At 41.8% G+C, this 135,502-nt stretch overlaps 2 protein-coding genes across 6 annotated transcripts; one reads left to right on the forward strand and one right to left on the reverse strand.

Annotated features, from left to right (window-relative positions):
* The first annotated feature begins 435 nt into the window (after window positions 1–435).
* PSD (pleckstrin and Sec7 domain containing) lies at window positions 436–71,079 on the forward strand. The gene is made up of 16 exons (XM_070945099.1): window positions 436–1,356; window positions 2,323–2,425; window positions 6,360–6,837; window positions 8,547–8,990; window positions 16,908–17,102; window positions 18,185–18,265; window positions 21,580–21,692; window positions 24,054–24,112; window positions 25,885–25,974; window positions 48,410–48,453; window positions 58,818–58,996; window positions 62,959–63,029; window positions 67,602–67,759; window positions 69,052–69,196; window positions 69,441–69,584; window positions 70,882–71,079. Exons 1-16 carry the CDS (start codon window positions 436–438, stop codon window positions 71,077–71,079), a joined length of 3,423 nt encoding a protein of 1,140 aa, XP_070801200.1.
* Window positions 71,080–77,347: 6,268 nt separating this feature from the next.
* NFKB2 (nuclear factor kappa B subunit 2) lies at window positions 77,348–121,105 on the reverse strand. 5 transcript variants are annotated; one of them, XM_070945232.1, is made up of 23 exons: window positions 121,028–121,105; window positions 120,066–120,131; window positions 118,138–118,216; window positions 117,288–117,328; window positions 116,342–116,440; window positions 114,012–114,163; window positions 110,544–110,650; window positions 108,101–108,259; window positions 106,399–106,503; window positions 103,581–103,666; window positions 101,282–101,420; window positions 101,071–101,190; window positions 94,558–94,743; window positions 91,821–91,962; window positions 88,302–88,416; window positions 86,192–86,399; window positions 85,387–85,556; window positions 81,409–81,511; window positions 80,066–80,298; window positions 79,364–79,442; window positions 78,958–79,130; window positions 78,768–78,879; window positions 77,348–78,683 (listed from the first exon to the last, which is right to left on the reverse strand). In XM_070945232.1, exons 2-23 carry the CDS (start codon window positions 120,087–120,089, stop codon window positions 78,547–78,549), a joined length of 2,769 nt encoding a protein of 922 aa, XP_070801333.1. In that variant the 5' UTR covers window positions 120,090–120,131; window positions 121,028–121,105; the 3' UTR covers window positions 77,348–78,546. The 5 variants fall into 5 exon arrangements, with proteins under 5 accessions (XP_070801333.1, XP_070801334.1, XP_070801331.1 ...); XM_070945233.1 differs by having other exon boundaries at window positions 94,588–94,743; window positions 108,101–108,262; XM_070945230.1 differs by having other exon boundaries at window positions 108,101–108,262.
* Between the last annotated feature and the right edge of the window lie 14,397 nt (window positions 121,106–135,502).

Raw genomic sequence — 135,502 nt, forward strand, 5'->3', positions numbered from 1 at the left:
TTGGATATATTCAAACAGAAGCTACACAGATATCTATCTAGGTTATTTTAATGTGGATTCCTACACTGGCCATGGGTTGAGCTTGATGGTGTAAACCATTTCTTCCAATTCAATATTTCTATAATTTTGTGCTATTAGTAAAAACAACAAAAAAAAAAGATAAAGGGAGGGGTGTGTGTCTCACAATAAAATCTCATGTTGAAATGAATTTCAAATATCATTTTTCCTGCTCTTGTTTCTACTATGATACGGGGTATGACCTGCTTCCTTTGGTTTGGTGTGTCTTGTACCGAAATGTTCATGAAATCTTGCACTCTGTCTCTTTCAGGGCCATGCAATGCTGCTACTTCTCCTAGATTTACCAACTTGACGTTTGAAAAGTAGTTTCTCTTCCTGGTTCTTTTTCCCTTTTTGCTCCAACGCGTTTCTTCCAAAATGGCCCAGGATGGAGCGGTTATGGGCTTCCATCCTATGTCATGCCAACAACACTATGTTCAAGCAATGGAGAAGACACCACAGCTTCCTCCTTCAAAGAACGTGATACCTGTTTCTTTTCATCCTTATCACGATCTCTCACCCAATGCTGGCAGGATTCATCTCTTCCGCAAGGGACTGACTTCCGAACCCCTGCGATCTCAGCTTGGCATTTATAACAGTACTGGCTCCCTAACCCAGAAGATAATAAAGATGAGCAACTCTGGAAGTGGCAGCTGTCCCATCTCAGGAAGAGTCACAGCTCCGTGTACTCCGTTGAAAAGTTCCCCCTGTCCCTCGGGCAATCAAGTCCCCCTGGTAGTCCCAGTCACTGGTGGCCAAAGTTCTGTGGTGACCTTTCGCTTTATTGAGAAGGCCAATGTGAAAACTTTAAATGGCTTCCCACTGATAGAATCCAGAAAAGAAAATGGTTTGAGCAGAAGTTTGGAATCTGAAGAGGATTTTCACTTTGAAGCCAATAAGCAAAGGAGCCGAAAGACAAATGCTCAGACACAATATTCCTTACAGCACAAAGTCACGGCATCCCTGAATCCTGTCATTTTGGATAACGGAATGAGCTTCAAAGCACAGACAGATAAATCCTCTTTGACCACTACAGATGAACAGGACCCAGTGGTTCTCAGTAGTAAGCAGGAGCGTCTTGGGTTTAAGCCAAAACCAGAGATATCTGCTTCAGATCCTCTTCTTGCTGGAAACAGATTTCTTTCAAATGCACAGCCCTCTTTGAGTTGGGGTAATGGAACCCCACTTTCTCTTGGTGCCAGTTGCCCTCCCAGTTCCCTCACTGGTGAGTTGAGCAGTCTGTCTAATGATCTCTTGTGCCATCGAAGACACCCACAGAACAAGGAACCACAGTATCAGGTACTTAGTAAGACCAAATGTTTTCTGGCCAAAATCTATATATATAAAAGTGAAAACCACTCATGCCATAATCACAGTATCTCCAGAACTGTAAACCCTACAAACTTGAAATTTGCCACATATGTTCCTCTTGGCTTCTAGGTGCTCAATAAGAAAGGATTTTTCGAAATGACCATCAGAGCATTAGTATTTTCTATATTATTATTAACATGCTCTGATGGTAAGGAGTTCTACTTCCCCTCCCCACCTGAAAAGAAATCTGTTCCAAATGCAAAACACAAGCAGAGGAGAGGAATTTCACTTTCAGTTTTACTTTCACAGCAGGAAGCAGCTTTAATATAGAAAACTTGAGCTAAGCCATGCCCAGCCTCCATCCTGTCTCCTTGCTCACACAGCAAATACTGTTTCACTTTCCAAACAGCCCTCTGATGCTAAGGAGTTCTACTCCACCCCCCCACCTGAAAAGAAATCTGTTCCACACTCTGATGTTAAGGAGTTCTACTCTCCCTCCCCACCTCAAAAGAAATCTGTTTCGAATGCAAAACACTTTCAGTTTTACTTTCACAGCAGCAAGCAGCTTTATTACAGAACAGTTGAGCTAAACCACGCCCAGCCTCCTTCCTGTCTCCTTGCTCACACAGCAAATACTGTTTAAGTTTCCAAACACCCCTCAATTCTCTCATACACTGACAGTATGCTGGCCAGATGAATACTGATGGATGTTGCGGGCTGGGACATTCTACTCCCACTCTGTTCCAACTGCCAGTTGCATTATATTAACACACTCTGATGCTACAGAGTTACACATTCTACATTAAGTTTCAGGCTATAAGTGTGAATTTATCAAGCCCAAGCACATAGTTTCGTAGTGAAGCATGGGCATCCAGCTAGTGTTATCTAAAGCTGGACAATGAAAATTTCACATCTAAGGATCCTCCTAAATAAAAGTCTCTCTCCTTTTTACAGGGAAGCTTGTGGGCATATTCACACGAAAGCTCTGCCCATGCCCAGCGTGTTGCCAAGGCCAAATGGGAATTTTTCTACGGCTCAGTGGAATCTCCCAAGACAGGTAACCCACTTGATTCCTTTGGGTTGGTGTGTCCTGTAACTGTATTACAAACATTTCTTTATGATCCCATCACCTTGAAAACGATGTCCTGAGCTCAGATTTGCTATAGATAACGTAAGTATTGTAGCATGCCTATCTACTCATATGCTGAAAATGCAAAATAGAAAGAACACTGTTTTCCACAATATACTAACAATAAAGTACAGTCTCTCTTTTGCTGAATGTCAGCAAACAAAACTAACATGAAATTCAGTAGCAAAAATCCCCTCCCCAAATCAGTTCCAGGGTTAAAAATAAGGTATTTAGCTATATTAAAACTTAGGGTTTTCATTCAGTTCTTGGTTGCAGCTGCAGTTGAATAGTAGCACTTACTTATTTTACTTGAGATCCAGAGGTGAAGCTTCTATTCAATGTGTTCAAGATCCGTGTTGAGTAAAGAATGCTAGATGTGGCATCATTCAGTCAAAGCTAATCTCTACTTAAATTATGTTATTTAATTTCAATAGATTTGAATCATTCTGTTAAAATCAGCAGCTTATTAAAATGCATAATTTCCAGATGAGTCTATCTCAAGGAAGATCAATATGAGAGCCTAAGAAGTAGAAAGACTGAACATATTTTCACAGTATATGTTGTATAACTATTCCTCTTATGGAACTAAACCTTGTTATGTCTCAGAGGAGCAATTGATATATAGTAGTGGCAAAAACTGTGGGAACCTTTTGGGAAAACTGTATTTTCTAAAACTAGCTAATAACATCCCTTTTTTTTTGGATTAATACCATAAAATTATATATCAATGGAAAGATAATTTAATCAAGAATGTAATGCAATAACTTTTATGAAGGATTTGCTATTAGAATAGCAGCTACAGTATAAAGAAGAAAAGTTAAACACATAGAAAAACGAGATATACAAAAATTATCACCATGTCAGTTAATACTTAGTTGGGAAACCTTTAGCATGAATTATGGCCTTACGTCTTCCCATGGAGTAAACCAAGTCTTTTAGTTCTACAGCTGTTATAATGTGAAACCAAGATTGAATGATTGCTTCTATTAACTGGGTTTTATTGCTGGGTCGCTTCTGACTAACAAGTTTCTTTAGTCGGCCCCATAGATTTTCAATTGTGTTAAGGTCTGGGCTATTCCCAGGCCATTCCAGCAGTAGAATAGGATTACCTTGAAACTCCATCAAACCTCAAAAATACACTTTTCCCAAAAGGTTTCCACAATTTTGGCCACTACTATAACCTCTACGTCTTGTTGAAAATATATCGCTTCAGACTTCTCTGCATTTTCAATTTGAAATTTGGGTTTCATTCTCCTGAAATAATCCTTGCAACGTGAGGAATAACTATGATTAAATTTGCTGCCTGATTTTACAAATATAAAATTGGAACTCTTCTTGCAGTGAGAATAGGATGTAGGAAGGAGGACTAGTTGATCTTATTATACAAAGTGACTTAAGTGTGATGAATGGAAGGTACTGGGAGCGGGCAGCGACCCATGGAAGGTGCTTTTGGAGTTACAAGTAGACCTCAACCTACGACCACAATTGAGCCCCAAATTTCTGTTGTTAACAATGACAGTTGTTCAGTGAGTTTTGCCCCATTTTATGGCCTTTTTTAAAAAGGGACGTGATGACTCAGTGGCTAAGATGCTGAGCTTGTCGATCAAAAGGTCGGCAGTACAGTGGTTCGAATCCCTAGTGCCGCGTAACGGGGTGAGCTCCCGTTACTTGTCCCAGCTTCTGCCAACCTAGCAGTTCGAAAGCATGTAACAAATGCAAGTAGGAAAATAGGGATCACCTTTGGTGGGAAGATAACAACGTTCCGTGCCCCTTTGGCATTTAGACATGCCGGCCACATGACCACAGAGATGTCTTAGAACAGCGCTGGCTCTTCGGCTTTGAAACGGAGATGAGCACTGTCCCCTAGAGTCGGGAACGACTAGCACATATGTGCAAGGGGAACCTTTACCTTTACCTATGACCTTTCTTGCCACCGTTGTTTAAATGAATCGCTGCAGTTGTTAAATTAGTAACCCGGTTGTTAAATGAATCTTGGCTTGTCAAAAGGTTGCAAAAGGGGGTCACATGATCCAGGGACACTGCAACCATCATGAGTATGAGCCACTTGCACCTGAATTTTGATCACGTGACCTTGGGGATACTCCAATGGTTGTAAGTATGGAAAACAGCCATAATTCACTTTCAGTGCCATTGTAAGTTTGAACAGTCACTAAATGAGCTGTTGTAAGTTGGATGCGCGGGGTGGGGGGGCTGGAAGGAAAGGATCTCAGGAAACTTTGCATCAGGCTGAAGCTGTTGAATTGTATCCAGGTTGAAGTTCTCAACCTGTTTCCTCTCATAGCCTCATAATAGCTGTCCTACCTAGATCCGGTTGGGTGTCACTATTTCTGAGGCGACTATAATGAGGCTGCTGTTGCTGTGCCCGCTCTCCTTGGCCAGGTTGCTCATGGTACATGCAGAAGGGCAAAGTGCATGGGTGAGAGGAGGCCCACTCCCCCTTTCTGAAAGGAGACCCAGCTTTGTAAGCAAAACATCCTCGGAGATAGGATGGGAGACTACCAGGAGAGGTCTGGAAGAGGGGGCAAGGGGATGGTGAGAGGACAGCAGGGCTGCTGGTGGCCAAGTGCTAAGGCAGGACTTCTTTCAGACCTTCCCTGCCTCTTATTCCAATTTCCCTCCCCCTCTCCCCTTCCTTCCTTCCTTCCTTCCTTCCTTCCTTCCTTCCTTCCTTCCTTCCTTCCTTCCTTCCTTCCTTCCTTCCTTCTCTGCACCCAGGAAAACACGAGGAGAGGGGGAGTGGGTGGCAGTGCTGCTGGGGCTCTAGGAGCTGATCTACAACAACTTCGCAGTGGCCACCCAGGCTGGAATGCAGTCAGCCTTAGTTCTGGCCTACAGGGCCGCCTTGGAGTCAGCGAGGGGCTGGCCCACCCCAGCCCGGCCTGGTAGTCCCCAGTGACCATCTTGCCCCACAGGCTCACCATGTTCTTAATACTTCCCTTTCATTGGGGATGACAGCTCTCCCCCCTCTCGCTGCTTCTGCGCATGCCCAGGGCCAGACTGGGTAGGGCTGGGCCAATATCGAGGCAGTGAGAGTCTGCCCCTTGCTTTTTCCAGGACGGCCACATGGGCCAGATCTAACCACATCATGTGCTGGGTCTCGCCTGTTGACCTTGAGTTTGACATGTTTGATATAGATGTACTGAGCAAATGTTATACATAAAGAGCCAGAATCACTTTGGAATGGAATGGAGTGGAGTGGAGTGGAGTGGAAGGGAAGGGAAGGGAAGGGAAGGGAAGGGAAGGGAAGGGAAGGGAAGGGAAGGGAAGGGAAAGGAAGGGAACGGAACGGAACAGAATAGAATTCTTTATTGGCCAAGTGTGATTGGACACACAAGGAATTTGTCTTTGGTGCATATGCTGTCAGTGTACATAAAGAAAAAATAAAATACATTCATCAAGAATCATAAGATACAATACTTAGTGATAGTCATAGGATACTAATAAGCAATCAAATCATACTAGGAAACAATAAAAACAATATAAGTTGTAAAGATACAAGTAACATGGATAAAACCATAAGTGGGAAGAGATAGATACTAGTAAGGAAGAGAATAATAATAGTAATACAGTCTTAGTAAATAGTTTGTCCGTGTTGTGGGAATTAGTTGTTTACCAGTGATGACATTCGGGAAAAAACTGTCCTTGTGTCTTGTTGTTTTGGTGTGCAGAGCCCTATAGCGTCGTTTTGAGGGTAGAAGTTGAAACAATTTATGTCCAGGATGTGAGGGGTCTGTAGATATTTTCTCAGTCCTCTTTTTGACTTGATATTCGATATATTTTGAATATCGATATTCAATATTTTGACATTTTTTTTTTGTAATATGAAATCTCTTTATTCCAGGAATGCCATCTCAGAATGCACTTGATCCTTCACCTCAGCTCCTTGAGAAATCCAAACTCTCAGCGCAAGAAAATCCAGACCGGTTGAGGCCAGAACACAGTCTGTGTCATGTAGAGGTAGAAATTGAGATGACTCCATCACCAGGTAATGCAAAGTTTGAAAACTGTGAAACGGGAATAATCCGCAGAACAGTGAAGTATTCAGAGACTGATCTGGACTCTGTCCCCTTGCGATGCTACCATGAGACAAACATTGATGATATTTTGGCTGAGAAGGAAGAAGTAGATTCGGCCATTGAGAGCCAGAAGGACAGTGAGAGCAATTTTAGTTCCACGGGCATTCCAAGGAAAGCAAACATTATTCCAAATGACCTCTTTTTTCAGCAGGCCATGGAAGAGGATAGCAAAGCTTTAGACAACAAGAACCATGGGAATAAAGATGGTGAAATATCTGAAGCCATGGTACATCACCAGGACAGGTGAGGTGGCCATTAGAGTGACAGCAGTGGCTATTGTTTGTTTGTTTGTTTGTCTGCAGAGGCCTAATTTAAGGTAAAGGTAAAGGTTCCCCTCGCACATATGTACTAGTTGTTCCCGACTCTAGGGGGCGGTGCTCATGTCCATTTAAAAGCTGAAGAGCCAGTGCTGTCCGAAGACGTCTCCGTGGTCATGTGGCTGGCATAACTCAATGCCAAAGGCGCATGGAACGCTGTTACCTTCCTATTTTTCTACTTGCTTTTTTTATGTGCTTTCGAACTGCTAGGTTGGCAGAAGCTGGGACAAGTAACGGGAACTCACCCTGTTACATGGCACAAGGGATTCGAACCACTGAAATGCCGACCTTTCGATTGACAAGCTCAGCGTTTTAGGCACTGAGCCACTGCGTCCCTATGAGGCCTAATTTACATAACAGCATAACATTTCAATGCCATTATTCATTACAGCAATTGAACCTGTTTTCCTTCAATCAGGTAGGCAGGTGTTGTAACAGTCCCCAAGTAACATCAATGTTCAATTCACCTCCTCCCCTCAAAGGAGTTCAAACAAACAAACAAAAAAATACACTGTAAAAGGAAAATAAATATCGGTATATCCTTTAGCTGTATAACCAATTAAAAACTCTTCTATTTACACAAAAAATACTATCCAGTACAATATTTTGGTACTGTAACATTGTTTCCCTTGTGCATAAGTGAACAAACATGACAAAAATTGACTACCGTACATTCCAAAATATTTCACAAGGAAGACAGTTCCATAATTCGGATACTACATTTAAGATATTTTTTTTTCAGTTTCTCCCCACACAATTTTTGTCATAGACTAAGGTCCACGGTCCAAACAGAGTCCCATAAAAAAAATTGGACTAATGTCTTAGCCTGAAAGAGCTTAAGAGGTAACACCGTTTCATAGTCAATCCAGACCATATGTAAATTGATTTTTTGGCATTTGCAATTCCCTAAAACTATTTTATCCCCACAACTTTTAGAAAAGTTGATCTTTTGTATCTCTGCTTTTCCTTTTATTTCCTTTCTGTTCTACTGGAAAAACTGGATTCCAGCCCCCTAAATAATTGTGGATGTTGTCTGTTATTATGCTTTTGCCTGTGAGTAATTTAAATATTAGTGGTGAGCATGTTACCAGCTATAAAACATGGGTGATGTAGGTTAGAAGTGAACTATATTGTGAGGTTTTCTAAAAAAACATTGCAATTTTTATGCAGGAAACAAGGTTGAGAAAGGCTAATGTCAGGATTCCAAGTAACACTTCCAATGAAAGAAGACTCCGAGGCTAGAAGTTCCTCAAAGTTCCTTTTTATTAGAGATGTCATATTGGCACGTCTGGGAAAACCTGAATCTGAAAGCTTCCAGGTTTTCCCCACCCAAAGGAAACTCCAAGTCCCTGCCCAGCACCCACATGTCCATCACATGGTCCAATCAAGCACCGTCTCAACTGGAGATGCCTCCCAGCCACACCCTCCAGGTTCAGGGCATGATGGCCTTGACTCTCTGAGAAAGGAATGTTATTATGACTATATATCACCCATGCTCCACACAATCCCCCCTCCCAATTTCCCACAGTAGTAAATGTGACAGGCCTGAAGATCCAATGCAAAAGATGGCTTCCAGGCCTGACAGCTTATATAACTTCTCTTTCTTTTCTCTTTACCACTGCCTATCATCACCAGGGTCATCAACAGAAATACTCAATTAATCAAGTCTCCAGTACCCTTCCTCTTTGGGCAGAACATTTCCAAGTATAGCATGGATTCATTCAGCAAGCATTTTGAGAGCATCATGGAGTCCCATCGAGCCAAAGGAACTTCTTATACCAGCCTAGATTCCATAGATATCTTGTCTTCTCCCACTCCTATACAAAATGGAACTGTCTTCACCTTTGATCTTCCTACTCTTACTCCAGAAATTCAAGAGGAAATTCAAGACAGTGCTAAAACCATTGAGCAGAATTTTGCCCCTCTAGCTCTTCTGGATCCAGATTCTGGAACCAGTTCTGCCACAGATGTTCCTTGGACTGAACGGGAAGAGGAAGCAAGACAAAAATGGAAAAGTAGCTTGCAGAGTCCCTGCCATTCAGAGGGCAGTTTAGGAATTCCTCTGGCCTCCATCATAAGGTGAGTGAATTCCAGGTAGTGAAAAGTGAAATAGCTTGTGATTGTTTAAGGGATCATCTTTTTCTTTTGGATATGTGTTGTTGGAAAGAAATTGTAGTTATAGCCTCTACTTTGAAGAAAAACTGACAGATGTAGACAAAATATTTAAGTGCAGAGATATAAATTGACAAGGTACTTATTGTCAAGGCCATAGTTTTCAGAGGTATAACGTGACTGCGAAAGCAAGGTTAAATGAAGAAAAATGGAGGTATATGAACTATAAAAATGCTGTAGCAAATAGTTGAGGATACTTTGGATTGCAAGACAAATAACTCAGATCAAAATATAATGAGGTAAATTCACTGCTTACTAAAAGCATCGATAATGAAACTGAAACTTAAATATGTTTGGAAGATAAAATAATGCAAAGGCAAGAATAGTTGGAGAAGTCTCTGATGTTTGACAAAAATTAAACACAATTTTAAAAAGCTAACATAAAGTAGGTGGTTAAACACCGATAAGAGCGCCAAGATTTCAAGCACTCACTTAAACACAGGGGTGAAATTCTCCCGGTTCGGACTGGATTGCCCAATCTGGTAGTGATGGAGGTCTGTGGTTTGGAGAACCGGTAGCAAAAATCCCTGTCCCCCGCCCCCCATGCCCAGCTGAGCCACACTATCATCAGAGGCTTTTTTTTTTTACTTTTAAAAGCATTTTTTCTACAATCTCTTGGGCCAAAAAAAATGCTTTTAAAAGTAAAAAAAAAAAAAAAAAAAGCCTCTGATGATCGCGCGGCTCAGCTGCGATCGTCAAAGGCTTTTAAAAGAAAAAAACCCTTTTTTTCTTTTAAATGCCTCTGACGATCCCAGCTGAGTTGCCTGATCGGCAGAGGCTTTTTAAAAAAAGCCTCTGCTGATCAGGCAACTCAGCTGGGATCGTTAGAGCCTTTTGAAAGCATTTTTTATAACCTCTTCGCTGAAGAGCTTGTAGAAAAAATGGTTTTAAAAGTAAAAAAAAAAAATTGGCCACGCCCACCCAGTCAATTACCCTCCTCCCACCAAGCCATGCCCACAGAACCGGTAGTAACGAATTTTAGATTTCACCACTGCTTAAGCAGTTACTAACAGACTATCATAGTGAAATGATGTCAATCCAATCAGAAAAAAATTAGAAGTAACAGAACAGCAGCAATTGCTGAACCAGTGCTTCTGCCTGCTTACTTTGTGTAATGAAGCATAACTTGGACCACAGATTGTGTCAGAGAGGCGGTGTAAATTAATGACATTGGATTTGGGTTTGGGAATATAATCTGAAGAAGATTTAAGGATTGATATATTCATGGAGTAGAAATATGAAAAATCCAGTTGTAATTATTTTTTTTATTTTTTATTTTTTAATTTGATTTATATGCCGCCCTTCTCCGGAGACTCAGGGTGGCTTACAATGTGTTAAGCAATAGCCTTCATACTTTTGTATATTTATACAAAGTCAGCTTATTGCCCCCACAAACTGGGTCCTCAATTTACCTACCTTAGAAAGGATGGAAGGCTGAGTCAACCTTGAGCCTGGTGAGATTCGAATTTACAGTAATTGCAGACAGCTGGTGTTAATCACAATGCTATTAGTCTGCTGAGCCACCAGGCCTGTTTGAGGTTTCAAGTCAAGAAATTGCTTGCCATTCTCTATACCTTTTCCCTCATAACTTATTTCTTTTTGTCAGTAGGTGGCACCTCTTATTAAATTTCTTTGCTGGGGCAAGGAGCAGATGAAGATTAAGACTTTAGGCGCTGCCGCAATTTAATTTTAGCTGATTGCACAATCTTGTTAAAAAAACATGGCAGTCCGATCTGCAGAACCTCAAAACACAACTTGGCATGGAAACGTCTTGGTTACATAACAGAAAGATCACAAATTAGTGAAAGTTACAGGAAGCAAATCTGAACCTGCTGTCCATAAAACATATGAGAAGCATATCAAACAAAAATGCAATTTGGTTAAGCAGGAAGTTTTTAAGGATTCTAAGGTTTAATGAGTTTGTCTTCAAAAGTTCAAATGGTTCAGAATGCTAATTCATGACTTGATTACAAAACAGGCTTAATAATGATATAACAAGAGGAACTTCTATGCTGCAATTTATTCTGCAAAGTAAATGTCAAAAACCAGACATCCTAAAATCTATACACTTGCCTCCAGGATTGTTATTCTCTTATCTTATTTAGCATTGAACTCATAGATGCAAGCGCTCTTTGGGAACCCTTGTTCCTATTTTCATCATGTTTTAACTATATCTCTATTTTTTCCTAGTTTTCAATGGCTCTTACTTTTGGTCACAGAAAATTAAGCAAAGTGCTTAATCTCAATGGACATTTAGCCATTTAATTAATAAAATCTTGGAGGTTTTCTAATCTGACCCCCTGCTCGAATAAGAGATCCTATACCAGTGACGGCAAACCTTTTTGTCATGGCTTGCCAAAAGCGGGGGAAGCGCGGGGTGTCGGGGGGTGTCGCATGCGCGTGTGCCCATACCCATAATTCTATGCACCCCCCCCATGTATGCATGTGCGACCCCTGCGTATGCGTGCGACCCCTGCACGCCCCCTGCTTTTGGCACACGATGGCACAATGGGCCCATTTTTCGCCCTCCCCAAACTCCAGAGGCTTTCTTGGAGCCTGGGGAGGGCAAAAACAACCTTCCCCACCCACCCCGGAGGCCAGAAATGTTTAATCCTGTGTTTATTGATGGGATAATTTTCCCTATTCAGCTTTGTTTGGAAGGAAAAATGTTAATCTCTGTTCCTGAAAAGAAGCAGCTTCAGAAATCTGGCTAGTTCCTGTGTCTATTTGTTCTGGTAATTGGTTTAACAAGCAACAGCTGTGTTTGCTCCTTTGCTTCATTCTGGAGAGCTTAAATGACCTCTCTGCTAAAGAGTTTCACTTTATGAGCAAGAGTTGGCTGCTGACAGTTACTGCATTTTAACTATTTTAATTCCTCAAGGTGCTCTGGCACCCTGCCTGATTTGTAACTCCAGCTTGCAGGTATTTCTAATCTAATGATTGGTATTTAGGGCAGCTTTTTGCAAGCAAAGAAGCTTTTTGTATTTTTGTACAGGTAATCCTTGATTTACAACAGTTCATTTAGTGACCATTCAAAGTTACAATGGCACTGAAAAAAGTGACTTATTACCATTGTTCACACTTACAACCATTGCAGCAAACTGTCATTAGGGCAAAAGAGTGATGTCGAGTTGGCCACGCACCACCTGACCATGCCCACCTGGTCACATGAAGCACCACAGTTGTGAAATGAGTGACACGGTTGTTAAGAATGCTGCAACGGGCATAAATGACGACCAATCATAAGTGCGAGGACCGGTCAAAAGTGCGAGGACTGGTCAGAAATCATGCACATAGGGACTACTCAGACGGATGAAAAAGTAATTTTTGACCGGTCCTCACACTTTTGACCGGTTCTCACACTTACAACTGTCCTCACATTTTACCTTTTGCGCCATATCTTGTCACCATGGTGAAGAGAAGCATCACAGTTGTGAAATGAGTGACTCGGTTGTTAAGAATGCTGCAACGAGCATAAATGTGAGGACAGTCGTAAATGCGAGGACCATTCAGAAATCACTTTTTTCAGCCCCGAGTAGTCCCTATCCACATAGCCATGCCCACTCGGTCACACTGTTGTGGCTCCGTTACCTGAGCCTGTGTCATTGGCAGGAGAGGACTCCGAGAGTGAAGAAGAGTTGGCAAGGCCTCCCTCTCCAGGACCCTCCTCTCTGGCAATGCCTTCGGTGTCCGCCGAAGGGCAAGAGATAGGGCCGGGGCCAAGCACGTCCACGCAGCCACAGATGGACAGTGATGAGGGTAATGAGTCTTGGCTGGATCCATGCCAGCGTTGCAGAGATAAGCGTGCGCAACAGAAGGCGTGCCCGAGATTAGGCTGAGTCACTGGACCACACCCCACAGGATATAAAAGAGAGTGTAGTGGCCAGTCAAACCTTGTGATGAACAAAGTTGAAAGCTTCCACGCCATTCTGCATTGCCGGACTTTTGCTATAAGACTTTGCAGGATTATCTCTGGACTTGATTAACTCCGTAATTATTGAGCTGTTTCTTTTGATGTATCAGAAGTGGGGAGAAGTTATCTCTCCTCTTCGTAAATAATAAACTCTTGGCAGGCAGCCACTAGGTTGTTGCCAAGTTCCGTTATCATAAGGAAAAGGATTTTGCCGGCTGGTTTGGTCTTTAACTCTTGAACGTCTGTTGGTGTATGTGTGTGTGGTTGGGGACAGAACACACACAATCACCAAGCCACACCTACCCAGTCACATGACCACATGACTGCCCCCAAATAAGCCCCGCTCACAGACCGGTTGTTAAAAAATTTGAATCCCACCACTGGCTAAAGTGCTCTGGGACTTCAGAATTCAAACAGACATGGACCTGCCACATAAACTCCAGACTTAACAACTGTCAATGTGAAAGGCAGTAAAAGTCTGGCTGGTGGACATGGCAGTACCTGGAAATGGTGAAAAGAAGAGAAGGAACTGGAGACGATAACAAAATATAAAGACCTGCAAATAGAAATAGAACAACTGTGGCAAAGGCAAGCAAAGGCCATACCAAGAGTAGTAGATGCCCTGGATGCAATCCCAAAACAATTGGAGCACCACTTGAATACCATCTGCATTAAGAAAATTCACCATCAGTCAATTACAAAAGACAGCTTTATTTGGAACAGCTTACATCCTGAGATGATATCTGTAACACCATCAAACATCCTCATCTGCCTATCCCAGGTCCTGGAGAAGGATTTGATAGGTGGACAAAAATACCAAATCCTGCCTGAACACTGAGCTGACTACGATGAACCACCAGTAGTTGTATTTTTGAGGATTAATTGTATTGTTGAAGAACTACAGTGCTGTTTGTCAATCCAAAATGTTAAGAAGCCACAAATCTGAATATTTAAGAAAGTAAAAGTGAGGTTTTGGCTTTCTTAGCAGAATATCTACGTGTGCACAATTATTGGGAAACTATTCGTGTGAAGAATTATGATGCAACTAAATGAAAAACGGAAACGTTCCCATCTTACTCGTTGATGTTCATCTGTGAGAATAATGAACAAACAACTCAAAATTTGCAAATAAACTTTTCTGACATTTCAAAACAATAGGCCGGGTGAGAAAGAATGTCATTATTCTTTCATCCTTAAGACTTTTACTGGCTGCCACGCAGTGGAGTACTTCAATACATGCAAGGAGCACTGTCCTGCATAAAAATCATGGTCTTCTTGAAAGATGCAGGGTTTTTTTTCTGTACCGCTGCTTGAAGAAAGTGTCTTCTAAAAACTGGCAGTAGTTGTTGTTTTGGAGTCCATCTTCAACCCAGAAAGGTCCAACTAGCTCATCTTTAATAATACCAGCCCATATCAGTACCTCACCTCAGGGGTGAAATGCTCTCGCTTTGGACCGGATCACCCGATCCGGTAGCGATGGAGGCGGGTGGTTCAGAGAACCCGTAGCAAAAATCCCTGCCCACCGCCCCCATGCCCTGCTGAGCCACGCGATCATCAGAGGCTTTTGATTTTATTTTTAAAAGCATTTTTTCTACAACCTCTTCGGCGGAAAAAATGCTTTTAAAAGTAAAAAAAAAAAAGCCTCTGATGATCACGCAGCTCAGCTGGGATTGTCAGAGGCTTTTAAAAACATTTTTTCTACAACCTCTTCAGCCGAAGAGGTTGTAGAAAAAAATGCTTTTAAAAGCCTCTGAGGATCCCAGCTGAGTTGCCTGATTGGCAGAGGCTTTTTTTCTTTTAAAAGCCTCTGACGATCAGGCAACTCAGCTGGGATCGTCAGAGGCTTTTAAAAGCATTTTTTTACAACGTCTTCAGCCAAAGAGGTTGTAGAAAAAATGCTTTTAAAGTTAAAAAAAAAGTTGGCCACGCCCACCCAGTCACATTACCCACCCCCGCCACGCCCACAAAACCCGTAGTAACAAATTTTAGATTTCACCACTGCCTCACCTCCGCCTTGCTGGCATCTGAGTCAAAGTGGAGCTCTGTGCCTATTACTGATCCAGCCACAGGCCCACCCATCTGGTCTGTCAAGAGTCACTCTCATCTCATCAGTCTATAAAACCTTTGAAAACTGTCTTCAGATATTTCTTGGCCCAGTCTTGCTGTTTCAGCTTATGTGTCTTGTTCAGTGATGGTCGGGTTTCAGCCCTCCTTACCTTGGCCATGTCTCTGAGCACTGAATATCTTGTACTTCTGGGCACTTCGGGTAGGTTGCAGTTCTGGAATATGACACCACTGGAGGACAATGGGTTCCTGGTAGCTTCTCAAATCTTTGGCAATTAATGTGAGTTTTTTTTCTCAACATGTTTCTTTCTGACCCTGTTGCCTATTTGCAACAAAATGTTTGATGGTTCTGTGATTATATCCCAATATCTTAGCAATTTTAAGAGTGCTGCATCCCTCTGAAAGACTTTTTTTTTTACAATTTTTGACTTTTCAGTCAGTTAAATCTCTTTTTTGGCCCATTTTGCCTGAGGAAAAGAAGCTGCCTAATAATTATGCACACTTTGATATAGGGTGTTGATCGCCACACCCTCCCTCATTATACCAATACACATCACCTGATATGCTTATACCTACTAAGCATTCAAGCTTATACAGCTTGGAGGTGGAAAATATGCATAAAAATGATGATATGGTCAAAATACTCACTTGCCTAATAATTGGGCACACAGTGTATAATTCATTCAAAATGAAAATGCTAAAGTGCTAATTATAACCATTATAATTATATTATAAAACACGTTAAATGTTGTATGATTCACCGGGCAAGAAATTTAGGTTGTAATACAATGTTAAGAGCAATGGAAAAATATGTGTATGAAATTATTGAAATTTACACGGATAATAATCTGAAAGAGAATTTCTATAAAATGATGTACCGGTGTTATTTAACATCAGATAAACTTAACAAAGATGTATAAGGGTGTTTTGAATGTTTGTTGGAAATATTAGTGTAAGGAAGGTACTTCTTATGCAGTGGATATGTGATAAGATAAAGAAATTTGGGTACAGATTCATAATTTGATGCAGAAAAATTTAAAAACAGATTTACAGTGGAAACTGGAAATTTTTCTTCTAGGGCTATTAAGTAAAGAAATGGAGAGGTGGGGAATGGAAATTTGTCACTATACATGTTGAGGGCTGCAAGAATTCTATACATCCATAAATGGAAAGAAGCATTAACTCCCACAATGAAGGAAAACATGATGGAACTGATGGAGATGACTAAGTTGACTGCAATAATTAGGAGCAAGAATGTAAATAGTTTTGGAAACTGCTTCTGGACTTTTTATGTGAAAGAGAAAAATAATGAAGTTTTGACTTTAGGCTTTGACAATCAAGTAGGTTACTGTTATAGAAATGGGTAGTACCCTGCTTTCCCAAAAATAAGACATCCCCTGATAAATAGAAATCCACTTTTGAGCGCATGCGCTAAAATAAGCCTCCCCGAAAATATTTAAACGCAGAGCTGGAAATCAGGTAAGACAGCAAGAGGAGCTCCATTTTGCTCCACACGCCCCAAAATAATTAAGACTGCCCCGATAATAAGGCCAAGCGCTTATTTTGGGTTTCAAAAAAAATATAAGACAAGGGTCTTATTTTCAGGTATAACTAAAAATTATACTAAAACATTGTTATACAGTTTCCCCCAAAATAAGACATCCCCTGATAAACCCAATAGGGCTTTTGAGCGCATGGCAATAAGGCCAAGCACTTATTTCACGGTTCAAAAAAAATATAAGGCAGGGTCTTATTTTCGGGGAAATACAGTATATCTTACTGCATCAAAAAAGTTGGAAGTTACTGCTTTTTGATGTTTTAAACATCAAAAAATGTTTTTGTTCTAGCAAGCATCATCTCAGTCAGCTGGTCTCTGACTCGGATTCTGAAATGGACAGCACCGAGCAACTAGCCCTGGGTAGCACCGACACGCTTTCTAGTGGACATAATGCTGATCTAGAGGCTGCCAGACGCCTTGCAAAAAGGCTGTACAACTTGGATGGTTTCAAAAAGGCAGATGTAGCTCGTCATCTGGGGAAGAAGTAAGTATGTGTGGGTATTAAAAAAAAAGTCTCCTCCAGATTTTATTCGGATTTTATTTTATTCACTCTATAAAGAAATATGGCTGCCTGGTGTGCTCCTATATAGATCTCTTCAGAGAAAAGGATTATGGCTCCCAGTAGGTAAGCCACAGCCTTCATAATAGAAACAATGGAGGAAACTCTCATTTCATTTTACAAACATTCTTGGTAATGTTGTTGCTGTGGCCTGTATAGCTTATGGACACAGGGTGGCTTATCCTCCCCTCCCCCCCAGCTTGGTAGCAATATTCCCAGAAGTGCAAATATACTATGGTTGCTACAGTCTAGTTGGATTAGAACAACAGGAACTTAGATTAACAGAGTTGAAAGGGACCTTGAAGGTCATCTAGTCCAACTATCCAAAACAGGAGACCCTACAGCCGTGATAGTAAACCTATGGCACATGTGTCACAGGTGGCACGCGTAGCCATATTGGTGGGCACGTGAGCTTAGCTTCAGTGTGCGTGTGCATGCCCGCGCCGGCCACCTGATTTTGGGATCTTCTGGGCCCACCAGAAGTAGGGAAACAGGCTGTTTCCTGCCTCCGGAGGACCTCAGGGTGGTGGTGGGGAAGGCCCGTTTTTCTCTCTCCCCAGCCTCCAGAGCCTTTCTAGGTGGGACAGGATAGGACAGGAACTTGGGAAACAGGCCGTTTTCGGCCTCTGGAGGAGGTGGGGAAGGCCGTTTTTGCCCTCCCCAGACTCCTAGAAAGACTCTGGAGGCTGGGTAGAGCAAAAAATGAGCCTACTGTGCCATCGCGTGCCAGGAGCGGGAGGAGTGGGGGGGTGGTTTGTGCGCACATGTGCGGGGGCAGGGCACATAAAATTATGCAATCTCCCTGCTCCTGGCACGCAATGGCAAAAAGGTTAGCCATCATGCCCTACAGCATTTCCGACAAATGGTAAAAGGATGGGGAAGTGTAATTGAAAAATAACAAATCTGGGAGCTTTTCCTGTCCTTTACTGTTTGCCATGATCTATTCTTCAATTCTTAATCCGTCTCATGTAACAATTCTATAAACAAGATGTTTCTTTCATTTCCAGTAATGATTTCAGTAAGACAGTAGCAGGGGAGTACCTCAAGTTCTTTGAATTCACTGGAATGACTCTGGATCAAGCTCTTAGGTAAGTGTCCAAAGAGGGACCTCTGACGTTTTCAGAAAGACTGAGTTTAATAAAAGTTCAGAATTAAATTAAAGTAGCTGCAGTAGTTTTCAAGTTTAACTTTCATTTACATTGATTTAGTAAGACTTACCAGATTTTATGTATTTCTTTAGCCATAGTAGCTCACCAGAATTTGCTTAAATCTATTTGTGCTGCCTACAGTATGGGCAGTCCTCAACTTACAATGGCAATTGAAACGGGAATTGCCATCACTAAGTGATGCAAGCTTTGAAGTGCAACTATACTGATTAGCAATGGCAGCTATGGTTAGGCAAGGCAACTTCCTGCTAGCTTGCTACAACCAAAGCTGGTGAAGAAGTTGGCAGGAAGTTGCACGTCCCAGGCCCACAGGCCGGTGGGGGAGAGAGCGAGGGTCTGTGTGGGGATGTAAGGGAGGGGTGGGGAGGGTACACAAAGGGTGTGAGGGGGTGACAAGAAGTGCTGCATGGGTTGCGGAGGGTATGCAGGGGTAGGAGTGGCTGGCGCAGCACAAGCATCCTCCCCATTGACTTTTGGGGCAAGCCAACAGGGTACATTGCAAATTGCGATCACATGATTGTGGGACATTTGACAACCAGCCAAACACCTAGCTTATGATCAAGTGATCACGAGAATTCTGGGGTGGCACATTAAACCTTGCTCTTCTTGACCTCTCAGCAGCTTTTGATACTATAAATAATGGTATTTTTCTGGCCAGCTTCAGTGGTTGAGGGTAGGTAGCTCCATGTTGTGCTGGTTCTCCTCCTTCCTTCTGAGTCTGCTTCCAGCCAGTGTTCATCAGACAGGAGAAGCCCAGCCACTTCATTCTACAGCAGTGGCCAAAATTGTGGAAACCTTTTGGGAAAAATGTATTTTCTTAAAACTAGCTAATAACACCACTATTTTTGGGGGGAGTAGTACCATAAAATTATATATCAATGGAAATATAGTTTAATCAAGAATGTAATGCAATCACTTTTATGAAGGATTTGCTACTAGAAGAGCAGTTACAGTATAAAGAAGAAAAGTGAAACACGTAGAAAAAATTAGATATCCAAAAATTATCACCATGTCAGTTAATACTTAGTTGGGTAACCCTTAGCATCTGCAGCTGTTCTAATGTGAAACCAAGATTGTTCACACTTGTTCCATCTAGCTGGGCTGGCTTGAGCCCATCCTCTCAGTTTTTTAATCAAATTTCGGTTTTAATTGGGTTGTTTTAAATTCGGGCCAAAATTATTTAATTGTTTTTTAAAATGTTTTTAAATTTTATACGCTATGTTTTATCCTGGCTGTACACCGCCCTGAGTCCCGCAGGAGAAGGGCGGTATAGAAATATAATATAATAAAATAAATAAATAAATAAATAAGATTGAATGATTGCTTCTATTAACTGAGTTTATTGCTAGGTCACTTCTGACTAACAAGTTTCTTTAGTTGGCTCCCTAGATTTTCAATTGGGTTAAGGTCTGGGCTAATCCCAGGCCATTCCAGCAGTTGAATATGATTATCTTGAAACTCCAAAAAAAAAAAAAAAAAAAAAAAAGTGGTGTTATTAGCCATCAAACCTCAAAAATACATTTTTCCCAAAAGATTTCCACAATTTTGGCCACTACTCTATGTGGAGTGCTGTAGGACTTGGTGCTTTCTCCTCTCCTGTTTAACATTTAAAGGGAGAAAGGGCTTGCAAATATGCTCTCTGTTTCAATATAAAAGTTGTTCATTGATGTGCTCATTTATGTAAACCATTTTTTCACATTTTTGTTTAAAAAGGATCTTGTAGATCAATTTCAAAACCAAGGTGCAGAGTAGTTCTTTATTTTATTTACTTTTATTTTCATTCAATTTCTATAGCCACCTAACTCAGCCAAGTGACTCTTTAGCTCTGTGGAGCCAATGCCCTTTACAAAAGAAACAGGTAGGATAAACTCCTGGGATTCTTTCTCTTTAGTGCTGAATCCCATGATTCAGGAGGGAGCAAGGAGCTTCAAACAGAATAGCAGCAACTTGTTTGCTACTTTTCCCATCAATGGGCAGAAGATTTATTTCCTGTTCGTTTGGTTTAAAAAAAAAAATCCATAGCTCCTAGATGGATCTGGCCAATTTTCACACTATAAACCTTTCCTTGCCAGCTTCTCCTTAGCATGCTAAATTTGATTTTGTTTTCAGAGTGTGTTTCTGTTGATAGTCTACTTTTACATAATTTCTTTCCATTGGGTTGGGAAAAAAATAAATAAAAGGAACAGAACAAAAATAAATTCTCAATATTACAAGACTCTTATTACAATTAGCAGGGTTGGGAAACATTCAGGAACAGTTGTTCTATTATTCCAGAAACAGATTTTACAATGAATAATCTGATTCTAGACATTTGTGTCACAAAATTTCAAAATTTTTTACTACCGGTTCTGTGGGTATGGCTTGGTGGGCGTGGCATGACTTGGTGGGTGTGGCTTGGTGGGCATGGCAGGGGAAGGATACTGTAAAATCTCCATTTCCACCCCACTCCAGAGAAAGGATACTGCAAAATCCCCATTTCCTCCTGATCAGCTGGGACTTGGGAGACAGAGAAAAGATGGGGGTGGGGCCAGACAGAATTTTTACTACCGGTTCTCCGAACTACACAAAATTTCCTCTACCGGTTCTCCAGAACCTGTCAGAACCTGCTAAAACCCACCTCTGTTTGTGTCTCTTGCTTCAGCGATTCCCTGCTACATTCCTGGCACAGTGAGATGGCACAGCTTGTTGATGACCTGTGCGAGAGTGTTTTGGGATTGTAACCTTTGGCCAGGAGCTGTTACTATGATGTTGATGGGACTAAGACGGGAAAGCTTTACTGTTCCAGAGTAAAAGCAGGAAGTCCTAGAGCAGTGGCTATTACACTTGAGCAGGAGTGTCAAACTCAAGGTCGGGGGGGGGGCGGATCTGGCCCGCGTGGTGCTTAGGTTTGGCCCCCAGAGCCGCCCTGGGAAACAGCGAAGGACTGGCCTGCGGTACTTCTGCCAGTGAAAATGGAGCTCAGGAGGGCAGCCCTCCCGAGCTCCATTTTGGCTGGCAGACGATTGCAGGAGGCCGTCGCAGCAGAAAATGGAGCTTGGGAGCCTGTTTTCTCTGGCAGACTGCTCGGACCACCACAGGAGCACCTGACACGAGTGACGTCGAGCTGGCCACGCCCATCCTGGCCACCCCCACCCATGTCTCCCAGAGGTCAAACACAATCCTGATGCGGCTCTCAATGAAATCGAGTTTGACACCCCTGCACTTGAGAAATAGACATGTCTTCCTTTTCTCTTCAGGTCTTTTCTGAAGGAGCTGGCCCTGATGGGAGAAACTCAAGAACGGGAGCGGATCCTAGCTCACTTTTCACAGCGATATTATGAGTGCAATCCCAAAACCATCCCTTCTGAAGGTGACATAAAATAAATTGAAAACGTAAAGAGTAGATAAGACCTTTCAACTTATTATTTCTCATTGTGTAAACATCTTCTACTTAGGCAGACGCTGCCCTGCGGCTTTCGCTAGAGCACTGTCACTCAGTCCCAACACCTATGCGTGCAACATTGGTTAAGGTGGAATAAACTATTGCCAAGAATGCCTCCCTGCACATGCATAATAAGATGATTTGCCTGGTAGAACAGAGATCTGGATGACTCCCAACCACAACAGCTTTTTATAACATGCTAAAATCTGTTATTTTTTTTTCCTTGATGACTGGGCCAGGAAGTTAAGTGGATCTGTTTTAGCAGAATTATTGGAATAAATGCATGAGCTGCCCCAACCTTGTGTTTTAATTCCTACTGGTGCTTCTTCCTGACAGTCTCTAGAAATGCAGCCTTGAAAACAGATGATGCATATGCTCAGAAATATATGGCAGCCAGATTTCAGCAAGTGAGTTTAATGAAAAGAAGGACTAGGGGAGGCATGATAGCAGTGCTCTGATATCTGAGGGGCTGCCACAAAGAAGAGGGAGCCAAGCTATTCTGCAAATCACCTGAGGGCAGGACAAGAAGCAATGGGTGAAAACTAATCAAGGAGAGAAGCGACCTAGAACTAAGGAGAAATTTCCTGACAGTTAGAACAATTCATCAATGGAACAACTTGCCTGCAGAAGTTGTGAATGCTCCAACACTGGAAGTTTTTAAGAAGAGATTGGATAACCATTTGTCTGAAGTGGTGTAGGGTTTCCTGCCTAAGCAAGGGGTTGGACTAGAAGACCTCCAAGGTCCCTTCCAACTCTTTTCTTTTCTTTTCTTTTCTTTTCTTTTCTTTTCTTTTCTTTTCTTTTCTTTTCTTTTTTCTCTTCTCTTTTCTTCTCTTCTCTTCTCTTCTCTTCTCTTCTCTTCTCTTCTCTTTTCTCTTCTCTCCTCTCCTCTCCTCTCCTCTCCTCTCCTCTCCTCTCCTCTCCTCCCCTCCCCTCCCCTCCCCTCCCCTCCATTCCCTGTTTGTTTTTAACTACATGCTAACCACCCAGAGTCAATTAGGCAGTTATACAAACTAAATAAATAAATAGCAGACTGGAAGCCCATAAACAAAATACTGGCAGTAACTGATGGAAGGTCTTGCAGTTAGCACCATGTATCAAGGCAGTTTCTTCTGGCTGCAGAGAGATACATGAGGAAGAGGCTGGATTCTAAAAACTTTTTAACCTTTGTTTGCTCTATGCATATGAAGCCTTCCCCTGACATCAGTTGAATAGTTTTAGTATTCAAGCTAAAAACATCTTGCTTCATTATATCCGCTTCCTTCAGAAAAGAACGCTGGACATTTAATGCCTTTAATGTCTGCAAAAGTGATAACTTACAAGCAGAACGTGGCAACAGGCACCGCAACAAGGAATCTTATATTTGGTCCCATCATTCCAGAACCGGAGAGCTTTAAAACTGAAAATAGCCATGCACATTTTTGGTGGAAAATTTAGAAAGGCAATGTCTAACTCAATATTAATACTAATGAAAATTTCCCTTCAAAGAATCTTGAAATCATTTCTTAGGAATTGTTTTTGTGAAGTATTAAAATATATATACCGTATTTTTTGGAGTATAAAACACACCTTTTTCCCCCCTAAAAGGGGGTGAAAATTTAGGTGCATCTTGTACACTGAATGTAGCCCTGCCCACACACTGGCCCCCACCCTTTGGCCTCTGCCTCCCAGCAGTTTACCTCCTTGCAGCAAGCAGCAAGAAGACACAGCTCCTTTCAGCTTCAGCACATCCTAATTCGCACAAGTTGATTGGATTGGCCTCCCGACTCTCAGCTGTTTTGCTCTCAGCTGTTTTGCGTGGGCCTCTGCTGCTTTCTGCAGAAAGGTAAGTTGCTGGGAGCAGATTTTTTTCTTCTTCTTGTGCTGATCAAGCTATGCTAAAAAAGAAAATGAAAGTAAAGCAGGCTATTTGCTGTAACGAGGCAAAATGGCTGGGAGGCAGAGGCAGATTTCTTTTTCTTGTTTTCCTCAACAAAAAAGGTAGGTGCGTCTTATAGTCCGGAGCATCTTATACTCTGAAAAATACGGTATATATCACTTCTCTTCCAAATATTAATTGTAACAGTGAATTAACTTGCAATACTGTAGGTGCAACAAGGGCTTAACAGTTTTACTTCCATTTTTCTATATATGCATGACAATGTTTTTTTTTTTTTTTAAATGTAATAATAAAAAAGTAAATAAGATTGTTGCCCCCTCCAGTCAGGATCACATGTTAGAAGTTAATTAACAATAAGTACAATAAGAAGTGCCCAAACTGATTATTTCTCTTTGGTGCTTGTGCCACAGATGGAGCCCACACTCTGGCTTGTGCCTTGATGCTTTTAAACACAGACCTTCATGGACACGTAAGTGCCTTTTGCCTTTTAAGACATCAAACCTGCATTTGAGATGAGTGTAGCGAAAAAGAAAAAAGGCTGCTGGATGGATCTGTTCTCTCCAGGAGCCAAACGATAAATGACTATGGATACACAGAATCACAGAGCTGGGTGGGTAGGAGTCTCCAGAAGACCATATTGCTGAGCACATTGTAAGCCGCCCTGAGTCTTTGGAGAAGGGCGGCATATAAATCAAATTTAAAAAAAAAAAAAAATTAAGCCCTGCAGGTTGCCAACTCCCTTTGGCTTCTCCTGCGGTCACATGGAGGAGGACTCAACAGGTAGTCCTCGAGTTGTGACACTTCACTTAGCGACCATTCGAAGTTGCAACGTAACACCCCCGCCCCCAAGTACTTACGACATAGTCCTGAGATTACAAATGTTGCAGCACCATGGCAGTCGTTCACCCTTACAAACGACCGCAGAGGTACTGAAGCATTCACCCTGCCTGTTCTCCCCGCACCTCTGGCCAGGTCTCCATGGGCACTGGGTCTGTGGAGACTCACCTTGTGAAGATTTAGCAAGATGTCTCCTCTCCAGCCTCTCTGCTGCTGTTTCTTTGTCTCTTCCTTGTGCTCCGAAAACAGAGCGGTGAGAGGAGAGGGAGACAGGGATGAGTGTGCCGTGCTTGGTTTCTCTGACTCAGCGAGGCTGCCTGCCACTTCTGGAGTGGTGGGCAGCCTCGGTGAGTCTCCCCCAAAGGCTTCTAGTCATGGCGCGGAAAAGCATTTACATGCCGACTGGAGGCTTTGGGGCAGCAAAATTGCATGGCTTCAAGCCTCCCGTCAGCGTACAAACACTATTCACACAGAGACTGGAAGCTTCTGGATGTCGTGATTTCATGGGACTTCAGGCAGTGGTGGATTGCTCCCGGTAGTAAAAGCAAACTGGTAGTAAAAGCGGTGGGAGGCTCCGCCCACCTGCTCGGACGTCATAATGGACGATCTGCTCATGCGCAGAAGCTTGCCGTTGCGAACCGGTAGTAAAGGTAAGTAGAACCCACCCCTGACTTCAAGCATTCATTCTCTGCAAAAGCAGATCGGTGCCTGAAGTCTCGTGAGATCAAGGCACCCAGAAGCTTCCAGCTCCACACAAAAAGTGTTATCACGCCAATGGAATGCTTTGAGGCAGTGAAATTGCACTGCCTCAAAGTGTCCCATTAGGGTGTGAACACTGTTTGTGCAGAGACTGGAAGCTTCTGGGGGCTGTGATCAGGGGTGGGCTGCTGGGGGTTTGCAGGGGTTAGGGAGAACCTCTAGCTAAGATTCTGTGCAGTTTGGAGAACCTCCAAATCCCACTCCTGGCTGGCCCTGCCCGCCCCGCCCCGCCCCGGAGTCCGCATGTGGCCCGTTTTGAATGCAGGCAAGTGCAGGGCGTGTGTGGAGGCTCTGGGAGGGCAAAAAATGGGCTTACCGGAAGTTTGGGAAGGGCCTCCGGGCTCCAGAGCCCAGGGAGGCCATTTTCGCCCTCCCAGAGACTCGATGAAAGACTCTAGAGCCCGGGGAGGGCAAAAACGCCCCGCCCCCCACCGTGTTGCAGGAGGTCGACTAGGTCACGTCCACCCAGCAACAGGGCAGAGAACCCCTTGCTAAAATTTTTGAACCCCACAACCCCTGGCTGTGATCTCGAGTGACTTGTTAGAGAAAGGAGCTACTAAGCTTTCCAGAAAACTTAATTGAAATAGTCTTGCTAAAATTTATGATCTAGTCACTTTTCCTTCTTTCTTCTCTTCCTCCTTATAGAACATTGGGAAGCGAATGTCTTGCTCAGATTTCATTGGGAATCTAGAAGGTCTCAATCAAGGCAGTGATTTCCCCAGAGAACTACTCAAGGTAAATCCAACTAGAGGTCTTCCTGGAAAAACAGGGCAGTATAAGGGGAAATATTGCTTGTCAATTTTACTAAGCTAGTTCCCGAGATCTGGCAAGTCCAGGAGGTGTTTTTTTTTTTTAATTCCAGAGAATTCATTCATCTTGGACTACAACATTTTCAAGAAAAACCATACCTACCACTACACTATTTATGGTAGCTCCCTGTTTCATTTTAGCAAAGATTCTACCATGTGTTGGTATGGTGTGTGCATGTGCATTGAGAAATTTTATATATTTACATATATGAGACACGGTGGTACAGTGGTTAGAGTGCAGTACTGCAGGCCAGAGATGGTATTCAGCTGGTTTGGACTGGTTCAGGCGAACCGGTAACTCTGACGATCAGTTGGCCCTGCCCACCTGCCCCCCCCCCCCCCGCTCTATCCTGTCCTTTATTTCCTGCTTTGTAGCTCATCTCAATCACGTGGCACAACTGAATCCCCCCCCCACTGTTTTACTTACTGTTGCTGACTTGTAAGGTAAGCAGCTGAGCTTCTTAAATGCTCCAATTTCAGCGCTGCATGCAAGCGCCTTAGGCATGTGCGCATGCTCACCGAACCAGTTGTTAAACCTGCAGCATCCCACCACTGCTGCAGGCTACTTCTGCTGCCTGCTGGCTGCCTGCAATTTGGCAGTTCAACTCTCACCAGGCTCAAGGTTGACTCAGCCTTCCATCCTTCAGAGGTGTGTAAGATGAGGACCCAAATTGTTGGGGGCAATATGCTGTCTCTGTAAACTGATTAGAGAGGGCTGTAAAGCACTGCAAAGTGGTATATAAATCTTAGTGCTATTGCTATTGCTATATTCTGTACATACATATTTTGTATAAGAGATTTGAGGTGCATCTGGGGGTGGGGCAGATACAATGTGATTCCATAGAATATTTGTACAGGGAGATTGTGTGCATATTCAAATCTGATATACTTTGGAAAGCTGCTTTGGTACCTCATGTTTTGGAGGAAATACTGCCTGCACCCAAAGGAATAGAAAAACTGCCTACACCCAAAGGAATAGAAAAACTGCCTACACCCAAAGGAATAGAAAAACTGCCTACACGCAAAGGAGTAGGGTAAGGCAGATTCACAGTTCTGCTTAATGACACCACTTACTCCCCTTGAAGCTTGTAGGAGATAAAATGTTCCAAATTTCAAGGCGGTTATAAAAACTTGAAGGTATTTTGGGGTATTTATTACTTTTTTGTTAAATGCTAAAGTTTTTTTAAAAATAACAAAGCAAAAGATCTGTTTCCTTGTTAAAGTTCTGTTTGAAAATATATCCATGTCTCTGGAAAGGTCATTATTACTATGGAATTTCAATAGGGCAACCTTTGTGCAGTAGCTCTCTTGTCTACGTGAACAAGTTAATAATTTTTTTGTAAAAAGATTAGCATTATTTTATGGAGAGCTTTTTGGATCTCACCGAAACACCTAACCAAATACTTATCAGCACTTATATTTTTTACAGGCTATTCATATTTAAAATCCAGGAGGTTAGAACATTGACCTGATTTGGGATTAAATCAGTATCTTATATTGATTAATGAAGGATTGTAACTCTGTTTAATTGGACTTGCTGTTTCTTAATTTAAAAATTTATAAACTGCCCATTTTCATTTTGAGTCTCAAGAACTTACAAATATCCATATATAATAAAATCCAAGTGAATTAGTTAGGTTCCACCAAGTTGGATTCCAATCCTACTGACTTCAGGGACAAGCATATGCCCTCTTGATCTGTTTTTAATATTTATTTTTTTAAAAAAATTGATTTATATGCCGCCCTTCTCCGGAGACTCAGGGCGGCTTACAATGCGTTAAGCAATAGCCTTCATACTTTTGTGTATTTATACAAAGTCAGCTTATTGCCCCCACAAACTGGATCCTCAATTTACCTACCTTAGAAAGGATGGAAGGCTGAGTCAACCTTGAGCCTGGGGAGATTCGAACTTGCAGTAATTGCAGGCAGCTGAATGTTAATAACAGGCTATTAGTCTGCTGCGCCACCAGGGTCTTGATTATTGTATTGTAATATTGTATTGTAATATTGTAATAACCTGCAGTTTTTTCAAGGACATTCCAGTAATATCTTTGATTCTATGCATAGGTATTATCTACTTTGAATCTCCATTTATTTCTCTCATCTTACCAAAAAGGATTTTCACTTTCTTATATCATGCATCCTAAATATATGAGTTTCTACTTGTTATTCATCAAGGAGCAGCTAACTTTTGATTTGGTCTAATCATAATCATATCATGGTTTTGGTTTAAAATCTATAGTTGAAAGGTATCTTTGATGCAGTATGGAAAAACCATTACTTTAATATTCATTGAGTTTAGTTGTCATAGAAATAGCCTTATCCTTTATAAACATCTCATTAATAAGATTTATAATTGCCTTCCTCCCTAAAATTAATATTGTTATTTCTGCAAAAGTTCTGTCCATCTTTATTTTAGATCACCAAAAATAATGATCTTCTATAACTTCACTAAGTAGGCAGACCTTGGTCTCCTTAATATTTTATATTAAAGTAAACTTTTTATTTCCTGTGTTTATTTTCATAATAACCTCTTTTAAGTTTTCTTTCAGGTAATAAAGTGGTGTTACCTGCATAATTTGTTACCATTTTGTGCTCCAATTGTGATTCCAGCTATCATTTGTTTTGAATATTTGTTTTCTAAAATAAACAGATACGTTGGCCAACATGCATCATTGTAAAGATTTCTCAGAATAATAATCCAATATTCTGGAAAACACCTTAATCTTAATACATTCCACATTCTGTTTTTGCTGTAGTCAGTGAAAAAAAATGGTATTTTTTTTATACTTCATGATTTATATTACTTGTTTGATCTTGTATTCATTTGACTTTCTTATAACCTGCCTGTTCATTTGTTTCCTGATGCACGGCTCAATTTTTTATGACATCATAAGCAAAACTATGCTTGTGTGAAGAATTAGTCCAGTAGTTTAGTAATTTTCACATTTCCTTTCTTGGCATGGCATATATACAGATCTTTTCTAATCACTGTTTTTGTTGACATGCAGTAGTTAATATTTTCTCCTGAAGCTTTAAATAATTGTGCATAATTAAAATTTCCTCTTTGACAGCTGCTCTATAGCCTTCCATTTCTCTCTTTCTGGTGAAGTTATTGAATAGTATCTTTCTTTGGGAATGTTTCTTACATTCTGTAATCCTTTTTTTAAAACAATTCAGTAGAGCCTTTCCATCTTTCTTTATCTCATTATTTATGATCTTAGTTGTTAATTTTACTTGGGTAATTATAAAATCAAGTATATCATTTTCCCTTTCCTTACTATGTTCTTCTATTAGTTCATTGAGATAGCTTTCCCTGTTTTTTCTTGCTTTATCCTCAAAGTCTGCATTGTCATATGTTCTTCCCTATTACCCAAGGAAATAATACATCGACCTTTCTCTGCCTAGCAAACAAGCTTTCCTAATAGCTTGCACTCAAAACTACTTAGATCTATTTATCTTTCAAATTGTGTTTTATTATTATTAATTTTTGCAATGTCCTTTATATATTGTCCTAGCTGGACGCCCATGCTTTGCTACGAAATTATGTGTATAAATTGTCACTTACATCCTGCAGCTTAGTGTAAGACCGTAACATCAGAGCGTGTTAATATAAGGCAACTGGCAATTGGAAGAGAGGGGGAGGGGGAGTAGACTGTCCCAGCCCGCAGGCTGGATGAGTCACGTGCTGGCCACACCCATGCCCAGTTTAGCAAAGGAGCAGCATTAGAGCGTGTTAATATAAGGCAACTGGCAGTTGAAACGGAGTTCTTTTCAGGAGGGGAGGGGGAGTAGAATGTCTAGCTTCTTAGCATCAGAGTGTTAATGTAAGGCAACTGGCAGTTGGGACAGAGTTCCTTTCTGGAGGGGAGGGAGAATAGAATGTCTAACTCCTAGCATCAGAGCATATACAGTATATATAATACTGTATATGAAATACTAATGATCTGATGGTCATTTTGAAAAATCCTTTCTTAGTGAGCACCTAGAAGCCAAGAGGAACATATGTGCCAAATTTCAAGTTTGTAGGCTTTACAGTTCTGGAGATTTCTTGATGAGTGAGTGGTATTTGGCTTTTATATATATAGATTATTCCTCAGGTCCACCTTAACACATTAAGTTCCAAGATCCTTTATTTCTCCAACTTTTGGATTCCAGTCACAAGTCATTACATTCAAGTTGAATATGTCATTTAGCACTCCTGCAATTTGTCATAATGGCGTTTGCCATTATGTTTGTAGTAGGTACTTCTATCCCCCTTTCACCCTAATCAATAAGATTCTCTCTCAGGTACTTATATTCCCACTGGAGCAACTAAAGTCATTGGTCAATTGAGGCTTGGTCAATTGGTCAATTGAGGCATAAAAGGGATAGCAACATGCCATTAATTAAATTTTAAAAAATTCAATCTGGACATGCTCATTGCGGCGTACAGTCTGGGCATTTGCCAGGCTGTACTTCCTATCCTGGGAGCTGGGAAGGCACCTGCCAGGGCAGGCCAGCCCTAATTATGTATTCTGCCATCTCACCGTGCCTTGGGCGGAAGTATAAATCCTTCCATCCCCCACTATCCAGTCAGAGTTGAAGAAGCTTCTTGGATGAGAAGTGAAATGTCTTCAAAGAAAAACCAAAAAGTCCAGTTGCCTCTTGAAGAAAAGAAAAGGAAAAAAAAGCACCTTTGGGAAACCCAAAGAAATACAACAAGGACGCAGCGTGGTTAAAGGAGGTGGAAAGGAATAAAAAATAAGTTGAAAAGAACTAGTAATAACAGCAAAAATGGCAGAGAAAAGAGCAAAGAAGATCAATAATTGGTCAGCAGCAGGTGAAGATGAACTGCATGGTTTTTGCTTGAAACATCTGACTGGTCTACACCAGTGGTGGGTTCCTCCCGGTTCGGCCGAGCCAGTAGCGGTGACGATATAACGTCATCAAACCGGTTCTCTTTGTTTGGGAGCTGGGCCCTCCCGCCCCCGCCCCCCACATTATTCTTACCTTTTATTTGGCCCCGCCCTCAGCTGATTGGATAGAAGGAAAAAAACTGTTCAAACTCTTGCTGCCGGGTTTCAAAGGGCCGCCCTACAGCTGATCAGTGTTAAAAGGCAGTGTGGTGGTAGACCGGTGCCTCCAAAAACAAATGGGTAGACTGGTGCCTCCAAAAACAAATTCGTAGACTGGTGCTTCCAAAAACAAATGGGTAGACCAGTGCCTCCAAAAACAAATGAGTAGACCGGTACAGCTCTGCAAGCAGTTAAAGGCCTGGTAGACCAGTACCTCTGCTAAATCCTAAAGAATTGTCACATGACCATCAAACCACACCCACAAAATAAGCCACGCCCACAGAACGGTAGTAAAATTTTTAGAACCCACCCCTGGTCTACACCCACTTGTTTCCAAGCAGTTTAACATATACTGCAAAGAGGTGAAATTGAAGAGTGGCTAACATCTAATAAAGGGTACCTGATAATGAAAGATCCAGCAAAAGGGGCAGCGCAGGCCAATTACCTGCTTACCAGTAACTTTCAAATTGCTAACTAGTGTAGTAGCTGATGGAATCCAATAGCACCTGAAAACAAGCTTTTTCCACCTGAGCAGAAAGGAAACTGCCCCAACAGCACAGGAAGAAAAGATCAACTACTAATTGACAAAATGATTTTGGAAAACTAAGAGAAGGAAGACCAACTTGAATGTAGCATGGATTGATAACAAAAAGGCATTTGACTCTCTGCCACATGACTGGATAATCAAGTGCCTAGAAATAACAGAAGTTCGGTAGAAACTTCAGAAACTATGTGCAAAGATTGATGGCACAATGGAAGACATGGTTGCAGGTCAATGGTGAGAGACTGGGAGTGGTTAATATCAAGAGAGCACTATTTCAAGGAGATTCACATTCACCACTAATATTTATCATTGCACTGATTTCTCTGTCAAAATTACTAAATAATTTGGGCCATACCTATCAAATATTTTTTTTAAAAAAAATGCCAGGCTATCCCACCTCCTTTATGTGGACAATTTGCAGTTATTTGGAAAATTTTTCAATTTCAATTTCAGTTTAATTTAATTTATATGCCGCCCCTCTCCGAAGACTCAGGGCGGCTCACAATACATTTAAAATCCTAATAAAAAACATTTAAAAGTTATTTGGAAAAACGTGTGAAATAGAATTGCTGCTCAACACTATTCATATATACAGCCAAAATATTGCAATGGAGTTTGGACAGGACAAATGTATCACACCATTAAACAGGAAAAATAGTGAAAACTGAAGGAATCAAGATGCCCTATGGAAACAATATCAAGAGTCTGGATGAAGATGATAACTACAGATACCTGGGTATCCTTCAGGCTGACATCATCAAGTACAATGAAGTCAAGAAAAAGGTTAGAGGTGAATACATCAAGAGAATGAAGAAGATCTTAAAGTCCAAACTCAACTGAGGAAATACCATTAAGGCAATCAACACCTGGGCAATTCCAGCCATTAGATACACAGTTGGAATAGTGGACTGAACTCAAGCAAAACTAAAAGCTATGGATAGGAAGACCAGAAAAATAATGACAATGAATCGTGCCCTTCATCTTTGCAGTGACATTGATCGACTCTACATACCCAGGAAAATGTTGCAAGTACATCAGATGGTTGAAGAAGAAAAAAGTGCAGTGGAAAAATATCTGAAGGACAGTGAAGAAGATGCCCTGAAGCTAGTATACCAGGAAAACTTACTGATTACTGGAGAGACCAAACTGGCCTACAAGAAAAATGATACAAAAGGCAAAAAAATCTGGCTAATGGATGTGTCAATATCTGGAGACAGAAGAATAGAAGAGAAGGAACTGGAGAAGATAATAAAATACAAAGACCTGCAAATAGAAATAGAACAACTGTGGCATAAGCAAAGTAGTACCAAAATTAGTAGGTGCCCAGGGGGCAATCCCAAAACAACTGGAGCACCACTTGAACACCATCATCATTGACAAATTCACCATCAGTCAGTTGCAAAAGGCAGCTTTACTCAGAACAGTTTACATCCTGTGAGAATATCTATAATACCATGAAACATCCACATCTGCCTATTCCAGGTCCTTGGAAACGACTCGAAAGATATACAAAAATGCCAAATCCAGTCTGAGTATCTGGCTGACTATGCAACAAACCAATAATTATAATAATGTGGTCATTAAGCAAATTTGGCTTCTATTGATTTGCTTGTTGGAAAGCAGCTGGGAAAGTTACAAATAGTCACATGACCCCAGGATGATAAATACATGCCAGTTGTCAAGCACCGGAATTTTTATCACAACTATTGGGACGCTGCAACATTCGTAAGTGTGAAAACTGGTCACAAGTCACTTTTTTAGTGGTGGTGTAACTTGGAATAGCCTCTAAACAAATGGTTCTACGTCAAGGAATCCTGTACTGTTTGAGTTAAGAGGTTACCAGTCTTTGGAAACAAATTGTATATATAATTCCTAAATTAGTCTGATCAATTCCACATTATCAGAATCACTTTACTCACACTGGCTTCATGCATTAGATTAATCCATGAAGCCCCTGATTTCTCCAGTCAGAGCTGAAGAAGCTTCTTGGATGAGAAGCGAAATGCCTTCAAAGAAAAACCAGAAAGCCCAGTTGCCTCTTGAAAGAAAAAGAAAAATAGCACCTTTGGGATATCCAGTGACAAAATAAAACAACCCCCAGAAGGGCAGGGTTACCTACATACCCATTCAGAATTAAAGTAAACTTCTATTGTATTCCAAATAATCATCTTCTGGCCCTCCTCAAGATCCAATAAATCTAATTTCAGCCATTTTGTGAAAGGCAAAGAAAGTGATTTCCCCACCCACGGGCATAGTTCCCACTTTCCTAAAAGCAAAGCGGTTGCCATAGATACAAGTTAATGAACGATCGCTTCTGGTTTTACCATTCCACATTCCATATTTTAAAACAGGAGGGGGGCAGTTAATACTACATTCATGGAAGGCACACACCCCCATTGCACGAGCCTGTCATTTGTGAAGGTTTCTCTCTTCCCCAGCTTCATGCTTTGTTTATACGCTTGTGCCTTCTAACGCCCGAGATAATTTTAACCATTTATTTAGAAAAACAACAACAAGGAGCTGTCAGGGCGTGGGAACAAAATACGAACCTGCTGCACATAAGATTCGGAACAATAGTGAGAAGTCCAGGAAGGGGTTGCTGCAGCTGCTGATGCATTTGGTAGACTTTGAGTTGGGGTCTGCCAATTCCGAAAGGGACTTTCACAGCTCTTCTTCATCTCTAGAGGGGCAAAGAAGCATCAGAGATTCAACCTCTTCCGATTATTTGACATATATCCTATTCATCAATATTCAGCCAAGGCTTTGACGTATTTGAGATTGAGAAGCACATATCTAAAAAACCTGTTTAGTGCCGTGTCTTTAAAGAAACAGTCTTTTAAGGATTCCAAAATCTCTGATTTTCTCAGTAATAGGGGAGATTGCTATTATATAGGAAAATGCCCTGAACAAAACAGGCAATTGGTTCATTCAGTACAGAGAAGCAGAATAGGCACTTGAATACTGCAATCTTTCTGGACTTCATTCAATAGAGATTATGCACAGATGATTATTTTTAAACAGCAGGAGGAACAATAGCAATAGCAATAGCAATGCTTCATAGTCCTTTTACAGCCCTCTCTAAGCTGTTTACAGAGTCAGCCTATTGACCCCAACAATCTGGGTCCTCATTTTACTGACCTCAGAAGGTTGGAAGGCTGAATCAACCTTGAGCCTGGTGAGAGAGAGAGAGAGAGAGAGAGAGAGAGAGAGAGAGAGAGAGAGAGAGAGAGAGATAGGTGGCAATAGCACTTAGACTTATATACCGCTTCACAGTGCTCCACAGCCCTCTCTAAGCGGTTTACAGAGTCAGCCTATTGACCCCAACAATCTGGGTCCTCATTTTACTGACCTCAGAAGGATGGAAGGCTGAATCAACCTTGAGCCTGGTGAGATAGATAGATAGATAGATAGATAGATAGATAGATAGATAGATAGATAGATAGATAGGTGGCAATAGCACTTAGACTTATATACCGCTTCACAGTGCTCCACAGCCCTCTCTAAGCGGTTTACAGAGTCAGCCTATTGACCCCAACAATCTGGGTCCTCATTTTACTGACCTCAGAAGGATGGAAGGCTGAATCAACCTTGAGCCTGGTGAGATAGATAGATAGATAGATAGATAGATAGATAGATAGATAGATAGATAGGTGGCAATAGCACTTAGACTTATATACCGCTTCACAGTGCTCCGCAGCCCTCTCTAAGCGGTTTACAGAGTCAGCTTATTGACCCCAACAATCTGGGTCCTCATTTTACTGACCTCAGAAGGATGGAAGGCTGAGTCAACCTTGAGCCTGGTGAGATAGATAGATGGCAATAGCAATAGCACTTAGACTTATATTCCGCTTCACGGTGCTTTTAAAGCCCTCTCTAAGAGGTTTACAGTCAGCCTATTATTGACCCCAACAATCTGGGGTTTCATTTTACCCGCAACTATGCTGAAACTAAAATGTAAAAAAACAAGCAAACATAGGCTTGGTGCAAGTCGAAGCAGCTAAGTGAGGAGCTTCCCTCCCTGTACAACCCCCTCTCCCACACACCCACCCCTTCCTTCGCGGTCCAGGTCTCTCTCTCTCTGTGTAGCACCTGCAGCTCCGCCGCTCCCGCCGCCCTTCTTCTCCCTCCGCACCTCCTCCCCACGGCCACAGCTCCGCTTTTTCCCGCGGCCCCGCCCTTCCTGCGTTCCACAGCAAAACGCCAGAGCGCGCTTCTCGCGTCGAACGGCTCTCCAGCCGCCTCCCCTCAGCCGCTGTTGCGGAGGAGGAAAAGCGGAGAGCGAGAGCAAGGCTGTGCGTCGTCAGCCCCCAGAAGCTCGGGGTTTTTTTTTTCGCCTTCTCCTTTCGAGAACGCCCAAAGGGGAGCATCGCTGCGCCTGACGGGGGACCGAGCTTGCCGCCTTTCCGGACGGGTGGTGGTGGTGGTTGTTTGCGGAGAGGCGCGCTTTTGCAACAGGCAGGCAGGCAGCCGGTTGGTTGGTCAGCTCCGCCTCGGAGCCCAAAAAAAAACCACACCATGATCGGTGTGAACAGCATCAACAGCAGCGGCAGCGCCGGGCGCCTCCGGACGCGCTCCATGTGCTCGGTGCGTTACGGGCGCAACTGCCGGGGCATGGAGACCTTCTGCTACGGCTGGCCACAGCGCTCTCGGACCCTCAAGCCCGTCCTCTACACCGACCTGGTAGTCAACCGCTTGCAGAGCCGCCGGAAGAAAAAACCGGTAAGGATGTAATGAAGGGCGAGGCTGGGGTGCCGCAAGTTTCCCAGGCGGCGCTCTGACTGACGTTACCTTCTTCTTCTCCTGAAAAAGGGGGTCTTATTATAAGGGGGGGTCGAGAGTTTGCGGTTAGGTAGGTAGGCCGCTCTTGGGCTGGCTTTATTTATGAGGAGAATCTTCCTCACCGCTTGGCAATTCGAAGATTACAATTGTTTCCTGAGGAGAAAAAGGGGGTCTTCTTATAAAGGGGACGAGAGTTTGCGGTTAGGTAGGTAGGCCGCTCTTGTGTTGGGTTTATTCATGAGGAGAATCTTCCTCACCGCTTGGCAATTCGAAGATTACAAATGTTTCCTGAGGAGAAAAAGGGGTATTAAAAGGGGGGCGAGAGTTTGCGGTTAGGTAGGCCGCTCTTGGGTTGGGTTTTTATGAGGAGAATGATCTTCCTCACCGCTTGGCAATTAAAAGATTACAATTGTTTCCTGAGGAGAAAAAGGGGGTCTTATTATAAAGGGGACGAGAGTTTGCCGTTAGGTAGGTAGGTCGCTCGCTCGCTCGCTCTTGGGCTGGCTTTATTCATGAGGAGAATCTTCCTCACCGCTTGGCAATCCGAAGACTTTTCTCTCCTGACGAGATTGGGCTCGGCTGCGCTTTGGAGGGCAGATATAAGGCGCCAGGTTTTCGGAGTGGTTCCCCCACCACCACCACCAAAAAAGGAGAGATTCTCCCGAATTGTAAATCCTCCCCACCCCTCACCCCCCCCACCGCAACAAACCCGGGATTCAAGATGCCAAGAAATGTGGTGGTTATATTATTGGCACGGGCTCTTTTTGGTGCATGGAATGAATGCACACGGCCCGAATCTGCGCATGAATTAACCTCGGGGCCTATGTGTGCACAAAATGACGGGGGGTGGGGGTGGGGATGGCGTTGTGTGTGTCAAGACACTCCCTCGATGGTGGTCGGTGGTCTTAAAGAGGGTGGTGGGTGACTCTCCGTGTACGTGTCCTGCAGCCGGATAGAGAGAGCCCTGTAGGTCTCTGCCTCAAGGTTCATCTCAAGGAGTCATTTGTTCTTGAGTTCACTTGATTCAGAGCACATCATAAATAGATGGCAGCACCTATAATAGAACAATTAGAACTGGAGAAAAAACAATGGCTCCCAACCTGCCTTCCATTGAGGACCTGTATACTGCACCAGTCAAAAAAGAGGGCTGTGAAAATATCTACAGACCCCTCACATCCTGGACATAAATTGTTTCAACTCCTACTATAGGGCACTGCACACCAGGACAACTGGTGTGCAGACGCAAGGACAGTCTCCCCCCCCCCCCATATCATCACTGCTAAACAAATAATTCCCTCATCACTGTCAAACTGTTCACTAAGTCTGCATTACTATTAATCTTCTCATCATTCCTATCACCCATCTCCTCCCACTTATGACTATATCCATGTTGTTTGTATCTTTACAACTTATGTTGTTTTTATTGTTTCCTAGTATGATTTTATTGCTTATTAGTACCCTATGACTATCACTAAGTGATGTATCTTATGATTCTTGACGAATATATTTTATTTTTTCTTTACATACACTGAGACCATATACACCAAAGACAAATTCCTTGTGTGTCCAATCACACTTGGCTAATAAAGTACTCTATTCTATTCCATTCCATTCCATTCCATTCCCATTCCCATTCCCATTCCCATTCCCATTCCCATTCCCATTCCCAAATAAATTAAGCAGGCCAGACCTCATTAATAGATACATCCCAGGGCTAGAATAGGAAGCTGGGGGGTGGGGATCTTGAAAGAAAGCAGTGACAATCACTTGAAGTATTCTCCTCTCTTGCTGGTTTTTTTAAAATTTGAATTTGTATATATTAGTTTTTTTTTATTATTATTAAGCGCTGTAAGCTATGCAAAGACATTTTATTTAAAAAAAAACATTTATATGATCACTTCCCTGGGCCATGCAGTTGCATTAGTTTGTATAATCTATTGTAAATTTCTCTTCATATAGATCATGACAGATCAATCCCAAATCAAGTTTAAAAACATATTGAAAGAAATCTACACATTTTCCTTAAAAGGAAATTCTAGCATTCTAAATTGGTTAAAAAAGAGCCTTTTTTTAAAAAAAAAAACTGCAACGCACATGTATGCTACACAGTGTAATACACATGTACCACACATATGCATACACAATATCCTCATCCTTTTGTTCTACACAATTCTGGTAATTTGAAGGAGTGATGGCTGACCTGAATAGATTTCAGTTGCACACCTCTGGGCAGATGCAAAAGAGGGACAAGTGTCACAACTGAACATATAAAGCTATTCTGTGTATATTTTGTATTGTGAGAGGGCACAATAACAAATTAAGGCATTTGCTAGTTTTCTTTCTTTCTTTCATGGTAACTAATTCCTGGGGACCATAATGCTTTCTTAAGAAAAAAGAATGTGAGCAGTGTATTCTCTCTCTGTCTGGGACTGCATAAACATTTGGATGTGGAAGTATTAAACATCTAATGCTGTTGTTCATCTCCACTCGTTTTCTGAGTTGGTATGGAATTGCTGGTTGAACCCAGTGGAACCAACTTCTGCATATTCGTGTCAGGTCATTCAAAATGAGAGCACATAGTTGGAATAGTTAGGCAGCAGTGGCAGGTGCTCCTCCAAGAGAGTTATCGCCCAAAATGGGGGACGGGAACTATCTCTCAAGACAATGGAGTCTCCAGGGGAGAAAGCAGGTGATTCGTCAGGCAAGAATAATAAATATTTGCCCAATTTCATTTGCCAGTTGGAGAAAAACCTAAGGAATTAAATGACTCATTAATTAGAATTCTTTTTTTTTATTAGAATTCTTTTATTGGCCAAGTGTGATTGGACACACAAGGAATTTGTCTTTGGTGCATATGCTCTCAGTGTACATAAAAAGAAAAGATACATTCGTCAAGAATCATAAGGTACAACACTTAATGATAGTCATAGGATATAAATAAGCAGTCAAATCATACTAGGAAACAATCAATATAAATCGTAAGGATACAAGCAACAAAGTACAGTCATACAGTCATAAGTGGGAAGAGATGGGTGATAGGAATGATGAGAATATTAATAGTAATGCAGACTTAGTAACTAGTTTGACAGTGTTGAGAGAATTATTTGTTTAGCAGAGTGATGGCATTTGGGAAAAAAACTGTTCTTGTGTCTAGTTAAATTTAATAAATAAATAAATAATTGTTCTGGTGCGCAGCGCTCTACAGCGTTGTTTTGAGGTTAGGAGTTGAAACAATTTATGTCCAGGATGCAAGGGGTCTGTAAATATTTTCACAGCCCTCTTTTTGACTGGTGCAGTATACAGGTCCTCAAAGGAAGGCAGGTTGGTAGTAATTATTTTTTCTGCAGTTCTAATTATCCTCTGAAGTCTGTGTCTGTCTTGTTGGGTTGCAGAACCAAATCAGATAGTTATAGAGGTGTTTTAAAACCAAGGAATTAAAAATCAAGTGTACAGGTAAGATAAATCAAATGTACAGGTACAGATTAGGTGAAACTGGATTACTGGAATCTATCTCCAGTGCCTCATTGGAGATTCAGAATCCCAGGTAGTCTAAGTAGATCTTGTGGAATTCACACTTAGACAGCTTTGCATAGAGTTGGGCTTCCTGGAGTTTCCTGAGTACGCCTTCAGGTGTTCTTCAGAGGTCTCAATATATATTAATATATCATTCAAATACACCAAGACTCCCTTGTACAGGTGCTTGTGCAGGAATTCATTTATCAGTTGCATAAATATGGCAACCTGAATGACATTACTTGGAACTGATAGTAGCCTAGGGGACAATTAAATGCTGTTTTCCACTCGTCTCCTTCCTTAATCCTCACTCGGTAATATGTCTCCCTCGAGTCCAGCTTCGTGAAGATTTTTCCTTTTGCCAAATAACCTAGCATGTCCCTCATAAGTGGGAGAGGGTACATGTTTTCCACACATATGCAGTTCAGCCCCCTACAGTCGATGCACAGTCTAAGAGATCTGTCCTTCTTTTCTTTGAAAAGCATTGGGGCCGTCATTCTCAATTTCGCTGACTGGATGAACCCCCTCACTAATCTATAAACACTTGGAGCTTGTACATCTCTCTGGGGGTCATAGAGTAATTTTTTGGCTTAGGCAATTTAGCTCCTGGCATGATCTCTATCGTACAATCGGTGGGTTGGTGAGATGGGAGCACATCTGATTCCTTTTTGCTAAAAACCTCAGCTAGGTCGCGATACTCTGCTGGAATTAGCGACTCTAACCCACTGCCTCCTCTTAATGTAGTTGTGGTTTCAGCATTCACTTTCCTAGCCAAAGGCGTGTAGGTGGCTCTCCTTCACATCTGCCACTTTTCTGTATCCCAGTTTACAGGGCGGTTGCACTTTTCCCACCACCATGTGCTCAGTCATCCTGGGGACTACAGTAAACCTAACAGTCTTTATGTGAATCCCTGCTTTGAGCTGAACCAAACCCATTGCCACCGTCGCTGCCCATCACCGCTGCCGCCTATCGCTGCCTCTGCATGCCCTGTTTTCGGCCTCCACACATCCCGTTTTGGCCTCTGTGTGCCCCATTTTCAGCCCATTCCAGGCTGCGGGAATCGCCACCACTGCCACCTATCCCCACCCCCTGGAATTGGCCAAAAATGGGGCACGTGGAAAATCTGACTTCATTAGCCTGCTGTATGGCTCTGAAGTCTTAACTGTTCCTCCAGGTTTTTCAGCCAAGCAGTTAGGAGCGCTGGTGATGTGGTTTTGTTTTGGGGGTTATTGTTAATTCGGGCATTGTGAACTTGTACTTTTGTGAAGGTTTTAAATTTTGTACATTGCCAGAATCACTGTTGTGATATGGGCAGCTCTGTAAATTGTTTAAATAAATAAACAACCAATTTGGGAGGTTAGTAGACTTTTTTTGTGCAATTGCTTGGCCACTATGAGAACAAATTCACAAATTGCCCTTTTTCTTTCTTTTTCTCTTTCCCCTTGTATCTCACCCCCACTTTTCTCCACTCTCCTTCCTTCCCTTAATTTCCTATTCTTCTCTTTTTGGTATTTTATATAATAAAATAAAATCTTAATAATGTAAATTGTTTAAATAAATAAACAACCAATCTGGGGGATTAGTAGATTGTTGGCCACTATGAGAACAAATTCACAATCTGTTGACGTTCTTATGTTCTAACAGGTAGAAGGTATCTACCACTTAAGTATCTTCATTGACAGTTCTTAAAGTTGGCATTGAACTTTCTTTATATTTAATTTAAGTCCCATCTTTTCAATGTGCTTCTTGACTTTTATTACTAGAGTTTGCAGATCCTTTGCATTTTCATCTATCAAAGCAGTATCTTAAAACCACATTCCTCTTCTTCCAGTCCAACTTCCCTCAATATACGTTCAGCAGATAGGTTGAATAAATGAGTGGAGGGGATACATACTTGTCTCAATCCTTTGGCAGTCTGCATCGTATTTTGTCCATACTATGGCTTCCCAATAGGTTTTGCATGAGGAGTACAGAATGTTCAGGAATTCCCATTGTACTAACTGCATTTCACAACTGTGTGGAATAAAGTTACTCATAAACTCAAGGAATGGCAACTATATGGGGACAAGGGTTTCCTCATTTTGAATGGAATACTTTTATACTGCTTTCATATAGAAGGCTGTTAGATGTAAGTTTATATCATCTAATGTGTTCGCTAATCAGACTAATTTTCTGTTGGACCATTGACATGTGTTTTTGAAATGTGGTACTCATAGTGTCATATAATTGAAAGAAACCTAAGGGGTCATCAAGTCCAATCCCCTGCACTGCAGGATTCACTATACCATCTCCAATAGCTCCTTACCCAGTCTGTCTTTGAAAACCTCTTGTAAAGGGGGAAAACCATTCTATGCAATAACTTTTCCCACCAATTGACAATTCTTACTTTCAAGAAATTCTTCTCAATGTCTAATCTGTACCTACCTTCCTTGAGGTTCCATCCAATTAATTTTAGTCTTATTTTCTTTTAAAAGCCTTTGAGGATCCCAGCTGAGCCGCACGATCATCAGAGGCTTTTTTTTTTTTTTTTACTTTTAAAAGCATTTTTTCGGCTGAAGAGGTTGTAGAAAAAAATGCTTTTAAAAGTAAAAAAAAAGCCTCTGATGATTGTGCGGCTCAGCTGGGCAGGGGGTGGGGGCAGGGATTTTTGCTACCGGTTCTCCGAACCACCCGCCTCCATCACTACCGGATCGGGTGATCCAGTCCGAACCAGGAGCATTTCACCCCTGCTCCCATCCCATGAAGCCCCAAATGCTTGGGAAGCCAAAACCTCTTTCAACCATCAAGCTCAGGCATTCAGGGCTTTATTAGGGGTGGGGTGGGGGGTCATACCCTTGGAGTCTTCCAGGCATTCGGACTCTTTGGGCAGCTGTTTTGTACCCTGTTGTGAAGGCTTCTTGAGTGTTTGGCCCTGGGGTGCGTGTGTGGCTACTTCATGCACCCCCGTGGAAGCTTCCTGTTTTGTGCTTCCTGGGCGTGTGCCTCCCAGCACCTTCCCCGGCCTCTGAAGCATCTCACATTCTACTTAATGACCCACACAGTCATTTAATGCCCATACCTGGGAAAGCCATGAGGCAGTTGTAAACTTCAGTCATATCATGTGGTGATTGCTTAATGATCATAAAAAGTTATGGCCAAACTTTGGGGCTCAATTGTGGTCATAAATTGAAGGCTACCTGTATTTACAAATAGTGGCAATGTTTGCTAATCTATTTCTATATGAGTCATGGTGGTGCAGTGGTTAACAGTGCAGTACTGCAGGCTACTTCTGCTGACTGCCAGCTGCCTGCAGTTTGACAGTTCAAATCTCACCAGGCTCAAGGTTGACTTAGCCTTCTATCCTTCCGAAGTGGGTAAAATGAGGACCCAAATTTTGGGGGGCAATATGCTGACTCTGTAAACTGCTTAGAGAAGACTGTAAAGCACTGTAAAGTTGTATATAACTATTGCTTCTATTGCTATTTCTCTAAGAAATTCATCTTTGTCTTTATATGAATAATCTAATGGTTGATATTATTTCATTATTAGTCTGCTTATTGGAGAAAATGCTCATGAGTTGCCATTGACAATAAAGCCTATTTTGGATTAAAGCCAATTGATTTTTTTTAAAAAAACCCACTGCTAAACAAACCAAAATTCAATCTGTAATCTGAATCAAAGATATACTAAATAGAGGGATGCCATACTTGGGCAAAAATTTGTAAAACTCTAGAGATAAGATCTCTAGTCTCACAGTAGACTCATCTAAATATTGTGATCTTCTCACTTTTATTCTGCTGTGACTATAATCTGCCTGCCTGCTGATGCAAGCCGGATGTTTTGGCTGCCTTTGAAAACTGAAGGTGTCAAGGGATTCCTTTAAATTTTTTGAAAAAAAATCTACAAAATATTTTCCAATCTGTTCTAGCCCCATATTGCCTGGTCCAGTTAGACATCTGATCAATAACTATCCAGAAACAAAACAAGATGTTCCTTGATGATTCACTCCCTTGAAGGCAGAAAGTCTTCAGTCTTTTTGTTTTACTTTGATACTAGGGGTATGTGAAACTGAAACAGAGATTACAAAGCCCCAGTTCAGGAACTAGAGAATTATTGATGTCATCATCTTAGAAATGTTAAGGAAGACAGATATCCTCTTCTTATTGCTTGTTTTATAACAGATCATTATTTATTTGTTTTCAACCAATTTCTGATGGCAAAAATCTTTTCTTCCAGTAGTCGCACAGTTGCTGACCCTGGCTGCTCAGCCAATAATCCTGAGTTCTGTAGCCCATTTTTCACCAGATGTCCAAGAACTCCCAACACCTAGCACGGCTTTTGTGGCTCGAGCAATGACCGATTTGGTATGGGATTCTTATGTCTCCCCATACAGGTAGTCCTAAAGTTACAAATGTAATAAAGCCTTACAATTACATTCGTAACCCGAAGATTCGTAGGGTTCAATCACGTAACTAAAACGTAATCACTCCCTGCTTTTACCCACACATTTGCTAATCGAATGTACGGTTCATTAAGTGCACTTGAGGTATCTCAGGGTGGGGAAAGGCATGGGGGGGGGCTAGTGCTTCGGACCACCTGAGGCCTCCCTTGACCCATTGAGATACCTCATGCTTCCTGCCCTCCCACATCCTGCCCGACTGGGTCACTTACCTTAGGTAGATCTTGATGATCAACAAAACTGTTTCCTCTCCAGCCTCTCTGCCATGGCTTTGTCTTGAGCAAAGGCTTGCTGAGGCCTACAGGGATGAGAGATTGCATCTGTATAGGCTCGAGTCATTTTTGCAAAAAGCCTTTTCTGGTGAGAGCGGAAGCCAGGGTGGTTGCATGCATCCTTCCGGGCCTCCGTTTTTGCTGGCAAAGTGCTTGAGTCCTTTGCTGGTGAAAAATGGAGACCTGGAGGGATGCACATACCCATCCTGGCCTTCGTTTTCTCTGGCAAAGGGTTTTTGCAAATACAGCAAAAGGCTTTGCAAATGGAGGGAAGGCTTTGGTGCTTCAGGGCTTCCCTCCATTTGCAACGCCTTTTGCTGTGGAACTTGTCCAGGCCTCCATTTGCAGAGAACAGAGGCCTAAAGTACTGTGAAATCAGGTGAGATCAGTAGCTCAAAATCTCATGCTACTGATCTTGTGTGATCTTGCGGTACTGTAGGCCTCCATTCTCTGCAAACGCACTGAAGGCATGAAGCACCAAACAGACCAAGAAACTGAAGGCTCCCTACATCTTTGCAAGGTGAGTATCCACAGGCCTAGTGCCAGTAGAGACCCGGTTTGAGTGTGTGTGTATAATAGGCAGTGTGAATGTTGCAGAACTTCTGTGGTCATTCGTGTGAACGACTGCTGCGGTGCTGCAACATTTGTAATTTCAGGACTGTGTCGTAAGTACTTGGGGGGTGTTAGGTTATAACTTCAAATGGTCAGTAAGTGAACTGTCATAACTGGGGAATTAACTGTATTGTTTATGAGAGAGATACTCTTTATTTGACTCCTCTGTTAAGTCCTATCCAGTATGGTTGAACCTCTGGAATAGCTCTCACCTTTCTCAGAGCTCTCATGCTCCACAGCCATGCCAAGGCACCGCCTCACTGTAGGCTATTACTATTATAGCAATGGCCCTTAGACTTATATACCACTTATGGTGCTTTACAGCACTCTCTAAGCGGTTTACAGAGTCAGCATATTGCCCCCAACAATCTGGGTCCTTATTTTACTGACCTCAAAAGGATGGAAGTCTGAGTCAATCTTTGGGTTTGCTGCACAGCCAGGAGGATTCGACATTTTTATCCACCTATTGAGTCCTTCTCAAGGACCTGGGATAGTGTTGTGGCCCGCCAGCGGCCTATGTGGATTGTTGCTGATCCCGACGAGAAAGAGGCTGGTGTGCTGCGCCAGCAGTCTGTGCAGCCAGCGTTTGAGTCAGACAGCGAGGAGGCTGAAGAAGATGTGCTAGAGGCAGGGATTCAGTCAGGGCCTTCAGAACCTCCAGAGGCTCCTTTAAGTGAAGAGGATGAAGAGGAGGAGCCTCTTCTCAATGCATGGGCATGTAGAGCTGCCAAAAGGCAGAAGTGGTTCCTTAGGAGGAGGTCTCCTCAAGAGTAAGGCTTGGGGCTAATTGGCCACACCCTTAGCCTATTTAAGAAAGAACGCAGCTTGTAACAAGCTGCAGGAAACAATTTTAGTTCGCTAATCATCGCGTTGGGATATCTCTGCAACCTTGCTTCTGGGCTTTCTGCCAACTCCAGTAAGACTCTGACTATCTTATCTGTGGAATCCTGGTCGGCTGTTAAGAACACTTATTAACAGTCGGCATTTGCTAAAACTGCGTTATTTGAGTAAACGAAGTTTTGTTCAGAGTTTGTGTGTGCTGTGTTCTTTGGGATCCGTAGCTGGGGCAGAACAGTTAGACAGATGTTTTTTGATGGTGTTAAAGGTATCATTGTAGAATATAAGTTGCTCTAAGTAATGTTGCCTTTTTTGTAGTTAACTCGTGATTTTGTCAATGCTGATGGTATTCAAGTGATGTTGCAATTGTTTTCAACTGCATCCAAATTGCCTATTACTATAGTACTATCTCTGCTTTTTCTTTGGTGACAGTCATTTTACTTCTATTTGCAAGTGTTTGTATTTTGTGGTTTTCTACAGTTCTTTTTTTGGGGGGGACGTGGTGGCTCAGTGGCTAAGATGCTGAGCTTGTCAATCGAAAGGTGGGCAGTTCAGCGGTTCAAATCCCTAGTGCCGCGTAACGGGGTGAGTTCCCGTTACTTGTCCCAGCTTCTGCTAACCTAGCAGTTCGAAAGCACGTAAAAAATGCAAGTAGAAAAATAGGGACCACCTTTGGTGGGAAGATAACAGCGTTCCGTGCGCCTTTGGCATTTAGCCATGGAGACGTCTTCGGACAGCGCTGGCTCTTTGGCTTTGAAACGGAGATGAGCACCGTCCCTTAGAGTCGGGAACAACTAGCACATATGTGCAAGGGGAACCTTTACCTTACAGTTCTTTGTCTTCTCTTCTCTTGTCTCCAATCATTGCAACATCAACTATTCAGACTTTTTTGTCTTTCTTATAAACAATTGTTAAGTCTGGGGTGTTAACATTAATCCAGGAATCAGATCTCAGCTATGAGGCAATACCTCCCCCTCCTTTACTCAGGATTTAGCCACATTGAAGGAGTTTCTGGACAATTGGCTAAAGAAATATTTTATTAGTCTTTAAATTGCAAGTATCTATATCTCAATTTTTCATCTCTGCGGAGATAATTCTTTTAGAACAGTGCATGACTATAGACTCCTGAATAATGTACAGGTAGTCCTCAAACTACACCCAATTATTCAACAACCACTTGTTATGATGGCATTGAATGAATGGTAGCCACGTTTGGTCCTTGGAGTTTTCACTATCTGGCATCCATGCAGTCATGTGGTTGCAATCTGGGCCAACTGATTCACACTTACGACCAGTTGCAGCTCCCTGCAATCAAATGCCATTTGCAATCTTCTCTTCTGGCTTCCCCAGAGAGTATATGGTAAAGCTGACAGAGAAAGTTGCAAGTCAGCACACCCTCCCCTAGCCTCTCTGCACTCTTGCTGGTCACCCTCATGCCTGACATGTAGTGCCTCTCACACAGCCTCAGATGGCTAATCCGTGCTGCACCTCTCACGCACCTTCCCCAACCCAAGCCTCTTGTGCACCTCTCACATCCTCGTGCTTCTCACACACTCCCTTGCACCCTTGTACACTCTCCCCAACTCTGCCACATACACTCTTGCTCTCTCTGGTACCACCTTACTTGTCTGCTGGCCTGGGACTTGCAACTTCATGCTGGTTTCCCCACTGAATTTGGTTGTTCAGTTCAGTGGAAGTATGCACAGATCACTAGAATTTTGATCAACTGCAGAAAGCACAACCCCTCATGGCTCATCAATTTAGGTGGGTACAATTTTCCTTGTTTCAACTTTTATGTCACTTGTATTCTTAGTTCAGAGAACAAACTCACAGAAACATGATTGAGAGATACTGTATTTTTCGGAGTATAAGACACACCTTTTTCACCCCCTAAAAGGGGGTGAAAATTTGGGTGCGTCTTATACACTGAATGTAGCCCTGCCCACACACTGGTCCCCACCCTTTGGCCTCTGCCTCCCAGCAATTTACCTCCTTGCAGCAAGCAATAAGAAAAAACAGTCCATTTCAGCTTCAGCACATCCTAATTAGCACAAGTTGATTGTCCCTTGGATCGGCTTCCCGACTCTCAGCTGTTTCAGGCTGCAGGGATTCCCATTGCCTATTACTGCGCAGACCACTTTTGGGGGGAGGGGCGAGTGTGCCTTATAGTCTGAAAAATACGGTAATTTAAATTCTAGCATTATAGGAACATGGAGAAAAAAATAACATTTACTATAGCCTTTATACTGCAAATGTTGTAGTTATATAATCTTAATAAATAAATAATAATATTTCTTTTACGTCTGCAGGCTGTATATAGCTCTATCAAGAATGAAAAGCTACAGTGGGCCATGTGAGTACCCCTTTTAATGTCTATAGTAAAATGATATTCCTTTTTAAAGAATAATTTCGTAATTTTGTCCTTTATTTTTTATTTTTACCTGTTTATTTTTCACATAAATCCAAGATATGTCTCACAATGAAAAAAAAGGTGCTGCTGTCTGCTTTAACATCTTGGTTTAGACATCTGCTCCAGTTCGTTGTAATCGTCAAATGGATCATTGTCAAATATAGGGGGGGAGGGGAGGAAGAGCCATCCTTTTAGTGGATATAGCTGTCTTCCTTAAAGAAAACTGAAATAAACTTGAATTGAATAATCATGAAATATTTTTTGAATACAGGTAGTCCTTGGCTTACAACTGATCACTTAGTGACCAGCAAAGTTACAACAGACCCCTAAAACCCAGTCCTGAAGTTGTGTCTGCTGCAGCACCCGTGCAGTCATTCACCCTTATGACCAATTGCAGAGATGCTACAGCACATATGCCTTCACCTATCACCCCACGCCTATCTTGCCCCTCCAGATCCCCATGGGTACTTGGCCTGCTTTGCCACTCCACTAGATTCTATGCACTATAGAAAAATAGGAAGGAAAGCACAGCAAAAGTTACTATTGGTATTCCTCAACTTACTACCACAATTGAATCCAAAATGTCCATTGCTAACATTTGTTAAGTGAGTTTTGCTCTATTTTACAGTCTTTCTTGCCCCAGTTGTTAAGTTAGTAATATGGTTGTTAACTAAATATGGCTTCCCCACACTAACTTTCCTTGTCAGAAAGTCATAAAAGGTGATCCCGTGACCCTGGGACACTGCAACTGTCATAAATATATACTAGTTGCCAAGTGCCCAAATTTTTATTATTTGACCTTGTGGATATTGCAACAGTTGTAAGTGTGAAAAATGATCAAAATGATCATTTTTCACACTTTCTTCTGTGCTGTTATAACTTCAAATGGTCATAAACAAATGTTGAAAATTGAAGACTACCTATATTGTATGAGGAATGAGTCACCTAAGGCTGTGATGGCGAATCTATGGCATGCGTGCCACAGGTGGCACACAGAGCCATCTCTGCGGGCACATGGGCCCATTGCCCTGGGTCAGCTCCACCACGCATGCATGCAGGCCTCCCACCAGCCAGTTGATTTTCAGGTCTCTGCTGTGCATGTGGGAGACGCGCGCATGCATGTGGGGGGGCGCACACACATGCATGGAGGGGCGGGGGAGCGCGGGGGATGACACGCATATGCGCAGGGGTTGGAGCGTGGGGATCGCACACACATGCGCAGAGGGGCAGGGCGCATGTGGGGAACATTGCATTATGGGTGTGGGCACACGCACTTTCAGCACCCGAAGAAAAAAAGGTTAGCCATCACTGGCCTAAGGGAAGAGACTTTGTCAAGATTTCAGTATGAGATAGACAAAAATAGAAGCTGAGAAGGTTTAGTGAAGATCTGTGTTAATAATGACACTTTATGTATAGTATATGTAAATTTTCCTTTTTGGGTTTAAGAATAGTTTTCAAATATTGTTTCTTTGTAGCTGGGAAGTTTTCCAAGATCAGTGTAGGAAGTAATAATTTCCTTGTGTATTTTTCTGGAGGTGTGAAAATTACTGAAGTAGAGAATGTTCAAAAAGACAGATTTGGATGGAAATATGCAATTATATTAAACTTTATGGTACTAAGCCAAAGAAATGTTCACAACACTAGATATGTAATATAGTTACTGCAAACAATCAGACTATAACTATTAAAAAGTCTGAAAGAGAAGCATACCTCAGCAGTACACAGAAACTATATTCAGCTTAACTACTTCTTGACAACTACTTCTTGGTGCCCAGTTTGGACATTGTGCTTCCTTTACTCCTCTTTGAAAGGATCCAGTCTAAATTCCTAAAAAAAAAAAATCCAGGTAGCCCCTTGCATTCCAAATTGCAGTATTAGGGAGGGGAACAGAGCTGATTACAGTTCAAAAAGGTGCATGAATTTGCATCTTAGCATACTGGTTGAAGCTACTGGGTTTTTTTTCTTCCCCATAAGCTTGAGTTCTTTTTTTTTTTTTAGTGGGGATAGTTATGAATCAGAATGGACCAGCACAATTTAATAGAAATTCCCAGCTTAGCTTTTCTACAGAGGTGTTGTTAATTATGAGTGTGCATTCATTCATTTAAACTATTATTAACTAGAAGTCCAACAGAACCAGACTGCTTTACTCAATAAAGTTTTTTTCTGAGCAGTCAAGCTCCCATTTTTAATCACTGAGATGTTCACATCAACTAACTGTCTCCAGATTCCAAAGAGTACTAGTTTAAATATGCTCTCCCCATAGCAGTTTTGGAGGGCAGACTTTAAAAAGTTCTCTTTGAGTTAAGACTGTCTTGTCTCTGCAAGAGGCTATTGAAATGATACCATGTCCCATTATTACTATACCCTATATGAGGGTACAGTATTTTTCCTGGGCTCCAAGATCACCGCAAATGGGGGACTACAGTCAAGAAATTAAAAGACCCTTGCTCCTGGGGAGGAAAACTATGGCAAATTTAGACAGCATACTAAAAAGCATAGATATCACCCTGCCAACAAAAATGAGTATAGTCAAGGCTATGGTTTTCCCAGTTGCAATGTATGGTTGTGAAAGTTGGACCATAAGAAAGGCTGAGCGCCAAAGAATTGAGGCCTTTGAACTGTGGTGCTGGAGAAGATTCCTGCGAGTTCCTTGGACTGCAAGGCGATCAAACCAGTCAGTCCTAGAGGAGATCAACCATGACTGCTCTTTAGAAGGCCAGATCCTGAAGATGAAACTCAAATACTTTGGCCACTTAATGAGAAGGAAGGACTCACTGGAGAAGAGCCTAATGCTGGGAACGATGGAGGGCAAAAGAAGAAAGGGACGACAGAGAATAAGGTGGCTGGATGGAGTCACTGAAGCAGTCGGCGCAAGCTTAAATGGACTCTGGGGGATGGTAGAGGACAGGAAGGCCTGGAGGAATGTTGTCCATGGGGTCGCGATGGGTTGGACATGACTTTGTGACTAACAACAACAAATATGAGGTACGGTAATAATGGGACATGGCTGTCATTTCAATAGCCTCTTGCAGGGACAGTCTTAACTCATATGAGGAGCCTGGGAATTGTGATCTGCCTCATAACTTCTTACCTGGTAGAATACCCAGGAAATTCTGATCATTTTTATGTGTAGTTCCTCTTATCAGATCAATATGACTTAGTTTCCCTGAATATAGCTGAATTCCGTTACACTGTTAAACATATTCTAACTGCCTACCTAAGAATCTGCCATCAATTGGAACATTCTTATCTTGTTTTGTGTTTCTGTACTTACTTTTATTTTTAGCACATTTCATTTGAACTCTGATCTGCGACTATATTAAATTCTATCAGTGAACTCAATAAGAGTAGAAGACTATCAGCACAGGTAGTCCTTGCGGCTATTCAAAGTTACGGTAGATTCCTCAAATGGTATTTATGACCTGATTCCAAAGTTAGGATGCCACCCCATTACATGACCAAATTTCAGGTTTCCTGGCCCATTTATAGCCATGTGCAGTATCCCACAGTCATATGACTGCAATTTACATTTTTGTTGAAAACCAGCAAAAATGCCCCATAGCAAGCAATGGGTTTACAGAAGGCCACAGGATTCATTTAATGACAGCTGTGTTCTGTCCCCACTACACGTTAGTCTGTGTGCAGCTCGACATGCAGCTAAACCCACATATCCTCCAATAAAACAGACCATGTGCGTAGATCTGAATGCTTTATTGAAAGAACAGGATATGGTAAAACGGGGGAAAATAGGAATACATACAATGAGAACCAAATACAAGATTGGCAGTATTGGTTTACTGCTGAACATAACAATTAATAAATACAAGCAATCTGAATCTCGCCAGTGATGCTCGGTGTGTGGGATGTGGGTTTGTCTTTGTATGACCATGTGCCACAAATTAAAATGGTTTATTCAGTGTGCTTCCGCCTTCTCCAAATGCTAACGGAAATGGAGTCTGGCTTCCCAGTGTGCACTTGTTTTGAGAGTGCAGGCTGATGGGTAATGGGGTGAGGTCAGCTTCAAACAATATACTTGGTATTTGCATCTCCGGCCACTAGATGGGGCTAGAGAGCAACAACAGTATATAATGATCATATGTTGGGGCATATTTGTCTCTCCTGCCACTAGATGGGGCTAATGAGCAACAACAGTATATAAAAGTTATATGCTGGAGCATGACAGGCTGCAAAAAAGGTGGCAAAATTGGGTTTGATCATACAATGACCTGCTTTATCATCATCATGATTAACAATTATAAATATGAGGCTCCATTATGTTCCTAAAACTACCAGTAATATCTCACATTCACTCTCATTCATTCAGATCTTACATATCCAAAACTTTTCCTTTGCTGGTCAGGCCATAAAAGGATGTGAGAAGTCACTTAAGTACTCTTTGAGATGAACCTTGACGGGGTGAAAGAGGGGGCTTTGGAATTCTCTTCCCTCAGTATTCTTTCTAATCAGTATTGGATTACTCAGATGAATTGCTGGGTTACTTCAGTATCACAGGACTTGTCATGATCATCAAAACCTGGTGAATTTTTTTCCCTATGGCTATTCCATGATGATAGGGAGCGCAAGAACTTCAGAATGAAGTTCAGTAGGAATAAGGAATAAAAATTATACAAACTACAAAAATGTAAAAGAAAAAAGATTCCTCCTTCATCCCAACAAAAATGCACAATTCTAAATTTATTGCCGTATCTTAAGTTGTAATCTTAAATTGTAATCTAACCCTGTATCTAATTTCTCAACTAAAAACACAATCCAAAATTGTTATCATTCATTCCTTGTCAGCAAAGGTCCAGTAAATAATTAGTAATTAGTAATAATCATTAGTAAATAATCATTAATAATGATTATTATTATATTAGTAAAAAAATAAGCCAAATTTTTATCACTTCTCAAAAAGCCCTTAGAACCCATTTCTTTTATACACCCAGTAAAAAATAATAATCCAACTCGCTTTTACAATTTAATAGTTCTATATTTTCTGTGGACATTAAAGCACCATCCTGTTTCATTTGAAAGTCCAATATATCCTTTTCTGCATCCCTCTCCTTCCTTGTTATATACCATATTAATTTATTTTATTTATTAATTTCTGACTTATCCAGAATATCTTGTTCTTCTTCCATTGCATCCTTAACTGTTTATCAATCATTTCTGAGAGTTTCAAAGAACATTTGTCAAAAATCTTCATAGACTTTACTTGGCATTCCGTGAAAAAAAATGCATTGTTAAAAGAGTATTTTTTCCATTCTTTGTTATCTTCTACCTCCCTCTAGTGTCCAACTCTAGTATCTAACTTTTAAAATCCTATTATCTTGTTCCAAAAGTGCTTTTCAAAAGGCAACTGGACTTTCTTGGTGGTTTTTTCCCTGAAAACATTCTGAGTTTTCAGAATTATTCTAAATTCTGAGAAATAGAAAACTAGTTCTGAGAAGAACTGAAGAAGCTTCTTCGATGAGAAATGAAATATTTTCTGGAAAAAACCCTCAAGAAAGTCTTTTGAAAAACACCTTTGAAACAGCCATGACCTGGATGATTGAGAATCTCCATAGACATCCCATTATCTTGCTTTATTTAGCAAAGGGGTAAGTACCAGTGCCACTTTCTCATGAGAAAAAATATTTCAAAAAATTGAAGATATGATTCCAAGTCCATCTGTCATCCATCCCACTTAAATTAGTTGGGGTCTTCAGCTCTCTCAAAATCATCCCAATCAAATAGGTTCATAACCAAGCTAGCTGACAACTTTGTTGTCCAAAAGGTAGCGAAGGGAACTAGAGGGACAGCCATACTGGACTTAATTATTACAAACAGAGAAGAATTGATAGAGTTGAAACCGCAGGAACCTTGGGTGAGAGTGACCATGTCATACTAGAATTCAACATAACGCAAACACAAGCAATAGAACACCAGAGTCCTAGACTTAAAAGAGCTGATTTTAACAAGCTCAGAGAGAACTTGGGAACTTGGGAAAGATTTCTTGGATGAAAATTGCCTGTTACTAGAATGTTGCTGTAGAAGCTTAATAAAGACAACTGGTTACTTTCTACCCGCTTTGATTCCCTTCTTCGCCCAAATATAACACTCCCGCATTTCAGTCTCTTCCCTCCCCCTGTTACTAATGTCAGGGTGGCAAGATGCAAAGCGAAGTGAGCAGAATGGCAGCCATGACACCTTAATCCATTGTAAAACTTTTCAAAATCCATATTCTATGTACTCTTTTTCTGTATAATCCAAAAAGTAATATTTTCTAAAATTATATTTTAAAATCCTGTCTCTGAGGAGAAGCAATTAACCCAGTGAAGGTAGTATAATGTATCTTTCTGAAAGTCTTAATCCTTCTAAAGCCACAGGGAAAAAAAGTCCACAAATCCAAAGTAATTAAGAATTGAGGCTCGGTCAAACCTAATGTCCTTAAAAAGGGCTGCAAGCAGAGATAGTTCCTCCCTCAACTCCTAACTCCTCAGCCCCTATGAAATGATTATTCCTGCAATTTACTCACAAGGAGAAGGTGAAAGGAATCACATGGACTATCTCAAAGTTTTCTAATTATCCAGAGAGAATGGGCCCTACATCCCATGCCACTTTGTCACAACACTATCCCACTGCAAAAGGAATATCCAACTCACTATTGCTGTCAACGAGAAGTGTTGAGAGAATATTTTTCAAGAATTTAATATCCCATCTTAACCTGACTTGGAAATTTGCACAACATAATATATTCGTCTACATGCATACTTTTCAAGTTTTTCTTCTAGCAGTATATAAGGTCCTCAAATATCTGTTATTTGTTTTTTGTGGTCAAATTGCTGCTTATCAGCTGACAGTCTTATATGATTGTGTTAATATTATTTTTTGGCATTCTCATCTAGTTCCTGCCCTGATTAATTTGCATTTACTGGAGGTTGTAATTGAGGAGTTATAATAGGGTGAGATACTGAGGTTGGAACTCTTCCTGAAGATTTTTATTCTTTAAAGACCCTGGCAATTAGTGTTTTGTCAAAAGGCAAATAGGAAGAAATTAAGTTAACCCCTGGAAGCCCTTGGTTGATACTCAGGAGAGTAATTTAGTTTGTTTCTAAAAGTTACACCAACTATTTGTTCATCACGGTTCATCACCGGAGGCTTTTAAGGAGAGACTGGATAGCTAGTTGTCTGAAATGGTATAGGGCAGGGGTGTCAAACTCAAGGCCCACAGGCTTGATCCAGTCCGTGAGGTGGTTAGATCCGGCCTGCAGGGCTGTTCTGGAAACAGCGAAGGACCAGCTGCAGCGCCTCAGCCTGGCCCAGGCTGACCAGGCGCTGATTTGAGTGGTCGAGCTGGCCATGCCCACTCTGGCTGCGTTCACCCAGTCTCCCATAGTCAACCACAAGCCTGATGCAGCCCTCAATGAAATCAAGTTTGATGCCTCTGGTATAGGGTCTCCTTCATTAGCAGGGGGTTAGACTGGAAGACCTTTAAGATCCTTTCCAATACTATTTGTATCCGGTATTCTATTTATTCATCAATATTTATTTGATGCCCAGCTCCATGGGATGGTTTACAACAGTAAAATGTAAAATTATTTTTTTAAAAACCATAAATATAACAGTAGTAAAAATAAGAAATAAAAAACAGTGAAAGTACAGCAATATGAATTAAAAGATGAAGGGGAGGAAGCAGGAAGCATGGGGAAGGGGGTTTCTATTAGTCTAATAAGACACCTCCGGTGTGGTATTCCCACCCAGGCCAATTGGCAGAGCCAGGTCTCCAGGCTTTTACAGAAAGATAGGAAGGTGGGAGCAGAACTTACCCGGGGGGTGGGGGGGGCAGGATGTTTCAAAGGACTGGTGCTACATCAGAGAAAGCTGGAGTTCCTTGACTGACGGATCCATAGCAGCTGCTGGAAACTATCTTGAGCAATTGCGTTCATTAGTGGTTTAGCTGTTACGCATATGGTTGTCAGAATTTTTCTCAGGTCATCCAGTCTTTTCAATGTCAGCTTGATTTACAAATACTCTCTTCTATCAGCTTGACTTCGATTTTTTCCTCTCTAGTCAGCTAAGCTTTAGAAAGTTCTGTTTGTCTATCCTCCAGGGCTTCCATATCTCCACTGATTGGACTACTTTCTGTGGTGACTTAGTCATGTGCCTATTGTAGAATTTCTCTTTAGAGAAATTTAACTTTTTAGTAAAGCCAACACAGTTCTAGGCTGCATGAGCAGAGGGATAGAATCAAGATCATGTGAAGTGTTAATACCACTTTATAATGCCTTGGTAAGGCCACATTTGGAATACTGCATTCAGTTTTGGTTGCCACGATGTAAAAAAGATGTTAAGACTCTAAAAAGAGTGCAGAGAAAAGCATCAAAGGTGATTAAGGGACTGGAGGCTAAAACATATAAAGAACGGTTGCTGGAATTGGGTATGTCTAGTATATCTCGTTTTTTTCTACGTGTTTCACTTTTCTTCTTTATACTATAACTGCTATTTTAATAGCAAATCCTTCATAAAAGTTATTGCATTACATTCTTGATTAAATTATCTTTCCATTGATATATAATTGTATGGTACTACTTCAAAAAAAAGTGGTGTTATTAGCTAGTTTTAGAAAATACACTTTTCCCAAAAGGTTTCCACAATTTTGGTCACTACTGTACAAGGTCCCTTCCAACTCTGTTAATCTAATCTACCGTAATCTTACTTGTGATTTATAAAATTTGCCAAATTTTAATTATATAGGAGTCATGAGTCCCAGATTTTCTTGTTGAGGCAGCACGGTGGCTCAGTTTTTAAGATGCTGGTCTTTGTCGGCTGGAAAGCCGAAAGGTCAGGTTCGAGACCTGAGCACCACGCTATGGGGTGAGTTCCCATCTTTGCCTCAATTCCTGCCAAGCTAGCAGTTCAAAAGCATGCAAAATGAATAGATAAATAGGTACCACTTCAGAGGAAGGTAACAGCATTCTGTGACTTCATGCTCCATGACATCATGCCCAGCCACATGACCACGGAAATGTCTTCAGACAGTGCTGGCTCAATGGCAGAAACAGAAATAAGCACTTCCCCCTTATAGTCTGCAACAACTAGCGAAAGAAAACCTGCAGGGATTGTAAAACCATTTGAAGTACCTTGCTTTTAAAAAAATGCTCAATTAAACATTACAGAAATAAAGAGTTTTAGTAGTACACAGATGATAGTAGGTAGACCTAGCTGGTGTGTTTTGTAATCTATTAAGGAAACTACAAGTACAGTATGTGTCCATGAAGTAGCAGAACTCAGCTTGAGGGAGACATTACTTTTTGTGTGAGTGATATGCAATACTTCACTTCATATTCATAAGAGCATTATTAGCTCAACTGTATATTTTAAATGTACTAATAGGATTTCAAGTGATATTGAGGTTGAGGAGCTTCTCCCCTTAGCATTAGAATTGAGCAAGTATAATAAATTTATTCTTTAAAATGAAACAAATTTCCTCTTTTACTCACTATATAATTAAAGTCTAGCAGGTTAGTTTGTAATTTTTCTTCTATTTAACAGTAAAAGACCCATCATTTCATAATATTTTAATCCTTTTAAAAGAAAGCTGGCCCGGAATAGAAAGTATGGATCCTTGCATCCTTTCTGTTGATGTTACATTAAAGAATGATCATGGTATGATGCCTAAATGATTCCTAGTACTACAAAAGTAATAATCAAGGTAATATTGAGTGGCGCAGTGGTTAGAATGCAGTACTGCAGGCTACTTCTACTGATCACCGGCTGCCAGCAGTTTGGCAGATAGAATCTCACCAGGCTCAAGGTTGACTCAGCCTTTCATCCTTCCAAATTGGGTAAAATGAGGACCCAGATTTTGGGAGCAATATGCTAACTCTGTAAACTCCTTAGAGAGGGCTGTAAAACACTGTAAAGCAGTATATAAGTCTAAGTGCTATTGCTATTTCCTCTTGTTGTTTAAAAATAAGTATCTGTGCATAACCTCTACAGAATGAAGTCCAGACAAGATTGCAGTATTCTCAGGTGCCTATTCTGCTTTCTGTACTGAATAAATCAATTGCCTGTTTTGTTCAGGGCATTTTTCTATATAATACCGCTAGCAATCTCCCCTATTACTGAGAAAATTGGAGATGATCTGGGCCTTTGGAATCCTTAAAAGACTGTCCCTTTAAAGACACGGCACTAAACAGGTTTTTAGATATGTGCTTCTCAATCTCAAATACGTCAAAGCCTTGGCTATATATTAATGAATAGGATATACCGTATGTCAAATAATTGGAGGAGGTTGAATCTCTGATGCTTCTTTGCCCCTCTAGAGATGAAGAAGAGCTGCGAAAGTCCCTTTCGGAATTGGCAGACCCCAACTCAAAGGCTATCAAATGCATCAGCAGCTGCAGCAACCCCTTCCTGGACTTCTCACAGGATCCCAGCATTGTCATGTACAAGTATGGTTTCCTGGTGCGCAAGAGCCATGCTGAACCAGATTGCAAAAAGAGTACGTGTGAGAGTAGTGGAATGTTTGTGAGTGAGAGAGAAACAGCAGGGCATGGGAGGGTGCTCTCTGAAGTTCCAAGAAGGATAATAATTCCTCTTATGCTATGCCATTATGCAACTTGGGATGTAAGGAAGGGGAGAGGCTTATTTTACAAGGGTCCACTTTTAATCCTGTAGTTGCTTTACGACAGGATTCCTTTTACTTCTTCCTTTTTCACCCCCCATGGTGGTTCTGGACCTAAGGTCTCCTGGCCTCCACTGACCTCCTTTTTCTTTAATTGCAAATCATGATGCAAGAAAAGAACATCAGCCCTTTCTCAATGAACAGGATTCTATGTAAGATGAAGATGCAGGCAGCATCCACAGACAGGGGAAAGAGAAGGGGGGGGGAGAGAGAGAGAGAGAGAGAGAAAGTTATAAAGATAAAAGAGGAGAGAGTGAGAGAGACAGAAAAATATACGTTTATCAGACCCCCATTCAGTGGTGAAATCCAATTTTTTTTACTACCGGTTCTGTGGGCGTAGCTTGGTGGGCATTGCAGGGGAAGGATACTACAAAATATCCATTCCCTCCCCACTCCAGGGGAAGGATATGGCAAAATCTCCATTCCCACCCCACTCTGGGGCCAGCCAGAGGTGGTATTTGCCGGTTCTCCGAACTACTCAAAATTTCCACTACCGGTTTTCCGAATTGCTCAAAATTTTCGCTACTGGTTCTCCAGAACCTGTCAGAACCTGCTGGATTTCACCCCTGCCCCCATTCTGTGTTTTACATTGATTTTAGCCACAGGTCTCCCTGCCATTTGGAAATATGGCTTTTCTGACAGTTTGTGGCATTCTCTTTCCACAAATATGGTTGATATCTGCATTTCAAGTCTACAATTTTACCTTGCATTTCTCCATAGGCACTGTGGTAGGAAGAAGATACTGCTGGCTCATCTTCTAAAGTTGGCTACCACCCCCCCCCCCCCCAATTTCATCTGCAAATTTGATGAGTTCCCTATCTATCCCATCATCTAAATTGTTTATGAAGATGCTTAAGAATACTGGGCCTAAGACACAACCTTGGGGTGCTCCATTGCATTCTTCCTGCCATGTAGTATTATTACAGAATACAGAATAACAGAGTTGGAAGGGACTCAGGGGTCTGCTGCTGAAGCAGGAGCCCCTGGTCTATACCATTCCAGAAAAAAATGACTGACCAATCTCTTCTTAAAAACCTCCAATGAATGGAGCACCCACAACTCCCAGAGTCAAGCGGTTCCATTGATTAATAGTTTCCACAATTCCTCCTTAATTACAGGTTGGATCTCCTTTTGACAAGCTTCTACCCATTGCTTCTTGCCCTGCCCTCAGTACAATAAATCATCTCCATCTTCCCTGAGATGGAGTATTGGAAGACAGCTATCATATCACTCCCAAGCCTTCTCTTTGTTAGGCTAAACATAGGTGAACCACTAAGGGAACTAGCTAACAACTGCAGTGATTCACTTAACAACTATAACAACTGGATAGTCATTTGTTTGGCTATCCCATGGCTAACATTTATTTATTTATTTATTTATTTATTTAAATTTTTATACCGCCCTTCTCCTGCTGGACTCACGGTGAACAGCCAAGAATAAAAAACATCCAATACAAAATTTAAAATTATTAAAAGAATTAAACAAATTTTGGCCCAGATTTAAAACTTCCCAACTAAAATCCGTTACAATTAAAATATCTAAGGGGGTGGGGGTTACGCCAGCCCAGCTTGGTGAAATAGAAAAGTTTTGAGGGCATGGCGAAAAGCACGGAGATCTGGTATCCTACATATCTCCGGGGGCAGGTCGTTCCAGAGGGCAGGTGCTGCCACAGAGAAGGCCCTCCCCCTGGGGGTGCTGCCACAGAGAAGGCGCTGCCCCTGGGGGTCGCCAGCCGACATTGCCTGGCTGACGGCATCCTGAGGAGTCCCTCTCTGTGGGAGCGTACTGGCCGGTGGGAGGCTATCGGTGGCAGAAGGCAGTCCCGTAAGTACCCAGGCCCTTTACTTTGTCATGGGTTCTTTTATGTGTACCCAAGCTAGTGGGCTCCAAAATTCCAAGAGAGACAACACAACCCCACCTGGCCTCTAGAAAACACAAACACACCAGTACTCAAAGACTGATATTCACAGTTTTACTATAGCACTTTTCTCCTATTCTACTACAATTTATTTCTCCACTATTCTTTGTGAGCCCTATTTCTTTAGAACAGTAACACTAAAGTAAATTTGCCTTAGGCTGCTGCAGGCTGCTTTAGTTTTCCAAACTAACACAACCCACCTTTCTTGTCACTCCCACGCCAACAACCAACACCTCCACTCCCAGCTGCTTCTCTCCTCAGCTATAATAGATAGCAATTGCTAGGCTGACTAGGGAGAGGTCTTAAAGAGACAGTACAGGTGCTGGCCATTTTGCAGGCAGCCTGTCCATCCCTTGAGCCAGTGGTTTACTTCTAAAATCCTTAGTTCCCACATTGGGTCTTGATCTTCCATCAGAAGTACAGTTGAAAACACCACCTTTGTTCCTAATTTTTTTGTCTTCCTGCCTAGTATACATAGTCCCTTGATACTTTTTTTCAGACTTTTTGTCGTACCGTTCATCCCAATATAAAAAGAGAGAAGGGATAATAATTGATGGGCTTGATTATTTTGGTAAGCCTCTCTGAGAGTCACATCTTTGATCTTTGGATCTGGGAGACAACATACCTCCCTTAAAAGATTGTCTGGTCTACAAATTGATCACTCTATTCTTCTGAGAAATGAGACACCAATTACCACCACATTCCTTTTTTTCTTTGGGGAACTTAGCGGACTCCTCTTCTTTGTGACAGTCTGAGCTATTTTTCTTCCTGTCACTGGAACACTTGAAGAAGACTCTTCTCCAGATGTCTGCATGTTTTCTTCTGCAGAAGGATATGAAATCGATTGTTCAGCTTATCAGGGACAGTCATCTCAGGTTTTTTGTCCTCTGACATGGTACCATCATTTTTCCTGATGGTTGTTTTTTCCTTGGTGTGTTCAGTTTGGATACAGACTTCTGCCCTTACCAGGAGTTCCTCATTTTCATGGATGAGTCTCAAAGTGGCTGGTCATGCCTCAAGACCCTCTACTTTCTCCTCCAGCAATCCAATCAGTTTGCACTTGGTGTAGATATACTTTGAGTCCTCCATGGGCAGGAATATGAAATGGATGCATATTTTGGTACAGAGCATACAGCTAAACCATGCTGTGCAGATTCATGGAATTAATATTACAAAGCTATTCCCAAATTATTCTGAACATGACAGACAAAAATGTATTTGATAAAAACAATAAAAAGGACAACATTACATTACAATTATACAATATAATGATGTGGCTTCTTTTCAGATTATGTTGATCTCCCAATCTCATTGAGATTGTTAACATATCAAAGATTCTAATTTTCAAGTTAAAAGAATTCAGGAAAATATTTATTTATTGGCTAGGCATCTGTGGGGAACCTTATTGAAGAGGATTGATTTTGTATTGAATGCAGATAAAAACCTAAGCCAGAGCAACAGTTTCAGGGTCAGCAGCAGAAGGAAAAATGGAAATTGGAAAGGGATATGTGTCATCTGCCAAGTGAAAAGGAAAGGGATATGTGTCATCTGCCAAGTGATAGCATTTTCCTACTTATGGGCTGGAAATAGAGGAAGAGATAATTCCTTTCCTTCAAACATATCTGGGATATGGTTCATACACAGTTTTTTTTTTTTTTTACATATCTGCTTCTACCTGCTTCTACCAACACAAAGCACAAAGTCTTAAGCAACTGTATTTTGCAACTGTCATAGCCCTAAAATACAATAAGAGTGTATAGACACATTTTTCCCTGGCACCAACAAAGACAGTTCAGGTATCAGCAGAATTTATCATGTTTGCCAAAGTAAAATTTTACCCACTTTCTCTTTTGCTTGACAGCTCCAAGAGGAAAACGGGGATGGAAGACTTTCCATGGGATACTAAAGGGAATGATCTTGTATCTACAGAAGGTATTTCTTGCTTGCTCATTCTGTCTCTCACAAGTATACACACACTTCCACATTATAAGGAATGGAATCTCAGCTGTATGCCCATTATGTGAAAATGATATACCCAACTTCCTTAAAATATTCATACATTGCAGTATTTAAGAAATTCTGCTGTGTAAAAATATATAAAGATATTAAAACACCATTCAAATCACACTGTAGAGAAATCCACTGACATTCTCTGAAATAAGTCCCTATTAAAATGTTGGCATGCATTCCCTCTCTGTATTCTTTATTTTGTTCATTCTTCAATAATTTGATTACATATGGCTGAATATCACAGTTCAAGAGCCCTCGGATTTGGAAGATATGAGCAGTGAATTGTGCATTCCAGGAACTTAATCTATCTTCATTAGTGGCATTTTAATTTTTAGAATTCTTGAAGCATACTTCCTGCTTCTTTAATATCAAACCTCGACTTAAGAATGGGTCTACTGAATCAATCTGTGACAATACTTAAGCTCAAAACTAATTGCCCTTGATATACCTGTCCTGCCCTAATTTTAAAATTATCCAAGTTGCTAACTATTGCCATTTCTTGTAGCAATTCCACAGGTTAATTATGGTTTGTGGGAAGAAGTGGTTATTTTGTCTCTTCTAAATCTCTTTCTAACTATTTTGAATCATTAGACTCTGAATACTGTTCTAAAGATAGAGATAAAAACTTAACTTTCTCCATGCCATGCATGATTTTAGATACTTAAATTGTGTTTTCCTGAGTTCCCTTTTTCTAGCCTAAATTCCATTTTCTCAATAGGAAAATGCTTACTTGTTCCCTTCTGTGTTTTTTTTTTTAGTTCAGTTATATCAATTGTCAAATGTGGCAGCCAGAAATGCACACATGAACTTACAACAAATTTGTATAAGGAAACTAATGCAATGGCACTTTTATTTTCATTCCTAATGCTCTTTAGAATGCAATTTATCTTTTCACAACTGTTGCCAATTATTTGACATAGATTCAATGTCTTTTTCCACTGACCACATCAGTTTTTTTAAATTTAAGCTTTTTGCCCCATGTTCATCATTTACACGTACTCATTTATATTTGGCTAACTTATCCAGCTTAAAAATACCATTTGTGATCCTCTCAAATTACATCTTCTACAAACTTGCCAAACTCGGTGCTGAAAATAATCATTTACAAAAAAGTTAAAAACCGCCAGTGCCAATGCAGTGATTGATGGACTCGACAACTATTTCCCTCCACTAAGAAAGTTGTGCATTTATTCCTATTTAACTTTTTGAGTGAATAGCAATTACGAGCAATTAATATAAAAGGATAGATCCTCATAATTAGCTATGACTGCAAAATTTCTTCAAAACAGCTTGATCAGAAATTTTGTCAAAGTAATTAAAAATTCAAAGCATACAGAGTCAACAGGATCACATTCCTCCTTATTCCTGGATACGCTCTAATTCTAGATGAGTACAGCAGGATTTATCTTTGCAGAACCCATGGTGATTTTCTTTCAACCAGGTTAATTCTTTATTTGATTACCTCTGGTGCCATTTTCATCAGTTTGTCCAAATTATTAGGCTGATCAGCCTTTGATTTTTTGGACCCTGGCCAGTGGTGGGATTCAGCCGGTTTGGGCCAGTTCAGGTGAACCGGTAGTTAAATTGCTGGCTGGCCCTGTCCCTTCCAGGAGTCCCCACGTGCCCCATTTTGGCTCCCAGGTAAGTGTAGGAGGCGAGGGGGGCGGTGTGGCCCGTTTTTACTCCCAGGTTTCAGGGAGACCTCCTAGGCCCAAAATGGGGCATGGGGGGCAGTGCGCCCCCCCCTGCCCATTTGATCTCGCAGGAGGCCGAGGGCTGCCTGTCACACCCCCTGGGCAAGCCCACCATGGCCACGCCCACCCAACCGGTCATTAGGGCAGAGAACCGGTTGTTAAATTATTTTAATCCCACCACTGATTCTGGTCCTACTTAAACAACACAAACTTTTAAGTCCTCTGGCACTGAGACCAGTTTGAATTACAAATTAGATGTTTTGTCTAGGCTCAGTTTCACATCTGAGTTTTTAGAACCCTTTGTTGGATGCCATCAAGACTGGTGATGTTTTATTTATTGTCCTTCAAGACTGTAACAGAGTGCCTGGTTCAAGTCTGCCATCAACCACAAAAGCTCATTACATGACTTTGGATTAGTCTTTCTCGTAGCCCAGGGGTGTCTCAAGACCCATGGGCCGGATTCAACCTGTAGGGTGTGTCAGCGTCCCAGCACTGACATATATAAGGAACCTGACAGGGTGCTTAGATCTGACCCATGGGGACATCCTGGGAACAGCAAAGGATTGGCCCGCAGAGTCTCTGCAAGCGAAAATGGAACTCAGGAGGGCCGCATGTGACCCTCCCAAGCTCAGTTTTTGCTGTCAGAGGCTCTGCAGGAGTCCCATCACAGCCGAAAACGGAGCTCAGGAGCCCGTTTGGGGCAAAGTGCTCAAGCCACCACAGACGCCCCGACACGAGTAACATCAAGAGGCGCCCCGACACGAGAAGCGCATGGCCCCGTTGTGAACTGGTAGTAAAGGTAAGTAGAACCTACCCCTGTTATAGACTCTTTTAAGTCACAAAGCCAGCTGGACTGTTATTCTCTCTCAGTCCTAGGAACTGGGCAAGCCTCAGGCAAGCCATTTCCAAAAACTTGCCAAGAAAATGAGGGATTAATGCAGGCAGTTGCCAATAGTAGTCTGGCTCAAAGTCCAAACACATATAGAAATCGTCATTTTACATTTTTTTTCTGCCAGAGTTTGTGCTCTTTCATGTACTTGATTAGGACAGTCAGTCCTAATTTCTTGGACCCAAAGGAATCATCTTCCACAACTGCAAAATAACATTTAAAAAATCTTACCTATAAGAGCAATAATCATTTTTCATTTTGCAGACTGACATACCATAGTTCTTTCCCCCTCTTAGATCTCTCCTTTCTATTTGCAACGCCAATTTATACAAAATATCTGCTTAAACCAATGAGTATTTGAGCACTGCTGTCTGACCTAGCAAGCAGCTATACGGGGCAACAACTAGTCACTCTGGAGACATTTTGCAAATTAAACAGTTATCACCCATAATCCATTTCAGCTGTCTTTAAAGGCATGAGAAGGTCTTGCAGCTGACTGTAGGACTATGTTACAATTTAGGTAGTCCTCCCTTACTGTCAGGGCTGACTCCATCCAATTCCTAGGAAAGAAAAGATTCAGAGAAAAGGTACTTTTACTAGGAGAGAACTGAATGCAACAAGTTCCAGGCAAGATCTGAGACAAAAGCGCGCGAAGCAGCAAATTGAAATAAACCGTAGAGTCCAACCCCCTGGTAGCTAGGCAAGCAGAGGGCAAGCACCAGCCAGGCCAGGAAATGTGAGAAAGTCTTTGATTCAAGTGCTTCATCTCTTGACTGCTGCGCACCAAAGCTAGGAGAAATTACCTTGGAGAGATAAGCAAAGCCCAGACTATAGTTGTGAAACTGCAAAGAAAAATTTTCCACTGACCCCTCCCCCCCATTTCCATGGCAGCAAGCAGCAGGCTGGCTGACACTGACCACACAATTGGGACTGGCAATTTTGTTGCTAAGCAGCGTTATAATAAAATGGAACTGACTTATATTAGTTCAGACTGTGGTCATTGAACAAAACACTGTAGTCTGGGAACTGCAATGTTACATGACTATGACTTCCTGCTGTCTTTCCCATTGACTTTCTTGCAAATGACGATTATGTGACTACAAGAGGCTATGACAATTGTAAATGTACACTACTTGCCAAATGTGTCCCAATCATGAACTTGTAACCGCAGGACATTGCAATGTCCACAACTTCAAGAACTATTTGTAAATCTCCTTCCATCAGTGCGTTTGTAACTTCAAATGGATGCTGAATAAGTGGTCAGTAAGTGAGGATTAACAATACAACTGCCCAAATCAGTGCCATCGCTGGGAAGATAAGGATAAACACTAGAGCGAGGTGTACTAAGTGCTTGACTTTACAGTTCTTCAATTTTTAGAATTTGTATCTTATTTTAAAAGATAAACAAATCAGGAACAAAAGCATATACACCTTTGAAATGACAGGATAAGGATATATCATCATCATTTTAACTATTGCTTATCCACTGTAGGATGAGGGCCACTTCTGCATGTTTTTTTTTTTCCTTTTAGAAAGGATATATGTTAAAATAAGAGGTGGGTTTCACTTAATTTTACCACCGGCTCGCCGCGCACCAAAAATGTGAGCATGCGCACGGCTTGCACACATGTGCGTGGCTTAGAAAGTGTGGCTAAATAGGAAGGCATAGCGCCAGGGCAGGTGGGCTGGAAAGCCCGAACTGGTCCGAACCGGCTGAATATCACCACTGGTTAAAATGATATGCTTGATTTGCACAATTTCTTCTTTACCTTCTGAAGTTTAAGAGTGGAGAATTGCTGACATTTTGCCAGTAAACGGGCTCGCTGGAGTTTATAGAAAATAACAGAAAGCAACAACAGGATCAATAAGGAAAGTAATATAACAGATATCTATCCTATATCTGTATTTCAGGAGGAATATAAACCTGGCCAAGCCTTGGCCGAGGAAGATCTGAAAAATGCTATCAGCATCCATCATTCACTGGCCACCCAAGCATCAGATTACAACAAAAGACCCAACGTTTTCTACCTCAGGACAGCTGACTGGAGAGTCTTCCTCTTCCAAGCCCAGTAAGCAGGAGGGCACAGAATGTAAATTAGATGCCTCTAATGAGGGAGGGGGGTTGATTTATCAGCAGATCAATTTTATTTATTAGAAGGAAAGTTCTAGAAGTGCAATTAGAAATTTTACTTATTACATTATTAGAAGGATCTGTTTTTGCTTAGGCAAATTACAATAGGTAATATCAGAAAAAAAAACACAGCTAAGCTTTGTCTATCACTGAATGCAGCCTTCCCTATTACATCCTTTGCTTTCTGACTGTTCCTAACAAAGAAAAAGATTTTAAAGAAGCAGCACTGCATCTCTGGTATATTCCTTAAAATTCCAGGTTTTAAAAACTATAGAAAGCTTCACATTCAGACTAAGGGCCATTTGGAATGTTACCATTTTCCCTACATCACTGCAACAGTAGCCAAAAAACCCTATATGGTAAGCAGCATATTAGCATAAAATACATTATTTTGCCACCTCTTACATATGTGTGGATTTGGGCTTTGGTTCTTCCCCTTTGCTTAGTACAGAGGTGTCAGATCCGGCCTGTAGGGTGCTTAAATCCGGCCCGTGGGGGCGGCCTGGAAATATCAAAGGACCGGCTGCAGTGCCTCTGCCAGCAGAACACAGGCCACTCGGGCACCCCATTTTTGGTCCACTTTCAGCTGGCAGAGTATGCAGGAGGCCATGGAGGGCGAAAACGAGGTGCAGGGGAACCACATACCCCCACGCCCCGTTTTGGGCGGTAAAGTGGTGCAGGAGGCCATTCAGGCCAAAACAAGGCGGGGGGGCCACCCCCCCCCACCCCAATGTCTTGCTTTGGCCAGCAGGGTGCTGTAGGAGGCATCCGTCCCATCTTCCTCTGCCCCTCCTTGCTGGCCCATGGAGGAGAACTACAATACTGATCCAGCTCTTGAAGAAATCCAGTTTGACATCCCTGGCTTAGTATCATTTTAAACATTTCTAAATTTTATGGTTAAACATACAGCCTTCAAGAGGTTGGGATTGTTTTATGGGTTTCTACAGAGAAATGGGGATTTCTTTTGTGTACAGTTATGAGAACAAGTTATTTTTTGAAAGAAACAATTTTGGCAAGCTGTTTTGGCCCATGATATGATTTAGAGAATGATATCTGGACTGAGAGGGTTTTTAGATTTGGGGGGGTTTAATAAAAATTATATATTATGTATTTTATATTTTTAACTGGTTGTTTTATTGTTGTGAGCCGCCCTGAGGCCTCGGAAATAAGGCGGCATAGAAATTTTATTAAATAAATAAATAAATAAATCTCTTTTACATCTTACTCCAGGAACGCAGAACAAATGCATTCCTGGATCACACGGATTAATGTGGTAGCAGCCATGTTTTCCGCACCACCATTTCCAGCTGCCATTGGATCTCAAAAAAAATTCACTCGCCCGTTACTGCCCAGTTCTTCCACAAGACTATCACAGGTAAGTGGGTCATCTTTAGTCTTCATTCTTTAGTGATTTTAGTATTATTCTGAAAGAAAATTGAATGGGGTTAAGATACGTTCTAATGCGCAAAAAAAAAAAAAAAAAAAAAAAAAAAGCCCAGATGAGAGCAACATTTAAAAATCAGGCCAGGGCTTATTTTCGGGATAGGCTTATTTTCAGGGAAACATGGTAGGAGGTCCTACAATAGAGATCAAGCAGCTTTTTTCCCATTCTTTCATAGGAAGAGCAACTGAAGAGTCATGAAATCAAATTTAAAGCCATGGCAGCAGAACTCTTGGAGCATCGTTCCTCCCTTCCTGAGAAGAAGATGAAAGGCAAGGAGTATGAGGAACTGAAGCAGAAAGAGGAATATCTGATATTTGAAGTAAGTAGAAAGTGATAAAGAGCGAGATCCAAACAGAATTTGCAAAGCAATGTTGGAGATGGTAGCAGAAGATTGGTAGGGAAAATGTTTTCATTTAGCAGCCCTTCCATCAGGACTGATCTAAGGCCACCAACAGTAATTTGCTGAAGCCAAAGATATTTGAAGAAACAGTTGGTGAATGCTGAAGTGTGTTATTCAAACCATGGAAGATACGGTAGTTTAAAGGGACAGCGTTGCCTGCAATTCTCGTTAATCGTTGCTTCTAAGCATGCACTTCCCACAATCTTCCAGGGCTTGCACACTACACTTTCAGCTGCTTTGGGCGCCACTCAGTTTCACACCCCAGCCCTGCCAGGCTCGCCTGGTCTGGTAGGGGGATTGCCTTCCGCCTTCTCCGCCATGCCACGAATGGGGATTGAGCATCCCCCAAGCCCCCCTGTTGTCAAACTTAAATCCCAGGCACTGTGCTGCCATGGACAGACGAAAAGCACAGCTTTTGTCTGAAGGAGAAGGAGGAGCGGAGAGAAGAAAGAGGGAAAGCAGTCAAGTGAGAAGTGCCCTGCCAGCCAGGCACTGAAGCGCTGCTACTGCCACCACAGGCAGACAGAGAGCAAGAGAGTGATCTCATCCAACTTCTGTGTGTATGTTTGTGTGTATGTGTTTGTGTGAGAGAGATCCTATCCAACCTTGGAGAGTTATACCAGGGCTGGCGGCGGTGTGCGCTCTCTCTCTCTTTTTCTTAGACACACACACACAACACACACAGAGAATTTGGATTAGATCATTCTCTAGTTCTCTCACCCCACCTAATGGCGGTGTGTGCCTCCCTCTACCTCCTGCTGCAGTCGACTTCCGTGCGGTTGCCACTTCCTGTGCGCGCATGATCCCCGAAAATAAGCCCGGGTACTTATTTTGGGGCCCAAAAGAAAATAAGTCTGAGTCTTATTTTTGGGGAAACACGGTAACCCTTTTGTTGATTTAATGGGAATAAAATAAGATTTTAAGATTTAAAGCAACACATTTATGAGTGAATCTGTATCCTCCGGATATTTTGGATTTTAGTTCCCATAATCTGAAATCAGCATGGTCAGATGTGAGACATTGTGGTAGTTGTAATCCAAAACATCCAGAAGCCACGATGTTACCTCCAATGCCCATGTTACCCCTAGAACATAAACATAAGGTCATCTTATTCAGATTACTTATGTGATACTCCTTGCCTTTTCTTTAGTCCATAGCTGTTATTAACACATCAGCCAAGTGAGGCACCAAACCTGTTACTTTTTGCTTTCTGCAGAAATTACGCTATGGCATTTATGCTACACTAATGCGCACCAAGTTGAAGACTGGCTCTGAGGATCTGGCAGCTTTGGAAGCCACCCTGTTTGTTACAGTGGGTAACTCAGAAGACAGCTTCAAGGAGTCCCAGTCCAGCCTTCCCCTAAACCAGGAGCCAGCTGCCACAGGTTCCAAGATAAAATGCAACAATCAGTAAGCTACTAGTAAACAACAAAGATGATAGATGATCGCTCTTGGCAAAGAAAATGGCATTCCTGTCCTAGAAATTTGCAAATTGTCATTGCTCATGGTCAGGAGGGAAGGGAAGACATTATAAATGGGCCTAATTCTGTATCAACTTCACCAGTGGAAAGATATGACTACAGTCCTACATTATACGGCCTTCCCAGTAATCAGACTATAGCTTATGGCTGAAAGTACTAAACTCCACGGTTAAGTAACAGATCTGCATTCTTAATCAGTGCTTCACTGTACCAACTTTTTCTATCTCTTGCAAAACCAAGAATAGGAAAGTGAAAGAACGGAGACTACTTCCCTTCCTTTTCTTACAATTTTTGTGATATATTTTACAGTTTTTAGTACCGGATAATGCTAAATCACACTGGAGTAGAAAAGGTAATTTTGGCATGCATAAGACAGACAATTACGTTCAGTAATATTTTTACATAAGAGTGTTGGGGGCAGAGGTTCTTCATCTCCTTTGCAGATAACAATGCAGCACTGTCAGCCTGCAGGAGAGCAACTTCTTCCTGGAATCCCAATTCTTTTACCACCAGCAGCTCTCTTGGAGTGGCTCAGTTATTTACTCATCAGCACAAGTTGGATCATGACTTATCTTGATAGTTGTTCACCTCTTACAAAACTGGGCAGAGGTTGCATATGCTTCAAAAGGAACGATCATTAACAGGTAAAATCAGGGATAGTGGCTGTTTCCCATTGTCCTGTCCCATAGCAGAACACGGTAGTGGGCCTGCTGGTTTTAGGCCTAATTAGATTCTGCAAGTAATTTATGAATTTGAGTGACCAGAACAAAATCTATTGATTATGTAGTAGAAAAACTGGCCAGTCTATTGCCTGAGCCTGGTGGGGGCATATTCAGAGAGATTGGGGGGGGGATTCCAGATGTCCAGGAACATTCCCAACTCTTAAACAATTGGTTGCATAGGTAGTATGGTCATAACACCTGTATAGATAACCTGGTCCCTTAATTTATAATCTCAAAAGGCTTTAAGACATGACTCAAAGCTTGATGACAACGATGTATGCAGTGAAAGATAAAAGGACCAAGCTGATAATTGGGGCAGACTATAAACCACATTAAATTCTGGAGATGTGATATAACTCCCTATATAGTGGAATATTGCAGGGTAATACCTGAGAGACAAAGACCACTTCCACAGAACCAATACTGGATCTCAAAATACGTCAGATTTCTTCTGTTCTATGCGGACTGTAAAAAACAACAATTGTACAGTTTCTTCTTCAGTTACTGAAGTAAACCAGCTCAAACATCTACAGTTCTCCTTCAAACTCTTTCTGTATTACAGAAACAGGATAAAGAATGTGTTATTGTGAATGCCATAAATCAGGATCCACAGCTTCAGTTGCCTGATTCAAACACAGATAACTGACCACCTCAATATAAATGAGTGGAAAGCACCATATTTTTCTCAAAAAACTTTCAGATGTTAGAGAGAAGCCTGTCTTAGATGTTGGCTTATGCAGATGCACAAAAGCACTTACTCTAAAATGGCCATTAAGAAAAAAACACCTTAATAACGCCCCAAAATGGGGCGGTTCCTAGAAAAAGAACTCCCATTCCTTGTCAAGGTACCAGCAATGTAACCCAGGAATTACATGTTTTACACCGAATAAAAAGGTCTGATTGTTTACTTGTAACTCTGATCAGTTCTGCATTCACACACGTAGCTCTGTCATTTACACAAAAGTGTCATTTGGAGCCTTGTAATGCCAAAGGATTTAATGGTGGTGTTGAGGGCAGCCATTATCTCCTACAGGTATTCCTGTACATGATTCTTGCCTCTACCAAATTATCGTGAAATTAAAAGTATGAGGGAAAGGAGGGCAATTTGTGTGAATGCTCAGGTAACCAGCCCCAGATTCATGGTCTATGCATATCCTACATAAGAGATAGAACTTGTGTAAAGTTGTTTTTCAAATACTATACCTGCTGGCTCATGTGGCAGTAATTATTAGAGATGATTGACTGGGATAAGGCTGCCCCTGTTTAAAGAAGAAATCTGTAAGAAAAGACCTTACAGATTTCTATATGGGAACCTATAGTAGAATCCTTAAGACTGGTACAGGGCAGTTATTTGATGGACATAAGTTGTGGCTGCTCCATTGCTGGAGGTTTTCAAGAAAAGATTAGACAACTATTTGTCTGGGATGCAATAAAACCTCTTGGGCAGGGGGTTGGACTAGTAGACTTCCAAAATGCTTTCAAGCCCTATGATTCTATAAAAAGTTAACACTTCAGGCATCAAGCAAGTGAATGAGGTATTTTAAGAAAATCAAAGTAAGAAAGCAAATGCGACAAGATTCTGAAATGGGTGAACTCGCCACAGTACTCATTGTGATCTAACTCCTTGTGGAACATTAAGTGGAGGGAAGTCTCCTTAAAGCATGCCAAAGTTCTCTACGTGGCAAGCTAAGATTGTTGTCCCGAGTCTTACATCGAGTGAGTAGTTCATGTCTGACAATCTGCAGTATGAATGTATGTGTATATAGTTTATTTTTAACAATTAACAAAATGGAAAGTAAATGAACAGAAGTCCAAATCAAATCAATATTTGGTGTGAACACTCTTTGCCTTTAAAACAGTATCAATTGTTCTAAGTCGGGTGTCGGCAACCCGTGGCTCCAGAGCCGCATGTGGTTCTTTCATCCCTCTGCTGTGGCTCCCTGGCACCCTGTTGCAGCAGAGGGATGAAAGAGCTGTTACGCGGTGGCGATGGCCAGAGCCTTAGTGTGGGAGCAAAGTGCCCCACACTTGCTGAAACAGCATTCCGCCTTTGTCATGGTGCATTTGCTATTGCTGCCTCCATGGCCTGCTCACTGCACAGTGAAATTTAGCGCACTTCATAATGGGGAGATGGGTGCCCCCCCTTCTGGAGCCAATTACGACGCAGAGCATTGTCGATTTGCTCTTGCCTCCCAGATGTCAGTTGCTTTTCCTGCAAAGCCGCCAGTGTTGTGATGGTCTTCGGCTGATCTTTGGCGAGCTGCTCCTGGGCTCATTAGCCTCCAGATGTCAGATTCCTACCACCCATCACCAGTTCAGGGGTTCCTTTCCACCTATGCAGAGGAAAGGGGGGGGGGGGTGGAAGACAGAAAGAGGGGGAAAGAGGGAGGGACACAGGGGAAAAGAGACACAGAAAGGGAGGAAAGAAAAAGGGAGGGAAAGGGAAGAGGTGGGAAAGAAAAGGGGTGGGAAGAAAGATGGAAAAGGGGGAGGGAAAAGGAGGGGAAAGAGGGAGGCAGGGAAAGTCATATGATTGGGTGGGAGTGGGTGGGTGATGTTGAGTTGGCCACACCCACCAATGTTTTGTGGCTCCCGGTCTTTTCTGTGGAAAACGTCCAAATGGCTCTTTGAGTGTTTATGATTGCAGACCCCTGTAATAAAGCAAGTCTTCAACTATCTGGGGGATTATCTTCCAATCTAGTCTCCAAGCTATAGGAAAATGCAAATCTCATACTTACTATGTCATATTAAATGACAAAAACCAGGTTTTTACAATCCTTTTACTTTTCTAAAGTATACTAGCATATGTACCTGCAGCAATTAAACTCTTCTCAGCTAAGATTCAAGTACAGCTCTGTTTTGGAGCTCAGTTGGGCCCCTACAAGTCATTCCTTCCCTTGGAAAGAAATCCAAATTTCTGAGAAACAAATTTCAAGCACCTCCCTGCATTTGTAATAGTCCTTCACTGTGAAGCTGGCTGCCTCAAAATTGAAACATCTGCCTGGATTCACAACTTCTGCCACTGGCTTTAAGACCTTTTTCTTTCCAGTTAGTCTGGCCTCTCTAATGATGATTAACACCTTCTGGAGCCAGGTAATACAAGCCAAACTGCAGCTCTCTGGCTCTTATGACCATCATCTTGATGGACTATGAATGTGCTCCAACTGATCAGTTGCAAGCCAACTTTTCAGTCAGTGGCTCAAGAAACACCCATATTGAGCTGCTCTGCATACCCTCTCCAAGCAGCCACATAGCTCAGTCACATAATGATTTTTATTATTATTATTATTATTATTATTATTATTATTATTATTATTAATTATATACCGCCCTACTCCCGAAGGACTCTTGCCAAGAGATAAAACACGAGATTACAAAATTTAAAAACAGTATAAAAACCTAATTAAATAAATTTGGCCCGGAACAGATTAAAACACCCCTAAAGTTTTAGACAAATTTAAAATTTACAATTAAAAAGGGAGGTTAGGCCAGGCCAGCCTGTTGGAATAAAAAGGTCTTGAGGGCACGGCGGAAGGTGCGTAAATGATCCCAAAATTCAGAAGGGCCTTCTCTTTAGCCAGATTCAATGCCCTTTCAACAGTTATTAACTGAAAGAAGTTACAAAAATATTCCCTTCCAACAAAGACTATGCCCATGCAGTGGTAGAATGATTGCATTGACAGAACATGTTATGCTCTATTGTCCCCTCCATGCAGGAGCATGCCAGAAGTTATTTCCATTTTTTACTAAATACATAGCCATTATAATTCATTTTATCTTAAAATGCTATTATTGGACCTGTCTGGCTCATTCTACTGTGAAGTACTGCTCGGTAGTCTGTACTTTATGCCATAGGATTAACTCTTAACGCAGGGGTGTCAAACTCAATTCATTGAGGGCCACATCAGGGTTGTTTGACCTTGGCCAGCTCGACTTCACTCGTGTCAGGGGAGCCTGTGGTGGCATGCAACAGCCACCTGCAACCCTCTGTCAGCAAAAAAAGAGGTTGGGAGGGCCACACGGAGCCCTCCCGAGCTCCGTTTTTCCTGGCAGAGGCACCGTGTGTCAGTCCTTCACTGTTTCCAGGGCAGCCCCACAGGCCAGATCTAAGCACTATGTGGGGCGGATCCGGCCCCCAGGCCTTGAGTTTGACCCCTCTGCTCTAACCCATTTTACAGTAAATATTTTTAGACATTTCTGAATACACAGAGGGAGAAAGTACTGTACAAGTGTTAGGCAATTGTGCAAAAATTCTATAAACTAAGAACGTTTTCAGAAATAGAAATAGTTTAATCAATCAATAAAATAGAAAGTAAATGAATAAAAAGGGAATTCCAAATCAATATTTGGTGTGCCTTTGCCTTCAAAACACCATCAATTCACATCATACACCATGGCAAAACTTAGCACAGGAACAAAAGAGAGTTATACTGCATCAGCAAGGTCTCTCCCAGGAAGATTTCAAAGCAGACTGTTTTCAAGATGTGCTGTTTAAGCGCTTTTGAAGCAGTACAAAGAAACGGGCAATGTTGAGGACTGTAGACTCAGTGGTCGGCCAAAGAAACTTAATGCAGCATATGACAGACACATCATGCTTACTTCAACATTAGATGATTTCCAGCAGTGCCATAGCACAGAACCATCAGAAACCAGGTACACCTATCTACTGTCCAAAGATGTCTGCCCATAATAGTCTTCATGGAAGAATTGTGCCCAAAGTCATACCTACTACATGAAAACAAGGCTAAGCGACTCAATAATGCATGAAAGCATAGGAACTGGGATGCAGAAAAATGGCAGCAGGTGCTTTGGACTGATGAGTCAAAATTTGAAATATTTGGTTATAGCAGAAGGCAGTTTATTTGCCGAAGGGCTGGAGAGCGGTATAATGAGTGTCCGCAATAGTGAAGCATGGTGGAGGTTGGTGGAACAACTTTGAAGGAACCTTACTGAGTTTCTTCAAAAACTGTGTGCAAGTGTAACTAGATGAATTGATGCTGTTTTGAAGGCAAAGGGTCTTCACCCCAAATATTGATTTGATTAGGATTTCTCTCGTTATTTATTTTCCATTTTAATTGTTAGAAATAAACTATTAACACTTCTATTTCAAAAAGCTTCCTTTACAGCATTTTTGCACAACTGCCTAACACTTTTTACACAGTACTGTGTGTGTGTATACACACAAACTTCTATTTTATTTTAATTAAATGTGATTTCTGCTCTATAACCAAATAAAGATTTGATTGCTAGATTGGAAATTAAAAAAGTCACTACAGAGAAAATGAAGAGGGAAGATGCTTCTTTTTAAAAGGTTTATATTGACTTTACAAGGAATAAAGGTAAAGGAAGGTAACAAATTACTGGTAGAAAACTGCCCACTGAAGCAATATAGTTAAAACTAATGTGAGGAAAAAGGATTTTCTATGTCACAGCCAAGCTGAAACATTTTGGTGAAGGGTGAAAAAATACATGAAGCAAGAGAGGTAGAAAATTTTTTATTCAGCACAGGAAATCTCTGATTCTGCATGCAAAGTAACGTACAATTATTTTCATACATTTAATCTGACTTTACATGTTAATTAGTCACACAATGTTATTAATACAAGAAACCAGCATTCACCTTCACTATTCTACAATCTTATGTTCATTTCAGCCACATTTTAAAGGCACACAGATATGAGGAAGTTTTGCAGATCTACATTACAAAGCCAATACATGATCTACTTTTGACTAAAACTTTTTAAATGTTAAAACTGTTCATTCTGGCAGAGTGTTATTATTGCTGCAACATCTTGCTCTCGGTACCTTTTCCTTTCCCAGATCAAAACGCGGCTAAAGGAAACCTCCTGGAGCAACAAGAAAAGAGATCTTACGCAATTTTGCTTTTTTTTTTTTTTCTTGGCCGTGAAATTTATAATTTTCTGAACAGAGGAGATTCATATGCCAGAAGAGATTTAGAATTAAAAATAGTTATTTCAAACTGAGCTTCAATAAGCAAAGATAGTGAGTTTATTCTTATTGGGAAACTTAGCATCATTGAAACGCTATAAAAACAAGTTTATTTTATGTAATCGATTTATATAGCTACCTACTTGGCACACAACTCAGGGCAGCCTAAATCATCAATAAATAGTAAACTGAGTTATCCCCTCATCAAACACGTTCTGCAAGACTTCTTTGAATAAGGAATGTAAAAGGAAGCAGTTAAGTGGGACCAAAAAACTTGGCAGGGTGTATAGAAACTGCTGATAAAAGCATTCTCATGAACAGTGGCATGTCCTAATAGTTATTAAAACTGTAGTCAAGAGAATGGTTAAACTAATTTATAATATCCCAATCTGCATGGATCACTGAAATCTAATTTTGCCCCCACCCCCACCCCCAGGCAGCTTTCATTGTCAAACAAATCCACACTATAAGATGAAAGGGAACCATAGTTAAAACATTCTACAATGTGAGCAGGCTTGGAATCAGAGCTTGATATTGGACTACACAACCCCATTTCTCCACATTTATGGGGCTTTGGCTGATCTAGGCAGCAGACCGGCCGTGAAAAATGGGGATGACCCAGACTGTACAGTGACTGTACTGTCACTGTTGACAGTATCCTGGACTCTTTGGGAGGCACCTGCGTAAGCAACCGATAAATACTAATTTTCTCCTGGTGAACATCTTGTGTCAGTGGACTTGCTCCTGCTGGTTGTGAGGCAAGGAAGAAGGTGGCTCCAGCAATGGGGCAGGTTGCAGTTTCCCAGATAAAGCTGCAGATTCCGCTTCCACTGATTGACTACCATAAGCGCTGTCTTCCTTCAGCTCTGCGGTAGAGAGAAAAGGTGATCACTATCTTTTAATTTCGCCATTCACTTGCAGCCTTCCTTGTATACTCTGTATTGTTTTACCTGTGCTTTGTAGCTTGTCAAAAGTCTCTAATCTCTGCAGTAAACTCACACCTTCCGTCAATCCCATGGAGCCAAGCGCTTCCAACAGACCTTCAAGGCTGCCACCAGCAATCTGAGAAAAATCAAGAAATTAAAGGGAAACTCAAGAATGGGATGACCGTGGGAATGTATGAAGAGAAGGATGACTGACCTCATAGCTGAGTAGGAGTCTTCTGCTGGGGGAAACGGTGTCTTTGTACATCTCTACTAAACTGCAGAGACCTAATTTCTTGGCCAATTCTGTCCAATTTGCCCCTTGGCAGCCCTGGTTTAAGAGTGTCTCTAGTCTCTGAAGAACATCGTTATTCAAAAGTAAGATGTTCCCTGACACAAAGAGAGATGGGAGGTGAAGAATGAGAGTTACTTATTTCCAAAAATAAATAAATAAAAAATCAGAAATACTGCTAGTCTTACCCTGCATTTCTATGCAGGGGGATATGTCCAAAATAGCATAGTGCCCTCTCCATAGTCAGAAGCAAGTTAGGTACCCAAAATAACTTGGCACATATCAAGTCCAGCAAGTTAGTTTGTAGAGGGAGTCTGCCAGATTTACCTACCTTGGTTAGGCGCAAAAGAAATACCAGTCTGTGTCTTTCCAGCATCCTGTTTTAAAGCTTGTAGTAGTATCTCTCTTACCTACAAAGAAAAAAACTGGATCTGAAATATTCCTACTAGAAAGTGGTGGGTTTCAAATTGTTTTACTACTGGTTCTGTGGGTGTGGCTTGGTGGGCATGGCATGGCTTGGTGGGCATGGCAGGGGAAAGATACTGTAAAATCTCCATTCCCTCCCCACTCCAGGGGAAGGATACTGCAAAATCCCCATTTCCTCCCGATCAGCTGGGATTCGGGAGGCAGAGAATAGATGGGAGTGGGGCCAGCCAGAGGTGGTATTTATCGGTTCTCCGAACTATTCAAAATTTCCGCTTCTGGTCCTCCAAAACTGATCAGAACCTGCTGAAACCCACCTCTGCTACTAGTTACCTTTTAGTAAGGCAACACTTGTTAAAAGGAGACATATCTTTCATGGGGGAACTGTAACAGTATATATGGGCCCATTTCACCATAAATGTGATGTAAAAAACACATGGAGAGCAAATTTTTTTTTTTTTTTTAATTTGATTTATATGCCGCCCTTCTCCGGAGACTCAGGGCGGCTTACAGTGCATTAAGCAAATCAGAAGTTCTTAACAGATGTGAGTAGTAACTGAATTACTTCACTGCTCCAACAATCAACTGAACAACTTCAGCCATTACCTACCTTCTGGCTACAAGTCAAATCAAGTGGGGTATGTCCCCGACCCTGATTTGTTTCACGCGTTTTGGACTGCTCACTCTCCAACACAGGAATATAATCCAGGCCTTGCTTCATCAGTTCCCCATCAGTCTCTTCCAGTTCGGTCACCCAGTCCTCTTCATCCAGCTCAATGTCACTGTTTGGTTGGGATGAAGAATCTAAAATGGGCTCATCGTTTTCACATAAAACATCTGCTCCTGGGAAAGGAAATGCAGAGCAGTCAGAACATTGCTGAAATGGAGCAAAAATTATGAATACTTTACCTGCTTTTAAGCAAAACTACAGATGAAAGATCTAATTATGACAAACCTCAGCTATGAGGATTATCATTTAAAAGGCCAATACTGTCAACGTTGCTGAAACCAATTTTTTATCTCCTATGTCTAGCATACATTCTTGATTCCATCTTCTTTTGAAAAAAGAAGAATCAATAGTCCATTTTTTTTCATGTCACTACATGGGTATTGCAATGGTCATAAGTTCAGGCATGGTAGTATATCCTACAGAGATAGATGACTTTCCCTAAGTGTTGTGAACTACAGCAGCCATAACTACTCTGTTTCCCCGAAAATAAGACATCCCCTGATAATAAGCCCAATTGGGCTTTTAAGCGCATGTGCTAAAATAAGCCCTCCCCGAAAATATTTAAACGCATGCGCAACCAGCCCACATCATTTCCTCTGGTTTCCTCCACGCGCCCCAAAATAATAAGACCTCCCTGAAAATAAGGCCAAGCGCTTATTTCGGGGTTCAAAAAAAAATATAAGACAAGGTCTTATTTTCGGGGAAACACGGTATCAAGGCAGCGCTATTATCCTGTCTTTCATTTATATTTCAACACGTTTGGGACAATATAATTAAATAAACTATAACATGGGTGTTTAAGAGAGGAGATTGATGCGGTAAGGTGGAAACTAATAGCAAGAAACAAAAGTATCAGAATGTGAAATTTAAACTTTCAGTAATTCCTGCTTTCAAAACGTGAATACTGTTTAACACAGAAATCAGAGATGCTATTCAGCAGGTTCTGACTTGTTCTGGAGAACCGGAAATTTTGAGTAGTTCGGAGAACCGGCAAATACCACCTCAGGCTTGAGTGGAGAGGGAATGGAGATTTTGCAGTATCCTTCCCCTGCCACGCCCACCAAGCCATGCCCACAGAACCAGTAGTAAAAAAAAAATTGAATTCCACTACTGCAGCAAAGCAAAAAGTTGAAGAAGAGGTGTTCCGTTCCCTTTCTCCCACCAAACCCCCTATTTCTCAGAGGAAACGAAATTACTCAGGATGTATGGAAGAAATGCCTTACCTGCACTGATTAGCATCTTTGTAAGAATTGGAGAACCCAATCCTGCTGCCAAGTGAAGGGGTGTATTCCCAGCAGACGTCTGAGCGTTTACATCAGCTCCCAGCTTGGAAAGAAAAAAAAGGATAGAGAGTGAGTGAAAGATAAAAGACAATCGTTCCTATCTGTGCAAAAGGATTTAGATTCCAAGATTCAAAGTAGATGCAGCCTATTGTATGGGTTGTATCAGTGGTGGAATTCAATTTTTTTTTTACTACTGGTTCTGTGGGCATGGCTTGGTGGGTGTGGTGTGGCTTGGTGGGTGTGGCAGGAGAAGGATATTGCAAAATCCCCATTCCCACCCCACTCTGGGGCCAGCCAGAGGTGGTATTTGCCAGTTCTCCAAACTACTCAAAATTTCTGCTACCGGTTCTCCAGAACCTGTCAGAACCTGCTGAATAGCACCCCTGGGTTGTATGTACAACCCATGTCTTGAACATACAATTTCTACTCTCAGAATGTCTTACCATTTCCAACTAGGATTTCAGATTTCACTACTTTCAGCCAGCAATAAATAACAGACACTAATAATAAAACCTAACTAGAGGGTAGCAGACGGGAAAAGGATATGCTAATTAATAGTTAACAGCTTATCTCACAGATGCCAGCTTATTTCCTTTATCTCTTTTTAATAATTGCAATACTGAATGAAGCCAAAATAATAAATACGTTAACAAATACAAATGTCACAACTAAGAAACCTACTGCAAGGCCAATTATGTTTAGTGTGTATTATTATAATTATACATAAATTTCAAAAAATTGTTCACTACATTGGTTTCCATCCTCATTAACTGAGCAAACTTCAGCAAGTAGCAAAAGTCAGACAAATTGGTAAAACAGTCTTAGGTCAGAACTGAATAAAAGTTTTATGAAGGGAATGGAATCAGGATGGCAAAATGGAAGCACTTTTCTATTTAATACACCCTTGTATTTTTTTTTAATGTTTTATTAATTTTATCATCTGCATATATTTAGCTTTTATCCTTTACTAACATCAGCTCTACAAGGATCAAGAAACAAACACTATGTACACTTTTAATTAGAAAACCTAGAGTAGGGGCCACATCAGGGTTGTGTTTGAACACGGAGGGGCAGGGGATGTGTGGCCAGGGTGGGCGTGGCCAGCTCAACGTCACTCATGTCAGGGGCACCATTAGTGGCCAGAGCACTCTGCCAGCAAAAACGGGCTCCCGAGCTCTGTTTTTGGCTGGGACAGCCTCCTGTAACCCTCTGCCAGTGAAAACAGAGCTTGGGAGGGATGCACATAGACTAGTCCCTCTAATTTTCTTGGCAATGTTTTTTTTGGAACCTTTTTCAAATTTATTCAATTTCTATAGCCGCCCAACTCAACCAAATGACTCTGTTCCTGTCACACTTGCCTCCACCACTTCAATTACCCCACTTATCTTCACTCCGTCATTGCCTTTTTTTTCTGCCCTGTACTCAGCCACTCACCTCTGCTATCCCATGCACCACCCAAGGCGATCTTTGTCATCTTCCTCCTCTTCTTTGGTGAAAAGGGCTCTTCTCACTACTACCATCATCCCAACCACTGGGCTCCTGGTGAGCCTGCTCCACTTTAGCAGTCACAGCCCACTGTGAATTCCTGTGTACATGCCTGGTCTGTCTGCCAGGGATGCAGCTTGCTGCTTCCATCTGTTGGCCCACCATGGTCTTGTAAAACCAGACCTTGCTGATTTGAAAGGGGCTGTCACCTCCTAGGGCAGGGGTCGGCAACCTTAAACACGCAAAGAGCCACAAGGGTCCTAACTGGAAGCCCCCCGTTCAATTCTGGAGCCAACTGGAAGTCCAGTTCCCCCACCATAGAGTCTCCTCCTAGCGTGGTGTTGTTTTTCCTCTACCTGTCCTAATCAAAAGCCCTATCAATATTGGAGCCAACTGGCAACAAGGAGCCGCAGCAGAGGGATGAAAGAAAGAGCCACATGCGGCTCCAGAGTTGCGGGTTCCTGACCCCCGTCCTAGGGAAAGCACGTGGCCATGGGTTGCGAATCATGACCTAGAGCAGCCAGACGATCTAGAGCAGCTGACTGATGGCTCCCTGTCCTTGCCAGGCTCCTTGTCTGCTGCATTCTGCTGTTGTGGCCCGTCAGCGGCCTGTGCAGCTAGTAGCTGAATCCGACAGCGAAGAGGCTGGTGTGGTGCTGCGCCAGCAGCCTGTGCAGCTGGCATTCGAGTCAGACAATGAGGAGGCTGGAGAAGATGTGGTGCCAGAGGCGGGGATTCAGCCAGGGCCTTCAGAACCTCCAGAAGCTCCCTTAAGTGAAGAGGACGAAGAGGAGGAGCATCTTCTTGATGCATGGGCGTGCAGAGCTGCCAAAAGGCAGGTCTCCTCAAGAATAAGGCTTGAGGCTAATTGGCCACTCCCTTCACCTATTTAAGGAGGAACGCCGACTGAAGCAATTTGCAGGGAACAACTTCGTTCACATACCTTCGTGTCTTGTCTTGCTTATCTTATCAGCTTCCTGCAAATTGCTTCTGGGCATTCTGCCAACCACAGTAAGCTTTCAGTATTATTCTTTGAATTCTTGGTGGCTGTTAATCCAGTTAATTAACAGCTGTTGTAAAAAACTGGTTTATTTAGTAAACTAAGGTTTGAACGGACTTTGTGTGTGCTGTGTTCTTTGGGGTCCGTAGCTGGGGCAGAACATCTGCACCATCTCTGGGCTTGGTGGAGGGGTCTTTGAATGCTTGGTATACTTGTCTGGGCTCTACATTGGACACAGTTCACTGCCTCCTTATGAAGGGCCAGCAGCTTTCAATATGTTGAAGCCTACAGACTGTTTCTCTAGAGTGCTTCCAGCACATGCTCTACAGCAAATGATGGACGTGCTCCTTGGAGAACCAGCCTGTGGGGCTTCGGTGAGAGGGAGTACTGACCAGGTCTACATAAAGGCCCTCTGTTCATTCTCACAGCAGCATGTCCCAATCACCCTAACCCAGGTCAGCAGTGTGGCATCTAGCCTAGCCATGTGAAGCCATAGCCACTCCTGCTGTTTGGCACTTTAAGGTTATCTGCAGCCCTGTACCTCACCTCCCCAGCTGATCTTCGCTATCTTCTTTTTCCTTATGTTATTGGGTTCTTTATGTTACGTTATATTTTATATTATAATTATGTTATGTTTTATGTTATGTGTTATATGTTATGCCTCTGATATGAACGGGAATGGTTTATTTATCTATTTATTTATAAACAGTTACTTATAAAAAGTCTGGGAGGATACATAAAGAGACAAGAAACCCATAGCAAACTCTGCTAGTGCATTCTCTATTTTCCCAGCATTACAAAGTAACAACTATAAAAATCTATCTTGTTCCCAGCTGGACTACCATTTGTTCATACCGTGTTTCTCCACAAAGACAACCCACCTTGAAAAGAAGCCATATCACGTTTCTGAGTGCATGCGATCAAATGAAGCCCCACCCACAAAATTAGACCTAATTAAGACCCCGCCTACCCCAGGGAGCAGGGGGTGGGGCAAGGCACATAGGTAAAAAATAAGCTGGGGGCTGGGGTGGAGCGGCCCTACTTACCAGGCCTCGCATACCCTGACACCTGCCTCGCCTTCTTCTGCGGCCGCTTCTTCTGCAGCTGCTTGCCGCCTTTTGCAGGCATCGCCCCCAGCCTCCATTTCGCCTTCAGATGCCTGCTGGAAGGCATCTGCAGCTGATAACAGAGCTCTGGATTGATCTGGAGCTCTGTTATCCGTTGCAGATGCCTTCCAGCAGCCATCTGAAGGCGAAACGGAGGTCAGGGCGATGCGTATAAGTGGCGGCAAGCGGCTGCAGAAGTGGGCCAGAAAATAAGATCCGGCATTCTTTTTGGAGAAACACGATAGTAACCTTTCTGTACTGTAAAAGTTCTATTGCAGAATGGAGAAGACTCGTGCCGCATCATTAGCGTACCCCCTCCCCACTCACCTTTTTCATCAAACATGCAGCCATGTTAAGATTATCCATTTCAACAGCTAAATGTAAAGGTGTCCGTCCGCTCTGCCGTTCTGCTGCATTCACATTCGCTCCTTTCTCAACTAGCAACTCAAGAGGGGCTGATTTTGTGCACTTCACAGCAAGATGCACAGGAAAAAAACCTGAAGCAACAGCAGAAAAATATAATTGAATAATGAGACTACACTGTACCTCTTGCAGCAGGACTGGGATAGAGGATTTTTTTATAGATCCAGACTGAGAAGCTGAATTATACAGTAGATCATGGGTGTCAAACTCAAGGCCTGGTGGGGGTGGATCCTGCCTGTGGTGTGCTTAGATCTGGCCCCTGAGGCCGCCCTGGAAACAGCAAAGGACTGACCTGTGGTGCCTCTGCCAGCGAAAATGGAGCTTGCAACGGTCGTCCGCAGCCCTCCTGAGTTCTGTTTTCACTGGAGGAGGGTTGCAGGATGCCGTCGCAGCTGAAAATGGAGCTTGGGAGCCCGTTTTCGCTGGCAGAGCACTCGGGCTGCCACAGGCGTGCCCCCCCCGGCACAAGTGATGTCATGTTGGCCATACCACCCTGGCCACGCCCACCCCGGCCCCCTGAGGTGAAACACAACCCTGATGCGGCCCTCAATGAAATCGAGTTTGACACCCCTACAGTAGATAGTATAGTACAGGCAGTCCTCGACTTATGAACCACAATCACAGCCACCCCTCCTTCAACATCCAATTTGATTTCAAATGGTCCTGTGAAAAAGAGATGCGGGTTTCTTACAATTCCCACATTACTCACCAAGATAGTTAGGTATCTCAAGAAGTGGGAGAGTCTGGGGCCCCAAATGACAGAGGACCGTCTTCAACATCTCTTCGTCATCCAAATGTACAGCCAAATGCACAACTGAGTTGCCATATCGATCCAGCAAAGTGGGATCTGCTCCAGCCTGAAGTAAGAAACCAGCCACCCTGGGCTGATGGGTGATCACAGCCAGATGTAACGGTGTCTAAGAAAAAAAGAGTCAGAACCAAGTTCCATCAAAAGATCAGAGCACGCTAACAGGATCAATACCCATGTTTTCCTGAAAATAAGACCCTGTCTTATATTTTTTTGAACCCTGAAATAAGCGCTTGGCCTTATTTTTGAGGAGGTCTTATTATTTTGGGGCCTGTGGAGCAAGATGGGGCTCCTCTTGCCGTTTTACCTGATTTCCAGCTCTGCATTTAAATATTTTCGGGGAGGGCTTATTTTTTTTTGGGGGGGGGGAAGCTTATTTTAGAGCATGCACTCAAAAGCCCGATTGGGCTTATTATCAGGGGATGTCTTATTTTCGGGGAAACGGTAGGTTTTCTCCAAAGAGAATTTCTACTTGTGGTTTACATTTTCAACTACAAATTTACCCGTATGCACAATCCAGAAATCAAATTACACAGACCTGTACAGGTAGTCCTCGACTTACAATCGTTAATTCAGTGATAGTTCAAAGTTAAAACGGCACTGAAAAAAGTAGCTTATGACCATTTTTCACACTTGCAACCATTGCAGCATCCCCACAGTAACATGATCAAAATTTGGATGCTTGGGTAACTGACTCATACTTATGACAGTCACAGTGTCCTGGGCTCATGTGATCACCTTTTGCAACCTTTCTGACAAGCAAAGTCAATGAGGAAGCGAGATTCACTTAACAACCATCTTACTAAATAACCGCAGTGATTCACTTAACAATTGTGGCAAGAAAAGTCATGAAATGGGGCAAAATTCACTTAACAAATGTTTCAGTCAGCAACAGAAATGTTGGGCTCTATTTTAAGTCGAGTCTACCTGTACTTATAGTAGTGGCCAAAATTGTGGAAACCTTTTGGGATAAGTGTATTTTTGAGGTTTGATGGCACCACTTTTTTTTTTGGAGTTTCAAGATAATCATATTCTACTGCTGGAATGGCCTGGGAATAGCGCAGACCTTAACCCAATTGAAAATCTATGGAGCCAGGTAAAGAAACTTGTTAGTCAGAAGCCACCCAGCAATAAAACCCAGTTAATAGAAGCTATCATTCAATTTTGGTTTCACATGAGAACAGCTGCAGAACTAAAAGACTTGGTTCACTCCATGGGAAGATGTTGTAAGGCCGTAATTCATGCTAAAAGTTACCCAACTAAGTATTAACTGACATGGGGATCATTTTTGTATATCTCATTTTTTCTATGGTGATAATTTTTGTATATCTCGTCTTTTCTACGTGTTTAACTTTTCTTCTTTATACTGTAACTGCTATTCTAATAGCAAATCCTTCATAAAAGTTATTGTATTACATTCTTGATTAAATTATCTTTCCATTGATATATAACTTTATGGTTGTTATTGTTAGTTGCGAAGTCGTCCGATCCATCCTGACCCCATGGACAACGTTCCTCCAGGCCTTCCTGTCCTCTACCATCCTCTGGAGTGCATTTAAGATCACACTGACTGCTTCACTAACTCCATCCAGCCACCTCGTTCTCTGTCGTCCCTTTCTTCTTGTGCCCTCAATCGTTCCCAGCATTAGGTTCTTCTTCTCTAGTGAATCCTTCCTTCTCATTAGTTGGCCAAAGTATTTCACTTTCATCTTCAGGATCTGACCTTCTAAGGAGCAATCAGGGTTGATCTCCTCTAGGACTGACTTGTTTGTTCGCTTTGCAGTCCAAGGGAATTTTATGGTACTACTCCCAAAAAAAAAAAAAAAAAAGTGGTGTTATTAGCTAGTTTTAGAAAATACACTTTTCCCAAAAGGTTTCCACAATTTTGGCCACTACTGTATGTTCAAGTGAATGCAAGTATACCTCCTGATCAGATCTCCCCTATGTCCATGCACACCCGTCTCTCACCACAAATGTGTTACCACTGAATTTGAGACACTACCTATTATACCTGCTGTAAGTGATTTGTGATGTTGATGATCTGTTGATTAGGAATGCTTACAGCCACCTGGACCAGTTGCATAATCACGGTTGTCTGCTCATGAATAATAGCTAAGTGCAAAGGCCTGTGGGGGGAAAATATGGATTTAAGAACAAAGAGATGTAATCGCTAATTGTAACAGCAATACTACTCAACAACCAGAAATGAGAATTGCAACCCCTAAAACCTCTTCCAATTTGCCCACAAACTCTGCTCTGTGGTTCCCTAGGCATGCCTGGCAGTTCCTATGTAACAAAGCAGAAACTAATTGAGCTCTTCTTGTGTTTGTAACGGAACTAAGTGGATCCTATCATCAAAATTCTGTTTCTGATTGATTCTTGAATTTGCAATTAGTCCGATCTGAAGACGTTCCCAAGAAGCAAATTTTCATTCATCTTTCTTTGAATAGACAGTACTGCTGTAGATTAGATATAGTGTTAGTTAATTAAGGACTGTTTTATTTTGGTATGATGTATGGTGGTGGAAATTCAATATAACAATTTATAGTCATGTGAAAAAGTAAGTACACCTCATATAGTTTTTTTTTTCCTCTTTTAACATTCCAGTATTTATTTTCATTCTACAGTTAGCCCTCAATTTACAGCCATTCGTTTAGTGAACCTCTAAAGCATGAGTGTCAAACTCAAGCCCGCGGGCTGAATCTGGCCTGTGGGGTACTTAGATCTGGCCTGCAGGGCCACCTTGGAAACAGCAAAGGACTGGCCCACAGCGCCTCTGCCAGCGAAAATGGAAAGCGGCCCTCCCGAGCTCCATTTTCGGCAGCAGAGGGCTGCAGGAGGCCGTCCCAGCTGAAAACGCGGCCTGTTTTTGCTGGCAGAGAACTAGCAAAACAAACTAAAAACAAAATAAAAGGAGAAATGTTTTTCCTTTTGTATTTGAGCATGCAAGAGGGGACAGGAAAGGAGAAAGAGGAAAGACAACGAAAAAGAAGGAAAGAGGGGAAGGAAGAAGAAAGAAGAATGAAGAGGGACGGAGGGAAGGAAAGGAAAGGAAAGGAAAGGAAAGGAAAGGAAAGGAAAGGAAAGGAAAGGAAAGGAAAGGAAAGGAAAGGAAAGGAAAGGAAAGGAAAGGAAAGGAAAGGAAAGGAAAGGAAAATTATAATGAGAGTGAGTGAGGGTCTGAGGGAAGTCCTGCCTTAGCACTTGGCCACCACAGGTGCCCCTGACACGAGTGACGTCGATCTGGCCACACTCACCCCGGCCACGCCTACCCCGGCCACCACGCCCCCTAAGGTCAAACACAACCCTGATGCAGCCCTCAATGCAATAGAGTTTGACACCCCGATCTAAAGTTTTAACAGCACTGAAAAATGTGCCTTATGACCATTTTTCACATGATTGTTGCACATCCCCAAGGACACATTTAGGGATTTGACTTACTGCAAGATGTTCCTCAATTAAGGAGGACAATTACGATAAATTGCTACAGCAAATCAAAAAAAAGATTTAGAAAATCGGAAAAACTTAACAGATCTCACTAATGGGGAGGATCGCCACGATTAAAATGAATATCTTGCCCAAAATTCTATTTCTATTCCAAGTTATACCAGTAAAAATAGAGAAAAACTTTTTTGAAATTTTAAATAAAATAGTTATCAAATTTATATGGCAGGGAAAAAGACCGAGAATTAGAATGAAATTTCTTCAAGATACAAAAGATAAAGGAGGAGTAGCACTCCCAGAATGGGAAATATATTATCAAGCCTCTTGCATAACTTGGCTAAAGGAGTGGATTGAGTTAAGGGATAAAAGAATACTAGCAATTGAGGGACATGATCTACAAGCAGGATGGCATGCATTCCTTTGGGATGAAAAATATAAAACACATAGCTATTTTAGAAGACGTATACTAAGGAATGCTTTGCTACTAATTTGGTTAAAAATAAAAAAACAGCACTACACAAAAATACCAATTTGGATTTTACCTATAGAAGCATTAAAACATCCAAATTTAACTGAATGGGATAATAAGATATAGAGATATACTAAAAGAACAAGGAAATTTGAAATTGAAACAGGAATTGGAACATGATCTTAATAGAGGATCTGATTGGTGGACATACATGCAAATTTAGTTGAAATATAAAGAAGATACAAAATTATATGAAGTACAGAACGAACAACATGAATTGGATAAAATTATACAAGGGAGAGAGGAGAAATTAATTAGTAGGATATACAAATTTTTACTGCGATATAAGATGGAAGAAGAAATAGTTAAAGATACAATGATCAAATGAGCCAAGTTACTAACTTAAGAGCTGCAGTGATTCATGTAACAACTGTGATAAGAAAGGTTATAAAATGAAGCAAAATTCACTTAACTGTCTCACTTTACAACATCCTCCATCAATTTTATACCTATAGTATAGTCCCTTTAGAAAAAAGATGGGTTCTTTTTATTTGTTATCTTGTATATAGTAATTTGTTGCCTTTTTATCACTTAATTCTTACTAACAGAGATGAAATGGCGCAGGGGTTTGAAGTTGCAGGAACTTTGGGGGAGGGTGAGCATGTCATATTGGAATTCAACAATAATGCAGACACAAGTAACAGAACAAAGTCAAATGAATATCTTAGACTTTAAGAGAGCTGATTTTAATAAACTTTAAAGACGGCTTAGGAAGGATTCCATGGATGAAAATCTTAAAGGGAAAACGTAATCAATCTTGAGAAACTCTTGAAAAATAAGATTATAAAAGCCCAGTCTACCGCAATACCACTGAGAAAGAAAAATAACAGACTCAGAGGAAACCAGCATGGATACATAAAGAACTATTTGATAAAGTGAGAGATAAAAAGGACAAGTATAAAAAAATATGCAAAAGAGGGACACATAGCTAAAGCAGAATACCAGCAAATAGCCCAAATGGGCAAAGATATAGTCAAGGATAAGACTGGTCTACTCATGGGAGAAGATGGCAAGGAGATGACAGGTAGCAGGGAGAAAGCTAAACTACTTAATTCATTCTTTGCATCTGTCTCTACACAAAAGCAAAAAATACTCCAACCTATCAAAATGGACGACAGATTAGCAAAACAAGTCAAAATAGCCAAGAAAATGGCAAGAGAATATTTATCCACTCTAGAGAACTTCAAATCACCAGGACCAGATGGATTACATCTCAGGGCTCTGAAGGAGTTGGCAGGATGCGTAGAGGCCGAAAATGGGACTCGCAGAGGTCAAAAACAGAATGCATGGAGGCCAAAAACGGGAGGTGCGGTGGCCAAAAACGGAGTGTGCAGAGGCCAAAAATGGGAGTGCATCTTATGGTCAGGTACATCTTATGGAACGACAAATATGGTAAATCACACCCTTGTCTTTAGTACAGAGCTGACATAAATTTCCACTGAAAGAGTATCTCCATAATGAGGAAAATACTAGAATAGCGTCAAGAAATTTGAAGACTAATATTACTCTGCAAATGATCTCAGATTAGGAACTCCGATCTTTCCAAAATATACTTACGTATCTCCATTTTCATCCTGAGAAGCAGCTAGGTGTCTTTGGACAGCCAACAACATACGTGGGTCAGCAGTAACTGCATAATCCAGTAGAGCCTGGGCGCTGCGTCGAGCTACCATTAGCATCCAGGAACTGCATTCCTGAGCTAGGTAAGATGGGGAAAGGCAGACTATTAAAACAAGCAGTGCAAGCCCAAACATTTTCTGTTTAGAATTCATCTCCATTCATCGCTCAATTCTTCGCTACAACTCCATCTTCCTATCCCCTTTTTTCTTAAAAAGAGAATATCAATTGACTGTAGTCAAACAACGGTTTTGTATGCTGATAGTATGCAATGAGAAAGATCTCAAGAGTGCCTGTCCTTCAAAGTAGGTAATATTGGGTGGATTACCATATTTTTTGGACTATAAGACGTACCTTCCCCCCCCCAAAAGGGGGTGAAAATTTGGGTGCGTCTTATACACCAAATGTAGCCCCTCCTATGCTTTGGCCCCCACCCTTTGGCCTCTGCCACCCAGCAATTTACCTCCTTGCAGCAAGCAGCAAGAAGAAACAGCCCATTTCAGCTTCAGCACAGCCTAATTAACACAAGTTGATTGTCCTTTGGATCGGCTTCCCAACTCTCAGCTGTTTCAGGCTGCAGGGATTGCCATTGCCTATTGCTGTGCGGCCATACCATGCTGCTTGCTGCAAGGAGGTAAATTGCTGGAAGCAGATTTTTTTTTTCTTGTGCTAATCAAGCTATGCCGAAAACGAAAATGAAAGTAAAGCAGGCTGTTTGCTGCAACGAGGCAAAATTGCTGGGAGACAGAGGCAGATTTCTTTTTCTTGTTTTCCTCACCAAAAAAGGTAGGTAGGTCTTGTAGTCTGGAGCGTCTTATACTCCAAAAAATATGGTACTTTGATTTAAGTCCACTTCCAAATGCCCGAGCCGAGATCAGTTAGTTATGGCAACAGCATGGGCCTGTCAGCAGATTTGAGTAGTTTAGTTTTCTACAAGTTCGGCCAATGTTGCAAAAGCCAGGGCTGTTCCACTAGTTTCCAGTTAGTTGTGGTTGGTACAGGAAGTCTTCGACTTACGATCAGTCACTTAGTAACTATTCAAAGTTATGATTGGACTTTCTAGAAATATTTATGACCTGGATTCGAAATTCTGATTCACACACACACACACATCCCAAGATCTCATGATCACATTTTGGGCACTTGTGAAAGTGAGTAACACCTTCAATAGCATTTTCTAACAATAGCACTTATTTCTCATCAGAAGTATCAATTGTTTAGTATAGATAATTGTATTCATGCTGAAGCTTAATATGTAAACTATATATATATATTTCAGTAACTCAGAATACAAAAGTTAGATTTTACAACTTTGGGCTACTTTTGAGATTCTGAAGATTTTGTTTATTTATGCATCATTTTGAAATTCAAAAATTCATAAGAGTATTAAAAGAATAAATGTGTAGAGGTAAAGGTTCCCCTCGCACATATGTGCTAGTCGTTCCTGACTCTAGGGAGTGGTGCTCATCTCTGTTTCAAAGCCGAAAAGCCAGCGCTGTCCGAAGACGTCTCCGTGGTCATGTGGCTGGCATGACTAAATGCCAAAGGCGCACGAACACTGTTACCTTACCACCAAAGGTGGTCCCTATTTTTTCTACTTGCATTTTTTACGTGCTTTCGAACTGCTAGGTTGGCAGAAGCTGGGATAAGTAACGGGAGCTCACCCCATCACGGGCACTAGGAATTCAAACAGCTGAACTGCCGACCTTTCGATCAACAAGCTCAGCGTCTTAGCCACTGAGCCACCACATCTCTGACAATAAATAAATGTGTAATCATACTTAATTCCTGTAAATAAGCAGAGTTTATGACTGTAGAGTAGAGAAAGAGTCTGGACCATTTAAACAAATTAAGCTGACAGCCCAGGCTTGAGATGTGAGTGCTGCATAATGGGGTGAGCTATCATTACTTGCCCCAGCTCCTGCCAACCTAGCAGTTTGAAAGCATGCTAGTGTAAATAGATAAATAGTTACCACTTTGGTGGGAAGGTAACAGTGTTCCATGCGCATCAGCGTATGGTTACACTGGTCACATGATCAAGAAGTGTCTTCAGACAACACTGGCTCTCCCAACTAAGAGACTGCCCCCTACTGTCGCACATGATTGGGCAGGAGAAACTTTTACCTTTAGAAATGTCAACAATCTATATATATTAAAATGGGTCTGTGTGTGTGTGTGTGTGTGTGTGTGTGTGTGTGTGTGCATGTATGTTCCAGCATAACTCTGGAACGCTTCAAGCAATTTGAACCAAACTTGGTACACAGATGACTTACTCTCTGGAAAGAAATACTGTGGAGGTAAAACACCTCTAACACCCCTTGGTGTGTGTGTGTGTGTGTGTGTGTGTGTGTGTGTGTGTGTGTGTTCCGGCATAACTCTGGAATGCCTGGGCTGCTGAAATGAAAAGGAATGAATTATATCTATAGTGTCAAATCACAGTACTTTTGACAGAGAGAGTGTGCATTTTGGATTCAAGTTCTGTTAAGATACAGCCTGTTGTGTCTTAAAATGGCTTCTACTGTACAGCACAGTGGAGTTGCCATGGTAGCAACTTCACAGCACTCCACAAGGGTATCCCTCTGGTATACCCGGGCAATGCCAGGTTATCAGCTAGTGAAAACTAAATTTAGGATGCTTCTTAACCAAAAATAGTTTTAGCTTATCTCCCCAGCCATACCATGCTGCAGCAGTTCAATATAATCAGTACCATCTTCTGAAGGATGATGTTCACTGTCTTCCAGTCTAGCAGTTCTGGGCATTTGGATACCTCTTCCACCCTGATAGTTGCCCATAGGATGCGATCCAGATAGGTATATGCTGTTGTTATAGGGACTATATCCTGAAGAATGCCAGGGACTACCAGCTAGAAGAGCGGAACAAAAAAAAAAAAAGGACCATGTAATTTAGACTGTATGTGTCTAAAAAGAGACATTTTAACTGTTCATAACTATATTGGCTGTTGCTGTAAGTACCACCTAAAAAGTAAACTCTTTTTTTTTTTTGCAAGCTTTGTTTAGATGCAGAATGATCACATGCTTTGTAAGGGCACTGTGGCCACAATATATATGACAATACATAAGGGAACTATAATCACTACTCAACTATTCAGGTTTTGTAGTCTATTTACCGTATTTTTCGGAATATAAGATGCACCGGACTATAAGATGCACCTACCTTTTTTGATGAGGAAAACAAGAAAAACAAATCTGCCTCTGCCTCCCAGCAATTTTGCCTTGTTGCAGCAAATAGCAAATAGCCTGCTTTACTTTCATTTTCATTTTAAGCATAGCTTGATTAGCCCATGAAAAAAAAAAACTGTTCCCAGCAATTTGCCTCCTTGCAGCAAGCAGCAGAGGCCCGCACAGCAATAGGCAATGGCAATCTCTGCAGCCTGAAACAGCTGACAGTTGGGAGGCTCATCCAAGGGACAATCAATTTGTGTTAATTAGGCTGTGCTGAAGCTGAAATGAGCTGTTTCTTCTTGCTGCAAGGAGGTAAATTGCTGGGAGGCAGAGGCCAAAGAGTGGGGGCCAATGGGTGGGCAGGACTACATTTGGTGTATAAGATGCACCTAAATTTTCATCCCCTCTTGGGGGGGGGGGAAGGTGCGTCTTATACTCCGAAAAATACGGTACTTCAGACTGGTAATTAAACTAGAAGAACTGGTTACTTTCTTGACAACTAGAGTTGTTTGAATGGCTATCTGGGAATCCACACATTTGGTTACATTCTTGAAAGCCTCTCAAGAATTTCTAGAAGTTGCAGATTTCCTGGCAGTAGTTTTGCCCCTTCTTGCATAGTAGTAGCTGTTTTGTTCTATCAGTTCTTATGATTGCCACTGTCAGGGTTCCAAGTAATACCCCCAACCAAGTAAGACTCTGAGGCAATCAGTTCCATTTTATTAGAGATGTCATAGTGGCACATCTGTGAAAACCCGAATCTGAAAGCTCCTGGGTTTTCCCCACCCAAAAGAAAATCAAAGTCCCTTCCCCTGCACCCACATGTCCATCACATGGTCCAATCAATCCACTGTCCCAAGTGGAGATGCCTCCCAGTCACGCCACTCCAGGTACAGGCTGAACGTCCTTGACTCTCAGAGAAAAGAATGTTGTTATGGCTAAATAACTCTACCAACTCTATGCAACCGCCCTCCCACTTTCCCACAGCATTAAGTGTGGCAGCCCTGAAGACCCAAAAGAAAAGATGGCCTCCGGGGCTGACAGCCACAGTGAATCCAAGAAATAAATTGAGGTCATTTCATACCAAGCTGAGAACTAAAAATACATGTAAGTAAACCAGATTTTCTTAATCAGTCAGACACACTGATTCACACACATAAATAGGTACCTTGTTACCTGAAAGAGGGATCAGTGATGCTAAGATAAGTAAGAAAGACTGCTCTTCGAAGGACAGAGTAGAGAACAGTTCTGGATTAAAATAGAGCTGGGCTCAAATAGCTTCCTGACTATTTGAAAAAATTCTAGGACAGGAACCACCTGGAGAAGAGTTCCACGTATTGCCATAGTTGCTGTTGAATTGCTCTACCGCTACTTGGCCAGCTCATTACAAAGTTTAATAGTTGCATTTGGAAAACTCTCAAGTTATGTACCAAGATTCAGATATCATGACAGAGATCCATGATACAGTTACGATTAGTAGGTATCTGAAGAGAAAAAGGAGTAACAGAGTAACAGAGGTGCAAGGAACCTTGGAGGTCTTCTAGTCCAACCCCAAACTCAATACCATTTCAGAGAAATAGTTGTCCAATCTCTTCTTAAAAAACTCCAGTGATGGAGCACCCACAATTTCTGAAGACAAACTGTTCCATTAATTGTTCTCACTGTCAGGAAATTTCTCCTTAGTTCTAGGTTGAGTCTATCCTTGATTAATTTCCATCCAGTTCTGCCTTCAGGTCTCTTGGAGAATAGGTTGACCCCCTCTTCTTTGTGGCAGTCCCTTAGATAGTGGAACGCTGCTATCATGTCACCCCTAGTCCTTCTTTTCATTAAACTAGACAAACCAAATTCCTGCAACCGTTTTTCATATATTTTAGCCTCCATCCCCCTAAGCATCTTCGTTGCTCTTCTCTACAGTCTTTCTAGTCTCAACATCTTTTTTATGGCATGGAGACCAAAACTGGACTTGGTATTCCAAGTCTGGTTTTACCATAAAGTATAAAACAGAACACTTCACCTGATCTTGAGTCTATCTCTCTGTTAATGCCGCCTAGGATCCTGACAAGACATGCTCATGCACTTCCCAAGATGAGCCACAGGAGGGCGAGCTGGCTTCACACAGAAAGTAAGATGAGTGGCTCTTCTTGCAGCAGCATCCTAGGTCCCATCACCCTGCCGCCAGTACCAGGACTCGAACTGCTAGAGCAGAGACGATCTCTAGCATCATGAAACTACTGAGCCACCATACCTCTCATCACTGAATAAACAATCTCCAAAGCAAGAAAGGACCTCGGTCCTAGCCCTGGCATCTATGCTAAGTCACACAAGGCAGAAGAGAGCATGTGAGATCATCAGGCTCAGACTCAACCCCTCCAAGACCGAGTGGCTGTGGCTTCCGGCGCCCCGATATAGTCAGCAGGTGCCATCGCTGACTATTGGGGGTGAATCTTTGCCCCCCCCCAGAGAGGGCTCGCAATCTGGGTGTCCTCCTGGACGCGCGGCTGTCTTTAGAAGAGCATATGACGGCCGTGGCCAGGGGGGCCTTTTATCAGGTTCGCCTGATTCGCCAGTTGCAGCCCTTTCTGGATCGGGACACCCTGTGCACGGTCACTCATGCCCTTGTTACTTCCCGGTTGGACTATTGTAATGCTCTCTACATGGGGCTCCCCTTGAAGAGCACTCGGAGGCTCCAACTGGTCCAGAATGCGGCCGCGCAGGTGGTTATGGGCGCAACCCGTTGTGCCCATGTGACACCCCTCCTGCGCGAGCTGCACTGGCTCCCAGTGGTCTTCCGGGTGCGATTCAAGGTGTTGGTTACCACCTTTAAAGCGCTCCATGGCATAGGACCCGGGTACCTCCGAGACCGTCTTCTGCCACCAATAGCCTCCCACCAACCACTCCGTTCCCACAGAGAGGGTCTCCTCAGGGTGCCATCAGCCAAGTTATGTCGGCTGGCGATACCCAGGGGGAGGGCCTTCTCTGTGGGAGCCCCAGTCCTGTGGAACGAACTGCCCCCGGAAATTCGTAAGATCTCCGACCTCTGGGTGTTTCGCTGCGCATTGAAGACCCTGTTGTTCCGCCAGGCCGGACTATCAACACAATAGTTTTAAATTGGGGTATTTAAATTTTTGGGGGTTTTAAATCTGAGCCAATTTATTTAATTATTTTAAATTTTATATTGTTGTTTTGTCTGTGTTTTTAAATAGGCTGTACACCGCCCTGAGTCCTTCGGGAGAAGGGCGGTATAGAAATAAAATTATTATTATTATTATTATTATTATTATTATTATTATTATTATTATCATCATCATCATCATCATCATCATCATCATCATCATAGCTACTAAATCAGATCTATGATAAGCAATACTCAGTTCCTATTTAACAAATTATTCCGTCTCTGCCTGGAAAACCTGGACAATCTGACATCTATCAGTTGGCAGGTACAGAAGTGGCCAAAATTGTGGAAACCTTTTGGGAAAAGGGTATTTTCTGAAACTAGCTAATAACACCACTTTTCTTTTGGAGTAGCACCATAAAATTATATATCAATGGAAAGATAATTGAATCAAGAATGTAATGCAATAACTTTTATGTAGGATTTGCTATTAGAATAGCAGTGACAGTATAAAGAAAAGTGAAACACGTAGAAAAAAATGAGATATACAAAAATTATCACCACGTCAGTTAATACTTAGTTGGGTAACCTTTAGCATGAATTACGGCCTTACAACATCTTCCCATGGAGTGAACCAAGTCTTTTAGTTCTGCAGCTGCTATAATGTGAAACCAAGATTGACTGATTGCTTCTATTAACTGGGTTTATTGCTGGGTCGCTTCTGTCTAACAAGTTTCTTTAGTCGGCTCCATAGATTTTCAATTGGGTGAAGGTCTGAGCTATTCCCAGGCCATTCCAGCAGTGGAATATGATTATCTTGAAACTCCCAAAAAAAAGTGGTGTTATTAGCCATCAAACCTCAAAAATGCACCTTTCCCAAAAGGTTTCCACAATTTTGGCCACTACTATATAATAAAAATAGGGATATTTTCTTCCATAAAAACAGTTTGTCATGCATGCTTGATACAAGAGATCCTTGACTTATGATCACAATTGAGCCCAAAATTTATGCTGCTAAGGGAAACGTCGGTGAAGTGAATTTTACCCCATTCTACGACCTTTCTTGCCACAATTGTTAAGTGAATTACAGCAGTTGTTAAGTTAGTAACATGGTTGTTAAGTAAATTTGGCTTAAAAATTGGCTTCCCCATTGACTTTGTTTGTCAGAAGGTCACAAAAGATGATTGCATGACTCCAGGATGCGAAAGAGAGAGACCCCATTAACCACCATTCAAATAAGAGAACAAAAAAGCCAAGAAGGAAACAAAAAGAACATAACATATCCTCTCCATCAATCAATATCAGACTAAGAAACAAGCAGAAAACAATATCTAATTAATGAATTATCAAAGAGAAAACCAGACCCCTAACAGGACAAGACATTCTATATCAAACAGGGAGCAAATTCCACTGAAAGAAATCTATTTGGGTAATGAAATATCTGCAAGGAAACAACAAGCTCAGAGAACACCAAGATCTGCAAAACTTTACATATTTCATCCTCAACATGGTGCTCATAAACATTTCTTCAGTATATGCAGAAAGAAATATTTTTATTAAATGATATAGAATAGAATAGAATAGAATAGAATAGAATAGAATAGAATAGAATAGAATAGAATAGAATTATTTTATTGGCCAAGTGTGATTGGACACACAAGGAATTTGTCTTGGTGCATATGCTCTCAGTGTACATTAAAGAAAAGATAAGATAAAGAAGAGGATGCAATGCATACCAAATTGGAAGAGGAAGTGAAAATATGACAAGATAGCTAATCTTTGATATGGAAAAAGACCAGACAACATGAGGAATGGAAGTATTTGTCCCAATGTTCAAAAAGGAGTAAAATAAAAAAATACAATATTCACTCTGAGCTATCAGCAGTAAAGTGGCATAGAAATGCAAATTAGTTTCTAAATAAATTAACAAATTGATTTCAGCAAAATATCTGACATCCAACGTTCTTATTCACAAACTACTCAAAAGGAAGTGGATGATCTGAGAAGCTATCTCAAAAATCATGCTTTCCCCACTCAAATATCAAAATTAGACAGTTGGTATTTGTATGTTGTATTTTAAATAAAATTATTCAGTATTGTAACACACTAGAAGCAACTGGATAGTTTAACATTAAAAGTAGAGGTGTGCAAAAAATAAAATAAAATTCAGGTTCATTGAATGGGACATTCCAAGATCACAAGTTTAGAACACACCAGAAAAGCAGAATAGTATGAGAACACTTTTGTAAAGGTTCAAGGTTTAAAGAGTGTTTCAAGTGCAAAATGGTTTGAGCATCATGTGTGTTTTGCACATCTACAATAAAACGCCTTTGATTTCAAGTTACTGTACTTTTCAGAGTATAAAACGCACTTTTTCCCCCCTAAAAGAGAGTGGAAATGTTGGTGCATCTTATACACCGAATACAGCCATTTTTGGTCTACCGAAACTCTGTCCCACGCGTCCCGGTTATTTTTTTTTTTATTTATTTATTTTCAATTTATATACCGCCCTTCTCCCTGAGGACTCAGGGTGGTGCACAGCCAGAATTAAAAACATGGAATACAAATTTTAAAAACAATTAAAATCTATATAAATTTGGCCCAAAATTTAAAAAACCACAAACCAATTAAACATTTAAAAATGTTTAATGTTAAATGTTTTATGCCAAAAACAGGCCCATTTTTCACAAAAATGGGATGCGCAGAGGGTTTGGGAGGCCTAGCAGAGTGCTTCTGGGGGCTGGGGAGGGCAAAAACCTTTTTTCCTTGTTTTTCTCTTCAAAACCTTGGTGCATCTTATACTCTGGTGCATCTTATAGTCAAAAAAATACAGTAAATTTCAGCAGACTATTAAAAAAGTGAAACCCACAAAGGCCTATCAAGTATTAACATTTACCTCCATTAGAACCAAATCCACCGGCTCCACCACCAGCGCCACCCATAGGCGCACCGCCACCGAAGTGCTGCGGGAACTGGGGTAGGATCTTCTTACGCTTCCTTTCTACTTCTTCCTTATCTGCAGCCAAAGATATAGAAGAATAATCAGTGATGTGCCCTGCCACTCTGTTAAACACCAAAAGTAGCACATCACATGGAGTGCCCTGTACCTTCTACCACTGGGTAGTATGTAAACTGCTTGGAGTCACTCACATCACCCCCTCGCTTGCGCTTCAGCTGAAGGAACACAGTGACTGGACGATCTATTTTTGTCTTGTGATAAGGCGGAGTACGGAAGACAATGGCATACTGCAAGGACACAAGACATGGGGTTAGTGCAATCATATATGTCACATACCATAAATTCAGGGTGGGATTCAGCCAGTTCGGGCAAACCGGATGTTCATTTTAATCTGGTTCACCGAACCGGTAGTTGCAAGGACTGGCTGACCCTCCTCACCCAGCCCCGCCCCTCCCAGGAGTCTCCACATGGCCCATAAGGCAAGTCAAGGCCCACGCGGAGGCTCTGGGAGGGCAAAAAGTGGGCCTACCGGAAGTACTGGAAACGGGCTCATTTCCAGCCTCCAGAGCCCAGGGGAAGCCATTTTCGCCCTCCCGGAGGCTCGAAGATAGCCTCCGGAGCCTGGGGAGGGCAAAAACGCCCCCCCCATGGTACAGGAAGCTGACTAGGCCACGCCCCCATCCAGCAACCAGGCAGAGAACCAATTCCTTAAATTTTTCGATCCCACCCCTGCATAAACTCTTAAACTGTTCACCTTTTTCCCTATGTGCAATAATAAGGACAAAAAGAAATCAGTTTGCAGATAATCCTGGCATAACTGTCTTTAATTGGGACCAACCACTCTGCCACTAAGCAAAGTGGTCATAAGTGGGAAATCACATGACAGTAACTGTGCTTTTCAGCTGGAAAGAGACGAGACTACTCCGTTTGAAACCTATTGCTTTTGCTTGCTTCCTATACGCTTCTTCACTCTTTGGAACATGCCAGTGCCTGCTTTATGGTCTGGTACGTATCTTAAGCAATGCAATCACACCAAAACCCAGGCTGTGAGCCAATCCCTCTGCTCCACAATTAGGAGGCTGCAAACGGAATAAAGTTTGAGTGTTAGTGTATAAGCATTTGAGTCTTTTATGGGTATGTTTTATGGATACTTTCTTATATCTCCTACTTTGTAACTGGAATTTCCATCCTTTCCATCATTCTCTACACTAGTGGCCAAAATTGTGGAAACCTTTTGGGAAAAGTGCATTTTTGAGGTTTGATGCCTAATAACACCACTTTTTTTGGAGTTTCATCTTCCACTGCTGGAATGGCCTGGGAATAGCCCAGACCTTAACCCAATTAAAAATTTATGGGGCCGACTAAAGAAACTTGTTAGTCAGAAGCGACCCAGCAATAAAACCCAGTTAATAGAAGCAATCATTCCATCTTGGTTTCACATTATAGCAGCTGCAGAACTAAAAGACTTGGTTCACTCCATGGGAAGACGTTGTAAGGCTGTAATTCATGCTAAAGGTTATCCAACTAAGTATTAACTGACGTTGTGATCATTTTTGTATATCTCATTTTTTTCTACGTGTTTCACTTTTCTTCTTTATACTGTAACTGCTATTCTAATAGCAAATCCTTCATCAAACTTATTGCATTACATTCTTGATTCAATTATCTTTCCATTGATATATAATTTTATGGTGCTATTCCAAAACAAAAGTGGTGTTATTAGCTAGTTTCGGAAAATACACTTTCCCAAAAGGTTGCCACAATTTTGGCCACTACTGTACTTCATTATGTTTTTTTTTTAATTATTATTTCGTTTTTCTCTTTACTCCCTTCTTTCCTCCTTAAATGATTGGTTATCTAGTGGTTTTTGCTTAGGCTCTAAAGGTCATGAAGATTGGCCATCCTCCCCCCTCTATTTTAGTTTAAAGCCCTTTTGATAAGGTGAGCCAATCGTTTTCCAAAGATATTCTTTGGAATATCCAAAGGTATTCTTTCCAGTATTCTTTTGTGACGTGGAGTCCATCCTTTGCCAATAGCCCTCCATGTAGGGTAATGCAGACCATGGTCTAGAAAGCTGAACCAGTAACGGTTCGATACCGGTTCAGTGTTGACACCGGTATTTAAGCCAGTGATTCGTTTCTAAAATCCTTTGCTCCCCCATTGGATGTTGGCCTTTATATTTACAAGGATTAGAATGTGATAAAATAAAATGTCTTTGATCTACTCTAATACAAAAAGTCCCTCTATGGCAGTGTTTCCCAAACTTGACCCTTTGAAGATGTATGGACTTCAACTCCCAGAATTCCTCAACCAGGCATACTGGTTGGGGAATTCTGGGAATTGAAGTCCATGCATCTTAAAATAGCCAAGTTTGGGAAACACTGCTCTACGGAATACATCTTTAATCTACCACTCAGACGGGCTCTCATGATTGAATCAATCAATACCTGTTTATGCACATCCGTGGGGGAAAAATCTCCAAAGGCCTGCCAACCATTCTCATCATCTTCATAAAAACGCACTTCAATATCATCTAACAGAGAAGCCAAAAAACAGTAACTGTGCTGTTCAGATGGTGACTTATAGCGAATAGTTACTTTAAGAATTAAGAGCTGTCTCCTTAAGAGATTGCATTGTGGGAGATGGAGAGAGAGAGAGAGTGCATTATGGGAAATGTAATCCATGACATGTGACCATATCTGTGTGTCTGATTGGCCACTGAGGCTCTCTGCCCGGCCATTATGAATTGCCACAGAGGAGAGAAACATGCTTTCTGAATAGGAGGACAGATCTACCGTCATTTTACACTAGGAAATGGGACAGATTATGAAATTCATTAAGGATGAATCTCACCTTGACTCACTATGATTATAAGTCTATGTTTTGAGGAAAGCCAAATAAATGATCTGTATGAAAACCTGTTTGCTAGAGTTTAACTGCCTGATCCCAGTGGAGCCAGATGCCTGGGGAACAGAACAGTAACATTGGACTATGAATATTTATTCCAACCCCACTTTGTCCCATTTACTAATGTATTACTACATTAATAAATTTATGATATATTGTCGATCATACAAAATTTAAGAGATATTGGGTGAGATGCTATCAGGTAGTTGATGACTTCTACCCTGTTTCCCCGAAAATAAGACCCAACCGGAAAATAAGCCCTAGCATGATTTTTCAGGATGCTCGTAATATAAGCCTTACCCCAAAAATAAGCCCCCGTTAAGATTATCAGCAGACCGAGGCATTTAGTACTGTATTTCCCCCAAAATAAGACCTAACCGGAAAATAAACTATAATGCGTCTTTTGGAGCAAAAATTAATATAAGACCCAGTCTTGTTTTGGGGGAAACATGGTAATAGTGTTTCTCCATATCATGCAAGGTAAGAGAAATATAGACTAGATGACAGCAAAAAATGAGCCAAATCTTATCAAATTTTGATAAGTCAAAAGCAACGCAGTCATTATCATTATCTTTTACAGTAAATTAAGGACATTGCTGACAATCTAGATGATATTGTACCTCCTCCTCTGATGGAGCAAATGTGCAATCTGAGGAACTTCTTTTTCAAACTGATACAAGTGGGTTACACGACAAAAATTGTTTTCTCCCTGCACCAGCTCATTTGGTAACAATGATTGTCCCTAGCAAGGAACCATTTGTCAAAACGCAGTGGTACCCTGGTACTCAACAGCTTCGAAACTCATTGAATTTCACACTTGACACCTTTTGAAGCAAAAAATGTTGTCCCTGTAAGCTGTCGTCTTTGTGGTAATCAACATGATGTGATAGGAAGAAGAAAACAGGCACAGAGGGCGGACAGGAAGTTGGCCATGGTGGGAAGGTCACTAACATAGTAAAAGGAACAGATAGACAATAGAATAGAATAACAGAGTTGGAAGGGACCTTGGCGGTCTTCTAGTCCAGCCCCCTGCTTAGGCAGGAAACCTTACATCACTTCAGACAAATGGTTATCCAACATCTTCTTAAAAACTTCCAGTGCTGGAACATTCACAACTTCTGGAGGCAAGTTGTTCCACTGATTAATTGTTCTATCAGGAAATTTCTCCTTAGTTCTAAGTTGCTTCTCTCCTTGATTAGCTTCCACCCATTACTTCTTGTCATGTCCTCAGGTGCTTTGGAGAATAGGATGACTCCCTCTTCCTTGTGGCAACTCCTGAGATATTGGAACACTGATATCATGTCTCTCCTAGTCCTCCTTTTCTCTAGACTAGACATACCCAGTTCCTACAACCGTTCTTCATATGTTTTAGCCTCCTGTCCCCTCATCATCTTTGTTGCTCTTCTCTGCACTCTTTCTAGAGTCTCGACATCTTTTTTACATAGTGGCAACCAAAACTGGATGCAGTATTCCAAGTGTGGCCTTACTAAGGCATTATAAAGTGGCATTAATCCTTCACATGATCTTGATTCTATCCCTCTGTTTATGCAGCCTAGAACTGTGTTGGGTTTTTTTGGCAGTTGCTGCACACTGCTGGCTCATATTTAAATGATTGTCCACTAAGACTCCAAGATAGAAAATCCTTCCCAGCTGAAATAGAGGATCATGTGTTAAGTCACGTGGTCTTTTGGTACTCGTCATTTTTAGTCCTCATCATACCTCCTGGAACCAATTAAGGATAAGGACCAAGGTACCACTGCAATACTCGAACTGGTAATGTCCAGACTGGATTATCAAATGTGTTTTAAATGGGATAGATTTTGAGATTCACCAGAAAGTATAAATCTTGTTGAGTCCCTTGTTAAAATTGCCTTATACACCTGCTTTTAACTGAATCTGTATACCATACCTCTTGCTGGCCTTGTTACTCCGGCTTAATATTTTATTATATTAAAGTTTATATTCATTGCTTTTATATATTTAGCAGAGTTATTTTATTCTATCATAGTCGTAGACTTCAATCTGCTTTTCTTGTTTATTTTATATCATATGATAAATTTGGGACTATGCTTATTAATAAAAAGTAGACAATTGGTTCATGCTAATTAGTATTCCAGAACAATATAAACTGCTATGAAAAAAGTAAAATCATATAGTCTTACCATCTGTAAGGGGGGGGGGGGAATCCCAAATTCTACTAAAAATATTTTATTGAAGCCTGATACATTTTGAAAACGGGAATTTCATTCTCAAGGACAAAGGAAATCAAATGCACATTTCTAAAAAGAAAGATTTTGTATCCATTTCAGAAGTGAAAGAACAATGCCAAAAATAAGCATAATTAGATATGGTACTTACCTTTCTGGACTTTATCACACAGCAAATATACTTCATCGCCACCTCGCACTGAGCCTGCGGTCTTATCCATCCGAGATATTTTTAGGTTGGAAGCTCCAGGAGACTCTGTAGAATAAAAAAAAAAAAATCAGTGATGTATAAAATTGTTTCTGGATCAATTGTACAATTACGAAAACATAAGGGAGTCATCATAAGACTTGTAATTTTGGCTGATTTTAATAAACAGTGAAGAATATAGACATTAGCAGAAAGGTCAATATTTCAAATTGTGGTAGGTTCTGGAGGCATTCAGAAGGAAGCAGGAAAATTCTACCGATTCCAAAAAACTAAAACTAAAACTATGAAAAAAATATGAAACTCTTCTGTCAGAACTCTGATATGAAGATCAAGGTAGAGGAACTTTTCACTTAAGGCCTGAGAGAAAAAGATTTATGATCACGAGCCATCATTTGTGGCATTATTTATTTTCCAACATACAAATATTCCTCAAAAGAGATGGAACAAATCAATAACCTTTTATCTCTGGGGATATACTAATTCCAGACATGGACTTCTCAGACTGCATTTCAGCAGATGTGGCTACTCAAGCAAACAGATGCAAGATGACTCACCTTACTGTGAGTCATCTTACTTTATTTTTCGGAGTATAAGACACACTTTTTCCACCCCTAAAAGAGGGTGAAAATTTGGGTGTGTCTTATATACTGAATGTAGCCAAAAACACGAGGCACTGAGGTAGCAATGGTCTGTTGCAATCCCTGCAGCTTGGAACAGCTGATTGGGGGTTTTCCGGGAGGCTGATCCACCGGCCACTCAGCTGCTTGTGCTGAATCAGGCTGCAATAATGTGCTGAAGCTCACCTGGCTGTTTGCTATTTGCTGCAAGGACTCAGAGTTTGCAGCAGCAATCACATCCAGAAAGCACACACAAGTAACTGATTTAGCAGGATTCAATAACTTCTCTTTATATATAATATAACACATGAAGTAAATACACAATACCAAAAGCAGGTTTTCCAACGTGGTAGTAAATACAAGCAAAACACAAACAGAGGAGAGGAGTTGCAGTTTCAGTTTTGAGCAACAGACTAGTTTAGAGCTCAGCACAGACTCAGAGCTGCGGAACTAAGCCACGCCAGACTCCTTGCTGTCTCCTACCTTGTTGCTCACACCGCAAATACTGTTTCAGTTTCCAAACAGCCCTCAACTCTCTCACACACTGACAGGACACTAGCCAGATGAATACCGATGGATGCTGGGAGGCAGAGGCAGAATTTATTTTCTTATTTTCCTCTTCAAAAACTAAGGTGCATCTTATATTCCAGAGCGTCTTATACTCCGAAAAATATGGCACTTCATTTAAAAAGAAGAAAAATGGAAGTCACAGAGTTTTAATTTCCTTCTAGCAAAGAAACTCTGCAATACCTGATTGGGAAAAAAGAGAGAAGAACTACAAGGAAAGGTTCTGGCACGTCAGCCACCTGGTCTTCAGGCGCGTGGGAGCACCGGAAACTGGAAGATCATCTTCCCGGCACGCACATGCGCACTGGGCGGCTGCTCTTCCGGTTTCCAGTGTGCCAGCTGGTCTTTGTGCACGCCGGAAACCGGAAGATCACTTGGTGCTGAAAAGGTTCGCCAACACTGTAATAGCAGATACCCTTAAACCATGTCAAACATGTCTATGGATCAAAAGTTAAACTTACTGCTATCATGAATGGGGTCGGAAATAACAGGGTTTAATGCTAAAGTGAAGTTTCCACTACTATCACGAAGATAGGCGTTGAAGCGTAAACGAACAATGCTGAGATCCATTGTCTTCTTCAACTCTTTCGCCTCTTGTTCAATCAATTCTTCTTCAGATTCTGCTAAAATAGATGCTAAGTTATAAATACTACAAACAATCCAGCATCCACATCAAAGCAAAATTTCCTCTAGATACTAAAATCACACATCATCTGAATATCGGCATTCCTTGAGATACGACAGGCCATTTAACGAACATTTGAAGTTACAGTGCACATCCCAAAAGCTAAAGACAGATCTGTTTCAAAGTTACAACTTTTGCAGAATGTCCCCGCGGTCATTCGCCTTTATGACCGACCGCAGAGATGCTGCAGCACACCCACCCATCTCCCTTCCATCGTGCCCAGCCAGATCTTCAGAGGCATTGGGCCTGCTTTGCCAAAGTACTGGGTTCCATGTACCCCTCCCCACCCCCACTCCGTCACTATTCACTTAGGGTATTCACTTAGAACTCAGGGTAAAGAAGGCTGCTCGTTTGCTGGGCCACATGACACAATCAAGAAGAAGTAATTCAGTCACTTTTGCTTCCATTGCAATTCTTTCCTCTCCAGTCAGCATAAACTACTATGATTTCTTCTTAGCTCCACCAGTGCTAGCTTTACACTAGTAGCGCTAAGAAATCACACCTATTTTGGTTCCCTGAAAGCCTTTCCTCTCCCGTCAGCATAAATTGGCAGTGATTTTCCCTAGCTGGGGAGGAAAGGATTGCCATGGAAGCAAAAGAGGTGGGATTTCTTCTTTGTTCTACTGGACTAGCATAAAGCCAGCGCTGGAGGAGCTAAGAAGAAATTGTGCTTATTTTGATTCCCTGAAAGCCTTTCCTCTCCAGCCAACATAAAACATTACAATTTCTTCTTAGTGCCGCCAGCATAAGACTAATGTAAAGCTAGAGCTGGTGGCGCTAAGAAATTGCATCAATTAATGCTGGCTGGAGAGGAAAGGCTTGCAAGAAATTAAAATAGGCATTTCTTCTTAGTGCCGCTTTATGCTAGTCTTATGCTGGTAGAGCAAAGAAGAAAATGAAGGAGGAGGAGGAGGAGGAGAAGAAAAGAAGAAAAAGGAAGGAGGAGGAGGAGGAGGAGGAGGGAGAGGAGGCGGCTACTTTAACAGCTCTTTGGTTCTTAGTTAGCACTTGAACTATTAAGTTTTTACCAGTTCCACACTGTGAATCAAACTGAAGATTAACCATATAATAATAATAATAATAATAATTGCAATAATATAACCTACTGCAATCTTGAGTAGATTCCCATTGATAATAAAAGCTCAAAACCAGTTTTTGATTGTTCAAAGAGCTTACATAACTTTTTAAACTTTAAATAAAAGCAAAATAAGGTTGCTGTAAGATTCAACTAAAGAGAAACTAAGGCCAGAAGCAATGCTTTGCTCTGAAATATAGTTTTGTTTACCATTTCTGTTTAGGGGGGAAAACTTATGAAAGAAAAGAAAAATGGTTCTTATACAACTTCAATAATACCACTCCTTTATAATAGTTTGGGCACTAGAAGTAATTGCTGAGGTTGAGCTTTAATATGCTTATTTTCTTTTTCTTTTTAGTTCTTTTTAGTGTGCTTTCCTTTCATTGTTTTTCCTTAGCTAAATTCTCCGTTTTCGTTTTTCCTTTTTTGCATTGAGTGTATCAATTACCCCAAGCTTCAAACCCACATGGAAGCAGTTCAGAACAATTTGGAAGTAGCAACTTGAGTTAAATAACCTCATTTATATCACTCATTTATTACCAAAGAACAACCAGTTTTACTTTGAGCAAGCACAGGCATTTTCCTTGGTAAAAGTCATAATGATCAGATCACCCTATAGAACTCTTTCTCTTTCTCTTTCTCTTTCTTTCTCTGTGTGAGAGTGAGTGTGAGAGAGAGAAAAGATGGGGGGAGAAGGAAAGAAGGGGAGGAAGGGAGAGAGAGGGAGGAGAGGGACAGGGAGAGAGGGAGAGAGAAGATGGGGAGAGGGAGAGGGAGGGAGAAAGGGGGAGAGAGGCAAAGAGAGAGAGGGAGAAAGAGAGAAGATGGGGAGGGAGGAAGGGGAAGAGGGAGAGGGGGAAAGAGAGGGAGGGAGGAGGAGAGGGCGGGGGAGGGGGAGAGAAGGAGAGGGAGAGAGAGAGAATATCTGACGGGAAAAATGTTTTATGACCAATATTCTTATTCCATGCAAGGTCCAATAGAGGACTGCTAACAAGTGAAAAATAAATAAATGCATAGTTTAACCATTATTGCCTACAACACAATCATCCATTCTATCTAGGCTATGAGGGTAAAAGAGAGAGAAGACCGTGACCATATCTAGAATCCATCTTCCCCAAGCTTTTATTTTCTGTTTCAAAGTTACCTGTTAGAGGCTGTACTCTGTTTCGCATCTTCTGCTTCTGCAGTTTGTCTTTGATGACCTCCATCATGTTTTTCTTAGTCACATGGAGCACACCTAGGTTATTAAATCTGATAAAAGACAAATTATCCTCTACTTGCAGTAACAATCACAATGTCTATGTGGGCAGCAATCTGCTCAAATTCTAGACACCGGTACTGAGATGAGCATGATAAAATCACCAAACATTTAAAACATATCATTTCATCTCAAACATATGATTTCCTATCATTACTGATGGAAACACGATTATCATGTTTTTTTAAAGTGGTTAATACCACTTTATAATGCCTTGGTAAGGCCACACTTGGAATACTGCATTCAGTTTTGATCGCCACTATGTAAAAAAGATGTGGAGACTGTAGAAAGAGTGCAGAGAAGAGCAACAAAGGTGATTAGGGGACTGGAAGCTAAAACATATGAAGAACGGTTGCAGGAACTGGGTATGTCTAATTTAATGAAAAGAAGGACGAGGGGAGACATGATAGCAATGTTCCAATATCTCAGGGACTGCCACAAAGAAGAGGGGGTCAAATTATTCTCCAAAGCACCTGAGGGCAGGACAAGAAGCAATGGGTGGAAACTGATCAAGGAGAGAAGCAACCTAGAACTAAAGAGAAATTTCCTGACAGTTAGAACAATTAATAAGTGGAGCAACTTGCCTCTAGGAGTTGTAAATGCTCCAACACTGGAAGTTTTTAAGAAGAGATTAGACAACCATCTGTCTGAAGTGGTGTAGTTTCCTGCCTAAGCAGGGGGTTGGACTAGAAGACCTCCAAAGTCCCTTCCAACTCTGTTATTCTATTCTAGCATATTAGCAGCAACCAAAAAGCACTAGGGAGCTCAAAAAGAACCAACAGGGGAGCATTAAAGCCAATGCTCCATGTCCATCTTTTAAAAACCCATGCAGGTGATACCAAATTTAATAATGCAAACTTTTATTGCTCATAAATCTCCCCTTGTTTAATTTCAGTGAATGAACAGGAGCTTAAAAATTGGAACAGGAATAAATTGATATGTTTCTATTCCAAATTAAAAGGTTCAAAATACAATAGTCTTTGTTCAAAGGGGAATTACTCTAGCCTCCTAATCTTTTTCGTTGTTGTTTTCCGCATTTTTTTCAACTCTTAGTATTTTTTATTAGTTACAGTTATCAAACTTTATACTGGTAGCTTTGTTTGTTTCTTAATGATGTTTTAACATCAGTTGTAAACCAGCTGATATCTTCATATACCGTAGCCCAGATTTTCTATGTTAAGTCATTGCCAGTTCATGCATATTAATGTATATATGAACTTTTAATATGCCAGTTCGTGCATATTAATGTATATATGCGCTTTTAATATCATGCACCTTTCTTGCCAACCCCCAACAAGCAGAACCTGCCAATGATTTGCATAATATCCATTACAAAATGTAGATTTTTTGATATTTGCTTAAACTATCTGAATTTTGACAGATTTACAATATCTTATAATATCTTTTGCAGATGGCAAAGAGACTAGAAACTGTAGCAAAAACCTCCATTAGACCATCAAAACTGGAACAGCAAACATAAATATCAAAAAAATATCTTCGTATTTTTGGGTTGGCTTAGAAGAAATTTTTAAATTCTTTTAATTAGTTTGTGATTCTTAACTTTCGGGCCAAAATTTATATATATTTTAAATGTTTTAATATTTGTATTCTATGTTTTTTATCTTGGCTGTACACCGCCCTGAGTCCTCAGGGAGAAGGGCGGTATATAAATTGGAAATTAAATTAAATTAAAATTAAATTAAATTAAAAAATAAATCTGATACTACCTTTATTTGGAAACTGCTTATCGAGTATAATTTGGGACATAACATACTGCAATATCCAAAATTCAGGTTTCTCTTAAAATAAGATTTTAAAATACCACGTTCTGTCTCACTGGTCATAAAATTAAAGATGGTTTCAGATTAGTTAGAACTTCTTAATTCTTATTATTTGATTATTGTTATTACTGTTTTTGTTAGTAAGCTAAATCTCAAATTGTTTTTATATAGTACATTATTTTCACTCATAAGATATTGATCTCTGATTAAACAGTAGTCAATATTTTTAAAGTGCCAAATTCGTATATGATTATTTAATAAACTGTTTTAATGTTGCTACTGGAATAAATGTGTTTTTCTTTTTTTTTTTTTACCGTTCTGTAAATTCCTAGCTAATTTTTAGTTTGTAAATCTCTCTCTTTTTCTCTCTCCTGCTTTTCCCCCCTTGGTTCTGTTCTTAAGTATCTAAAAATAAAATGTGTGTGTGTGTGTGTGTGTGTGTGTGTATTTAAAATGTTTAAGTTTCTGCTTAGGAACCTTCCATAACTCTATAGATAATCCTTATTTAGCAACAATTGGGACTAGCAACTGAATCATTAAGCAAAGCGGTCACTAAAAGTGCAATTGTGCTTATGATCTTACTTCAGCTTTCCTTTGCTTTACCGACCTGTAGAAGGTCATAAATGTGAGGTCGTAAAGTTACTTTCTATCACTATTGTAATTGCAAATGGCCATTAAACAAGGAAGTCACTAAATGAGAACATCTAGCCCACTACTTGCTCTATCTGAACGGATGGTGTGAGTGAAGCTTTACAGAGAGAACACCCAAACATTAAAGCTTGTCCTGTGGAAACCCGTTTCAACATCCTTGCACGCTGCATGGTTTCTCTGCAGCCACCACATCTTTTCATGCAAGGAAGACACAATGTTTTCCACAATGGAATTACCGTATTTTTCACTCCATAAAACACACTTTTTTTCTCCCAAAAGTGGGTGGAAATGTCTGTGTGTCTTACGGAGCGAATATTGTGTCACAGACCAGGCTGCGGCGGCGGGGTCCTTTTACAGTGCTGAACCCTGCCTCTTCTGTCTTTGTCATTGCCTATCTCTTTTCTGCAGTGCAGGAGTCAACAGAGCTGCAGTGGTGGGCTGCTGCCAGTTCGGACAGGTTCAGGCGAACCGGTAGTTCTGATCAGCAGCTGGGCCCACCCACCCACCCTGGTGCTATCATGTCCTATATAATCGCCGTTTTTTTGATGCCGCACACGAGCTCACATTTTCTGCTCAGGCCAACTGATTGTTACAGTATGTGATGCCCACCTCTGCAGAGCTGGCACATGAGAGGACACCTATCTATGGTCCTCTCAGGCTCCGCGTGATATTTTTTCCCCCCTTTTCCTCCTCTAAACCTAGGCACGTCTTATGGTTCGGGTGCGTCTTAGGCAGCGAAAAACACAGTATATATTTGTGCTGAATTTTCCTTGCAAAATGGCAGAAAGCTCCAGCTTTCATTAAATCAAGATATTGCAACCCCATCCAATCTAACACTTGGGGGAAAAAAAGAATGCTATCATGAAATAGGTCTTGCCTTTTGAACCCCACCATCATTCCTTCATCAGTAAGTCATACATACTGGGCAGTCATGTCCTTTGGGCCCACCATCATAATGCAGTTGCCAGCTTCGTTACACTGTTTTCCCACAAGGCTATGAGCATGTACTTGTGGAGGATCTGTGTGTGTCACCAAGTCCACCTCTATCCTAGCCAGTCCAGTGTAATTAGAGATCTGCAATAAAAGGATACAGAATGAACACCCATCTCTCTATGAAATGTACATGGAACTTTAAAAAGAAATATTGCCTTATAGTAGTGGCCAAAGTTGTGGAAACCTTTTGGGAAAACTGTATTTTTGAGGTTTGATGGCTAATAACATCACTTTTTTTTTGGAGTTTCAAGATAATCATATTCCACTGCTGAAATGGCCTGGGAATACCCCAGGCCTTAACCCAATTGAAAATCTATGGAGCCAACCGACTAAAGAAACTTGTTAGTCAGAAGCGACCCAGCAATAAAACTCAGTTAATAGAAGCAACCATTCAATCTTGGTTTCACATTAGAACAGCTGCAGAACTAAAAGACTTGGTTCACTCCATGGGAAGAAATTGTAAGGCCATAGTTCATGCTAAAGGTTACTTAACTAAGTATTAACTGACATGGTGATAATTTTTGTATATCTCGTTTTTTTCTATGTTGATCATTTTTGTATATTTTGTTTTTTCTATGTGTTTCACTTTTCTTTTTTATACTGTAACTGCTATTCTAATAGCAAATCCTTCATAAAAGTGATTGCATTACATACTTAATTTAATTATCCTTCCATTGATATATAATTTTATGGTACTACTCCCCCCAAAAAGGTGGTGTTATTAGCTAGTTTTGAGAAAATACACTTTTCCCAAAAAGTTTCCACAATTTTGGCCACTACTATATATAATTTATAATGAGTTGAATTATGCTCATGATACAAGCCTAACAATTTTCATTAACATAGACTACAATTGCCTTTAGATGGCTAAGTAACAAAAATCAGTTTTGGATCATTGCTTATATCCATAGCCATTAACAGCAATTCAGACCATATCACACCTTTGATCATATCTGCATACAGCAAACAGACATGAATCTTAGTTTAGTAAGCCAAAATATTTATTATTTTTATTTATTTGTCTTATTTATTAAATAACTACCCAAAGTAACTCTGGGCAGTTCAAGTAATGAACAAGTAGCTATTCATATTTCTGCCTTTATGGAAGCAGTAAGCAACAAGGTAAAAATAGTCCAATGAAAGAACCAATTTGCAAATTCTAATTTAGCTTGCCTCAAAATACGCAAAGCTAGATTTAACAGCTATTTTTACTGATAAACTTTTTGAGTATAATAAATATCCTAGTTTATCTGGCTTGCTGATCTGCTCACATTAAGCGAAAATAACATTACTTACGGATAGAAGCAGATGGTCTTTTCAATCTGGTCAATTCCATACATTTGCATTTTGGGGTTTAATACATTTTCTTGATTTTAATTTAATACATTTTCTTGATTTTAATTTAATCTAGGATTATGTTTTTATGTTTTAGCCAGAATATTTAAGCTTCTTTTATACACAGTTCTTGTTACACTCTATCCAGCTAGTTTTGAGGAATTTTCTTGAACCAAACAACACAAATTGGAATACACGATTTTAAAAATTAATCATAATTTGATTTTAAAAATTATTAATTTTTTATTTTTGTTATTTAGATCCCGTACCAAAAGATCCAAGATTAATTAACTCAACATTTTTGCTTAACGCATTGTAAGCCGCCCTGAGTCTCCGGAGAAGGGCGGCATATAAATCAAATTTTTTTAAAAAAAGCATTTTAAAATTCACTTAGAATTCTGAATGCATGTTCCAAAGGAATTTCTAAATGCCTTCCATAAGGAAGAGTAAAATATACAATAAACACAACATGCTCTTCCTTTTTATTCCTGGGTGCTCTCTGTCCATGGTAATAAGACCAGTCTAGGGCAGAATTTAGCCAAATCAAAATTTTCTATTCCTACAGAACAAATGTTCAGTTGCTCTGAAATCAAAAGCCTGTTGCCAGGAGCAGTAGATTTAAGGCCCAAGACTAACTCTGTAAAAATAGATGCATTTACTTCAGTCAGTTATCTATAACAACCAGGCGTAATGTTATGAAAACTTAAAAGTACTGAAATGTGTATCAAAAACAATTACTTTACTGACCTTCCGTACTGTATTTTAATTAATCAGAAAGTCCAAACAAAATACGTACCGATAATAAGACTACTAAAAAAAAACTATTTAACTTTTACTAAAGACAGAATAGGCCATGTAGGTTATTCTTTAAAAAAAAAAAAAAATCTTCATAAAACATGATAAATAAACGAATGTGATACTCACCTTGACAGTGGGATAAGTCTTATGCCCCTTCTCACTAGATGCTCCAGGCAATCCACCATGTGAGGGCCCTTCACAGCCATAACGGAACCGGAAACCTCGCTGCCAAAAAATGGTAATTCAAGCAAAGTCATTCCATCAGAACAAAACCCAAACTGCTAGGAAAAAGTTTGCCTATAATAGGATATAGATGGGGAATGATGGAGTGAGTGGTGCCGTGGCTTAGAGGTGGAGCTCTCGCCTCACTATCAGGAGGCTGTGAGTTCGATCCTAGGTAGTGGCAGATATTTCTCTCTCTGTGCACGACGAGTATTTATCTGCTGCGAACTCTGCATTGGCGACAGGAAGGGCGGGCAGCCAGTAAACGCTCAGCTCCATTCAGTTGCCCTGACTCCACCCCGATGTAAGGGATTATGGGGTCATTAAAAACACACACACAAAAAACACAAAAAGAGCCTTGGTAGTACAGGGGTTTAAGGCACCCTGTTATTAAGCTGGTTATTAAGACCAGCTGCCTGCAATTACTGCAGGGTTCGAATCTCGCCAAGGCTCAAGGTTGACTCAGCCTTCCATCCTTTCTAAGGTAGGTAAATTGAGGACCCAGTTGTGGGGGCAATAAGCTGACTTTGCATAAAAATATACAAAAGGATGAAGGCTATTGCTGAGCACATTGTAAGCCGCCCTGAGTCTTCGGAGAAGGGCGGCATATAAATCAAATTAAAAAAAAAAAATGGGGAATGATGGAGTCCTTGATGCTCTCTGAACTTGATCACAGGCATTACAAAACTACACTGAAGATGTTACCTAGTGTGGAAATGAAACATCTGCAAATAAATAAGCTTGGAGAGCACAAAGTTCAAAGCTGTGAACCCACAATTCAACCCTGGGCTACATATATTCTCTTCTATTTATATAGTTGGGGAACCCAGCATCCTTAGAAATTCCTTACCTGTTTAGGCTGTTCAAGTATAGTGACATATGGGCCTTCGACTAAAACAAACAAAGAAGAAGATATTCAGAGTATCCCAATGTTGTTAAATACACTTATAAACTTACCTAATACAATTTAAGAGGAACAGTATTAACAAAACAGATGAAAACAGAAAATTAGCTCCTTCCCTCAGTTGTCTACAGTAGCGGCCAAAATTGTGGAAACCTTTTGGGAAAAGTGTATTTTCTAAAACTAGCTAATAACACCACCTTTTTTTTCGAGTAGTACCATAAAATTATATATCAATGGAAAGATAATTTAATCAAGAATGTAATGCAGTAACTTTTATGAAGGATTTGCTATTAGAATAGCAGTTACAGTATAAAGAAGAAAAGTGAAACACGTAGAAAAAAATAAGATATACAAAAATTATCACCATAGAAAAAAACAAGATAAACAAAAATGATCACCATGTCAGTTAATACATAGTTGGGTAAACTTTAGCATGGATTACGGCCTTACAACATCTTCCCATGGAGCGAATCAAGTCTTTGAGTTCTGCAGCTGTTATAATATGAAACCAAGATTGAATGATGGCTTCTATTAACTGGGTTTTATTGCTGAGTCGCTTCTGACTAACAATTTCTTTAGTTAGTAGCTCCATAGATTTTCAATTGGATTAAGGTCTGGGCTATTCCCTGGCCATTCCAGCAGTGGAATATGATTATCTTGAAACTCCAAAAAAAAGTGATGTTATTAGCCATCAAACCTCAAAAATACACTTTTCCCAAAACGTTTCCACAATTTTGGCCAGTACTATATAGTTCCACATTCCTCAGAACATATAAGTTACCAAAAAGTTCCTTACCTGTCTCCATGAACAGCTCTTTCTGCTCCATCAAATGAGCACCAAACTGAAAATCGTCATAATCTATCCCATCTAAGCACTGCATAGAAACAAGGATCAAGAACAAAATGAAATCATCTTAACACCCAGATGATTGAAAGCATTATAGTCACAGCATTATAAAGATTCTAAACAAAAGTCAGCAGGAATGACATCTACATTAACTCTCTACTACTAACGACAATTAAATGAAAACATTGGGGAAAAAAAAGCCACTCATCTAAGGCAAGGTCTCCTGAGCATCTGACAGCAAAGAATGCTCCCATCCAAGACTACAATTCACATAACAGATGCACCTGTGATGGGGAACCTGTGGCATGCAATGCCCTCTCTGCGGGCACACGAACCGTCCCCCCAGCTCAGCTCTGCTGTGCATGTGTATGCGCCTCACGCCAGCCAGCTGGTCATCGGGTCTCTGCTGCGAATGTGTGGGGGACGAGGCGCATGCAGGGATCACGCACGCAGGCACAGGGGCGCACAGGCACAGGGGGGGGGGCATGCGCAGGGGCCACACACGCATTGCATTTTGGGGGTTCAGGTGTGCACTTTGGGTACTCAGTCTGGAAAAGGTTAGCCATCAGTGACCTATACTCTTTTAAAGTCAGGCAATCCCCCAAAACCGATAAATACCTAAAACAAGAATGTTAGATGAGTTGCTTAGGGCCTATTTCTCATCTGGAAGAAGGCCAATATGAGAATGATCTCTCCAATGAGTTGTTTGGGGGGGGGGGGGAAGAAAAAGAAAAAAACCCACAACTATTTGCCCCATTATTGTTTAAGCCTCACCTTACTTCACATATACAACCAATCATGTGTATATGTTCATAAATGGTTGTACTACACAGAACACAAATCCCAGCTATTCCTCTCTCTTTGTCTGTGTGTTTGTGTGTGTGAGAGGGAAGGAGGGAGAGACAATGAGAGAGAGAGGGAGGAAGAGGGAGAGAGTGTGAGAGAGAGGGAGATAGGGGGAGAGGGAGGGAGAGAGGGAGGGAGGGGGGGAGAGACAGGTAGAGAGAGAGGGAGGAAGAGGGAGAGAGGGAGGGAGTGTGAGAGAGAGGGGGAGAGGGAGGGAGAGAGAGAGGAGGGAGGGAGAGAGTGAGGGTAGGACAGGGAGGGAGGGGGAGAGGGAGGGAGAGACAGTGAGAGAGGGAGGAAGAGGGAGAGAGAGGGAGGGAGTGTGAGAGAGAGGGAGAGAGAGGGGGGAGAGGGAGGGGGAGGGAGGGAGAGATGGGGGAGGGAGGGAGTGAGGGTAGGACAGGGAGGGAGGGGGAGAGGGAGGGAGAGACAGTGAGAGAGGGAGGAAGAGGGAGAGAGGGAGGGAGTGTGAGAGAGAGGGAGAGAGAGGGGGGAGGGAGGGGGAGGGAGGGAGGGAGAGAGTGAGGGTAGGACAGGGAGGGAGGGGGAGAGGGAGGGAGAGACAGTGAGAGAGAGAGGGAGGAAGAGGGAGAGAGAGGGAGGGAGTGAGAGAGAGAGGGAGAGAGAGAGGGGGAAAGAGGGAGGGAGGGAGAGATGGGGGAGGGAGGGAGAGAGTGAGGGAATGAGAGAGGGGAGAGGGAGGGAGGGAGAGAGAAAGAGAGAGAGAGACCTAGTCAGCCACCAACTTTACTCTGGAAGGACTCTTGTGCAACGCACATGGGCCCAACCAAAGGCAGAGAAAGACAACTGTTGGGGTTTTTTATTTATGTTAAGCTTTCCAAAGCACATTATCCCCCCCCCCCAAAAAAAAAAGATAAAATGCAAAACTTGGGACTTAAGAGAACTTCTTGAAGGCCAGGCGGGCCCATTTGTTTTCACCCAAATCACAATTCAAAGTGAGCCGGCCCCGGGAGAGTGGTTGGTGGGGGAGAGGGGGGGGGGAAACCTTCCCAAGCAACGGAAGCACTCACCGCGGGATAGCCTTCACCATCCATGGAGGCTCTTCAGCTGAGAACCACAGGATGGGCAATCCGGCTCTGCGGAAGAAAACACAACCGACGGAGGAACTTCAAAAGGGGGGGAAAAAAAACAACAACAACAAAATAACCAAGCAGACTTTTTCCTGCTACCGCCGCCGCCGCCGCGGGGAAACTGGGCGGGCAAAACAGTAAGTAGGTAGGGCTGGAAAGTCCCTAGAAACCCAGCTAAAGCCCGAGAGAGGGAGGGACAAGAAAGCAAGCAAGAAAAGGAAAAGAAGGCAGGCGCTCGCTCCGCTTTCTCGCGGCTTCTGGGCGGCGCAGCTTCTTTCTTCCGCCTTTCCCCCCAAAAAACACCAGCCTTCTCCTCTTTGCGGGGCGGGCAAGGAAAAAACGCTGCCAAGGGGCGCTTGTTGGGGGAGACGGGAGAGGGGGGGAAAGCACGCCCAGAGGAGGGGAAGGGGGGCTGGAAGGGAGTCCGCTTCAATTCTCTCTCCAGCCATTTGGAGGGGGGGCCGGATTTCAGCTTTTGCCCGCTGATCCTGGCATGGTGGTGGTGATGATGATGATGGGGTGGGGGTGGGGTTGGGGGTTCCCGCTGTCCCCTGCTGTGTACCCCCCCATGTGCCCTGCTGGCATGGTGCCAGGCGTCAGATCCCCACGTGCTGTTGGGGTTAAGCATGGTTCTTTTTTAGGGAGGGGGGGGGAAGAGAGATTTCAGAGGGGATCGCGGAGTGGAAGGAAAGGGAGGGCAAAGGAGGAGGAGGAGGAGAAGATCGGCTTCTCCCAGGGCATAATGCAAGCCCTGCTGGGAGAGGAGAGGGCGTAGTATCTTTGGAGCAACCCTAAAGGAAGCCAACCCTAAAGGAAGGCTTGAATTAGAAGAATGCAAATCGTTCAATAAAAGTCGGCCAAGGAGTAGAATAAAGGACTCCGGCCCGGCTGCTGCCACTCACCCAGACTTTACTACTCCCCAACCGCTCGGCCATATCCTTTGGACGAGGCCAAACTTCCCCGGCCTTGGCGTAGCTCCGCCAGCCCCTTCCGTAGGGTGGTGGGTGGGGTTGGGGGTTCCCGCTGTCAGCTGATTTCTGGAGGGGCCGGACTCCGGCGAAGGAGGTGTGGACGAGGGAGGCCTCTTGCCCAAGGACCCTCCCCTCCTTCCCCTGATCTGCTGAGTGGGAAAAGAATAGAATAGAATAGACTTCTTTATTTATTTATTGGTTCGATTTATATGCCGCCCTTCTCCGGAGACTCAGGGCGGTTTACAATGCGTTAAGCAATAGGCTTCATACTTTTGTATATATCTGCTTAGTAGGGTTTTCAGCCCCCCCTAAGCGTTGTTCTTTTTTATACAAAGTCAGCTTATTGCCCCCACAAACCGGGTCCTCATTTTACCTACCTCGAAAGGATGGAAGGCTGAGTCAACCTTGAGCCTGGTGAGAATTGAACTTACAGTAATTGCAGGCAGCTGGTGTTACTTAACAGTGCTTTAGTCCGCTGTGCCACCAAGGCTCTTATTATTGGCCAAGTGTGATTGGACACACAAGGAATTTGTCTTTGGTGCATATGGTCTCAGTGTACGTAAAGAAAAAATAAAATATATTCATCAAGAATCATAAGGTACAACACTTAGTGATAGTCATAGGGTACTAATAAGCAATCAGGAAACCATATCAATATAAATCCTAAGGATACAAGCAACAAAGTTACAGTCATAAGTGGGAGGAGATGAGTGATAGGAACGATGAGATTTATAGTAATAGTAATGCAGACTTAGTGAATAGTTTGACAGTGTTGAGGGAATTATTTGTTTAGCAGAGTGATGGCGTTCGGGAAAAAACTCTTCTTGTGTCTAGTTGTTCTGGTGTGCAGTGCTCTATAGTGTCGTTTTGAGGGTAGGAATTGAAACAGTTTATGTCCAGGATGTGAGGAGTCTGTAAATATTTTCATAACTTATGAATATAACATAGTACAATTTGGTTTGCGGGGCTGGCGCGATGTGCAATCATTCCAATTCAAACTTTTATTGTCAGAGTACAACAGGTGTGTACAATGAGATTGCTGAGCCTCCCTTTGTGCAACACCCAATCCAACCCAATACTTGCAGTGAAAGACAAAAAAGACCCAAGCCCACTGAATCCTACTAACAAACACTCAGTTCCTAATGCACCATGTGAACTTATGGCACATCGCGCCGGCCTGGCACGTCGTTGTAAAGTTATTTTTCATTCAGGAGTCTGACAGCCCACGGTTAAAAACTGTTCTTCAGCCTGTTTGTGCGGCTGCCTATGCTACTCTATCTTCTTCCAGATGGTATAGATCCATGATGGTGAACCTATGGCACGCGTGCCCAAAGTGGCACACGAAGCCATGTCGCCCGGCACATGCAGCCTTGCCTGTTTGTCTTCTGGGTTTCTGGCACACATGCGTGTGCGATGGTCAGCTGTCCTTCACGCACACAGCAGTGTCAAAAACCAGTGTGCTCATGCACGCCAGCCAGCTGATTGTCAGGTGCGCATGTGCGTCAGAACCCAGAAGTTTGGCTTTTTCAGAGTGCAATCCATTCACATGTGCGGCAGTGCCGGAAACCAGCTTGCACATGCGTGCCAGCCAGCTGAACATCTGGCATGCATGCGTGCTAGAACCTGAAAGTTCAGCTTTTCCGGAGTGCAGCCCCAATGAGCGTGTGCACGCACGATGTTTCCACGCAACTTTTTCGGCACTTGGTGCTGAAAAGGTTCGCCATCACTGGTATAGTTTAACAGAATTGGAAGGGACTTTGCACATTATTTAGTCCAATTTCTGCCCAAGCAGGAGACCCTACATCTGCCTCTACTTAGGATTGAACTCACAACCTCCTGATTGTGAGGCAAGAGCTCCACCTCTAGGCTGACCAGGGTGTGAGTCAGGGGTGAAATCCAGCAGGTTCTGACAGGTTCTGGAGAACAGGTAACGGAAATTTTGAGTAGTTTGGAGAACCGGCAAATACCACCTCTGGCTGGCCTCAGAGTGGGGAGGGAATGGAGATTTTGCAATATCCTTCCCCCAGGAGTGGGGAGGGAATGGGGATTTTGTAGTATCCATCCTCTGGAGTGAGGTGGGAATGGAGATTTTGGAGTATCCTTCCTCTGCCACGCCTACCAAGCCACACTATGCCCACCAAGCCACGCCCACAGAACCAGTAGTAAAAAAATTTGAATTTCACCACTGGTGTGAGTACCTTTTATTTTTCCCAGGGTATAAATTCACATGATGCAGTAGAATTGTGTGTTTGTTAATAGGACTCACTGGGTTAGGGATTATTTTTTGTTTCTTTTGCTGTCTTTCACTGTGAATTGGGTTGTGGGTGGGGGGGTGCACGAAGGGAGGCTCAGCCAATCTCAATTGTACACATGTTGTACTCTATGACAATAAAGGTTTGAATTGAAAACTGAGCTGCAACTGAAGAGTTTGTCTTAACGCATGAGCCTGATGGGCACTTGCCTGTAGGCCCCATGAGCATAGGGGCCCCCATACTAATCTGTATATGTTTACCCTTCAACACAGTTTGTATTGTATAACTACAGCAACATATTTATTACATTTTACTGCATTTTTTATTAATACTAACATGCAAATATATGTTTACTTTTATCCACCTTTACATTTTTATTCCTGTGATTAGTTCTCTTCTATTCCCTCCCCTCCCCTCCCCTTCTCTTTTTTCTTCCCTCCCCACCTCTTCTCTCCTCTTCTCCTTCCCTTCTCTACCTATGACTATCACTAAGTATTGTATCTTATGATTCTTGATGAATGTATTTCTATTCTATTCTATTCTTATTCCATTGCATATCTATTCTATTCTTATTCCATTGTATATTCTATTCTATTCTATTCTATTCTATTCTATTCTATTCTTATTCCATTGCATATTCCATTCTATTCTATTCTAGTAAAACCTGTATACTGGAAGCAGAAGTAAGAAATGTGAATAGAATTAATCCCAGATTTACAACTACAATTAAGACTAACATTTCCCTTGTTAAGTGAGATAGTTGAGTCAGAAAAAGTCAGAAAAACCACATCAACAGCAAAGCTCACCGAACCTCCTGGCCCAAACACCTGCAGGAGCAACTAAGTCTAGAGACTTTACAAAAGACTAAGGTTTCTGGGGAAAATGCTGTGCATTTTCTTAGAAAATCATGCCATGCCTATTAGGAAAGGGTAGTATAGCTTTGTTTGATTGCACCTTGTTGGCGCAGCAGACTAAAGCACTGTTAAGTAACACCAGCTGCCTGCAATTATTGCAAGTTCAAATCTCACCAGGCTCAAGGTTGACTCAGCCTTCCATCCTTTCAAGGTAGGTAAAATGAGGACCCGGTTTGTGGGGGCAATAAGCTGACTTTGTATAAAAAAGAACACCGCTTGGGGGGGGGATCCCGAAAGCCCCACTAAGCAGGTATATACAAAAGTATGAAGGCTATTGCTTAACACATTGTAAGCCGCCCTGAGTCTCCAGAAAAGGGCGGCATATAAATCGAACCAATAAATAAATAAATAAATTCATTCTTTGGATTTTCTGACTGGATCAATTAATATTTTACAATATTGCCTCTGTTGGAAGAAACGTCTAATAGGACTAGTATTGATGAACAGAGCCAACACACACATGTGAAGTTCTGGGACTCTCTCCAAGAATTACTTAGTCCACTAGATGGCGCCAAAGGACATATTTTGAGTACTGTGCCTTTGAAAACCAAAATATGCGATGAAGCATACAGTTTTTGGGAAATCTGAAATGCGATTTTCTATGCGTATAAATTTATAGACTATGAAGAAATTATTTTAAAGGAGAAGGAAGGAAGAGGAGTAGAAAGCAGGGATAGTTTATTAGTAAATTGTTGAAGGAAGCTTTTGAGAAAGTAGGATTTTGAGAAAATCGAAGATTTACTGTAAGAATACTATAGTCCTTGTGTGCTGTAGTATTCATGTTGTAAACTGCTGCAGACAGACTTGCCGTTGTAAATAATTAAAATGAATTTTAAAAAGTTATGATAAATTGTATGTTTTTGTAGCGCTACCTCTATAGGTAGGGCTACAAAAAGGGATGCGGTGGCTCAGTGGCTAATATGCTGAGCTTGTCGATCGAAGATCGGCAGGGACCAGTAACAGGAGCTCACCCTGTCGGCTTAACGGGGTGAGCTCCTGTTACTGGTTCCAGCTTCTGCCAACCTAGCAGTTCGAAAGCACGTAAAAAATGCAAGTAGAAAAACAGGGACTACCGTTGATGGGAAAGTAACAGCGTTCCATGTGCCTTTGGCATTTAGTCATGCCGGCCACATGACCACAGAGATGTCTTCGGACAGTGCTGGCTCTTCGGCTTTGAAACAGAGATGAGCACCGCCCCCTAGAGTAGCACATATGTGCGAGGGGAGCCTTTACCTTTACCTCTGTAGGAGCCACTGGAGTCTAAGCCCCACTGTCCTTTCCCCAGGCAATTAAGATGCCAGCCTGGAAGCCATCTTTTTTGTTGGATCTTCAGGCCTGCCATGTTTACTACTGTGGGAAACTGGGAGTGGGGGTTGTATGGAGCAGGGGTGATATATAGTCATAATAACATTCCTTTCTCAGAGAGTCAATGACGTCTTGCCTTGCATCTGGAAGGCTGGAACTGGGAGGCATCTCCAGTTGGGATGATGTTTGATTGAACCATGTGATGGATTTGTGGGTGCTGGGCAGGGACTTGAACTTTTCTTTGGGTGGGGAAAACTTGGAAGCTTTCAGATTAGGGTTTTCCCAGATGTGCAAATGTAACTTTGAGGAAACTCAAGACTCACAGTTTTCTTTCGTTGGGGGTGTTACTTGGAACCCTGACATAAGATTCCTCCCGACTCTCAGTTACTGCCCTGACATCTCAAGGTCTCTCATGCTGTCTTTCACCATGGCCATCATTCCACTCTGGTGGTTGACCCAGGCACTTCCTCTCATCCAGCTCAATTCGCCTCTGCTGTGCTTTGGTGTGTCTGGCGCCCCCCTCTGGCCACTGGCTCATCCACAGAACAATAAGGCAAGAAAATCCACTTGAAAATGTATTTTAGGAATAGTCACCAATGCAAACTAGGTTAACCAAGGAAAAAAAAGCATATTTTCTTTTCAAAAAGGTGAATTTAATTAATGTCAATGTCAAGGGTGTCATATAGAGTTCAATTACCTTAAAAACCATGCCTATCATCCCATGGAGTTAGCCCAAGGCATGACTTGCAATTGGTGGGAGATCACCCATTCAGCCAGTAAACTTTGATTTTGGACACAAAGCTTCAATTGGAAAACAGATGCATAGTCGTGTTCTCCCTGGCATGGAGAAGCAGAAAAACCACTTCTTCTCCTCATGCTTCCCTCGGGAGGTCGCCCAAAGCATATCTTGGGAGAACTCCCATTCAGCCAGTAAAACAAAAAAACAAAAGCAAAAAAAAAAAAAAAAAAAAACCAGACCCAGGAAACTACAGACCAATCAGCCTAACATCAATACTGGATAGTATTCCAAGATATTGGAAAAGATAATAAAAAAAAAACATTTGCCAATATCTAGAAACGAGTGAAGTAATAACTACCGTGTTTCCCGAAAATAGGGCCAACTCTGAAAATAAGCCCTAGCCTGATTTTTTTTGAAGTGGCCCTAATATAAGCCCTACCCAAAAAAGAAGCCCTAGTGAAGGGGGTGGGGGTGGCCAGCACAGGAGGAAGCCCTTCCCTTCCCTTCCCCGGTCACTGCCCCTTAATTGCAGCCTGCGGATCAGCTGAGCCAGTGAGGGCTGGGAGTTCTGTCTCTCTGGGCACCTAGAGATGTTTCGGTGTACCTTTGCCAGCTCCAGCCCTGCCCTCAGTGCCAGGCAACCTTGTAGCTGAGGGCCCCTCTCTTCCGCAGCTCACCTTATGGCACTGGAGCAGGTGGTGACCACAGTTTGTGTTCCGCCAGGCCTGGAGCTTAGGAACCCAAATGCAAAAACAGACACTAGGATAAGATTCAGGGTGGAATTCCATGCCTAACAATGGTTTTGCTTGCTGTTTTTAAAAATGGAGCCTTTTTGGTGCTCGGGGAGGAAAATGCATGACTCCGCAGTCAGGAAAACTGGTGCTGAGGAAGCCAAAATTATTTTGAACCCAAATGCAAAAAACTGGACACTAGGACGAGATTTGGGGTGGAATTCCATGGTTAAAAATGGTGTTGCTTCCAGTTTGTAAAAACCAAACCTTTTTGGTGCTGGGGGAAGAAATCATGTGATTTTGCAGTCAGGAAAACCAGTGCCTAGGAAGCCAATTTTTTTTAACCCAAATGCAAAAAAAAAAAAAAAAAAAAAAAAAATTGCTAGGACAAGATTTGGGGTGGAATTCCATGCCTAGAAATGGTTTTGCTTGCTGTTTTTAAAAATCGAGCCTTTTTGGTGCTCGGGGAAGAAAATGCATGACTCCGTGGTCAGGAAAACGTGCTGAGGAAGCCAAAAATTTTTTGAACCCAAATGCAAAAAACTGGACACTAGGACGAGATTCGGGGTGGAATTCCATAGTTAAAAATGGTGTTGCTTCCAGTTTGTAAAAACCAAGCCTTTTTGGTGCCGGGGGAAGAAATCATGTGATTTTGCAGTCAGGAAAACCGGTGCCCAGGAAGCCAATTTTTTTTTAACCCAAATGCAAAAAAAAAATAAAAAATTGCTAGGACAAGATTCGGGGTGGAATTCCATGCCTAGAAATGGTTTTGCTTGCTGTTTTGAAAAATCGAGCCTTTTTGGTGCCAAAAGAAGAAAACGCATGAAATAAAATGTTTTGAGAGCACGACGAAACATGCGCAGATCCGGGATCCTCCGTATCTCTGGGGGGAGCTCGTTCCAGATGGCAGATGCCCCCACAGAGAAGGCTCTCCCCCTGGGGGCCGCCAGTCGACACTGTTTGGCCGACGGCACCCTGAGAAGCCCCTCTCTATGGGAGCGTACTGGTCGGTGAGAGGCTATTGGTAGCAGAAGGCGGTCTCGTAAATACCCTGGTCCGATGCCATTTTTTACCTTTATGCTATGTATAAAAAAACGATAGTGTGTTGTATTTATGAAATCAATGAACTGCTACAAACAATTTTTTATTTCTCCATGCAACAAAAACATTTTGAACTGCGGGGGAAAAAAAAGATAAGTTGAAAAGCTCAATAAATCACGGGCTGGCGGGTGTCACACATTGGTGGTTGTGACTCATATTTTGAGCAACGGGGAGCTGCAGCAGACCGATGAAAGAGCCACATGTGGCTCCAGAGCCGTGGGTTGCAGACCCCTGCCTTAGATCATCCCTGTGAAATGGATGTCTAATCCATTTGGAATATTTTATGCATTCCAATATTTGGAATATCTATAATTGCAAAATGAAAAGAGTCATATCTGGATTGCAGAATTCTGGCTGGAGCATTAGATGGGAACCAAGAGTTATAAAAAAAAATTAACTCTCTGCTGCCATCAAGCAATCCTCTGAATTGTTTCAGCATGGTCACTTCTTCAAGCCTGTGTAATGCACGGACCCTTCCTTATTCAAAACACCTATGACATCGTTTGTAGTGTTTTTAAAAAAACACCAGACAAACAAAAAAAAGTCCCTCTTCTTTGTGCAAATTGGCTAATCGGAACACCTATAAAAACCCCATTAGCACCATATGCCTAAACTTCAATCGGCGCAAAGATAGCTAATGTATAATTAATGCAAAATTAAACGGTGAGCAGAGACTCTCCATAAAGTTTAACGGCTGAGAAAAGAAAGCATCTCCAAATAATTGGTGTTATTTAAGACAATTTTTTTTTAAAAGGATCTGTTTGGTCAGGCTGGGAAGCGTTTCAGTACACATCTGAGTCACACAGATAGCTGTTGCTGAAAAATAACACATTGTGAAGTTAATCAGGTGCTGGCTGTTGTTCCTTCCCAGTGTTGTGTTGGCACGGAGTGAAAAGAACAGCCTGCTTGACAATCCAAAATCCTTTTATACAGTCCCCTAACAACTGCGAACACCACAATGGGTGGCTGTAAGTTGTTAGAAGTCTGCAAGTAGCACAAGTTGCAAAGCTTGAATGGTCTTTAGCATGGTCTTGTCTGACCACGATGTGCTATTCACTCATTGAAATAAGGAAGCTGGATTTGGTTTGTGTTGTGTTGTGGCCCGCCAGCAGCCTGCGCGGATCGTGGCTGATCCCAACGACGAGGAGGCTGGTGTGGGGTCACGTCAGCAGCCTGTGCAGCCGGCGCTCGCATCGGACAGCGAGGAGGCTGAAGAGGATGTGGTGCCAGAGGCAGAGACTCAGCCACGGCCTTCAGAACCTCCAGAGGCTCCTTCAGGTGGAGAGAGCAAAGTGGAGGAGCCTCTCCTCAATGCTCGAGCACGCAGGGCTGCCAAAAGGCAGGAGTGGCTACTCAGGAGGAGGAGGTCTCCTCGAGAGTAAGGTTTGAGGATAATTGGCCACTCCCTTAGCCTATTTAAGTTGCACGCAGTTAGTAATTTCTTGCTGGAAACAACGTGTAATTATTACAGAGCATTTTGGAGAGTGAGTGTCTTATTGCATCTTGTTTTCTGGGCTGGTTGCCAACCTTTGCTGGACTTTGTTTATTCTTGGTACGTTATAACTTTGATAAGGACCGTTGGTGTGTGTCACAATCCTTGGGAATCCGGAGCTGGGGCAGAACAGTTTGTTGCCTTTTTAACTTGGAAAGATCTATAACACCAGCAAGTTTTGTTCGTATGGAAGGAGTTGAAAGATATATGCCCATGATGGCGAACCTATGGTAAGTGTGCCAGAGGTGGCACCCAGCGCCCTCCCTGTGGGCACTCGAGCCATCGCCCCAGTTCAGCTCTGCCGCACATACGTGCGTGCCTCCTGCCTGCCAGCTGGTCTTCAGGTTGCTGCCACCCATGCGGGGGACGCGTGTGGGGTGCATGTGCGAGGGATGGTGCATGCATGCATGGGGGCAGGGTGCATGTGGGTGGTGCGTTTATGCATGGGGTGGGATGCATGCAGGGGGTGCACATGCATTGCATTTTGGGAGGTTGGGCACGTGCACATGCATTCACGTGCGACTGCGTGCACACTTTGGGCACTCGGTTCAGAAAAGGTTAGTGTTAGAACAAAAATATAGATGTTGTTATAGATAAATGTATGTTTAAGAGATAAATAAATATACAGAAATAAGGGAAAAAGTATTACTATCATATCATATTATGTTTAAATAATGAACAAAGCTTAAGAACTATATATTTATATGAGTGCTAATATTATTGTAAAGTGACGGAAGATGTTTGGAACCAGTGATGTCATATCTATGTCCAATGGTTTTTTAATTTTGTATTATTAATAAAAAACATTTTATATATTAAGAGCCTCGGTGGTGCAGCAGACTAAGTGCTATTAAGTGCTAGCACTTAGCTACCAGCTGCCTGCAATTAGTGCGAGTTCAAATCTTACCAGGCTCAAGGTTGACTCAGCCTTCCATCCTTTTGAGGTAGGTAAATTGAGGACCTGGATTGTGGGGGCAATAAGCCAGCTTTGTATAGAACAACACTGCTTAGAGGGGGCCGAAAGCCCTAATAAGCAGGTATATACATAAAAGTATTCAGGCTATTGCTATAATGCATTGTAAGCTGCCCTGAGTCTACGGAGAAAGGCAGCATATAAATTGGACTAATATATATATATGTATATGTGTGTGTGTGTGTGTGTAGGTCTTTGGTTATTCGGGTTTTCTTCCGCGTAAAATTGGAGGTGTCTTGGCAACGTTTCGACGCTATTCAGCCGGTTGTATCTGGTTCAGGAGAAGTGGTAGCGGCAGCTGCGGGAGTCTCTGCCCACTGCCCGGACATCATCACATCCCGTTTTTGACTCCCTGTGCATGCGCAAAAGGTCCTGCGCATGAGTAGAAGTGGCACATGCAGAGAGGTGGTGCATGCGAACTCCCATTTGCGAACTGGTAGCGAAGGTAAGTGAATACTACTCCTGACACAGACACAGACACACACACACACACACATGTGTCACTTAGGAATCAGAACTGTGAAGGATTGGTCTTCTGGTGGACATCTAGCACAGAGTTCCCCAATGTTTAGGGCTTTGCGGACTGGCGGGGGAGGGAGGGGGGACAGGCCATGTGAGCGGCTGACAAGCACGTGCACATGCACATAACTCTATTTGCATGAGCAGCGTGCACGAGCGCCTGCCACTCATTTAAATCTGCACAAATGAGGATGCACACATGCGTGCGTGCATGCTCACTCCCTGGCTGTTTCCGTGGCCCGGTTGCAAACCTCTCACAGCCCATGTGGGCCGCAACCCACAGGTTGGGGACCTCTGACCTAGCAGATCCCATAGAGCAGAGATCCTCAAACTACGGCCTGCGGGCCAGATACAGCCCGCCAATGCAAAGCATCCGGCCCCCAGAGTGGTGGGATTAAGCCCTGCCCCTTACCCTCGGCTTTATCTTCCAGTGAGCATCCACTCCAGCCACACTTATTTCACCAGTTGAGCTGCACTTCTGATCACAGAGCTGCTGCTGAAGGTAAGGCCGAAGGGTGTGGGGGAGGGCAAGTGAGGGGTGATATGAAAAGCTTAAAAAAGTACTGCCTTAAATTAAAAGCCTTTGAAAGCAATGTAAACAGGATCTTTTTCACAGTTGGAATGGGGATTTTTTGCTCGCCTACTCCTAGCTTGGAAACTGGCCGCTTTAAATTAAAAGCCTTTTTCACAGCCATGTGAAGCAGGGCCAGTGTTTGAGTAGGGGAGGGGCTGCTTGTAAAGTAGCCCTTTAAAAGTGGGGGGGGGACATGTCTCCATGTCTCCTAGCTTTTTCCAAAATCAGCTGAAGTTGGCTAACACTCATTCAAAAGCAACCGCATTATAATGCCTGAAGGAGAATTCACCCACTGCTTTGATTTTGCCATATATAAAGTACATCCACCAAATCGAACAATTTTGGTAGCTTTCATGTGGGTGGATAATTTTGGTAGCTTTCATGTGGGTGGATACACAGGCACAAGTGTGGCAAAAAACAAATCAGTTTGAATTCTCCTTCAGGCTTAAAAGACCTTTAGCCTTAGTAGGGTTGCCAGGTCTGCTTCCAAAAAATAGCGGACAAGCGGGGGTGGGTGAGTGGGTGGGTTAAGTAGTAAAAAAATAAAAAAAAATTACAATTAAGTTATATATTTTCTTACAAACATTTTAACACGTATTAAAATAATCACTTCAAAACTTTACTTAAAATTTAAAACATCAAATATATTATAATAATATGTAAAATATTAAATTACATTTTACTTTGCTGTCGTGTGTATTTTTTATTTGACTGGGCAGCTTTGATCAATTCTTTGTGTTTAAGGAATAATTCTTTAATTTCAGTACAACGTTGAGAAATATTAAAAAATATACAAAGTTCACTTTGAACTGATGGTACAAGCAGTCGGTTACGTTCGTCAGTCCACAAATTTCCCATGACGCTGAAAATTCGTTCAACGTTTGCATTTGATACCGGAATTGATGCACAATACTGGAACAGTTTCAGTAAACTCGGAGCTGGCGCTTTCTTGAAAAAGTACGTCCATTTATCAAGGGATGAATCGCCCTGCAGATGAACATAAACTTCTTCTAAGGCAGAAATTTCATCGAAGAGAGTGTTGGGTGGAAGTTCTTCTCCCCATGGTGATAATAACCAGATGTTCGTCATTTCTTCTAAAATTGGAAGATTATTGCGATCAATTAGATTGAAACAACTTAGCGTCTCATATACTGAATCAGTGAAATTATACCACTTTTCTAGGTCCGCAATGGCTCTTTGATACACGTTGATGGCTTCTTTCTTGAATTTTTGCACGGCATTCTCAGGCAAATGTTTTTTACGTAAGGCAAATAAAACTTTCATTTCAAAAAACTGCTCATCGTATTTTTTTTGCAAAGAATCACGCAGCTTACACATGATAATGTGAAGATAACATGCAAGAATTTTCTTGCTTGCCAGCTTCAGTAGGGTATCTTGCATTATTGATATGAAGAAGTGCGTGAAATATAAATACAATTCTGAAATTGTTGGTTCATCGTCCTTTGCGAGTTCATTTTCCTGATCCGAAATAAGGTTCCAGATAACCTTAGGCACTCATCAGATCCAAGAGAAATAAAATACAATTTTAGAGGTATCCAGTTTAAAAGAAGTCTTTCAATCACTTTAAACAAACTTAACCAACGTGTTGGAACATGGCACAAAACTTCATGGAATTCTGACTCGCAAAACTCAAAAAATGATTTCAACTCTTCTCGTTTCTTCGCAGAATTCGAAAATTCGGCAAAAACCTTCAGCACTACATTTTCAATATCAAACGATAACTGCTTTAATGCATTTTTTGCGCTGTTGTGTAAAATGTGATTATTGCAATGAGCATTCGATCTTTGTCTCGTTCTAACTTATGGAAAAAAAGTCAAAACGCGATTCTCCTATCCTTATTCTCTTAGACTGTACAGCTTTAGATTACGTACCATTTCATCATAAAGCTTTTGAATAAAAAAAAATGTCCACTATTTTGTGGAAAAAAAAATAGTGAACATAATGTGAAAAAAGTGGACTGTCCGCTCAATAATAATAAAAAAAGTAGTCTGGTCTCCTATTCCTTCCCCAGCCACCTCCCCTGTTGGCAGGCATTCACAGGTCCTGCTGCTGCTGCTTGCAAAGAGCCCCAAAGGCTTTGGCTGGAACCAAAGAGGAAGGAACCACGTTGGCCCATAGTCCGGCCTCCAACAGTCTGAGGGACCATTATCCCTCCTTAATTCACCATTGGATGCTTTTTTTGGGGGGGGAGTTATGTTGATTCTTGCCTTCTTCTGCCTGCTTCCAATGTCTCTCAATGCCCATCTTGGGGGGTTTTAGTTGCAGTCTTAATTGCTGCAGTTCTCAGTCTGGTTTATTGTGTGGTCATCTGAAACATGATCAGGAGTTATTTTGAAGGAAATCCTGTTTGTTTTATTCCTTTTTCAATGGCCTATTTTAAGGAGCCTGAAGCTGCTGTTGTAATGAAGTTTGGCAAGTGGCAAGAAAATTTGTGCTCTTTTTCCCTTTGTGGGGTGGATCTTATTAAGTAAATAGATTCCTTCGCTTGAGTAAGTACAGCTTAGGAAGGAGAAAGACATAAAATGGACAGTTAAATTGGCCACGCCCACCCAATCACATGACCACCTAGCCACGCTCACCCAGCCAGTTCGGCCCCCCAACAGTCTGAGGGACTGGGAATTGGCCCCTGTAGTGTATTGAGCCTGCTCTGTGGGCTGGCCCCCTGTTGGAATGTTTAGTAACAGCCCCGTTTAAAAAGTTTGAGGATCCCTGCCATAGAGAGTCCTATCACACAAGGAACAGAGAAGTAAAGGTATAATTCTGAAGGTGACCACAAGGGGGAAACCAAACTCTTCCCCAAAACAAGGCAGTCCTACTGTCTCAATATTTTACTGGTCTTGGCAGAGTGTGGAAGATAAGAACAATTTTTTTTTTGGTCTTTGTCTGGGCGTTTGTGTTTGTGTGTAGGAGTGTGATGGGTGAATCTGAATGTTGTATAAGTTATGGAACGCTACTGGTGCAGAAGCATTCTTTGCTTGCAAAGGAAATGCTTTCATAGGGTCTCTGATTATTATTCTACCAGAGTAAGGAGTCCTATGCAGGTCTAAAAATTCCTGTACTGTAACTGGAGCTTTAGTTTTCTGAAAGAGAAAGAAGTCTAGTCCTCTTAAATGTTTTGAGAAGAATAAACTTTCAATCTCCCCCCCCCCAATTATTAATACACGGGAATGATATGACTAGCGCTACCAGATAGAAAGGATGCGGTAGCTCAGTGGCTAAGACACTGAGCATGTCGATCGAAAGGTCGGCAGTTCAGCGGCTCGAATCCCTAGTGCCGCGTAACGGGGTGAGCTCCCGTTACTTGTCCCAGCTTCTGCCAACCTAGCAGTACAAAAGCACATAAAAAAATGCAAGTAGAAAAATAGGGACCACCTTTGGTGGGAAGGTAACAGCATTCTGTGCACCTTTGGCATTTAGTCATGCCGGCCTCATGGCCACAGAGACGTCTTCAGACAGCGCTGGCTCTTCGGCTTTGAAACGGAGATGAGCACTGCCCCCTAGAGTCGGGAACAACTAGCACATATGTGCGAGGGGAACCTTTACTTTTACCTTTACCAAATAGGAACAATGGATGGAAATTAATCAAGGAGAGAAGCAACCTGGAATTAAGGAGAAACTTCTAAACAATGAAAACAGTTAAGCAGTGGAACAGCTTGCCTCCAGAAGTTGTGGGTGCTCCATCACTGCAGGCTTTTAAGAAGAGACTGGACAGCAATTTGTCTGGAACGGAATCGGGTCTCCTGCTCGAGCAGGCAGTTGGACTACAACAGGGGTCCCAACCTGTG

The sequence above is a fragment of the Pituophis catenifer genome, unplaced genomic scaffold (assembly GCF_029215685.1).
Source record: "Pituophis catenifer annectens isolate HBS135680 unplaced genomic scaffold, rPitCat1.0.hap2 SCAF_6, whole genome shotgun sequence".
Taxonomy (NCBI): Eukaryota; Metazoa; Chordata; class Lepidosauria; order Squamata; family Colubridae; genus Pituophis; species Pituophis catenifer.

Bases quoted from the DNA above. Each gene is read 5' to 3' on its own strand.
- PSD (XM_070945099.1), top strand. From the start codon at position 436: ATGGCCCAGGATGGAGCGGTTATGGGCTTCCATCCTATGTCATGCCAA. The intron at 24,113-25,884 runs GTAAGTGCCTTT...TCCTCCTTATAG, and splicing joins ACACAGACCTTCATGGACAC to AACATTGGGAAGCGAATGTC. The intron at 58,997-62,958 runs GTACGTGTGAGA...TTTGCTTGACAG, and splicing joins TGAACCAGATTGCAAAAAGA to CTCCAAGAGGAAAACGGGGA.
- NFKB2 (XM_070945230.1), bottom strand. From the start codon at position 120,089: ATGGATGGTGAAGGCTATCCCGCG. The intron at 116,441-117,287 runs GTAAGGAATTTC...ATTTTTTGGCAG, and splicing joins TACTTGAACAGCCTAAACAG to CGAGGTTTCCGGTTCCGTTA. The intron at 91,963-94,557 runs GTATGGCTGGGG...CATCTTACCTAG, and splicing joins TATTGAACTGCTGCAGCATG to CTCAGGAATGCAGTTCCTGG.